This window comes from Desmodus rotundus, chromosome 4 (genome assembly GCF_022682495.2).
Source record: "Desmodus rotundus isolate HL8 chromosome 4, HLdesRot8A.1, whole genome shotgun sequence".
Taxonomy (NCBI): Eukaryota; Metazoa; Chordata; class Mammalia; order Chiroptera; family Phyllostomidae; genus Desmodus; species Desmodus rotundus.
In genome coordinates this window covers 5332356-5475717 of record NC_071390.1, presented here as the reverse complement: position 1 = coordinate 5475717, position 143362 = coordinate 5332356, and the positions used below count along the sequence as shown (strand labels likewise).

The 143362-nt window shown below is 51.6% G+C and overlaps 1 protein-coding gene across 1 annotated transcript; it reads right to left on the bottom strand.

Moving 5' to 3' along the window:
* Positions 1-23336: 23336 nt before the first annotated feature.
* CPXM2 (carboxypeptidase X, M14 family member 2) lies at positions 23337-105138 on the bottom strand. The gene is made up of 14 exons (XM_053923335.1): positions 104705-105138; positions 94651-94749; positions 81916-82025; positions 70535-70674; positions 51715-51799; positions 50639-50789; positions 45373-45461; positions 38241-38364; positions 36891-37087; positions 35559-35738; positions 33059-33353; positions 28889-29028; positions 27838-27937; positions 23337-24689 (listed from the first exon to the last, which is right to left on the bottom strand). The coding sequence occupies exons 1-14, from the start codon at positions 105009-105011 to the stop codon at positions 24436-24438; spliced, it is 2271 nt and encodes a 756-aa protein (XP_053779310.1). The 5' UTR covers positions 105012-105138; the 3' UTR covers positions 23337-24435.
* Positions 105139-143362: the final 38224 nt, after the last annotated feature.

Sequence of the window (143362 nt, the reverse complement as noted above, 5' to 3'; positions counted from 1 at the left end):
CACCGTTCCTGTCCCATCTTACAGGTAAGGAACTAACTGCGAGGGTTACTTTTGAGCATCAACTCAGTGGATCCCAGGGCACCCAGATATTTGGCTAAACTATTTCTGGGTGTGTCTGTGGGTGTATTTCCAAATGAGATTAGCATTTACATCAGTGAACTAAAAAAGCAGGTTTACCCTCCCCCATGTGGGTGAGTGTCATCCAATCGGTTGAGGGCCTGAATAGAACACAAAGGAAGAGGAAGGAAGAGAAGGAAGAATTCAACCCTCCTGCCTGACTGTGGGAGCTGGGACAAAGATCTTCTCCTGCCTCAGCTCCCCTGGTTTGCAGGACTCTGGCCTTGAACTGAACTACACCAGCAGCTTTCCTAGGTTTCCACCTTGCAGATGGCAGAGCATGGGACTTCTCAGCCTCCCTAATCACGAGTCAGTTTCTTTACATACATATTCAAGGTCTGTTTGGAAAAAGTCCAGCCGTTGTTAATATAATGAAGACGGTTAACATAACATTGATGTAACCTGGCAGCCAAGGACAGTGGACTGGAATACGCATGTGTGAACAATGATTACTTCACTGTACTAGTCAGTGGGGGTGGTAGATGCCATTGAGTGAGCATGTGGACTGTGTGGCTGTTGCATTCACAATGACTGAGCGAGTAGAGCAACAAATCTGCATCAAATTTTATGTTAAGCTTGAACATTCCTCTGAGGAAACTATTCAGATGATTCAGAAGGCCGCAGCTATGGGCAACTGGTGATTGGCAGCTTCATCATGACAACATGCCCACTCATGCATCAGGTCTAGTGCAGAGCCCAGGTGACTCAACCCCCTACAGCCCAGATTTGGCACCCTGCAACTTCTGGCTTTTCCCAAAACTAAAATCACCTTTAAAAGGGGAGAGATTTCAGACCATCAGTGAGATTCAGGAAAATATGACGGGGCAGCTGATGGCAATTGGGAGAACTGTGTGAGGTCCCAAGGTGCCTACTTTAAAGGGGACTGAGGCGTCATTGTCCTATGTACATTGTTTCTTGTATCTTGTATCTTCTTCAATAAATGACTATTTTTTATAGCACATGGCTGGATATTTTCTGGATAGCCCATGTGTGTGTGTGTGTGTGTGTGTGTGTTTCTGTTTCTCTAGAGAACCCTGGCTAACGCAGGACCCTCCAGGGAGAGAGCAGCCCATGTACAGCCATATGGCTCCCACCGGAACAGCTGGAGCCATCTCTTACTCGCACTGAACTCTCTCACTTCTGCACGGACCCCACCGTCAGGGTGGGGGCTCCCAGGAAGCATGCCCCCCACCCCGAGTCAGTATCTACCCTATTTACCATTTCCCTCTTTGCTGACTTCCAACAAGAGTTAAAGATGGATATTTACAGGCATCGCAGCCTCTTCTGGCCTCTAATTTATTTGTTTTGACCTCCTACAAGACTCTTCAATCTCTCAGTGCCTGATTTCTCATCTTCAAAAGTAAAGCTACGGTGCAAGGTTAGACATACAAATCAATGGAAAAGAATTGAGAGTCTGGAAGTAGACCCTTGTGTACATTGGTCAATTGATTCCAAAGAAAGGTGCCAAGTCAATTCAGTAGGAAAAGATGGGAATAACTGGATATTCACGTGCAGAGAAGCAAGAAACCTTGACCCACACCTCACCCTGTGCACTAAGTGTAATTGAATGTATCGCAGGCCCAAATATAAAGACTAAAATATAAAACTTCCAGGGGAAAACATAGGAGCAAATCTTTGCAGCTTTGGGGGAGGCTGAGACGTCTTTGATAGAAGGCAAAAAGCATGACCATAAAATTAAAAAATGGAAGAATTGGATCTCATAAAAATGTAAAACATCTGCTCTTGAAAACACCATTAAGAAAATGAAAAGACCATCTACAAAATGGAGAAAATATTTGCAATTCATACATTTGACAAAATAACAATATTCAGAATATATAAGAAGACAAATAACTCAGTAGAAAGGGGCAAAATGTATGCAAATGGACAACAAGCACAGGAAAAGGTACTCAGCGTTATTAACCAGCAGGAAAGTGCAAATTAAAACCACGAGATGCCACTACTCAGGCAATGGCTGAAATTAAGATCGACAACACCAAGTGTTGACAGGAATGTGGAACAACTGAGACTCCTGTGCCTTGTTGGTGGAATGTGAAATGGACGTAGACCCTCCCTCCAGTCCCTTACGCAGCCCCGGGGCCCCCAGGCCGTCTGGGTGGTGACAGCAGGGCAGGACCCACCCCCAGCCCTCCACTCGGCTGCCCCTCAGTCTCGCTGCTAGGAAGGTGTATCTTCCCCCAGGCTTTGCCTTCAGGGTACTTTGCTATCTGCCCTGCAAAAAAAAAAAAAAAAAAAAAATCCCCAAGGAAAAGAGAAAAAAACGGGTGCTTACCTGCTGAAAATCCTCAAGATTTACCCTGAACTGAGGCCCAGGGAGGGGAGGGGACCTGGCTTAGGTCGCCCAGGGAGCAGTGGAGGGGCTGCAGTCAGCACCGGGTGTAGGCTCACCTGCTCGCCTCTCCCCATAGACAGGTCGCTGGGAGGCCTCACAACATCATGGATGGTTGCCCAGGTGGCCCGCCTTGTGGACACCTAGGGGATGAGAGGCAGTGGACCTCAGACATCACCCAGCGTACTTTCATAGATGGGGAAAATGCCCCAGAGAAGGGAAGAGGTGCTTGCCAACACTCCCAGCTGAAGGTGCTGAGACCTTCCTTTGGCTCTGGGTTAGCAGTTCCCAAGCCTGAACACACATCTGAATCACCTGAACGCATAAGTTTCGACACTCCTCCTGGGACCAATCCAAAACCTGCATGATTAGAACCTGTGCCAAGGGGCCTACATCTGTGCTGTCAGATAAGCAACCCAGGGAGCCCCAGGGTGAGGCCAGGCCAAGGCCCATGGCACTGAGCCTGGGAAGGGGTTGCTGGGACCTCTGAGCCTGCGCTGGGCTCCAGCTGTGGGTGGAAGGGTGGGAAGAGGGCAGGAGCAGGTTCACCCCTTGGGGAGGAAGAGTGGACCTGAAGTAGGTGTTGGTTCAAGAGAAATCTCAAGGCTGGGTCCCCTCCTTTCTTTTTGATGGCCAAATATAAGGAGGGGGAGTGGCTGTGGGAGGGACTTCACAACTTACATCAGTATTTCTTTCTTTTAAAATTTTATTTTTCAATTCCAGTTCACATTTGATATTATTTATATTAGTTTCAGGTGTACAACATGGTGGGTAGACAATCATATACTTTACAAAGTGATTCCCCTGGCATTTCCAGCATCCATCTGACACCATATACAGTCGTTACAATATTGTTGACTATGTTCCCTATGATGTACTTTACATCCCCATGACCATTTTGAAATTGCCAATTAGTGCTTCTTAATCCCTTCACCTTTTTCACCCCACCCCCCGAAATGCAACCCCACAACCATCCGTCTGTTCTCTGTATCTACGAGTCTGTTTTGTTTGTTCATTTATTTTATTATGATACCACATATAAGTGAAATAATATGGTATCTGTCTTTCTCTGTCTGACTTATTTCACTTAGCATAATCCCCTCTAGGTCCATCCATGCTGGCACAAATGGTAAAGTTTTTTTTTCACGGCCGAGTAATATTCCATTGTGTACACATACCACAGTTTTTTACCCACTTGTCTCCTGATGGGCACTTGGGGTGCTTCCATAGCTTGGCTATTGTGAATTACACTGCAATCAACATGGGGGTGTGTATATACTTTTAAATTAATGTCTTGGGTTTCTTTGAATAAATACCCATAACTGGGATCACTGGATAATGCAGTTTCATTTTTAATTTTTTGAGAAATCTCCATACTGTTTTCCACAGTGGCTGTGCCAGTCTGCATTCCCACCAACAGTGCACAAGGGTTCCCCTTTCTCCACATCCTCACCTGCACTTGCTCTTTGTTGATTTATTGATAATAACCATTCTGACAGGTGTGAGATGATAGCTCATTGTGGTTTTAATTTGCATTTCTCTGATGATTCGTGACATTGAGCATCTTTTCCTGTAACAATTGAGCATCTGTGTGTCCTCTTAGAGAAGTGTTTATTCAGGTCCTCTGCCCATTTTTTAATTGGATTGTTTGTTTTTTTGGTGTTGAGTTGTATGAGTTTTTTCATAAATTTTGGATAGTAACCCCTTATCAGATGCATTATTGCAAATACCCCTCCCATTCCACAGGTTGTCTTTTTGTTTTGTTGATGGTTTCCTTTGTTGTGCAAAAACTTTTTAGTTTGAGGTAGTCCGATTTGTTTATTTTTTTCTTTTGTTCCCCTTCCCCAAGAAAATATATCAGAAAAAATATTGCTAAGAGAAATGTCTGAGATGTTACTGCCCATGTTTTCTTCTAGGAGTTTTATGGCTTTAGGTCTTACATTTAAGTCTTTAATCCATTTATTCTTGTAGATGGTATAAAAAGGTTGGTCTAGTTTCATTGTTTTGCATGTATCTGTCTAATTTTTCCAACACCATTAATTGAATAGACTGCCTTTACCCCATTGTATGTTCTTGCCTCATTTGTCAAATATTAATTGAGCAAAATAAGCGTGGGTTTTAATTCTCCAATTCTCTGATCCGAGGAAGAACAGAGGCTCCTTCTTCCTCATGTCTGTGCCCTGAGTGCTCGGCAGGGAGCAAGTACACAGCAGGCATTAAATAGCTGCTTCCGCATTTGAATTCCCATGATTAGCCACACTATGTGGGCGGCACGTCCAGGATAGATTTTCCTGTCACCTCTTGAGTTTCCGCAGCCATCAGGAGTTGCTGAGAATGCTGTATTCCAAGTCATCACGTTCATTACGATACAGGCTGTCTGCAGTTTCCACAACCCAGGTCATTACTACCCGGTAATGAGCTCCAGGAGGAAAACAAACGTCTCCTGGAGGTCAGAGCCCTGCCTCCACAAACAGCAGCCTTTCCAGGGGCGCGTCTCTGTGGGCCACGGCCGGGAGGAGTTCCAGCTGGGAGCACTGGCCAGTGGGTCATCAGCTGCACCGGACTGGGCTGACATGGATCACGAGACACTGTCCCAGGCCTGACCTGCTCAGTGATGAGGCTGTCGTGAGTTCCAGGGTGCGAGGGCATGAGAACAAGCTCATAAACCAGTAAAGGGGACCCCTTACTCCAACCCAAGTGGGTGGCTTCTGGGAAGAGGCAGCTGCAAAAGCCACAGAAGAAAAGGGCTCTCATGAACTGGTACTGGGGACTCCGTGAGGGCTGGTAGCATGACAGTCATGCAGCTGGACATGGTGCGGGGGAAGGAGTGACAACTTGGGGGCTGGAGGAATCTTGCCGACAGGTACCTGCTATGTGACTTCAGGCAGTTCCTCACCTGCCAGTGGGAAATACATTGTGAGAATGGATGTGCATTTTTCTGTACATTGTCAAGAACAGGTCCCCAATGCAGTGTTCCTACAGTTCTTCTGTCACCCTGAGGATGCTCAGCTCAACATCAGGCACCAGTTGGTACTTAATTTCAAATCCCCGGTGGCTCAGTTGGTTGGAGCATCATCCCATACACCAAAAGGCTGCAGGTTCCACCACTGATCACAGTGTGCATAGGAGGCAGCCAATCAATGTTTCTCCCTCTTTTCCCCTTACTCTCTCTCTAAAATCAATGAACATATCCTCAAGTGAGGATTACAAAGTAAAACTAAAAAATCCCCATAGAATGGAAGCTAGCCAGATACCCACTGAAAGCCCATTAAGTTCACACAGCACTTGGGGCAATTAGACTCTCTCACATGCTGTTTCTGCAGAATAACAGCTCCCCAAACATGTCCACGTCCTACTCCCCGGAACCTGTGACTGTGCTACCTCACATATCCAAAGAAACTTGGCAGATGTGATTGAGTTAAGCATCTGAAGAGGGGGAGATAGTCCTGGAGGATCTAGGCGTGCCCTGTGTAGTCACAGTGGCTGCAGCGGCCTTAGAAGGTGGAAGATGGGAGCAGGAGAGCCAGAGAAGATGGGGCGGTGGAAGTGGGGTGAGAGTCAGAGAAAGATGGGGAGACTGGAAGACGCTGTGTTGCTGGCTCCGAGCCTGGGGAAAGGGCCATGATCCAAGGGGTGCAGGAAGCCTCTAGAAGCTGGGAAAGGCAGGGGCACAGATTCTCACCCAGAGGAGGGCACGCAGCCTGCTGACACCATAAGATAATAAATCGGTGTTACTTTAAGCCAGCACATTTGCGGAATTTGTTGCAACAGCAAAAGGAAACTAATTCCACAGATAAATAGAAACGTGACAATTTGTATACAAAACTCCAACAGCCCTGTACAAAACGGGGAACCTGCTTTAGCAGCCATGCTTCGGAACAGAACTTAATGACTCAGGGTCGGTGATGTGGCCGTGGCCACAGGGCAGATTCAGTGTGCAGTGTTTTTATGAGAAGCTTAGCAGCTGGAACAAGAGAAGGGATGGCCCACATTCACCGTGGCCATTGTGTCACACAGAAAGTGGGTTCCATTTGGAGCCAAGCCACTCCAGGATGGGGTGACAAACTGGCCCATCTCCTAAGCCTGATGTTAGAGTTGTGGCTCTCCCTGGTGGGAGATCTCGTACCACGTCGTTGGATGACAGCCTGGCAACGGATGTGCTGATTTTAAGTGCACGTATTTTTGATCTAGCAGTTGCCTCGCTCTCGGTGTATCACACAGATAACCTAGACAAAGAGGCGGACACAAGGCAAGGATGTTAATGATCGCTTGGCTTAGAGTCGCAAAACACTGAAAACTACCTAATGTCCATCAGTAGGGGATGGACCACGTAAGGAGTGGTATTTTCTCCGGTTTATCAAACAGCACGTGCGACTTTTAAAAGAGTCAGGTGCAGCTTCATATATTCAGATGGACTCATCTCCAGGATGTATTATTAGGTTTTAAAAAACCAGGGCGCAGAAGAGCGTATAGAGCAATTTTGTCCAACAGGTCGCGGAGACTTTGTAAAGGCATAGAACTCCTTTGAGAAGAGAGAAAGCAGTAACATGTTAGATCTGGAGGATTTGGGGCCTGGAGGACTGACATTTGAAGTCTAATCTGCTCCTCACCTTACCTTCAACACATTCTCATTCCCTGTGCCTGCATTATACATTAAAAGAAAGGAAGATTAAAAAGAAAGAAGGAAGGAAACAGAGATCCCTGAGACCAGTCCCTGTGTGGGGCTGTTAGGAGAGTTGGAATGTTTACTCCATGCAGAGGGTAAGGCTGAACCAACGGAGAAGATTTGGGCTTGAAATAAGGAAGAATTGTCCAGCTGTCAGAGCCGCCCAGCAAAGAGCCGGGCTGCCCTGGTGGAGTGTGTCCCCGTAGCTGCTGTGCTGTTGAAGCTGAGGCTGTGTGAACCTTTTATATGGGGCCAGCCACGTGGGGTCTCCAGCTTTGGATGGCTGGGTACTGTGCAGAAGGTCTCGCCTTGGCTCCATAGTGGAATCACACGGGGCACTTTCAAACCCCACTGAGGCCTGCAGGCCCCACGGCACAGCGACGGAATTAGAAGAAGGAGAAAAAGGTCTCTTTCTAGATTCCATTCCTCTAGATGCCCCCTACGGAGCTCAGAAGGATTGAAGAACATCTCACAACTCCCTCCAGAACCTTCCGATGGCTTCCCAGTGCACTTAGGGCAAAGGTTACATCCTTATCAAGGCCTGAGGCCCCACTGAGTTCTGTTCTCCGCCGGGCTCCCCACACTCGCTTTGTCCCTCTTACTCCCCAGCATGTCTTTGAACTGCTCACGCCCGTGAACTCATCAGAAGCACTAACACACTTCCTGTGCCTCTCAGCTGCCCCTCGTTATTATTTTTCACTTGAATTCAAAACGTAGGTGCACATATTACTTATTTCAGGTAACATAGGAGCAGAGGTAGCCAATTATCCCATTACAGAAATCACGTACCTGGAATAATAATTATGCTTCAGAGCAATCCAGTTGCATTCATCTGGGTGCAGTAAAAGCATTTCCATTGCTCTTAAGGAAATCAGGAGTGTACCAAAGGGACGCACTTGTTCTTAGAGGAGATGGTAGCTCAGGTGGCTGGTGGGCAGAAATTCCGCCAGCTGAGATCAGGAACCTGGGAAGGGAATGACGGGTCCTACTGGGGTAGGCTGAGCCCAAGGTGTGGGGTTTGGGGGGAAACTCCAGTGGGGAGGTCTGGTGCACAGTTGGTTAAAGGATTTTCAAGAAAGAGGGAGAGTTCTCAATAGGAAGGAGACAAGGATCTGGGATTCATGAAGATTTAGGAGGTGGTTAAAACCAAATGAGCGACGAGATCGCTCAGTGAGTATGTGTTCAGTGAGAGAGCCCCAGGGAACCCCAACACCGATGGGGAAGGTAGAGGCACAGAACGATGGGGACAGAGAAGATGCAGAGAGGTTTAGTGACAAATCAAGGAGTGAGGAAGTTTCAAGAAGGAGAGAAAATGTGGCAGAAAAGACCAGTACGTTGAGGCCATCTGATTAATCTTGGCCAGAGGAATGCGGAGTCCGGGTCACTGGGTCCCACAGGTTCGGCTGGGGTCCGGGATGTAGTGGAGGCCAGAGCACAGAAGATGGTCTGTGGGTTAGAAATAAGGAAGAGCCGCGTGGATTGTGGGGGCTGTGTGTGCGTGGCACACTGCGTTCCAATCACTTTGCTTTCACACTCTTGCCTTTAAAACTATTTTTAAAAATTTTAATGCATCCTATATCAGTCAGGGTTCTCCAGGGAAATAGAATATGTTAAGAGATTCATTTTAAGCAATGAGCCCATGTGGTGATGGGGGCCAGCAAGTCTGAAGTTCATAGGCCTGGCAGTCTTGGGACAGAATCATTTCTTCTCAGGAAATCTCAATGTTTGCCCCGAACGCCTTCAACTGACGGGACGGGCACCCCCTCCCGTTACAGGGGGCAATACTGTGATCTTCAGTGAACGTCAATGGGAGGTAGACATTAACCACACCTGCAAAACACCTCCCGGCAACACTTAGCATTTGATTAAACTGTAGGCTGCTCTCATCTAGCCAAGCTGATGCATAAAGCTAACCATCACACATCCCAAACCTTGCAAACTGCTAGTCTCCTGCTCCGGCTAAGCCACCGACACAGTGTCATAGCTGCTTAATAAAATATTAGAATGTGGAAGGACTTCAGGGTCCTATGAGGGCCCCTCAATACGTCAAAAAAAGTAGAAGAAGCTGCAACTCCGCCCTCAGGTACTTTTCGGCTCCTTCAGGACCCCCCCCCCCCCACCATGGCCTCGATGGTACAAGGAAACCTCTTATTATTTATCCAACACGGGCAGTCCCAGAGTGACTTTCTCCACGACGTGGTGGGAAGCAGGTGTGTTTCCCCTGACAAACAGTCAGGGGGCTGATAGATGCTCCCTCCCACACTCCATTCTTAGGGTGTGTTTAACAGGATTAAATTGATCCAGCGTGCTTGCTGGCTGGGTTTTTTTCCTCCCTTCTTTGAATGTCAACCTATTAGCAGCTTGAGCGGATGTTCCTTGAGGCCACACATTTGCAATCAGGATGGAAGAGAGGCGCCCGAGACACGCTCTCCACCACCTCTGAAAGATGCTCTTCGCCCCAGCAGTAACGGGGCTGATCGGAAATGAGTCAGCCCGCAGGGCCCACGTGCACGCCGCACTGCGCAGAGCTGGTGCGCTTGCTGCCGCTAGCTCTCTGCAGCTCTTACTCCTTTCCCAACGTGCACATCAGGAGATCCACAGCGGCCAGCACCCTCAGACAGTGTGGCTGTAAGTCCACCGGCGATGGGAATCAGCATTTCCCTAGGTGACCAATCAAACTCTGTAGACGGTGGGAAAAAATGATCAATGAGGAGCAGCTGAGGGCCTCTCTGGCCGATCCCGACAGCTGCTGATCAAACACAATTTACCTGCTCCTCCTGTTGAGTGTTTCGGTGCTGCTGCGATAAAACGTTTGAGATTATTGAGATAAAGTGTGGCTCCACTGGACCAGGGATTCCCATCCGGGATCCAGGGGTCCCTTGGGTTCTACGAATTTGAATGGGGAAAAAATGTTTCTTTGTTGTTGCTAACTTTTAAAATTTAACATTCCCTCAATTGTGAACAGAGGTGACATTCCAGAATAGGAGTCTCAGCACCTGCGGCTTTGTCATTTACCTGCGGTAATCGCAGGTACGTTGCTTCCCGTGACGGTGGTTGCAGAATTCTCAAAATCGCATCGTGCTCGTCACAGCTTCAGATGTCCAGCCAGCCTGCGTCTGCTGCCACGCCTCGCATTCCATGTGTTAACAATAAAGCACATATGTTACTATGGCACACACTGGTTTTAAAAATGTTTATAATTGCATTCCAGTGCAGTAACTTTCTGTTGTAACCCAACGTACACTGTTTCATGCATTGACAACCAGGGTTCTAAGGAACAGGTAGCCAAGAATAACACAAGGCTGCGCACCAGGTCCATGTTTTCCAGACCACCAGCGTGACCCCAGCTGTCATGGGCCATGAAATCAACTGAGCAGGTTGCAACTGGCATTTAAAAATGACCTACAAAACATCAGCATGCAGCATGTGTACTAAAGATACATTAGACTTGTGTTGTTGTGTGGGGGGCGGGTGCTGGTTCACAAAGGCCAATGCGTCCCTTTGCGTGCTGTGCTTGGAATGTTTGGAAGTCACGGCCCTTGGACAGACATCAAGGCTCATGAGGACCGGCGTGCTGTCTGTGTCATGCTCCCCACTGCTGCTCTCTCCAGTGCTTAGGACAATGCTGGGAGTTAACAGGTGCTTATCAAATGTCTGTTAAATGGATGGACAACCCACAGGACACAGACTGTACAATACACACCTCCATCAAAAATGGCCGTGAGACCACTTGGGACATACGTTTTGAGTTCTTCCTGTGTGCCAGGCACTGGGATTTCAGAGGAGAATGGTCACAGCAGAATGAGTACAAGTTCAGAGCTGTCAGTGTTGTGAGGTCAAGTACAGTGAGAGCAGAGAAGGGGTCTAAGATCAGGTCTTGTCCCTGATCAAGCCATCTTGTCCCTCGCTCATGCCAGTCAGGGTGTGTGACACGGTAACAGCTGGACATCGGTGGGATCTTTTAAAATAACCCAACGATCTTTCATATCCACTGTGCTGGCAGATGCCCTCTGCACAGTCCGGTCCCCAGCCCCCCGGGGCTACCCTGGCCAAGCCATCTCCTGGTTACTCCTAGTTGTGCCATCCCCACTCGCCGCTCCTTCCTGCCTGCTCTGTTCTCTCTTTCAAGAGCTCTTCCCCAGTTGACCCCCTGACAAGTGTCCTATAGAGACCAGTCACCTCGTGGAATCATCAAATTTAAGGTGGCTGTGAGGAGCAGAGAACAGAGTCGGTCTAGTTTAGGAACAGGAGTGAGGGTGTTTGGGGGCAGTGATACTGGCTTAAGTCACAAACACAGGTGGGAGAGAGGTGCCCAGCCAGGGCGGCGGACCACGTGGCCATCTGCTCTGACAGCTGGGGTCATGGGAAGATGCACGCCCCATTCCCTATGTATTTAGAAGGGAGAAAGGAACCTAAGCAGGTCTCTCCAAAGGGCACGGGGCTCTCTTGACCCATCCCCTGGGCTGTACTGCCTGTGCTCTATTCCTGGTTGGCCTGTCCGCCTACCCAGGTAGACTGAGAACTTCTTCAGGAAGAGGTCTGCTTCTTACTCAGCAGCACGGGGAACAGTGCCTGGCAGGCATCGGGTGCTTAGTCTGAGTTCTGCAGTGAAGCAAGAGACAAGGAGTCCCAGATAGCGCCCGATGCTGAGGGTGTGATGCAGACACCCCCTTGTTCTCATCTCCTCCCCCAAGCCCTGGCTCTCAGGTACCATGTCGCCACACCCACCCTCACCTGTGTAGCAGACCAGGTGCTTTGCACCCAAGCCACTCACATCCCAATAACTGAAACTCTGATGCAGTCTAACCCCTGACTGCCAAGGTTAACAGACAGCTTAGCTGTGAGCCCAGCCAGCTTTCAGCAATGAGGGCCCATCGGCACGGTTTGTAGTCAATGGTCCTGGCAGTTTCTCCTACATCATCCAGGCACAGGTGGAGGTTTTGTTTTCATTGTGATTTCCAGGAGTACAAGGTCTCTCATAAGAGAGGACTGACCGCCTGTGCACACGTGGGTATGTAATATCAAATCTCTAACATAGAATCATTTACACACACACACCTCACCACCCACCCCTGATCTCACAGAACAGCACCCAGGACTGCCAGTCTGCGAAGGTGTCAAAGCTTCCGAAGCTACCTCTGCCTCCATCCCAGTCTCCATGGAAACCTAGACACCAGACAGGACGAGGCCAGGCTGAGCGTTCTGTCTCTAAATGAGGAGCTCTGGCAGAGTCCAGTCCCTGTAGCTGGGAGTTAATAGGACAACACCTTTCAACAGAGACAAGCACAGCACTGAGTCCTGGGGCCACGCAGACTGGGGACGGTCCTTTAAATAGAACCGAATGTACTTCTGTGTCTGCAGAGCCTGTGCAGGGACCAGATGTGGGCTTGTGTCTGCTGAGAAAGGAAGAGCTGCTGTTAGCATTCGAGAACTTCTGTTTAGTAATAACAATAAAAACAAAAGAATAATAGCTGTCAAGAGTTGAGCGCTTACTTGGGTTTCCTGAAAATCACCCCTGGTAATCGGCACAAAAATGAGTCTTACTGTAATTGCGGAAACACCCTCAGATCCGCCAGCCCACTGGCCTTCTCCCTGTGCCGGGGGCCCCCTGCGGTCCAGGGGGCAGGCTGCTGCTGGGGTCAGCTCTGCCCCGCACCCATCACCCCTCACCTGGTCACCTCCCTCGGATCTTCCTACGGGTAAGGCCTCGCCCCGTTCTCTGGCTGCGTGGCACTGTTTGAGAGCTGACTCCACTCCAGTTTCAGGGCTGGCCCAGGGCCACCTGAGTTGCGCCTTCCTTGGCTGTGGTCCTGGATGGGGTGCCTCCGGGCATTTGCAGGAAACCCTATTAACAGACCTTGTTTTTACACCAGGGTCACTAAGCTAGTAGGATGCAGGTTTGGAACTGCCAGGAACTTATTTATTGCTGTAGAAGAAGTCACCCCAAAACTTAGGGGCTTAAAGCAACAACTATATTATCATCGCTTGTGATTTTGTGGTTTGGTTGGGATCAGCTGGGAGGTTCTCCTGCTCCATGTGATGACAGCTGCGCTGCAGTCATCGGAGGCTCTACGGGGCTGGAGCCTCCAAGGTGGTGGTCACCTGATGCTGGCTGCAGGCTGGGAGCTCCGCTGGGGCTGCAGACAGAGGGTCTCTGCTCTGGACGCAGCACCTGCCCATGGTTCCAGCTTCACAGGACGGTGAATAAGCTCCAAGAGCAAGAATCTCTAAAGGACAAGCCTCACCCACAAGCACTCATCAAGCCTTGTCACTTCATGACTGGCGTATAAACGAAATCCTACAGTGCACGACTTTTTGATCTGGGCTTTTCTTCACTCACGCAACGACCTTGAGGTTCGGCCAGCTTGCTGTGTGTTCTCAATAGCTCTTTGCTTTTTAATTACTGAGTAGCAGTCCATGGTATGGATGGACCACAGTTTTTTCTTAATACATTTACTTGCTGATGAATACATAGGTTATTTCCAGCTTTTGGCTATTACAAGCAAAGCTGCTGTGAACATTCACGTCCACGTCTTTGTATGAATACAGGCTTCCATTTCTCTTGGGTAAATACCTGTGAGTGGAATGTCTGGATTATGTAGTAGGTCTGTGTTTAACTTCTTAAGAAACTACAGCACTGTTTTCCAAAGTATTGCACCATCCTACATTCCCACTTGCAGTATTTGAGAATTCGAGGTCCTCCACATCCTTGCAGAACTGTGTGGCTGCTTTTAAAAACCTGAGTCATTCTCTTAGTGCTGCAGGGAGGTTGTGTCATAAAGTGAGACAAAAGTCCCTGGCATATCGCAAAGGCTCACTGGGGGTCATGCAGACAGAACCCTAAAAAACGCTGAAAAGAGGGGAGTTTCACGTTGGAGACCACTGTAGGTAGAAAGGCAGAGGGAATGTAGGGGGGAGGGGCGGTACCTGAAAGTCGGTGGAGGGGCTTCTGCAGAAGAGGGAGGCAGGAACTTGGGGGCAGAGCAAAGGGATCCTAGGACTCTGTCGTGCTGCTGGCCCCTGACCTGCAGGGGTGCGAGGGGCAGGTGATGGTGGAGCTTTAGCATCAGGCTGGCCCACTGCTGCAGTTGCTTCAAGCCTTCTGAGGGCATGGTGGGGTTGAGGACCGCCTCTGGGTTCTCTGCAACAGTCATACCCTCCTGCTTGGGGACCGCCAAGTTTGGTCCCTTTGCTCCCTGGAACTCCACCCCACATGCTGACGCCGCAGGCATCCTCTCTCAGTCTTCCTGGACCGTGCGTGGGTTTTGTTGAAAACAAGCATGGTGGCCCAGACCGTCTTCAGTCACCAAAAACCTGCGTGAGCCCCAGACTCACCTGGGGATCAGCTGGCTCAAAGCAGAGGTAGACTGGGTTTCCCTGTCCCAGCACGTCTGGCTCCAGGAATTTCTTAGCCAAGACGTCTTCCTGGGGACAGTGCGATGTCGTGTCCCCAGTTCCCCAACCTGAGCCTACCCTTGCTCAGGTTCAGGGTCAGGAGATGGGAAGAAAAACCAGCAGGTGGACAGAATGACCTACCCTCCCGCTCATGACTGCTCTTACCCCTCTCTGGACCCGCAGATAAAGTCTTGTTCAGGCCGCTTGCACCCCAACCCAGAGCGGCATCATCCTGGTATTGCAAAGCACACTTTTGGACACACACACCCTTAATTACAAAAAGAATTTCGATGGCAGAAATGTACTGTTACATGTTCCAGGGCTTCCTCTCATCTTCTCAGACACAGGCTCAGGGAGGACACTCAACCCACAAGGCCAAGGCTCATAAACGAATGGATGGGATTCGGAAGATGCTCCCAAATAAGGTGCACCTGCAAACCGAAGTTCCAGGTGTGACTCTGAGACGCTCAGAGATGTGTCGCCTGAGCTTCTCCCTCACATCCAGTAGTCCCCAAGTCCCTGCTGCTCTTACTCCCGACACAGCATGTCCTTCAGGGCCATTGCACGTCAGAGGGGAAAGAGGCTCCCCCAGATCACAGGCAGGGCCAGCAGAGAGAGACGTGGGGGGCCACCTGCCCACAGGTGCTGTTCCTGCATGCCGACATGGGGCTGTCCTAAGTCCGAGGGTGTAGTTAACTTGGGGACTTTGCCTACTGCCTCAACACACAGGGAGTGATTTTTAAATTTGTGACCAACATATTAATCCCATAAAACTCCCAATTTCTGCCTTTTCTTAAAAAGTCAGTAGAATCTGGTAATGCGGGGCTGCCTTTCAGCGTGGTGCTCAGTGATTCTGGGTTGGGCATCCCTCTGCCCCCAGCATGCTGCTACCCCTGCCCTGGGTGTCGTTAGCTCCAAGGACAGACAGGTGGCACCTCCTCTCACCAGCCACAGCCCGGCCTGGGCACCTGCTGGGGCATTTGTAGGAATGACTGTCCTGGCCTCGTGCTAATCACACCTCGTTCTCCAGCAGCTCTGGGCTTCAGGAGGCTGGGACTTGGCAAGTGGCACCAACTGCAGGGCGCCCCCCGAAAGAACCTCACATTGCTCTCACCTGCAATTATGCTTCTGTGGCCTGACAGATATGAAATCCAGAGCTCGGGGCAGGAGTGAGAATGTAAATCAGCCTCCGGCATTTACGCTGAGTGGGAAGCTCGGTTAGTTAAATGTGCAAGCTGATGCTGTTAAGTCTTCAGTGGACTGACGCACCCCCAGGAGAACAGACGATTTCTTCGTAGGACACGGCTTCTGGCAACAACGGTTCCCTTCCCACAGAGGGATATTGTGTGGGCAACGTGGCATGACGCGTGGGGTGTAAAGATACTGGAACAGGCGAGGACTATCAATCTTCACTAATGACATCCTCCGGTTGGTTTCACCACACGTGACAAGTCCACACTACTTCTCACGGGCATCACTGGGAGCAATCGACATGCCTTTGAATCCATTTCCAATGTCTGGAAAAAGACCGTGCCGATCTCCAGAAAGTCTAACCACATAATAAGGCGGCAGCATCCGTTCCTCCTCCGAGCACATGCAGACTGACGTTTCCTGCCACTAGTACAAAGGGAAGGTCCAGGGTTTTTCTCATGGACGTTTGAAGATGGTAATCCTGCTTGAAGACAAATGTTTTTCAAAATGTGGTCACAGTGCCCCAATTTTGTTGTTGTTTTGCGGGTGAGGGGAGATCGGCTAAAGTGAATGGATTTAATCTGCTCAGCTCCAAGAAATAGGGCCTGAAAATGGGGGGAAGGATGAGGAAGGCCGGTGGCAGCCTGGCTGGTCCCAAGGCTTTGGCTTCAGTTGAATCTAATGAGGTCAAAAGAGGACGGCTTGGAGTGGCAGAGGCCACGGCTGGCTGCAGCTTTTTTTAAGTACTAACTGGAGGAATTAGAGCTGTTGGATGCGAGTCTTGGTGTTTCCACTGGACCCTGAAGCATGAAATCTCTTGAGCCAGCCCTAGAATGTCTGCTATGTGATGTCACTTCTCCTGTGGCCGCTGCCCTGCTCCAAACCTCTGTCCTCTCTCACCTGGGCTGGTGTAGCAGCATCCAACTGCCTCTACCTGTGCCCAGTCTTGCCCCTGCCAACTCTATCCTTCTTGCTGCTGTTGAAACTGTTTCTCTAAAATATAAAACAGATACACTGGAGAAAGACCACTCATCCTTGGCTCAACAGCATTCTTCAGTGTTGCTCCACCACCCATGTGTGAGGACACAAACAACTGATCCTTTGGTCTTAGCTGGACCTCACAGAGGCGGAGTGTGTTTTCTTCCCAAACATCTCATTCCTCTACAGTCAGAGGACCCGCATCTCCTAACCCCACCACCCCGCGGCCCCAGCAGGAAGGCTGGAGATTTACTCCCAGTCTCTATCTCCCTCCAGAAACCCACCCTCTTGGATGGAGATGTTTACACCCTGCAGACCTTTCCCCACGTCCACCTGGATGACTTTGACCTGCACAGCAGCTGAGCCCATCAGTCCCTTTGACAAGGAACTGCCACCTGCACGCTCCTGGTCCTACCTTCCACACAGCCACAGCAAGCCCACGGGGCCCGAAGCACTAGGCGCAGCGGAGAACTCCTGGGAAATGCCTCCCCCCTCCCAGCCACACCAGAGCCTCCGCACGGGGCCTGGTGAGCAGTGAACTTCAGTGAGTCTTTGTTAAGGAAAGGACTGTGACCAGAAGTCTCCATCCCAACTTCCAGGTCACTTCTTGGCCTCCAGTTACGGGCAGCTTAGGATTCCTTGTGACCACAGTGTATCTAGGACAGGAGGGGACAGAGGTCATTGAGGTGTCACTGGAGTGGGACACTGAGGGGGTGAATTCAGAGCCTCTGCCCCTCAGCCTGCACATGCACGAGTCAGTTCCTGGAGCCACCTCTCAAACATGCGTTTCTTGGGGTCGCAGGTGCATTTTGGTGACCAGTGCCAGTGCCCCGGCCCACGTGTCACCTGGACCTCACACTCACTTCTTGCTGATGGTGTCCCCTCAAGGCTCTATGGGGCTTGCTTCTCATACTCAGGCCATATGCTGACACCCAGGAAGGAGCCCACCAGGCCTCATACCAGCTCCAGCCTCCTGTCCCTCCTGGGGACAATAGCAAGAGGCATCCACATTCTTCTCAGATCTGGGGCAGGGACCACCACTGCCCACAGCAGCAACTGTAACTTGCCTTCTCCTTATCCAGCTCCCTTCCTCCTGCTTCCTTGGGTCCCTCCCAAATAAGCTCCCTGCACCCATGTTCTTACCTCAGATTGACTTACAGGGAACACCAAACCAAGGTATACAGTTAGACAAAATATCCTATTGTGGACATTTTTCTGCTCCAAATTCTCATCTTGCAAATCTTTCAAGGATCTATCCTTTTACTAAATGCTATTCCCTCAAAATTTCTGCCTCTCCATAAACTGAAAGGAACTTAGGCGAGTTAGTGACCACCCCCAGGCCTTGTTTCCCCATCAGGAACGTGGAAATAATTGCATCTCTCTCCCCAGTTCCACAGCGATCCTGGGGGACAGCACCTGGCAAGCTAACGCATCTGAAATGCTTGCAAAGGTACCAGATTGGCCAAATGTAGGTTTGCAATGAGCTTCTAAAGCCCGTCCGACAGTTTCTTGACTTTTTTTTAAAAGCCTATTTATCTTCCTTTTTATAGAACTAAACATTTTTTTCCACTCCGTTTATTAAAAGAAAGGTTTTTAGCATACATATTTTTAGACTCACTGAAATGGCCTCATTACTTCTCAGCAAGGAGTCATATTCCTGCATTTCTTGGAATTTTGTGTGTTGCCTCTGCTGTTTTCCAAGGGCCCGTAGTCTTCAGAGGGTACTGCTCAAACCCTAATCCAGCCCTGGCCAGGTAGCTCAGTTGGTTACAGCATCATTCTGATACCACCAAGGTTGTAGGTTCAATCCCCGGTCAGGGTACATACAAGAATTAACCAATGAATGCATCATTTAGGTGGAAAAACAAATTGATGTTTCTTTCCCTCTCTCATCAATAAAAAACAAACAATTTAACCATGCTTTCCTCTATGCCATCACCTGCCTTTGCTCACCTGATTTTTCCCCTGTCTGATGTGGGGTCCTCTTATAACCCCTCAAAGACAGCACATCCTTGTGTGTCTGTGCCATTGTGTGGACTGTCCCCTGTCCCCAGAGAGTACTGCCCTTGCTCTTCCTCTCCTGGTCTGCCTGGTGCACACTGCTTCACCTTCCCAATCCACTGATGGACAGACACCTTTCCTGCCCTACACCACCCCCAAGTCATCGGAGAGAAACGACCAGTCTCTGAAGTGGCTGGCAGCGCACACTGGCATGTCTCTGTTCTCGCCCACATTTCAGCTGAGAGTCTGGGGTTTTTCCATCCTAAGTCCCAGTGCCTATCAGGAGGGGACCACAGCAGGCACTCAATAAAAGCCTTTGACAACAAAGCTCATCTTATTTCAAGGGAATCCACAATGCATTGCTTAGGGTAGGACACAAGATTTCCGTTATGGAAGAAGGCAAGAATTCATTCCACACGGTTGTTGGGATGGTTGGATGTCTTTCCATCTTAACTATAAAGGGTCCCAGGACATACACTGGATACTTTGGTCTCATCCAGCTCAAGGCCTCTCCCAAATTTCCCCTTTTCCCAGGCTCCCAACACAGCTGAGGGTTGAGCTGGCATTTGATTGGCCAGAATCCATGACAATCACTGTTTCATGTTTTCCCATTGGGTGGGCTTAGGAACTTCAGGTCAGGAACCTTTTTCTCCCTCCCTCTTGAGGGCCTACTCAGATGTAGACATGATCAGCACTTCAGCGGGCCAGAGCCTCACTCAAGTTCCCTTTTCATGGCACAGGGCAGTGAGCCCGGGTGAAATTACTGGGCCCAACACAGCCATCGGCAGTGGGAAAGGCTTTCCTGTCTCCGTGACCAGAGGAGGCTTCGTTGGCTCAGCTCTTTAGAGCGGCTTTGACTCCCAATCCACTGTCATTCTCCCTTGTGTGGAGCCCCCTGGAGCCTCCAGGTGGGAGGACGGGAAATAGACAGGAAGGACCTGGCCATCGCTGCACGTCTGGCCTTGAAGGCCTCGAAAGCACCCACATCCCATCTTGGTCCCAAATTACCTGGATGCATTCCTAATGCTGAGTGTCAGCACCACAGGCCCAGGACATGAACTAGAACGTGACCCTGTGAACCAAGCCCGTAGCTGGCAGCACTGTGGAGGGAAGCAGATCTGAATCCGAGTCCACGTGCCACTGTCTGCAGGCCATCCAGCTCAAACACACACTCCCGTGAGCTAAGCAAACACATCTGGGGCACCTCTTCTGACTAAAAGGGGTCAGGGTGGGTAAGAGCCTTGCACAGCCCTTACGAGTGGGGCAGCCCACCCAGGTAACCAATCCCTGCTCCCTCACGTCCTTGTTTGCATAATTGGGCTGCTAAGAACTTCCAGGCTACCTAAGGGTGTTGCTGGGAGGTAGAAATAAAATAATGGACAATGGAATCTGCTGGAAATTGCCAAGTGCCATGTCAATGAAAAAAAAATTTATCTAGCATTCCTAAGGAAAAGGAAGAAAACTAAAGTTAATAGAATTGATTTCTCGGATGTGACTTTTAGTAAAACAGAGAGCCCTCACTTCCTGTGCACTCGTCAGTCCCAGGCAGGATACTGTGGTTTACTTCCTCCTTTAGGGTCACCAGCAGGTCCGTTTGCAGGTGAGGACACTGAGCCCAAGCAGGATCAAGTGATTTGTTTGGAGTCACCCAGGTAGTGAGTGACAGAGTCTGGAGTCAAGTCCATTTCTCTCCCCAGGTACCTGTGCTCTCTGCTGGGGAACCGATGAAGACCACTGGATGGGGAGGGTGGGGGCTGTTCACTCAGAACTCGCTCTAGCAGGAAGTCAGCGCCGTCTCTCGCAATTTGGCAGAGACTTGAAGGCAGAGGAGCAGGCCAGCTTTACAGAGAGGGTGTCTGGCCTGCCCCGTGAGAGGCTGTTGGCTGGGGAAGCTGGAGGCAGGTGGGGGGGCTAGAAGCAGGTGGCCCCTGTGATGGGTCAGGGGAGTATTCTGAACTTTCTCTGGTCAGCCCCAGGTTGGAAGCAGGGACAGAAAGTAGGGAAGGTATCAGTTGCTGATCAAGTCCTGGCCATTTGGAGTTGTTACAGGGGTGATTATTCAGCTTCCAGAATCAGTACGAGCGAGAGCAGCCTGACTGCCTTCAAGGCTGACTTACAGACACATTAACATGGATCGAATCCCCACAACAAACCTAAGAGGCAGCGATTACTTACACGCATTTTAGAGATGGGGAGACGAATCTCAGAGAGATGTGGCAACTTGTCCCACATCACTTCGATGGTAAGAGGGGTCCTAGGATCAGATGCAAGCCACCTACCCACACAGTTCCATGTCTTCGCTCTTAGTCCCATTGCACCCTCTGGGGGCTAAGTGACTGGTGGGCACGTCCCTTCCTCCGCATGCCTGGGGGTGTCATGGAAGCTTTCTCTGGGGGGGGTCTAGCATCTCCTGCTTCTTCTTGCCCCCAGGGCCCCCCAGGCTTGTGCAGTGCATTGTGTATTTATCAGCAGAAATCACAGAACCGGATCCTGATGTCTGAGAGTCTCTGGACTTCCCGGAGCTGGACGGGGACTGCACCCAAAGGACGCTGGCCTTCCCTGTGTCCCTTGACCCAGCAAGAGCACACGCCAGAGGAACATGAGGCGTGAGGCAGAGTCAGACAGGAAGCTGTGACTTCTGATGAAAATTTGTTGCAAAATAGAAGTGGACACTGTGCATTACATCTTCTCTGTGGCCAGGAAATCTGCACCTGCCACTCTGGAGAAGTCTATTTCCTCAACTGGGGTCCTGCCTCCCTCAGAGCTCAGCTAGTGCAGGTTTAGAGAGCAAATGAAGGAGTAGAGAGATCACAGTGATTAACTTTTAAAAAATCAAGATAGATGGTCTGGCTGGATATCTCTATGCAGCCCTAAGCCTCAGTTTTCCCATCTGAAAAATGGGAACAACAGCATTTCACAAGCACAGCTGGGAAGATAAAAAAGGTGGTGCCAGGTGTGCGATATCAGGGGGAACACTTTGTAAAGGGAATGGTTGTCTAACCGCTATGCCGTACATGTGAAATCAATACCATATTGAAAGTAAACTGTCATTGAGAAGAAACGTTTGAAGATATTGTACAGCGCGGGCAATAGTATCTGAAGAAAAACAACTAGCTACTGCTCGGCTTCTTAGTGTTTGCAGCGGGCCAGGCATCAGCCTTAAAGCTCAAGGCCTGGACACTTGTGACAGCCAAGTGGGTGGGCCCTGTTACTATATCCATTCCACAGATGAGGAGCCTGAGGCTCACAGAGACAACACGATCTGCCCAAGGCTGTGTGCCAGGGGTAAGCGGCAGGGCTGGGACTATAGCCCAGATCTCCTGGCTCCAAGGAGGAAGCTCCTCAACTCCTTGCTGTAACTGGCCCAGAGGTGAGGGAGCGGAGCCAACTGCTCGCTCCCAGGGACAGACGGACATTTCAGCTCCTCCTCACTGCTCAGCCTTGCTCCAAGGGGAGGCTTGGAGGCGGCCCCAGAAAGCTGACAAATGAGTGAGGTGTGGACAGTGTATAACCAAGGCCCTGTGAGCATGAGTGCAGTCCTGTCCCCTTCCTCCCACGACAGATTAGATGAGAAGAAACGCCAGCGTGGTGCTGACCTCCCAGCACTCGGACAGCTGACCAGGCTGCAGGGGGCGAGGAAGCTGCCCTTCTGGTGAGCAGCACCAACCGGAAATCCAAACAGGGCCGAGAGCCGGGGCAGCACCCAGCTGTTCGGTCGTCTCAAGTAGACGGGGAGTGATGATGGCAGAAAAAGCACCAGAGTCAGGCTCCGCGAGCTTCTTCAGGGTTTTCCACACATTTCATCAGCCCATCGCTTAACAGTGTCCCCAGACAAGCTGATCAAATGAGGGTTCCCATCTTTTGTCCTCTGGTTTCTGAAATGTAGCGGTGGCTCCTCAGGCTGCTGTCAGAGCCTGGGGGCGTGGTCTGCCATGAAGAAACTCAGGCCCAGAGGCCCAGACCTCAGGGCTGCTCCAGGACCAGGTAGGGTTTCCAGAAAGGCAGTTAACGGAGTGTTACCCCGCACATCCCACCCCGGCCGCAGAGGGCAACACAACTTTGGCCACTCTGTGCCCCTCCGTGGGCCTCTCTCTGTGTTCCTATGTCTAAATCCAGGGGAGTCGAACTAGTTCAAGGACAGAAACTTGAAGCATCCCCGCTGTCACCCCTTCCTATCCCCAAAGCACACATAGCTGACAGGTTGCAGCATTCCTTCCCTCCGAGCCAGGACCCTGCCTCAGAATCCTTCTTAACACAGAACTCCAAGCAACTACTACCGATAAATCAGAGTTGGCCTGCAAGAGAAAACCTGGTTGCGTCCTAGGACTCACTGATCTGGGAGGCGCCCCTCCGCTCTCAGGACCTGTCGTTCTCGTCTGTACACCCAGGAGGCACCGCATGACCCTACCTGCCACTCTGACTTCTTTTCTCTAATTTTCCCTGGGCTCCTTGCGCCTTGGTGGCAAACTGGGGACTGTGTTTAAGTGGCAGGGGACAGACGGCCTCCTGGGGTCAGCTCAGCCGCAGAATCAGGCTGTGGGGAACCTGTCTCTACGGCCTCCCAGCCAGTCCCGCTGGGTGTGATGGCAAGGCTACCCAGGAGAACCACACGCCACAAGCATCTTACCATTTGCTTTCTTTATTTTTCTCATTCTTCCCAGGTCAGTGAGGCGGCAACAGTAATAAAAAGTGACACAAATTTTCTCGCATGGCCATTCGGTAACCCCCCCTGAACCGACCGACGCTCCGCAGATATTAGTTCTAAGAGCTTGTCATCACATTCAGTGTGATCTGGAAGGCCTGGTATTCCATACGTGGGAAGTGCCTGCTGTCGCGACGCCAGGCAGTTTAGGAGAGCTTGCTTCCGTGGGAGGAGGAGCGTCTGGGGCAGAGAGAGGGTCGCACGTCAGCCTGCCGTCTCTTTCCACGTCCTAGCAGCTCACAGGGGAGCCGGACTATAGATGTGGTTCCTTAGGAGGCTGGCACCTCCTGCTGGTACCACCCAAGGAGCCCCCAGGGCTACTGGACCAGCAGGAAATTGGGGGGTTCTCTGTAAACCCAGTATGCATGCAACCAGCCCCCAGGCATGCCTGCTGCCCAACCATCACTCTTGAATTATTTCAGCCATTCTCCCCTTCTGTGAGCATGTCATTCCTTTGTTGAAAAGGAAATAAATGGACTGAAGAGGTCGCCTGCCTGATGCTCACTTGGTAATGCCTCTATTGTCAACAGCTGTACAACTGATTCTCAGCAGCTTGGGATGTCCTGGGGCCAGAGAAGATGCATTCTCTTAGAAGGCCCATGAGCATCTTGAAGGGTGACACAGGGGACAGCAGGACCCCAGGAATGCAGCAAGTTCAGCCACGCACGTGGCAGATGCACAGGGAATCTGCTGTCACGCGAACAGGGGAAGCACCGGAATCCCCTCCTGCACAGCCAGGAGCCCCTGAGCAGGCAAGCTCTTCTCTCTCTCTCTGATTCTGCTTGACTTGCCCAATTTGCTCACTCCTACCAGCCTTTCTCTGCTGCTCTGCCCAAGTTATCTGGATACATGGGAACAAAGAAAAGACAAGACCCCAAGCCTTCAGCCCTCCCCTGGGGACCAGACTTGCAGTGCACACATTCTCCCAGGCCTTCTGGGATTCCCGAGCGAACAACAGGGAGGGCGTCCTCTATGGAGCTATGACTGGGGCGGTTCAATCTGCTGGGGTCTGGACGTGGCTCAAGTGTTGGGAGGTCACCCTCGCTGCCGTCTCTTCCGCCCCCGCAGCTTCAGCTGCCGGGCTGGCAGGCTGACGGGCTGCTTCCCGAACTTCTCCATGATCTCTCGGATCCTGGCCAGGTTGGTTTTGCTGAGCGTGAAGTTGCACTGTGTGGCACCCATGTCATAGCCGACCATGCAGTTCTTGGTGGACGAGGTGAAGCCCTCTGCCTTGGCTGTGACCACATACTCCCCGGGGTTCAGGAGGCGCCAGTAATCCCCATCGTTGGCTGTGAAGAGAAGGCAGAGGAGTTCGGAGCAGTTCTGGCCCAATGCAGACACTAGCAGCCCTGTTATTTCAAGACCAGAGACAGACTCAGAGGCAGTCTGTGTGGGAGCCAAGCCCCTGTGGACGCAAATTTTTAATGCACTTTGGAAGCCAAGATGCTTTCCTCTTTGGAAGCCCCCTTAATGGTTTTAACAGGCAGGGTGTGGGGGTGCAGACTCCCCACAGTGTTAATACACATGAGCAGAGATGGAGAAATAATCACTAACACTCCATCCGCCGTGACAGTATGTGCCATTCATTGTGAACTTGAGCTTCCAAGTGGTATGCCCTCACTACAAACTGCCATCCTGAAACACCGTCAGTGCGTGGCTTTTGGGCTCTCCTTAGCATAGCTATAAATATAGAGTAGCAATTTAGGGGTGGGGCTCCTCACTTCTGAAAAAGGAAGGGAAGGATGACATGGGACAAGAGCCAATGACCTGGGAGGAAGCCCTGGTATATGTACCTCATTCCACGGCTTTTTCCATGTCCTGGGTCCAAGAGAGACTTGGAGCTGCACAGCTGACCCCCCGCCCACTGCGTCCCACCCCCAGTTACACCACCGGTCAGTTACCCAGCAAGCACCTAATGGGATCTGTATCCATCCGTGGCTCTAGGTTAGGTCCTTTTTGCATAAAGCGGGGGTCTAGGCCAAGGCTACTCCTTGCCAGGAGCCCCCAGCCTGCTGAGAACACAGACCCCTGGCATTAAAAAGTCTGTGAGATGGACAGGAGATGCAGCAGCCCCCACAGAGTGCGCAGCACACGGAGAGGCCCACACTGACCCGCTGACCCTCCAAGCGAAACTCTGATGTGGGTGGTATGAGGGACCCTTTCCTACAGGAGCAATCTGATGCCCGGGAGGTATGGTGTCCTGCACAAGGTCACACGGTAGTAACTAGCGCGTCTTCCAGCGGCAGGTCTGGCTGTCTCTCTCAGGACGATCTGAATGTCCCGCCCGGTGTGAGCTCCAGTGCCAGGTGAGGAGAGAAAGGGCGGGATCTGAGGAAGCGTTATGTCAGCCCTGACGTCCTCTAAGGCACGGAAGGGAACTGCGTACGTGTGTGTGAATACAGGCCCCCCACACAGACGTAGCTATTGCTTTGAGGCATCGTGTTTGAGTTCACGTTACAATCCTGAGTCACCAGAGACCGCCCACGGGATGTCGTGAGCTCACAAGACCTCAGGATGTTAAGGAAAATGAAATACGTCCATTAGCAGTTTGTCACCGGTTCACAGAGTCTGCTCTCTGGTAAACGGGCTCAGTGTGAGAGCCCAGGAGCACCACCTAGGTAGGGCGCCCTGGTCTTTCTGTGCTCTGTGCCTTCCTTTAGTGAAAAATGCATGGTTCCCCACTAAATCTAATGCCATTTCGTGGCTTTTCAGAAGGTAAGAGCCCATCAAGAAGCCTTCGTCTTGTGCCAGGCGGCCTGTGCTTCACAATACAGTTCCCCCTTTGGAGACGTCTCTCTGGGCCCGTACAGCTCCTGGGGACACTGAGGGAGCCAGCCCTTCTCACGTCACATGTCCTGGTGCTGGACCGTGCATCCTTGTCTTCCTGCGCTGGCCCTGCGTTAGGGAGTGGGCACCTCCCTCTTTTTCTTCTGCATCTAACAGTGTATTTTCCCCATGGCACATCCTCCATTAATGCCCGTTCCATTGAGTGGGAAGAAGACAAATACGAGAACATAAATCAAAATGTCTTATGAACACAAGAAGCTGGACATCTTCAGTCTCAACTACTGTGGGGTAACGCCCCACTGAGCGATCAGGTCTGCTTGGGGGTGCACAGGCTGTGGAGCTGCAGGGGCGGCCAGCACACAGCAGGTGCCATTGACACTAGTGGCCGGAAGGGCCAACCCAGGCCCCACCGAATGTCCATTCGATAGCAGGTCAGGTTAGTGTCCACCAAGCAAAGGGCAGTCACATGGCATCTGAGCCTGGTACTTGGCTGACCTATGTACGTGTGTTTGGAAAGCATTCTTACTGGTTTCTTTCTCTGTAGAATTCCATTTAATACTCCTATTTATTTTCCACAAAATCCCTCCTGAAATAAAACTTGTCGGATCACATAAGCATCAGACAGAAACCAAGGCAAATGCAGCGCCGACGCTGAGCACAGAAAGATGGCGAGATGAATACAGGAAAGCGTCGTGTGTAAAGTACGGAATTCAGTGACGTGAGAACGCACTGGGAAGTTATTTATGGGGGAAATGAAGGCAGAGGGAGATGCAACTCCCATTAGCTCATCAAAACTGTCTCCTTGATTACAGGGGCTTGAAATTCAGAGCTCATCAGGCAAAGTACTCTCCGCAGGCTCCGGGGGCCCCGGGGCCTTTTTATCTCTCACTCGATTTAAGACCCTCATGTTTTCTCACAGTGCGTACAAGGCACTAATAGCCCAAGGAATGTTCCAGGCTCTTTTATGAATCACTCTTTTAAAGGGGTTCATTAGCAAAGTTTAAAATACAGTCCTATGCAGAGCAGATCAAATAGCCTCTTTCATTCATGAGGGCTGCCATCACCTCTCAGGTAGCTGGTCCACTGAGAGTTCACTATCACATTTGCTGGCTGGATGAATGAATGAATGAATGAATGCCCGGGGGGGTTACTATGTGCCTAATGCCATGCTGTACTGCGTGAGAACATGGTCCAGCGAAGAAAGAGGCAACTACATGGAAAAACCGTGATGCGGGGTGTCACACAGCAGTTGACCACTTTGTGGCATCTCAGGTACATTCCACCCATTGTCATAGCAGTTGGCCTTTATACCAGGCACGTGGGCAGGCAGCCTGGCATGGAGGGACACATGGCCAGGTCTGAATTCCAGCCTCAGTCCATCCTGATGCCCCAGGCTCTCCGCTTCCTCAAAGGTCAAATGGGGTGACTGGTTGGGAGGACAGGGTCAGTTAACACAGGTGAACAGTTTGGGGGGAAAGGCCCCTCTTCCCCTCCAGGAGGAGAAGCATGGGGGACGGGAAGGGGGCCTGCACTGGCTGGCCCATTCAGTGTGCGCTCTTGGAAGCAGCCTGTAATGTCCATTCATTCATTCAAACACTTCCGGAAAATGGGTGTTTCCTACTGAGAAAGTTTGCACACACATGCAGCTACCTGTTCGGATGTCATGGCTGATGCCTTCTACGGAGATGACAGCATCTGGGATTCCTCTTCCGTGTAAATCCCTTACCACGCCTTTGATGCCACGATGAACCTGCTCGGCACACACGACGAGACACCAGGTAAGCTCACCAACGCACCCCACCCTACCCGCCCAGTGAGAACAATGAACACCAGCCCAGTGCCACCAGGAACGCCCAGGAGGCCACGCCGAGCTCGAGAGCTCCCTGGTGCTGTGTGGGCTTGCTGTGTACACTTCTGGATCCCTTTTGGGTCCCTGCACCAGAAGTCTTCCATGGAAGGGGAAATATCTCAGAGGTTTAAAAAATATTAGGATCTGAGATAGTTCAATTTAAAAAAATCCACTAAAAATAGCATTTTTACGCTCACAATTTATTTGCATTTTCCTGTACTGTAGGGACTTAATGTTATAAACAGACAAGGGTCAGACAGGAGAGGAGAGCCAGACTTTCCTGCAAACAACAGCTGGGTCTACAGGGCCCGTCCCGATTAGCCATGTGACAGAACACAGCAACTCCGGACCTCGTGCCTCAGTTTCCCCGCTGTAGCAAAATGTGACAATCCCAGATGACATGCCAGCTGCAAGGTGGCCAGCTGCAAGCCGAGGAGAGAGGCCTCAGAGGGAGACCAGCCTGCAGGCCCCTTAATCTTGGACTCGTAGCCTCCAGAACTGTAATTTCTGTTGTTTAGGCCCCCAGCCTGTCCATTTTGTTATGCAGCCCTAGCTGACTAATACCAGGAGCCCGGACATGTCACCTCCCTCCCCACAGGGTAGTATCTGAAAACCCCTGGCTACTCTCACCCGCCATGAACCAGTGGGAGTGATCGATTCTGACTTAGAGCTCACTTGGTTGAGTCCAAGCAAGTGCAAACAGAGATGGGTCCCTTCCCCCACTGGAGTGGTTGGCCCAGGATGAGGGTGGCCCAGGACCGTGGCCACACCAATTTGATCTCTCACTTTCAGCCACCTAAAGGGCCTCATTCCTTAGCTACCCCCCCATTGCAGTCTGGGCCCACGCCATACCTGCTCCATGAACACGATTAAGGACTCTCGATTGTTCTCCCATTCCTCTGGCAGCTGGCTCTCGTGCGGGAATTTGTCACAGCCCACGTAGATGGACAGCTCGAAGCAGTTTGTGTGAAGGTAGCTGAAATCGTTGAGACCTGCAAGCCAACCAGACAAGACGTAACTGAACCAGGCTCCAAGTGGCACTGGAAGGACAGCAGGGACACGCAAGAACATGATTCGGAAGATGTCATTTGAACAAGGAGGTGTCGAGTACCCACTACAGACAAAAAGTTAATTAGAGCAAGTGTCCGGGCCAGGTCGGGGGTGTCGAGATGGGGAGAGGGTGCAGCCAGAACGCTTTATGGGGAGACAGGCACCTACACAAGCATCTTGGACCAAAGGAGAACAGAAGTTAGTGCTTTTCAGATAAAATCCTCTTATTTCATTAAACTCAGTTTAACACTACTTTTACAATAAGGGCATCATGCATTAACTAACAGTAAGGATTTTTAGGATTTAATGAAATTTATCTCTGTAATGATGCAGCTCTCAGCCACCACTTTGTAACAGTTTCCTATCCTAACTCATAAAGGCAGCTGTGCAGACCAGCGCTACCTGAGCACCATGCGTAAGCCAGGACCTAGCCCTCCACACCTTCTCCACTAAATCTTAGGTCACTGAACCTCCTCCACAAATCGGCAGAGAGGCAGGCAGCGTAGCACAATTTTACAAATAAGAAAATCAAGGGAGAGAACAGGTAAGAAATGCATCCAGATTGTGTGTCTGAAAAGGGCGAGAGGCAGGGCTGGAAGCCAGATGTGCTGTGGCGGGCTGGGAAGGGGCTGCAGGACCAAGGCACCCGCCACTAGGTCCCAACACGGGCCAGCCCTGCGCATCCTCACATGACCACCGCAGGGTGTGAAGGACCCAGCCTGACACAGAACTGGTCCCTGCATTCATCTCCTAGGGCTGCTGTCACCAGTGACCACAAACTGGGGGACTTAAAACAATAGGATGTGATCTTTCCGTAGTTCCACAGACCAGAAATCTGAGGTCAAGGTGTTATCAGGGCTGTGGCCCCTCCAGAGGCTCTAGGGGAAGACCCTTCCTGCCATTTCCAGTGTCTGGGGCCCCTGGCGTGCCTAAGCTTCTAGCTGCGTGGCTCCAGTCTCTGCCTCTGTCCTCACATGTCCTCACACGACCCTCTCCTCTGTGTCTGTGTTTTCTCCTCTTCTGTTGTGTATAAGGACATTTGTCAGTGATTCTAGGGCCCATCCAGGTGACCCAGAAAGACCTCATCATGAGATCATTAAATTAATTATACCTGCAAAAGGCCAGTTTTCCAAATAAGGTCACATGCATATGTTCTGGAGATCAGGAGGTAAACATATATTTTGGAGGGCTGCCAGTCAACCCACTACCATACCCCACACTTGGGAAAAGGATGAATGAATGTTGGCTGGCGTAGAGTCCCAGTAGCTCTTCTCCCAACATTTTTGTTTTGGGAGAGTGGGGCGATTGACAAGGACTCGGTGTAGTGACATTCTGCATGGTCACCTGGAAGCTCACCCAGCCAAAGTGCCTCTGGGGAGCTCGGAGGGTCACGGGTGCAGAACGCAGAGTGGGTGGGCTGTGTTTCTCCGTGTTGTTGGAGAAAAAGAGCAGGTCCTCCTGTGACCTGACCGGTCTCGGTCCTGTCTTCGCTTCCTCCTCACTTGGCTCACCATAATGCTAAGTGACGCATCGCTCGGTGTGAACGTGTGATTAAGAAGCATGACTTTGGACGTCAAGAGCAATTCTGTATCAATCTGCTGCCTAATCTGTAAAGTCACAGGCAAAATGATACAAAACATATGGTCCCTCTCTCTATCGATTCCAGATTCAAACCCCCATTCACATGTCATCAGCCACAACACGTGTGACAGACAAGGACACGAGAGCTGTGGAGTAAGTGTGGGATGGTGTCAAGTTCACAGAAAATCCTCCGCAGGGGCCTGGTATGGTTGCAGAAGGTTGGTCCAAAGGCCAGGTCCACTCACTCAGCTGAACCGTGACTCTGGGGTCAAAGATGATACCAGGAGGCTTGCCAGCAGCATAGGCAGGCAAGATACTGGGGTGTGACTCAGACAGTTCTTCCCGAGCCATCCGTCTTGCCTAGGGATAGCGAGACACTCCCTGTGTTCTCTCCTGGCCCAGAACCCTGCTCTCGTCACGAGCTCCCACATGGAGCCCAGAGTCCACTCAGGGTGCCCAACACCATCAGGACACCAGCCTTCACTGCAGGGGAGGGTGCAGGAAAAAAGAGGGCCTCACGTGGCCTTTGAGTTCAAAAGCACACGGCACGAACGATGTACATTTGGAAGCGCACAGAGCCCCGCTCTCCATGAACTAACGCTCATCAGCACCGTGCTAATGAGTGGGCGAGACCTGAGCAGAGAGGTGGAGGGGGAGGCGAGGAAATGAGAAATCACATTTCATTAATCCACAAAGAAATGAATCTGCAGGCTTCATCACACCACCAGGAGAATGATTAAAGAGGCTGGAGCTGCCACATGGCTCTGCCACAAAAGGCCCTGAAATAAGGGAAAATATAATTGATAGAAAAAAAAATTAAATGCCGCCGATGTAACTGTGTGGCAGCCAACTGTTCAAAACATTACCATGGACCGGACACTAAGGAATGCAACTGTGCCTTCGCCGAATTCGTCACAGTGGCCAGAAAAATAAACACACATTTCCCGCAAAGATTATTGCAGGTTTGGGGGACTAGAATGGAAAAGCAAGAAGGCTTTTTGACCACTAGGAAATTTTCTTGATAGATAGGGATTTGCATTTTTTTTTTTAAATTTTGTACAGAGCAGAACCACGACAGAGATCAATTAAATGCCTCTGCTTGGTAGGTAGCCACCCAAAATGGCGAGCCTTCATGTTTTAAAATGCCACGGAGACACATATTTCTGCTACTTTTTATTCTCCTTTTCCTGAGGGTGGAAGCACACCTGAAAGGTACGCGAAGGCCGAGTCTCCAGCAAAAAATGTTCACGTTCGCTGGTACGGTGAAAGAGAGAACCTGGATACGCTCCTGAAAGAGGGTTCACGGGTTTCATGAGGTGGGAACTCACCACAACCGGGCGTCTCCAACAAGCCAGACACGGAACAGATGCACGCCTCTCACCTACAGTCCTCACAATAGTCCTAGAGGGGTCACCATTGTCACCATGCCCGTTTTACAAACGAAAGATATGGGGGTCCAGAGAGGTGAAGAAACTTGCCCAGGGCCACACAGCGTCCAACTGAAGACTCAGAATTCGAATCCAGGCCTATCTGACACGGGATATTTTTCAAACGCATCAGTGGCTTGACCAACCCTCACCAAGTCAAGGAAATGAGCAACGAACAATAGGCTTGGGGTCATGCCATTCCCATAGAGAGGGACCTCAGGGAGTGTGACATCCTTATCCGTCCTCAGTGGGGAGCCCCGGGCCAGGTGCAAGCGCCTGTCCTGAAACTCGGACCAGGAATCTCTGTGGGAAGCCTAGGGTCCTGTGTGGACCGGCAGCAGCACCGGGTATCCCCCTCACGGCACTCAGCCGGGCTCCCACCACGTGCCATGGTACGGCAGGGAGGCCAGCCTGCTGACCTCCAGCGGACAGGAGATCTGTGAAGCAGTCTTCCCCACCTGTTGGGCTCAGAGCCACTTCACACCTGAGCATGGGATCCTTTCTGGCCCACTCTGCAGGCTGCAGCACGGGACGTCCTCCACAATGGGAACAGCTCCAACCTGCTCCCTGCACCTTTGCTGGGTTTGCTTTTTGGTCAGATATTCCCGAGTACACATTTACCCACCTCTGGCCCTATAAAATCTGCAATGTTCAGTGGTGAAGAGCAGACCCCGGAGCCCAAGAGACCCCAGCTCTGCCCCTTTCTCGCTGGGGCAGGTCCCTTCCAGCGACCAAGCCCTAGTTATTCCTAAAACAGGAACCAGCCATGCCCCCTCGAAGACCAGTAAGGATGAAAGGGGAGGTTCCGCAGAGGGCCAGGACCTTTCAGGGGGTAACTGTGGGGAGCTAGTATTCTAATAACGCTGACAGTAGGGTTAGGAGGAGGCGGCCCACGAGTCCCTCCCTGTCCCTGTGGTCCATCATCATCTGGCCCCACGATGACAGCAGATAATCAGAGACTTACTTCCAGCCACAGTGTGCCAGGAAGCCCCGTTGACAGTCCCGTCCTCCTGGAAGTCTTCCGTGTGGCACACCCTCCTCCTGGCGTTGGTCATGAGGCGGTGCGTTGAGGCGTAGGAGTAGGCCAGCCAGCGGAACACGTGGTCATCCGGGGTGGGCGTGTGCTCCTGCGTCTTCCACAGGGACCGCACCATGTCGTAGGGGTACGCCACCACCAGCTCGCCCCCCTGCAGGTTGCCGCCCAGCACGAAGGGGATTTTTTCCATCCAGGCTATGACGGCCCTGGTCTCCACCGCCACCTGTGAACATCCCAAATGAAACACGCTTTAAGGAATCAAATAAGAAGAAACCTGCTTCCTTTACCTAGCTTTCCAAACAGGGGCAAGGTTGAAAAGGCAATAATTTCACGGAAGAATCTCAGCAAAATTTTGAATGTCAAAACCTGTCCTGAATGACATGGGCTTTGTGGAAATAATGGATTTACAAAAGAGAAATCCAGGGAAGTTTCCTTTCGTGGGAATATTGCAGTTACTGGCACAGAGGGGAGGGTGGAATGAGAGTGCTGACTTCACGCCGCTCCGAGAGCCCAGACGGAAACACGGCCCGCACGCTGCGTCTCCTGATGGAACAGCACGGCCTCAACTGTATTAACCCTGAGTCAGCCAAGCCCCTCGTCCAGACTGTTTCTGTAAAGGACCAGGCAGTCCGTACGCTTTTTAGACTGTGCAGGCCGTACAGTCCCCATCTTGAGGACTCAACTCTGCAGGGAAGCACCATAGACAATGCGCAGATGCACGAAGCAGGCGGGGTTCCTATAAGTCACTGTTTACAAAAGCAGACCTGGGGGTGTGGCCTGTGGGCTGGCGCTTGCCAGCCCCTGTTCTAATGAGTCTAGTCTGGTCTGAATTCACTGCCCATTTACAAGGCACAGAGGAATATGTTACATGACCTCACAACAATACAATTAGCTGCGCCCAGACAAGGGGAAATGGTACAAGACAGTGCAGCCGTTTATAACCTCGCTGTTACAGGTCAACAACAACAAAATTGCAAGGGAAAAAGAAAGTGATACAGGAGAACTCTGTCACTTAAATGAGACTTAAAAGATTATAAACCCATCAAAATGAATGGGCTTTATTTAGATCCTGCTTTAAATGAGCTGAGAGAGACAGAATGACAATAACGAAATGTAGAGACTGGCTAGATATTTTATAACATTAAGACATAATTTATTTGTAGATGACAATGGTAATAATTTCCAGTTTTAAAAGAGAGCCCCAGCTTCTAGAGATAGTAAGTATTTACCAATGAAATGATATTGCGCCTGGCATTTACTTCAATAACCTTGTAGGGGGAGCAGAAGGTAGGGGGAAGGGAAGGAAGGGCACTGGCTACGTTAGAAACTGAAGTTGGGAAGCTTGATACAGTCACATACTGACCTCTGATTCAGATACTTGTCATCAGTTATTGATCCCTATGAAGGTAATTCCAGTAGAATAAAATCCATAATGAAAAATAAACACTGGAAATCATTGAAGTGAGCTGGCAATGTGCTTGCCTAAAATGTACCATTTCCCACCCTTCCCTGCAGTGGCCAATATCTTTTGACTAAATTCTGGCCAATGAGATTAAAGCAGGAGTATTAGGTTGGAATTCCAGGAATGCCTCTTCACTATCTGAGAGGAGGGCTTCTTTTTAACCCCGCCTCTTCCCTCTCTTCACAGACAAGACAGCTGGAGCACCCACTGCTACTTTGGATTATGACTTTGGGGATGAAAGTCACCTGCTAATGAGGTGGTGGCAGAAAGTTGGGTGAGTCCCTGGTTCCTGATGACCGTGGGCCTTCTACCTGGCCAGCCACATACCTTCCGCCACCAGTCCTTTTATGTGAAAAGAGAAATAAACTTCTACCTCGTGCAGCCACTGTTTCTTTTTTCTGCTGTCGCTGCTGAACCTCACCCTGACTCACAGAGACATTCAAAGACCAGGGGCAAATACCATGGGTAAAGAAGGCAATGAAAGGTTGCGAAATTCTGCGAAAATTATTTCTTGTACGACATACTCTTTGTGAAACGAGCCCTAAGGAATTTGGGGGGAACATTTCTCACCCAATTGCGTTTTTCCTTCCAAAGAGGCATCCCATGTAATAAACCCATGGGGAGTTATAAAAATAAAAATAAGGTATCTCCAGCTATCCAGGAGGACTAAGGACAATTTCACAGCAGAACTGCCATAGGCGGGGGTATAATGATAGTTGCAAATGTGCAAATTGGGGATTTTTTTAAAAGCACTGTACTCTTCCACAGGAATGGAACTACATGATTTTTATAAAGAATCTCCTCAAATATCAACTTGGAAGTTACTTTATTATCTAGCACATGTCCCTACTGTTGGAGAAAACTTATAAAGCAGCAATGGTTTTGTCTCGGTCCTCTGCAGGTGCCAGTGGGCCTTCACACCGGCCTTCCACAGCCCTGCAGACTACGTACGGGTGGTTTGCTTACCGTGGCGTTCTCGGACAGAAACCACTCGGGGACAGCAATGTGGTGGTTGGGGACTTTCCTCGGGGTGTTCTGGCGGTCCTCTGCCTCCCAGAGCAGTGTGTTTAAGTCGGGGAAGTTGTTGTTGATGTCGATGCCATCGTGGGTCCAGCGTCCCAGGGACCAGCCTCCCAGCTCCGAGCCCTGGGGGGTAATTCAGAGTAACAGGGGCCTGCTGACCGCTGGCCAGTGCTGACTCCACCACCCACAGGATGCCCGCATAACCATCTCCAAGCTGTGTCCCCAAGACTCTGCACACCCTCTGACCCAAAGGTGAATCCAGAGCAGAATATCAAGACACCTTCTAACCACGCTTGGTGGGTGATGGTTGATACAGCAACATCACTCCGCAGAGAGGGACTCTTGCTGCGTGGTAGCGCTCAGAAAGTAAGAGGTCCCTCCTTCCCCCTCTCGTCACCCCTGAGAGCTTCCATACCGGTCGGATGAAACACTGAGCGATAATGAATCTGAAAGTCCGTCATCGCAAAATCAACAGCCTCCCTGTCCGGCCCCCAATCCTGGCTCACAAACCCCCAACTGACCGGCTCTGCAAACCCCTATTTGTCTCAATAAACACAACCAAGATTCTGGGTTGGAAAGCGTGCATTTGATAGGTAGCATTGTTTCAAACACAGCTTTCCATTTCATCCCCAGATAATCCTAACTCTATTCTACACATAATTCTATACATAACTTAACCTATACAAACTCTACTTCATGCTCAGAACATGAAACATAAATGACATATCAGAATATTAGAATGACTCTCCTCAGAGGACTGAGGAGAGGTGTGTAAGTAACGGTCAAGGCCAAGGCCTGGGTTAAGTGCTTGTGCAGGTGCCATCACTCTATCCTGTCGTGACCGCTGTATTTCACGTTCACAGCAGTGTTATTCACGTTCGTGTTCTCCAGTCTGCTGGCCTGTGCCCCCGCAGCGTCCCCGTAATTCTCTAATTCTCAGTTCCGATTTGTATCTTTCATAACCTTGTGGAGTCCCTGCCTCAGCAGCGAGACTCAGCGAGGAAGCTCCAAGTATGGGTTGACTATTATTATTATTATTTATTGTTATTACAGGGGGGAAACATCGATTTGTTCTACTTAGTGATGCATTCATTGGCCGATTCTTACATGCACCCTGATCAGGGACTGAACCCACAACCTTGGCATATATCTGGACGATACTCTAACCAACTGGGCTGCTCGGCCAGGGCCCAAGTGTGGACTTCGACTCCTGGCCAAGCGTGCTGTGCATCAGGAGCCCAGGTGTCATGTCGGGCGGGGGCACAGGGCCATTACCCCTTCGTAGGCCTTCTCGTAGCCATCGGGGTTGAGCGAGGGCATGATGTGAATGCGGGTCTCCTCCACCAGGCGGACGATGCGTGCATTGCCGGCCAGGTACTCCTGGCAGAGGAACTGGACCAGCAACAGCAGCAGCTCACGCCCAAGCACCTCATTGCCATGGGCCCCTGCGATGTAGTGGAACTCGGGCTCCCCTGGACTCAGAGACGGGAAAAAGATGAGTTCTGGTCACACTGGCAGCAAAGCAGCTCTTGTCACTTGGTGCTGGGACAAAAGGCACCCTGAACAGTATGAACTTACAGGCTTAGCCCCACCATTCTTTCAAACGAACCAAAATTTTATCAGTGTGGTTTTTTATTCCCAAGCAGGTAACTGAGGAAATGCGTAGAAAACTCTCAGATGACACCAACCCCTGGGCAATCACGTTTATTCCCACTCGGCAAGAAGAGGTACAGGAGCTCCGTGCTGAGGCTTTCAATGCACAAATTGAACGCAAGCCACAGAAATTATTTTTCTGTTTGAGGAGGCAATTATTTTTCTTAAAAGAACTTATTAAATTTCACAAGGACACAAAGATGAGTAAACACCAGCAAAGGACAGTCCAGCAGGGCAAGTCGGCAGTGCATGCTTTTGAAAATTTTGGAAGGGGCCGAGTTTGAGCTTTTTCTTGTCAAAGCCCAGTTTTTACGGGGCTGGGCGCAGGCAGACAACCTCCCCCGCTCACTGCGAAGCCGCTGCCTTTGCAGCAATGAGATTTTACAAGCAGATGAGCCCTTCACAAAATCTCCTGAGAGGAAGTCCGGAAATACTGGTGAATGTTCAAGTTGGATGAATCAGACAAACCTCTGAATTTAAATACCAGGGGATCCCTCAAGGACTCACAGAGCTACTGGAAAGAAAACCAGAGAAGCCCCTCGGACTTGGAGGTGAACAGGGGCTCAGAGTGACTAATGGAAAATGGCTGAAAATAGGAAATACTTAAAAAGAATTAGGGACCTCTTCTAACTTGAGCCTGTAATGACCAGGGAGTCTAGAATTTTCTCCCAGAAAAGGAGCCTGTCCTACCTGCCTCTGGCTACCTTCTCCTTTGGTTAGTGCGCCTGGCCTCAGAACAGAATTAAAAACGGTCCATCTGGAGAAAAGGAGGGCATCTCTAGCGTGAATAAGTCGGCAGCCCACATCGTAAGGCGAGAGGCTCACAGGCGAACTGCAGACTCTCAGTGGGCACGGTGTGTGGGCAGCTCCTGCCCTGGGTCACAAGTGCTCTCACGGGGCCACCAACCGTCTCCTTCACGAGGAAGGCACCAGGCACGAAGGGACACGCGCGTCCCAGAGGGGCTGCCTCACCGACTTCGTGCTCCCCGGGGCGGTCGGAGATCTCCACCGCGTACAGTTTCAGGCCCTGGTGGCTCTTGCCAATGTTGTAAATCCTCGTGATGTTGGGGCACATTTCATTCACGACCTTCATCAGCTGAAAAACAAAACGGGCCAGGACCCTGAGCAAGGACGGCTACCACTACAGGGGGCGGAGCTTCCCAGAGGCAGACACCTGCTCCCCGCCCACAGCCTCCCATGCTCCTCCCCCTAACACAAGCTGGAATGTCCTCCTTGGGCCCCCTCTGCCCTGCCCTCTGTCCCAGCACCCCTTGCCTGTGGTTATCATTGGTTCTCACCTCCCAGGTGGCGGCATCACCTCCCTTGGCTGCAGTTCTCACCTTTTCACTGTTTCTCTCCTTTCTTTTGTCCTCTCACTGGACTGCAGACCCTTTATGGGATGGGCTGAGCCCTTTATCTCTATATCCCTGCCTAGATGCATATTTACTACCCAATATCAGTTTTCCTTCCTAACACAATGAGTGTCTGGGACGTTTGGCTGAGGAGACAGTTGCCACTCCACCCCAGGAGCTCACAGTGCAACGGCCGGGGGCGGGGGGGGGGGGGGGCGAGGGGGCGCGCAGGGAGTCACATGAAGACCTACATCGTGGGTGTGGTTAGAGGGCAGGGCAAGCAGGCTTCCACGAGAAAGAGAAACACAAGTGTGTTGTTTTCTGAATTCTAGAGTCGGCTCATCAGACTGCCAGCTGCCGCTGCAGGAAGGGACAGGCTGCCACGGAGGTAAGGTGCGTTCTGCCTGTTGTAGGGCATAAGCTGCCCTCCGGGGACGGGGAGGACAGACACACCTTCTCCTGAGGTCGTCTCGCCTCCCATCTCCAGAGGAGGACCTGTGAGTGGCCTGTTACATGGTCTGGAGTAGCTGGGTGAAGTTGCTCAGCCCCGCCCCTGGCAGGGGCAGGAGCAGTGGGACCATTCCCCAACCTTGTGTTAATGACCAGGGGTTCGTGGGGGGAGCTCAGACACTGTAGAAGCACCGAGGAAGGACATCCCTGCCAGGGAAGTGAGCAGGCAGGTGCCCATCACAGAGGGCTTCATCCTCTGGAAAGAGGACAGAAGCTGGGTGGCCGGGGGATGGCATGGCCCCCAGGGACAGCGTGGACCTGGATGTGCCCAATCCGTCTTTCAAAAAATTCTTAATTGGCCGAATTATCCATAAAATGTCTTTGTAAATTACAAATAAACACATCTGTTGCAAACTTATGGTGGGTTAAAATCTATGAAGAGTAGAGAATCGGGTAGGTAGTATGTGGAATTTATGATTCCGCAGTGGAGTTCCACTGCTGAGCGCTTCATTTGCCTTTCATAGCATAGCCTGCTGTGTTCAAGGAGCATCAGCAAGCCTTTCCCCAGGAGTGGAGGGATCTCTGGCCGGCAGGGCCCTGTTCCACGACATGTCCACGAGGTGTCACAAGTACAGCCTTGGTGAGGAGCACAGGGTCTCATTCCTTCCCGGGGCAAAGCTGCCTCCCTTTCTGACAACTCACTTTGTGTTACAGTATCCCGGGGAGAGAGAGACAGAGCTGACGCTAAGGGACTCTTCTTGTCCACAAGAGGGCAAGGGCAGAAACCCCTCTGCCTGTGGGGGCAGAGCATGGAGGGAAAGGCAGCTTCTACATCCATCACCACGAGCGACACCGGGTGCAGGTGGGAGTGGAGCCGCACGTGAGATGCCACACGTTTTAACAAGGGACACGTAAGAGCGTCAGCAAGAGTGTCGACAATTGCAGGGAGAAGGTGTCCCGTTTCTATTGATCGTGGTAATAATGTGTTATATTTCTCCATGTGTGACCACCAGGTGACTGTCTCCATTGTGTGGATAAGGAGACTGAGGCTGAGAGAGACACTGAGTGATTAGCCCAGGGTGCCCCGCTGGTACCAAGGGGAGCCAGGGCTTTGGTCCCGTAGGGCCCTTCCCTGTCTGTGAAGATGCAGCAAAGCGAGGAAAAGCAGCACGTCTCTGCGGCTGGGGTTTCTGTGGCACACTGCGTCCCTTCTGCAAGATGGCCGCCACCCAGTCGCCATCTGATCTGGGGCCCCACGGGCTGGTCCCTGCTGGTTGCATTCTCTGCTTCCGGCGTCGACCTCAGTGACCCCTGCTCAGTGAGAGATGTGCTGTCGGGCATTCCGGTCAACAACCAGTGCGGCAGACACACAGCCACTCGGCTCCCCCTTAACTGGGCAATGTACGTGTGCGCTCAGCACGGAGCCTGGCTGGCACTTGATGCCTGACCCCCGGCCCCTCCCATGATGCTGCTGCAAATGTGCTGCCTGTGTTAGAGGTCATGACCTTGACACGGGAGAAAGCCGAATACTGTCTTCCCTTGGATGCAGTCTCAGCCATGAATCGTCAGTCCCCTCTGCTGCCCATCCTACCCACGGGCCAGGGTCACCAAACCAGCCACATGTCACCTCTTCGGGTTGTGGCAATAGAGTGCATCATTGTGCCGTCACGAGCATCTTTTCTGCACACGAGGATGAGAACAGTGGCAGTTGAAGACTTCTTTACAAGGTTCTTGGTAGCCCTCTCTGCACTGCGGCCCGCTGGGCCTTCCCCGGCAGCCAGCTGCGCCCGCAGAGTCCTGGGTGATGATCCATCACACTTGCTCCCGAAAACAGTCAAAGACGATTTTTTGGAGTTTGGGTCTTCGTGGTGAGTGTCTGGGCCTTCATGCGTCTTGAGAGGAAAGACTAGAGTTTCTTCATGGCCTCAGAACAGCGGTTGTCAACCTCTTTCATCTCAAGACACATATAAACTACTGAAATTCTATGGCACGCCAAAAATATATTTTTTGTCGATCTGACAAAAAAAATAGGTATAATCTTGATTCATTCACGCTGGACGGCTATTGCTGTGTTGGCTGTTGTCATTTTTGCATTTGACAGTCTTAGGGAAAGGAGGTCAGGGCCCCTGAGTAAACAGTCAGGTACTGCGTGTTTTAAATTCTCAAGGCACACCCACTGAAAATAGCTACATTCTCCACAGGGGACGACAGCATCTCCAAGGAGGCGGAAATTGGCTCTTGAGGACGCAAAGTCTTAGATATGATAATGCTTTGTGGCCCTCCAAAGCTCAACCCTGCTCAACACAATTACGAGGAAGGAGGATAATTAAAGTATCTAAACAGCCCGCCTCGGAGGGCACTCAGGAAACCGGGGGGAGAAGAGAGCCTGGGTGTGCAAGACTCAGCCTCGTCAAGACTCCACGTCCTCATGTCCACTGTGGGAATAAACTCTGCCGTCCGGGTGCCTCCTGAGTTCTGGGCCCGGCTGCTTCCCTCCTCTCCTGAACACGGAGAAGGAATAGCCCCCTTTGCCGGTAAGCCAGTTTCTAGCAATATGTCAGAAGGAGGCTGTTCATACAGATCAGTAAAGCGACGTGCACGGTGACAGGTGCTGTGGCGTGTCTCATTCGGTCCGGGAGCTGCCCACGTGCTCCGGAGCAGGAAGACAGCCGAGGGAACGGAGAGGCACGCGCTCACTGGAACGTCCGTATCATTACAATCAGGGAGACAGCATGGCACAGGGCTAAGGGTCCCCCCGGGTTAGCTGAGAAAAGCAGGGCAAAGTCGTAACCACCCTCGAAACACAAGCGTGTGGATTCCGTGAACATGGAGATGCACACACTGGGCAGAAAACAAGGAGGCAGGAAAACTGCTGCTTCCTGAGGTCAGTGAGTTCGTGGACGACTCACTTTTAGACTTTTGGTTTGCACTTGATGTTAATAGACTATTGTTTACCCAATGAGTTAAAATGTTAAAAAGGAAAAAAGACAAAGTCCTCTTCCACCATCTTTGCTCCTTTGAGAAACAAACACTGCATCTGATCAAGTGGAAGAGGAATTCCAGAGCAAGGGAGGATGGAGAGAAACACAGTAATGAAGGCACCCATGGGTGGGGCGCGGGAGCACATTGGTCTGGGTCTGCCGGCCTGCTGCTGTGCCCTGGCTACCTGATGTCACCATCCCCCACAGGGGCAGGCTCAGCCACGCCCCTTGAAGCTCACCCCACCCCTCCCCCCTGCTCAGCCCCCAGCCTGAGGCCCCAGCCAACCTCTGCTGCCCTAGAAATCAACACTGCTAGCTGGCTGCATTCCAACCCATTTCCACTGACTTCTTTCTAGCACATCACACTCTACTTACCAGCCAGAACTTTCCAAACATTTGGAACCTGGTAACCCCATGCTCCACACCGAAGTCAGATCAACCTTTTCCTCAAAACCGCCTCTCTTCCTCCTTTTGTGGATGGTACCCCACCCCCTAGGAAGCACACCAGTCCCCCTTTCTCCCCAGCTCACTCCCATAGCTGACCTAGGACTAGCCAGTCCACCTCAGAAATGCCTCTCGCCCCACCTCCTCCTCCCCTTCCTGGGGATGTCCACCTGCTGGGGACTGACCAGCACCCGCCAGTCTGCTCTCCTTACAACTTCCAGACTGATTTCCCCAAGCTCTGTTCCAGGAGAAACAGTCTCTGGTGCTCAGACTCAGCACATCAGCCTCCCCCGGCACTCAGGCTGACCTTGCTCCCAGCAGGTGTCCCCCTATTCCAGAGACATGATGATGTCTCTGGACATCATTGCTAGAATGATGGCTCTTGCTTGGCTCTTGCTGCCCTCTCTGCTCAGAACCCCCTCAACCGTCTCTGCCTGCACAGGCCTGGCCCACCCAATCTCCATCAAAGCCCCCCCACCCATAGCCAACCAGGCCAGCCTTTTCTGCCTCCTACTCCCCAAGTATCTGCCCTGAGATGACCTCAAATAGGCAACTACCTAGCACGCATTATGAGTTTATGATAAAATGAGTCTCTGGCCTCGAGGCCCGAATACAGGAGATGTAAGGAACAAGCAGACAAACGCGTGCTAAGCACCTATAAACCGGGACCGGTGCTGTGAAGGCCTTCAGCTCTCCGGGAATAATTAACTCCTTCTCCCTCAGGTACCAGTGTCTGAGCAACATCCTCGTCTCCCCTCCCTCCCCTCCCCTGGGAAGAAGAGGGCCTTCCAGGTCACTGCTCTGGAAGAATCTCCTGCCCACAGGAGGCACAATGTTCTCAGGACGCTTCCCTCCAAAGGTGGTGCGCTTTTCTATTTTTCTCTTCGTCTTCCTGCTCCTGCTGCTGTTTCTCATTTTTTGTTTGTTATGAATGTCTCTTTCAATTCTAGCATAAACTATCTTGTTTTTTCCCCGAAGTAGAAAGGCTTCTACAGTAACCTAGCAGACTCCATATGGGAAGCCGCTAAAAATGCTGGCTGCTCTCCCATCCCTGGGAGCCAGGGACCCAAGTGGCAAATCGCTCCCCACTGAACACCCTGCAGGGCGGACAGACACTCCACGGTTGAGGGCTGCTGGGTCCTGGGACCTTGGAGGATCATCCAATGTCACCGGCGGGGCTGCATTGGCCACACCAAGGTTTCTCTCAGCTCTAACATCCACCAAAAATGGTGCCCAGAGTTGCCCAGGTGATGACGCACAGTCCCCATCTCTTCTTGCAGGAGCAGAGCCCCAGGTCTGCATGTGGGGTGACTATTTAAAGACACCCACCACCTGGATGGACTCTGTGCAGTTGGCTCATTCTGAAATGCATTTAGAGTTATTGCTTTTGACATTAATTGCACCAAGTTGATATTTGTCTAATTCCTGGGCTCGAAGGACGTCCTGAGATGTTCAGTGAGCAAAGCTGAGTTAACACTCAAATGCTCCATAAAGTGGAGCAGTGAGCAGAATCACATAAACACCCCAGAATGGAGAGCAGCAGGATGATTCACCAGCCTCAAGTCCAAACACATTACCGTGATTTCTGAAGAGCAAGACAGCAAGACAATTTCTTTGGCACATCCCACCTCCGAGTCCATGCTGACGGGTGTCTGGAAGCTGTGTGAGTGTCTCCAGTTAAATGACACAGAGACAAACCGGTTTGTTGACTCTCTTGGATGAGCCAGAGGGCCCTCTGGGCTCAGCCTAATTGCTCCCCAACTTGCACTGGGCAACTGGGTCCTTTATAAGCACCTAGGAGACTATGCTTGGAGCCCTGTTAGTTTGGCCTGGTGAACGCTTGTCCTGCAAATGTATTCAAGAGGGCATTTCTCTGTTCGTTCACTTTCTTCAAACAGATCCTTTGATATCTAAGGATGCCTCATTTGCCAGCAGCCGCCCTCCCCCTCCCCCGCACCTTTAGGAGTCAGGCTGGGAGCAGACCCTGAACAGGATTTTGGAGGCAATGCATTGAGGATAGGGACTGCTCTTTCAGCCTGTCCCAGCGAACGCCTGGTCCCTTCTCCCTCCTGCACCCAGCATGCACACGCCAACCAGAGCTCAGAATCCCCTGGTTTCCATGTTAGGCTGGGGGCGCTCGCTCATCTGGGATCGCCACTCCCTCCTCACAGTGAGAAAAGGCTGGAAGGGTGTCAGCCAGGAGGACTGAAGCCAAGCTACACACTAGAATCATAAGGAGAGCTTGAAAATATTTAGATCCCCGGGCCCTTCTGCTGAAGATTCTGCTTTAATTGGCCCTGAGGAGGGGTTCAAGTACAGGTAGTTTTCCAGTTTCCCCAGGTGGTTTTAATGTGCAGCCATGATTGAGAATCAGAAAACCTGCACAACAAAGGGTGGGGTTGTGTATGCTCAGGGACTGAGTTCCCCATCGTGGAAGGTAAGGGTAACAGTCGCTGCCCACCAAGCTGGTTGGGAGCACCGACCACAGGGATACAGGCGGTGAAGGTCAATCAGTGCGGGCTTCCTGCTGTCACCACCATCACTGTTATTCTAGCTCCTCTTTCTTCCTGGACTCTGCATATGACCAACATCCTTAAATCCGTGAAGCACTCAAACACACAGAGATTCTTGCGAACTAGAGGACTAAGTCAGAAACGTCTGGGGTTGGATTCTGTTTCGACCGTCTGCTGGCGAGAGATCCTCACCCTGGTCACACACCTTCTCGACTTCTCACCCTCGAACCTACAAGCACTTCGTGTGGCTGCAGCAAACCAAAGGGACCGTTTAGACTCTGTCCCCAGCACATCATCCTCGTTTCTGAAAGTACACACCTACTGGGCACACGGGCTGGGGCTCTTTGACAAACGCGGGCCTCACCTGGCGCATTTCCTTGTAGTTGTGGTGCCTGAAGTCCAGGTCGTCGGTGGTGGTCATCTCATTCCGCCGGTGATAGTAGTTGTTTGGGTCTAGGGAGAGAGATGTGATTTTGAATTCATTGGCCTCACGCTCTTCCTTGTGGTGGTTCTATTGGGCACCTGACTCATGTGAGGACACAGCCCAATCTCCAGGTTCTAACATCCCCACAGAGGTGAGAGAGACAACTTTCTAGAAGCTTCTTATGAGTCAGAATTACCCAGTGATGGAGAGTGTGGGCCCAGACCAGGATGCCCGGGCTCCAATCTCTGCTTTTCTAATTATGTGCTGCGCAGCCCTGGGCACATCACTAGAGAGAGTCTTTGCCTTAGTTTCTTCCCCCATAAACAGAAACATACTGGCACCTCTCTCATTGATTTATTGCTGGTATTAGTTGGAATAATCTGTGCATCTGGCAAGCTGTCAGCACTGAATGAATGAATGAATGAATGAACGATTAAGTCAATGAATGAATGCCACACTGCATGCATAAATGGACATGTTTGGAAGTGTGCTGGACACTACTAGTTGCTTGCCCAGCTGTCAGCCCACTGCCTCCCTTCCTCACAGAAACCTGTGGCATTTGGGAACCCCCTTCTCCACTTCTCGGATACATACATCAGCCCCAGCAGCAGGGTCCAACGTGATTGGTCTAAGCCAATCAGAGCACAGCATCCCCTGGCCACTCTTACTGGTCCAGATGGAAGGAAAGGACTTTAATGTCACAGAGGAGGAGTGAGTGAGGATCCTCCCGGGGACAGAACAGAGAGAACTCCAATAACATCAGGAGCTGATGAGTGACCCAGCCTTGGAGCCCAGCTGTCCTTGGGACTTCCAATCACATGAGACAAAGAACTCCCTCACCATTAGGCCCGGGCAGCTGGGGTTCTGTGGCTGGGTGAAAGCACCCAACAGGTGTAATTGGGATGCATTAAGAGGGGTCACCGCCGGGGCCTGGGATTCGGGGTCTGTGGAGGACCTGTCTGCTCCTAACTTAATTCCCCTCCACATAAGTTGACTCTTTTTCCTTTCATGCTTGTGATTATATAAGCATGTATTGTTTATATAATTATAAAAACACAGAACACTTAGAAGAAAGGAGAGACAGGGAGGAGTGAGCAGGAAGAGAAGGAGAAAGGACTACTCAGTGGGCCCTGAGGTCTTTCTCCCAACCTGACGAAAAGTAGCAAGGTGAACAGACCCTCAGCCAGCCCGGTGTCATCTCCACCTGGAGGACTCGGCCAGAAATCCTGGCCAGCTCCGATCTCCCTCCAACCAGAGAGAGCACGGTGCTTGCTTGCTTGCTTGCTTGATTTGAGAGAGAGAGAGAGAGAGAAAGAAGCATCTATGTGTTGTTCCACTTATTCATGCATTCATTGGTTGATTCTTGCATGCGCCCCGACCGGGGATTGAACCTGCAATCTTGGCACATTGGGATGATGCTCTAACCAAGTGAGCTACCCAGCCAGGGCCAGAAGACAGTGATTAGGACAGGTCAAAGTGCTATTTCAGGAGCCATGTAAGCAAAGGTTGGAACCGCAGCAGGTGTGGGTTGGATCCCAGGGGCTGGAAGAATGAGTCTGGAGTCAGAAGCAGAGGCAGTGGCGGGCGATACTCCCGTGGATATCAGGAGCTGTGAGTCCTGATTCGTGCCACCAAGCGTGGTCCACAGACCGGCGGTGTGCCTGCTTCTTGGACCCAGCCCAGACATACTGAATCAGAATCCACATTTTAAAAAGTCCCCGGTGACTTCGCAGGCTCAGAGGTTTGAGAAGTACCGTGGGAACATACTGAGTGCTCTGCTGGTAGGGACAAGGCACACAGTGAGCACGCATCTGCGGTCGCCTGAGTCAGCCACACGTCTGTGTCCCCACAGCCTCCGGTCAGGACTGACTTCACTGATGAAATCAAGGCCTCACGCATTGAGCTGAAAATCACATACAGGCCCCAACAATGAAAAGACAGTTTTTCATGCTCACAGAAGGTTCGCCAGTAATGCTATTAGAAACAAATGGCTGTCATTAAAGAGGAATCATGTGGGAGGGCCAGCTGGCACTTTGTCCAGAAAAGAAAGCAACAGCAATTCAGTTTTAGCCAAAAGTCCCCCCCCACACACACCCCCATTACTTTTCAAGGCTTTCCTTGGGGGACCGCAGGCTGACCCCACCCTCAGGCAAGCCACCTTTCCTTTGATTTCCAATCCTCCGGCTTTCAAAGCGAAGGTACACCATATTTTTCACATTAATTTACACTTAACTTACAGACACGCTGTGTTCTAAGAGCTATTCAGTGCCCTGAGTCCCAGGGGCCTCTTTCCAAAACTCCATAAAGCCTCCTTTGTCTCTGAACACAGGTTATGCCTCCAAGGTCCTTAAGAGGGACTGAAGAAAATCCCAGAACTCTACAAAAGAGCCCCATGCTCAGGCCCATTCTTCCAGCCTTAAGATGAATCCATTTGCCTAAAGACACAGGTACAAATTTCAAAACTGCCTCAAAACCACAGTGTGTGTTTTTCACAACTTTCTGCCTCCCACGTTTTGAGCAAATCCTTCTCTGCTCGTCCGTTTATTCTAACTGGACCCAGCGTTACTGGGAACCTGTTGGGAGTCCAATACTGCAGGGCAGCAGATGAGTGAGGACTGAGCCCAGTCCTCCTGGGGCCTGGAACTTCTAGTACGTTTTTATCTTGCAAACCAGAAGCTCTGTGACCATCATACAACACTCCTCTTTCCCTTTACCTCTGAGCTGTAACAATCCTATTGGTAGACCACAGTATAGGGGACTTCAGCTTCCAGGGCAGAAATCTCTAGAAACACTGTTCAGGAAGTCTTAAACAGAATCAGGGCCTCCTCCGCCCCCACCCGAGAGTCCCCAGGATGTGAGGTGAGCAACGGAAGGGCAGAACCAGGAGAAGCAGAAGCAAAGGTAAGTGAATTTCTCATACACACGAGTTCCGGGAAGAAGAGACTCTGGGGGCCACATTTAGACCACAAGACAACGTCAGGTGTGAGCGGCCGAGTGGGCTGGGTCTTCCTTGCCTTTGGACTCATTAACGTGCATAATTGGATTGTGCTGATGACGTGCACGGAGATGTGTGGGCTGTGCGCCACCTGGGCCCTAGGCTGTGACCGCCAGGGGCAGCATGTGTAAAGGTCTGCTCCCCTCCGGGCAGACTGCTAAGTAACATCTAGAGGAAAAGTGGCCCTAAGTATTTGGGGTTGGAAAATAGAGCCCTTCCGGCCTGTACTTGAAAGCACCCAGACTTCACATTATAACTCTTACTCTGTCTTTGTGAGGCTTAAATTGCCTCCAGGACCTGACTTCAAACACACACACGCACATCCCCCAAGAATAACTTCACAGGAAAATGGTCATTATATTGATTTCATGTCGAGGTTGCCCTTTGTCCTCTCAACAACCGATGAACTCCTGCACACAGCAAGAAACCAGGACCCCCTCTTTGAAGCAAGCCCCCTGGCCCAGCACGGAGAGGGAGGGCCCCGCAGATGCCTGCCCACACCTGGGCCTACACACACCCTGTGCTCAGGACAGCCCGCAGGCCCCAGTTGGCAGCAGGCAGTTCCCGGGATTGCAATTCCAGGAGGAATTGGCCCCCAAAGCGGGCCCAGATGGAAAACCAGAGAGGCTTCCAGCATTCTCCTGCATTGGCCTTGAAGACGCATGCGCCCTGCACACCAGCAATCCCACTTCCTGTAATCAAATTTAACTATAACCCTACAATTGAATAGTGCTATAATTTATACAACAATCCCAGACAGGCACAAAGACGTTCACCATGGTGTTCTTTATAGAATCAAAACACTGGGAACTACTGAACTTCCGACTCTAAAAGGCAGATTAAAAGCATGTGAGTCTGCCCCATGAACTGGGACAAAGGCGTCCACCACACAGATGGTCCCTGACAGTGTCAGCGGCACGAGAGAGGTTTGTCACTCAGTACGTACAAATATACCACGAAGTATCTGTCTGGCGTGCGGGTCGGCAGGCGGGCAGAGAGACCCACCTTTCCCTCCAGTGCAGAGTCTCTGCTCCAAACCTTCACCGCTGGCAAAGCAAGATCAGGGACTTATGGGATTGGGAGACAAGCAATAAGTGACGTCAAATACCCTTTGAAAATGCAGTCGAGTGAGTAAATGGTGGGGGAGGGGACACCTGTGGGAACAGCACGATGGATGAGCGGATGCCAGAGTGGATGGCGCCCTTCACCCTGGCAGTGCTGGAGGGACTGGGAAGCCCCAGGGAGCAAGGCCTGGTCTCACACCACACAAGAATGGGAAAGCCTCCCCGAGCAGAAAACAGAGGAGACATAACCCCAATCAGCGCCCCTTCCTCCCTGTGGCCTGACTGGAGTGGACAGGAACGTTCAAATTCCAACAGGTCCTAATGAAGGGCCTTCGGGATGTTCTGGGGGCCAGTTGCTTGGAGACGCCTGGTCAGGAGGAAGAGGCTGCCACCTATAAACTCCATATGGGCACAAACTCATAAGCAATGAAAGGCCAGGCAGGGCCAGCCAGGGGCCGGACCAGACCAGCCTGTCCAGAGCAGACCCAGTAAGGATCCAGGTGGCACGGGAGAACTCAAGCCCCCTCCTTTCTATCACCCTGAGGTCACGGCCAGACTCCACTGTGTGAACACAGAGCAGCTCACTGAGAACAGGGGTCTCCTTTTCACTGTTTCCTTCAAATACCTACTGACAGACAAGGGGGAAGGGAGAATCTCTGACAGCTTGATTACCAAGGGATCAAAGAGTCAGTAGCTCATTCATCCCAAAGGAACAAACATTCGCCCAAGGACACAGCCCTCCACGCGCGGCTCCTTAAATGGAAAGACGCTGTGTACATGGTCAAGTTTAAAATTAACTCCTACCACTTCCTCTACCCAGTGTGGCAGGCACACTCAAGGACATTTAAATGTGTCATTGCTTGCGTGGGGGTGGTAGAGTGGAGTGAATTTTCAACCTTGAAATATGCATCATCTTAAAATCCCAGTGGGCAAACCACAGCTGGTATGTTACTCTGAGGCCCTAAATGCGCTCAGTGTTTTCTGAGGGGGAGGATGGGAGATTTTTCTTTATTTTCTCTTGGCTGACCCGTGTTTTCTAAACATTTTGCAATAGATGTGAGTCTCTTTTTACATGAGGACAGGCTCGCTTGGTTTATCTCCATGGGCCTTGGCGAGACACCGGCGGGAACGCAGAGCACAGACCCACCTGGCAGTGGGCAGCCAAGGACCTCCATCCTCAGGCAGATGCTCCCATTGTCGAACCAGGACTGCGGGTTTACGCGGATGTAGCGGGCCACCATGGGGACGGGCAGCTCGTTGAGAACGGGGATCTCCTTTTCACTGTTTCCTTCAAATATCTAGGGACACACAGGGGAAAGGGAAGATCATTCAGAGCTCGACTGTCAAGGGATCGGAGAGTCAGTAACCCACTCGGTGGGGATGCCACTTGATTGCTGGGCACTAAGGGGAAAGGAGAACCAACTCAGGCCTGGCCCCTGCCCTCAGGAAGCCCCCCACCTAGGGCGTGAGGGGCCATGCTTAGACATCACAGGCGAAACCGATGGGTGCCATGGCAAAGGGACAGCCACGGAGCTCTGGCTTTCCAGGAGGAAGGACCAGGCAAAGCTTCAGGGATGAGGGGCCGTGTGAGTTGGCCTTGGAGGCCAGCCACTCAGATCTGTAGGGATGGGAAGGATTCTACAGAAAAGTGGCGGCGCCTGGAGGGGCCCGAGATGGGGTGCAGAGGCGGCAGACGCACTGTGTTCTGGAACACAGGAGTGTGTGTTGGGGGCTAAGAATGGGAAAGATGGTTGAAAACAGAGGCTGCGGTCAGACTGTGCAGGACCCCGGAGATGACGTCAGGAGCAAGCACTTGAGAACCCGAGGCAGAAGGGACGTGATGAAAACTGGCCACCCTGGAGAAAATCTTGGAGCCAAACTATCGGGGCCGGGACAGCAAGGTAGGGAACTACCATCACTGAACAGCTGTGAGGGGCCACCCGTTCTTTGAGGGCCACACAACCTCCAGGGCTGACCTGTGAACTGTGGGAGAGACTGTACCCCAGCAGCTCTGAATTTTCCTTGAGCCCTGAATGCAGGCCCCTTGGTGCTGCGCTGCTGGGCACAGAAGGGCGGTCATCCTCCGTCAGACTCTGCGGTCAGTTTGAGTTGACGTGAAATCAGCAAACACCCAGGGGCCAGCACTGACTGGGCGCCACGGCCTGTCCCTGCAGAGCCCACACTGCCAGACACCCACCCAGGTAAAGGGACGAAGAGACTCACCATGTCTCCAGATCCATTCTGAATGGTGACCCACGTGTGGCTGTCATTGCTCACCATGACCTTGTAGGAGGTCACCCAGTCACTCCTAAGAGGGAATAAAACGTCATTGGGACCATACACTCTAAAATGTCGGCCTCTTCCATGTAGAAGGGCAGCGGTGCGCAGAGCAGGCTCCCCTTGCCACGCGTTGGCCTGGACCACAGTGCACTCATGTAACACGGAAACCACAACAGTACGGAGCTTTCTGAACAAGGCAATTACATAAAATTGCAAAGCAGGTCTTCCACGGACTAAAATAAAGAATAAAGTATTGAGCTTAAAGAACGAACGTGAGCATTGAATGGTTAGTGCCCTTTAAACACTTAGGACAACGCCTGGCCTCTAGCAAGCACGACATGTTGGCCACACCCAAGAAGACAGACTGGTGGGTATGTATCTATTCATGGTGACATTAGTGTCACAGACAGTGGCAGCTTAACAGAGTCGCACGCAGAAAACTAACCTCAGTAAAAGTTGCGAGTTGGCCTAGAAGCTTCATTTGGGAAACTGAGTCGGGAACCTAACAGGTGAGAGCCCAGCAACCACAGAAGTGACAGCCTGAGCCTCTAGGAGCCACGGGTTTCTCCTTGGCCGTCGCAGCCATGTAGTCCATCCCCTGCCCCACCCCAGCCCCCTGCCCCAGCGACAATCCAGTGACGGCTGGGTCCGAAGCTAGACCCCTGCACAGAAGTGACGGGGTGCAACACCCCGATTTCCCTTCCCAGAGCAGAGCTCCCTTTGACGGGCTTGACAAATAAACAACTTTCATGTGAAAAACACCTTTTCCCCTCTTCCTCCGTTTCTTATAGCATTAATTGTTAAGCAATACAGAAAAGTCTCGCTGAGCATCTTCCTTTTTAATTTTTAAAATATTAGATCTCAGCGCAATTTACTAATCAATCTTCCAGGACATTCCGCCAGCTGACACATGTGTAATCCTCTCTGTGCGGTGAAATGTTGGATTCAGAATCCAGTTAAATCCCAATGAAGTTCTGGGTTTCTGGTCTGAACCACCTGTCGGGTAAAATTTATTTAGGAAGAGTGGCAGGTTCTACTCGTTCTGGTCCATCTGGCTGACTTGCCAAAGAAAAATTATTCTTCGGCATTTTTACACGTTTGGAAACACACCCTCACCTCGAACCCTCTCCTCTTCTCCTCTCTCCCGCCCACCGGCTTTGGCTGATACCCGCTGAAGGCTGGAATCTACCCCAGCACGTTCCTCCTTGGAGGGGTCGGGGCAGGGCCCAGGCCTGCAGACTCAGACGCAGTAAGCATGCCTTTTGAAAGGGAACCTTGGTGACAGCCCATGTCCCTTGTACGCAAATCATCCTCACCCAAGACAGCAACCTGGTTCCCACATTCCAGTCGTTTCCAAATGACTCGCACCGTTTGCTGCTCACCTGCTGCTCGGGCCACAGAGACGCAGCCAGCCGAGGGCGGGAGCGCCCGGGGTCCCACAAGCCCACAGACAGCAAGGGGGGCAGAAAGGAAAATGAAGGACATTCTCTGAAGAAAAGGAGAGAGAGGAAAGGGAACGAAAGCCAAGTCACAGCTACACAGGCTTAAAGAGGACAGACAGACAAATCCTCAGCTGAGTCTGAGGGGCGATTCCCGGCGTACTGGCTCCGACCTCACTCTGGTCTGCAGACCTGGGGCACAGCCTTGGGCCATGTTCACCGCATCACTCATTGTCTCAGTGACCTTGCAAATGTAACCCGCCCCAAACCAACTGATTCATTTCAAACCAGCCAGTCCCTGCCCCAGGAAAGGAACCGCCATCCACCCACGGGGACCAAAATCCCAGAGTCATCCTCAGCACCCCACTTTCCCTCTCCCTCCAATGTTGAATTTGTCACCAAGTTCTATCCGTTTTACCTCTCACATCCTCCTAGAATGTATCCAACTCTCTCGGCCTTCACTGGCCCATCCCCCACCCAGCCCATTTTCTCTATTACAGCAGCTGCCGATGTCGGGTCTCCTAGGGATCAAATCCATCCTGCAGCCAGAGGCTCACTTTTCTAGTGAAATGTTAGGTCATCCTGCTAAAACATCCCTCTTGTTTCAGTATGAAGACCAAAATCCTCCCGTGTCCTACCGGACCCTCGCTGACCTCTTGTGTTCTATGCTCTTTCTTTCCATTCCTCTCTCTTGCCTCGGGGCCTTGGAAGATACCCTTCCACTTGTCCATCTGGACTCCTCTTCCTCTTCTGCCCCCACCTGCCTCTAAATTAGTCAGACCTCAAACCGTATCAGATTAGCCTGTCCCAATCTTCCAGGAGCCGATTTCTCACCTATCCCCTTCTTTCATAGTTTAATTCCTTTTGAAATTGTATACTTCTTTCTAAAACTATCTGGTGGGGTCTGTAGCCCCCTCTGGAGTAGACGCACTTCCCAGATGGAGGAAGGAGAGACCGCGGTCCTTTGGGGACTCAAAGGAAGCTGAAGCTCCTGGAGGCCAAGGTGAGGGACAAGACAGCAGGAGGGCTGTCGGTGTCCTTCCCAACATTTACGAAACAAACAGCCTTTTTAAAAAATTGTTTTCAGAAAATTGGAAGCATTTCCCAATTATGAATTTGGCACCACCTTGATATCAAAATCTGATGAGGACCTTACAAAAAAGCAAAGTTGTAGAAACATTTCTTTCATAAGCACAGATACAAAAACTCCTAAGCGGTTTATTGCCGAATGGAACCCAGGGACATATAGACAGACTAATACATCACCACCAAGTGGGATTTATTCCAGAAACCTAAGGATGGGTTAGCCACACTTGTAACCAGTCAGTATAACTCACCACAGAAACAGAACTAAGCAGGAAGATCATATGATCCTTTGACAGATGCAGAAAATGTACTTGAGAAAACTGGATAGCCATTTGAATTAAAAACAAAAAACAAAACTCCTCTTAAACTAGGAATAGAGAGAAACTTCCTTAACCTGGAAAAAAAAATCTACAAAAAAGCCCACAAAACTATAGCCAGCTCCACGCACTGAGGGCCCCAGGGCACAACACTGGCTGGTTCAGGGCTCACGCGTCTTCGTGATGTGGAAAAAACGCCACGCAGCAGGAGCTGCACGTTCTCCGGTTATAACACCAGAAAGTGCTTTGATAGAAGCTGAAGGACTTTCTTCCGATTCTTCTGGGCACAGACAAGATAGGAGCTGCAGCAACTCCGTGCAACCCAGCAGCATGGAGAATGAACAGGTCTCAACACTTTCTTGGAACTCTGAGACAAGTCTGAAAAATAAAGACGTAAATGAGGATGTCTTCAGAGAACGCCGAGATGAGCATTAAGAGGAACAATGTAGAGGGGCGTCCTCTTAGAACTGAGACGACACGTATGCAAAATGAATGTTTCCCAAGTCCTCCTACGACGTCCTCTTCAACCCTGAGATTGCAAGTCTGAAACGTGGACACCTGTGGACGTGGCTCTGGCCCCAGTCAGCCAGCTGCTGCAAGTGTGTCGAGTCCCTTCTTACGTGAGAGAGAATGAATTCAAGCTTGGTTAAAATGAAAACAAACAGGAAAAAAGACTTGATTTATGGCAAATGTGTCACTGATATGCAATAGGAAAATAATAGAAAAAAATGGTTCTGGATCTGTTGGAAGCCCACAGAGTAATAAACAAGGTATCTTGACTCCACCCCACAGTGTACAATAATCAACGCCAGGCGGCTCACAGGCCCAGACGGGAAAGGTAAAGCAAGGAAGCCGGCAGAGGGAAAGGTGGCATGTCCGTAGGTTCAGCTGGAGCAGTTTTCCAAAGCAGCGGTCTCTCTTCACACTCAGGAGACTTTCTTAGTGAATCCATACCTGTATTTGCTAATATCTTCTCTGGTCTGTCTTCCTTTTTATGTTCTTTGATGAAGAGAATTTCTTAATCATGATATAGTCCAATGAAACGTGTTTTTTAGTTTCCAGTATTTGAGCCCTTTTCAATAAATTTTTGCCATCTAAGATTGTAAAGATGTCCTCCTATGTTTTCCAGCGTTGATGTTGGTCGTTGTCTTTTCCCTCTTTTTGTGATCACCCGTGAAACGTTAATTGTATTACTCTTTTCAAACATCAATTTTTGACTGTTTGCTACTATTAGTTTCCTATTAAATTGAACCATATAAAACTACCATTTTTATAGATCAAAATGGTTGAATATCTGCAATTTCCTAAGGCTCAAGTTAATATTTTATAAATTTCTACTCTTCTTCATGTTCTTGGTACCCTCTTTACATTCGATTCGCTGTTCTTTTTGTACAGTTTCTTGAGGTCACTGGTTTTCAGCCTTATTCTCTAATGTATATTTTCAAGGTTATAAAGTTCCCTTAGAACACTGCTTTAGCCACATGCCATAATTTTAACATCTTATCTTCATGATTATTCAGTTCAAAATATAAATTCCTGTTGCAATTTCTTCTTTGATCATAGACTAATTAGGAGTCTAATTTTAAATCCCTGAGTACTAGATTTTCTTTGGTTATTTTTTTAGTTCTGATTTTTATTTTAATTCCATTGTAGACAGAGGACATACTTTGAATCCCGTCACTCCCTGGACATTTGTTGAGACTTCTTTTGTGGCTCAGCATTCGGTCCATTTTGGCTCATTTTCCACATGCCCCTGCAAACAATGTCAGTTCTGTAATTGCCGTGTGCGGTGTCCCACACATATCATGCCACTCAAATGTATTAATTGTGTTCAGATCTTCTGCATTTTTAATGATCTCCTGCCTGCTTATTCTATCAGTTGTAGAAGAGGTATATACAAGAACACCAGTCAGACTGCGAATCTATCTGTTTCTCCTTCTGATCCTCTCAATCTTTGCTTTCCATACATAGTCGAGTGGTGTCACTGAGTGCGTACAGATGTGAGACTGTCAGATTACTGGTCGGTGACTTGCATAACCATGAAGCATCCCTCTTTATTTCCATCAATGCTTCTTGCCCTTAAAGCCCACTTCCTCTGCTATCAGGACCGCTACCCCCGGGCTCTGGTTGGGATTTCTATGACATATCCCTTGTCATCCTTTCACTTTTAACCTTGTCTCCTTAAATTTAAAGTGTCTCTTCTAAGTAGAATACAGTTCAGTTTTTCTGGAGTTTTTTTCTTAAGTACAGTCTGATAATCTTATTCTTCTATTGGAGGATATAGTTCATTTAAATGTAACAGGACGACTGTTATATTTGGACTTCTATCTACCATCTTACTGTTTTCTATTTGATCTATCTTGTTCTCCTTTTTCTCTATTTTGCATTTTAATGTTTCATTATCATTAATCTATTTTCTCTTTATTAACCTACTAGTTGTACAGTCACATTATTCTCGTCCTTGTTACCCCAAAGATAACCCTACAGAGTTGCTGCTACTCTCATTCAGGCCAGAACGTCTGCCATGTCCGTGACAGTGCTGGAACCTCCCACACCGCGAGTCCCTTCCCCCTCCCTCCATGTTTCGCATTATTTTGGAATTCATTTTTAATTCTTTGTATGTCTTAAATTTCATAAGACATTACTATTATTTTTGAACTTAATGTTGATAAAACAACTCATGTACCCTTTCTGGTACTCTTCATTCAATTTTGCATCTCCATATTTTCATCTAAGATCATTTTCTTTCTGCTTGACAAACTCTCTCTGATATTTCTCTTAAACCATGTATGCTGGCAATAATGTTTCCAGTTTCTATTGTCTGAACATGACTTTATTCCATTTTCATTTTTGAATGATATTTTTGCTGTGAATTCTACACTGACATTTATTTTCTTGCAGTACTTTTAAAATGTGACTCAATTGGCTTTTGAGGCGTTGTCTTATTTATACACACACATTTCGAAAGTACTGTTGTGTATTTAGTGAACGTACAATAAGAATATGAATAAAGCAATAAATGCTATTTTCGCTCAAATCCAATGTTCCTGTTTGCTTCCTACATAAACCTGGCAAGCTGCCTAACCTTTCTGAAAATAATGAGGATATCTACCAGTAGGTTATATATTAATTTATACATGGAGAGGTGTCATAGTATACTGGGCAAGACCTCAGGCTTCGAGGTCAAGAAGCCCCAGCTGAAATCCTACTTCTTCCATTTACTAGTGGTGGCCTTTGTGAGAGCCCCATGGCCTCTGAGCTTCGGCTGCAGGGCAAGGTAACCACGCCACAGGGAGTGAGGATTACACAAGGTCATGTATGTGGAGTCCGAGCACAGTGCCTGGATCACAGTAACTGCCCCACAAATCGGAGCTCTCACCATGAATCATACCATCATAACATACAAAATTCCTAGTTGAACCATAAACGTAATTCAGATGCTCCCTCCAGACACTTCCAGGGAGCAACCGATCTTCCAGCTTCACCCTCTTGTGTCTTAGTAATAATGGTAACGATCTGTCACAGCCATCAAGAAATAACACATTAATGAACTCAATCTTAATTAAAATTAAGAAGGGTGATAATCCAGGGGATAGGAGAGCCATTTGCCAGTCAATAACGCTGAGGGAGGGCTGAGCTGTGTCTGAAAGTCGTCTCCGTGTGAAAAAATTAAAGCGACGTGGAACGCGTCAAGTGCTGCTCCTAACCGGGTAGTTACTGCATTACAAATACCATGCCAGCCTCTGAGAAGCGAAGGTAAATTACATATGATCCCTTTACTCGGGGCTTTTACAGGTTAACGAGAAAGACAGAGAAGTAAACGGAAAATTTCAAGAGAAGGGGGTGCAGGGCTGCGTGCAGGCAAGTGCAGGAAGCTACGTGAGGACGGAGAGACTGGGCGGCTGGGAGGCATGAGGGAGGCACGGGGCAGGTTAGCGAGTGCCGCCTGCTCCTTATCTACAGCATAAAAGCTGTGCATGTGACTCTTTTGTGACAGGCACCCCCATTGTTGTAAGAGAGCCAGCTTCACGGATCGGAGCTACAATACCCTCGTCTCCCGGACTCCTAATCCTCAGGGAAGGTTTGAAATTCACAGCCCTTTGTGGCTTTTCCCCACTTCCCTCGGAGAGACTTTTTCCCCACATCACAAAACCACCTTGGCATTTAATTCTCTGGGTTGGGACACTTCAACTCAAAGCCGTGCAGCCCAGGTGGAGACGCACCTGTGTCACAGACTCTGACTGCAGAAAGGTGGAGACACCCCAGCCGGCTCCCTCACTTCACACACAGACGAAAAAACAACCCCAAACCAAGCCTCCCCTTGCAGGAGTCGGATCGAACTAGCTGGAAAGAGTGGGATCCTGTTTATTTCCCCACACCTGGAAGTTCAGGTCTCCCATCCTTTGGTCCTCCTTATACACTCCTCTTTTCCCTGGCCTCCAGGCACAGAATTTCAGTAGCCCCAGATCGGTCACCGCCCTTTTGGGGCACTTCAATGTCATAAACCCCTGAAAACTGTCTACCTTTTGTCACTAGTAAATTGCAATGACATTGATCCCGTCCTCAAAATAATTTTTTCTTTCTTTTTTTTTAAAGCTCTGGTGAGCGCCCAGGGGTCTCGAACCACCCTCCCAAGCAAGAGGGGTTATTTAGCGAAGCTTGAATCCCAAGTACCCGCTGAGCTGAAGTCAGTCCTCAAAATAGGTTTGAACGAAACAAATGGAGAATTACCATGCAGTTTTGAATTTCAAGTGGGGTTTCTCAGTCTCAGCTCTGTTGGCACTGGAGGCTGAAGAGCTTTTTGCTGGGGAGTCTGCCCTGGGCCCCGGCCTCTGCCCACTAGATGCCCCCACAGCACAGCACCCTACTTTAGCACCCTACCCCCAGGTCATAACAGTCATAAATGTCTCTGGACATTAACAAATGTCCCCTGGGGGAGCAACACCACCCCAGCTGAGAACCATTGCTTTATATGGGGTCTCTTGTCAGTGAAATCCAGTGACATACTGCCCAGGGCCCCCCGGCACTCCCCTGTGCAACGGGAATACTCCTGCGGTGGGAGGGGGCAGCGATGCTGAGAAGAGCACACTGAGCCTTGGGCTGGAATTGGAAGAGCTTCTAGAAGTCTCCAGTGGCCAGGATGATGACCTACTTCTCCCTGCTCATTGGGCTCACAATAGGCTAGTCCAGAATGCACCTCTTCCTGGAACAAGGCTTCTAACACAGTGTGGAAGGAACCAACTGTTTTAAGAAACCCCAGGAAACTCCACCTATGGTAAGTGGGCCATGAAGTCAAATGCTGATTGGTCAGAGTGGAAGGGCTTCCCTCGGTGTTTATTTGAACTCTAACGTCCCCTTCAGGAGAAGGACAGGCACGCTGGGGAGGGCAGAGGCTTCCGTGGCTGTGGTTTTCTGCCAAAGCCCCCTGCTTCCCGCTCAGTGAATGGAATTAGGGAAGAGCATTAGAGGGAGGCACCTAGAAAACCCAGCAAACCATTCAAAACAAGTGGTTATTCCCTCCAGTAAAAGCAAGAAAGTTGCACAGGAAAGGAAATAAATTATAGTACACCATGAGATGCAGCCATAAATAATGGCTCAACAACAACCATGATGCAAAATGTAAAGACGGATTTCCCTAAACCTGGTAACGTAACCTCTTTGGGAGAATAAGAGAACACACAGGGGGCGGGGCGGGGGGGGGCAGAGTTCGAGGTAAGTCAGTGCGAGACTTACATTCTCACCTCTCACAGTAGAAAGTCAGCAGATAATAACTAATTTAAAAGAATCAGAAAACAGTACTGAGAGTATTTTTTCAGAAATGCAGGGATGACGAAATATAAAATAGAAGAAACAGCTAAAGGGTTTGTAGTAACCGCCTTGGGACACCAAGAATTGAGACCAGGGACTATAGGACAGAGGCAAATATTTTTAATGATAAGTAGTGCTATTTGACTTTTAAAATTACACACGTGATATACTAATTTAAAAAATAAACCCCGCGCTTCTCTGTTTCCCATCTCTGCTTCACCACTCTGGTGCTCCCTTAATTTTTCAGCCCCATTCAGGGTCACTTTCTTCCAACACATACAAGAATTGAGGCCAATTTATAATTTAGTTATAAATTTAAAGCAGGATTAAGAAGCAGCGTTTCTTGTTTCTTTTCCTTTTGAGGTCACATTTTACCGCGCTACTCTGGAGAGTCAGGGGAGTTTCATGTGAGTAAAATTGGAAAGCATGTTGCTTTTCGCTTCCCGTTGCCCGCCTTGTGTTCTCCACGTCCTGCCAACTGACTACTCTGTTGGCTGCAATAATGTTATTTTTCAGATAGACTTTAAAGGAAAACTGGTGGTTTTAAAAAGAAGAAAAATAATGGATTTTGTGAAACTTTGCAAAGATTTTAACTTTTAAAAATCCTTAGAAAAACTGGAGGGCCCAACTGCTCTGTCAGGCTGGACTGAAGGCCGCATAGCATGAAAAGTCTCCCGCAAAAAGAGAGTGAAAAGAGGGGGCTTCCTACCAGGCACGGGAGATGCTATCAAAGGAACACGTCCACACCACGAGACGTGTGCGTTCTCCAGCCCCGCTGCAGCTTGGAGAGCGAGCGGATAGGACCGCTGCAGACAGTTCCCGGAGCTGGATGGCATCCTGGAGGTGGCAAGGACACGCTCTGCCACGTCGGAACTAGGCCACCGCCGGCACTGGCAGCCAGGAGGACATGGCCAGACCCTGACTTCCAGGGGTGTGGCCAGGAGCAAAGTCAGCACGTACTGCTCACAAAGGCAACACGCGGCAGTTGTTTCCACCACGACTGTTTTGTCATGGAACGCGACATCTTCCGGCACATCGAGGACTCAGGAACTCAGCGGTCTGCCGTTTTGTCAGAAGGGACCAGACCAGTGCACCCAGAGGAGTCATGTCTCTTATTTGAAAGCCTCCTTTTCTTCCCAACCAAAACTCCCAAACATGATTTAGACATTTCTGCTGAGATGGTTGGACACCAACCAGAAGTTCCAAGAAGACCAGAAGCTTCTGGGTAGAGGATAATGAGGGGAAAACATTCATTTTCTGGACCTAAACTGTGCTTTGAACACAATTCAGAATGCACTTAATAATATGAAGAACCAGGCCCTGGCCCAGTTAGCTCAGTTGGGTGGAGCGTCATCCTGATATGCCAAGGTTGTCAGTTCGATCCCCGGTCGGGGCACATATAAAAATCAACCAATGGATGCATCAATAAGTGGAACAATAACTTGATGTTTCTCTCTCTATCCATCTGTCTCTCTAAAAATCAATCAATCAATAAATATGAAGAACCCACTGGCTAGAGAGGGGCTACGGAGCTCTGTGGGGCCACTCTGTAGGGCACTAACCCATTGTGGGGGCTCCACTCTCTTGACTTCATCACCTCCCAAAGGTTCCACCCCAAATACCATCACATCAGGTGTGAGGATTTACCACAGCCATTGGGTAAAACATGGATCATATAATAAATAGGCTGGGACACCCTGGTGGCCATTTGAGGGTAAAAGAGAGATGTATTCCATACACTGTATGCCAAAGTGCATTCCATATGCTTCAAAGCTTTCAATGGAAAAAACTGAACTCATAAAAGTACCAGAAGAAAATATGGGGAAAGTCACTTCTATCTTAAGAAGGGGCAAGGTCTTTCTAAGATGACATAAATCTTAAAAGACTAATTGTTAACCATGTAAAAATTCAAAATTTTTGTACAGCAGAAAGTGACAAGAAAGGGACTAATTGGGGAAAAAACATGAGTGGGTCAAATCACAGTCAAAGAACTAATGCTGGTGGACACAGGGTAAGACCTTGGGGTGCCCATTGGGATAGGGGTGTCCCCCACACTGGAGTTTCACAGCCATCGGTCTTGCCCATCAGATTCTTCCCTCCCTCCACCTCACAGGAGACAGCCTCCCCAAATCGTCCCAGACAGCCACCATCAGCCTCAGAAAGTACCATCTAACACGGCCAACGGGCGAAGTCAGTCAACCAAAGGGACCAATAAAACCCCACAGCCTCCGCTGGGAGGAGCCCTGTAGGTTGCCTCCTTTCTCACGTGAGTAGGGAAAGCACTGTTAAACCCCTTTGCACTCAGAGAAGGGGGATCCCAAATCTCTCCTAGTTTTTAGGACAATTTTCTGTTGGAGCTGTGAGGGACAGGCAGCACCTACCCCTTGCTATCACCTCCTCGACTGAGCTTAACATACTCAAATCCCAGCTGTGGCCGATTCTGAACTGTGTGTGACAGCCTTGCTCCCCAGAGGTGTATTCTTGCCTTTAGTAGCTTCTAGAAACAATAGGAAAACTAAGTTTTGTGTTTTGTCTAGAACAAGCACGGGCATGCGCAACACTCAAGAACACAAGTGCACCCCCTCTCCCGTTCTCGCACCCCCAACCCCGGCTGGAACCATAGCCTCAGAGTTAAATGCGTCTCCGCCACATTCTCAGCATAGCCAAAGGCTGGGCCCTGGAAAACCAGCCTGTGGATTTATTGCGTTTTTCACGTGGACTGGTTACCATGGCTTTCTGAGAATGCAGCCCATAGGAGGGAATGTTGGAAACTTAGAAACATATCTATTTTCCACTGCCTCCAGTAAAAATGTCTACCAGGGAAAGAGGGGGGAAATGCCACTTCGGGGGCCAAGTCCAATAAATTTGGGTAGGGTGAGGCGGCTCCTAGTTGAGAAGCTCCACTGCAAAGAGTGAAAAGGAAAAAGAAGGTATTTGACGTCCTCCAAACCTGAGATTAGGAAAAAAGGAAGAAATGGCTCACAGGAATCCTAAACACAGGAGAGAGGACTGGTCCCGCTTTTGCTCAGTTAGAACGTGGTGAACGTGGAAGTCTCTAACCAGCATCAGAGAGCATAGGGGCGGGGTCGCTAGGCCATGGGAGACTTGGGTGGGCCCTAGGCAACTGGCATAATGGGGACTTTCGTTTTCTATGGCTGCTGTAAATTACTGCCAACTGAGTGGTTTAAAGAGCACACACCTATGACCTTACAGGTCTGGAGGTCAGGAAACCTAGAATCAAGGTGCCAGTGAGGTTGTGTGTCTTCTGGAAGTCTGGTGAACAATCTGTTCCCTTGTCTTTTCCAACTTCTAGAGGCCAGGGCCCCAGTCTGCGTCCTTGCATCCAGCGGCAGTGGACATGTACTCACGCGGCCACCTCTCTATTCTCTCTCTGCCTCCCTCTTCCATTCTGAAGGACCCGTGTGATGACACGGAGCCCACCCGGAGATCCGGGGTCATCTCTTCATTTTCAGATCAGCAATCAGCAACTTTGATTGCATCTGCAACTCTGAGTCCCCCTTGCCACGTGACATAACATACTCACAGGTTCTTGGGACTAGGATGCTGACATCTTTGGGGGCCGCTATTCTGCCAACAATGTGGCCCTTCTTCCACAAAAAATATTTTGAAATCATATTTTATGACTGTGTCGATATAAAGATGACTATATCAGCATTGTATGTTTAAATGTTTTCTTCGGCCCTAAAGGTTCATTTATTTCCTCCAGATTGTAAAAGAAGTTGAACACTTTCTTGGGCCCCTAAGCATCTCAAGGTCCCAGGTACTGTGCCTGCTGTGTCTGATGGGTAAGTTGGCCTTGGGGACAGCCCTGCAAGGTCCCCTAGCCCCAGCCTCAAAAAGTGCTTGGGTGGGGAGCACATGCATCCATTCACGGGGCTCAGGGCCTCACAGGAGAAAAGCAGCAGTAACAGCGGAGGGACAGAAGGAGCAGAAAGTCAGACATATTCATTCACAAAAGGCAGAGAGAGAAAAGCCAAGTTCCTAAGACTCTCCAAACCTGTTTTCTCATCCATACAACAGGGCCCCCTCCACCAGAAAGCAAATGCAGAAAGGCAGGTGTGTCCAGCAAGTGTCCTGGGGAGTCAGAACCAGGGGACAAGGACAACAGAATTGTCAGGAAGGAATTCTAGAGTCGTTTCCCTCTCAGAGATTTTACCATCCAAGAACCCATTCCTGAGTCATTGGCACCCGGGGAGCCAAGGTGAGCCATGTGGCTATAAGTGAGAGCTGTATTTAATTTCAAACGACATTCTCTGCCTTGTTGGAAAGTAACATGAAATGAAGAAATGATTGTACGCTGGCCTTCTACTTGAACTTGGGGATGTTTTCATTTGAAAGCTCTCCCTTTCATGCCAAAACTCACAATTCAAAACTGACAGTTTTCAAAGAGGTTAGAAGAGAGTTTGGAAACTTCCGTCTCTCCAGCGCCCACGGAAGCCAGCATTGCATTTTGTCAATAACAGAGGAGACACCGCATGACACAGTCTGCAACACACACACTCCCTCTCCCAAAAAGACGAGCAGATGATTTCTGAAGCGCCAGCTGCCTCTCAGGAACTCTGCTTTCAGGGGCTGCCCGGCACCCTCCAGGGCTCCTGGCCCCAGCCCCACGCCCCTTCCTCCACCCCTGCCAGGCCCTGCTGTGGTGGGGCCCAGACCCACCGGAGGAGTGAGAAAGGCCAGGATTCACCCTCTGGGAGCAAAAAACCAGATGAGGTTGAAGAGAGAGAGGAAGCAGGTGAACACTTCTCATTGTGGGCCCAGAGGTCCAGCCACTGGGTGGAATCCCGGCTGAGAAGGCACGGGGAAGGCTCCCACTCCATGCCCGGTATCTGGACCAACATCCTCCAGCTGCTTGTTTACTGGCCTCTGCCTCTTCTCACCCTTATCCCCCTTCTCACTCAGATGCCACCATCTCTTTGGCTGCTTCCTCCTCTCCTCCTGAGCCGGGGTCCAGAGTGTCCTAGAGATGCTTCCAACAGGGCCAGCCCTGCAGCCTCACACTTTCTGGACATCTGCTCCTCTCTACCCCCAACCCCACCACCTCGTGACCCCAGACATCACCTCTACTGCCCCATGGAGTCCTCAGCTAGCCATGTCCTTCTCACCACACCTCCATCACTTCTGATGCCTCATCTCCCCCTGGGACTACTTGAACCTGACTTTTGTTCCTAGAGAATCAGCCCTCTGGCTCTGGCTCCTTCTGATGAGCCCTGGATCCCACCTGGATCCCACCACATCCTAGTCCTTGGACCTCCTCCAGCAGCACTGCCCGTAGCTCTACTGCCCCCTAGTGGACCAGGTGCCAACCGTGCCAAATGGGGCCATTGCAGTCCACTGTATGACTCCAGCTGAGCCCTCTCTGCACCTGGACAGAGAGCCCCTGCCCTTTTCTTTGCTTCCCTGAACCTGCCATGCTCACTGTCTGCAGAGGACCCAGCTCCTACTTCACCAAGAATATAATCCCCCCAGGGGGAAGGCTCCGAATCCCCTTCAGAACTAATTAGTCCCCACCATTAGTACCTCAAGGGGACAGGACACCCTCCCCACTTCCACAGCAGACCCCTCAACCATGTCAGCCCTCATCCCACTGCCATTCCCACCCCTCGGGACCTGCCCTACTGACCGTGTCCCGTCCTGTGAACACAGCTGTCTTCCAGAAAGAAACAGGGAAACGGACCTTCCTTTGGCCTTCTGGGTGCGTACCTCGTCCGTCTCCTCCCTCCCTTCCTTCACCATCGGAGTTCTCGAAGGGGAAGCCCACACCTGGAATCGAGACTAAGATTTCCCAGGGCAAACCAAAGCCGCCTCTTTCCGGCTGGGGCTCAGCCCCCTGCCAGCTCCCAGCTCCAGCACAACCTGCATCCATCTCCCTCTGATTAGCCAACTGCTTTTTAAACACTCAGCAGAGGAGTCGAACCTTCCGCAGCCCTGGCCTCTCAGACTCATCAGTCAAATTGCCGTCTCCCTTTAAGGGCCCATTTACAGACTCTCAAGAGATAATGACAATCACTTTCTTTATTAAACAATTAAAATGAAAAACATTTGGTTATTTTAAATTGCCTGTATTTTGCCCAAGTCATTAGGAGCATCTATTCACCTCAGGCAGAATAATTAACTTTTCCATTGTCACATTGCTTATAATTGTAACATTCATACATCTAAGATACTTTAGAAATTAGGGAAATGAAGGATTGGTTTTTATTAGTATACTAATGTTTCCCTAAATTGAAATCAGTAGGGAAAGATAATTTATATCAGTAAAAAATATAAGTTATTCAATATCATGAAAACAACTATATTTTGCTACTTTCAAATAGCATGAATTATTTGAAAATACCAAAACTAGAATCATAGGGTTTTTCACGCACTTGGTTAGGAACTCGTCATGGACCATGGTTAAGCCTCAAGACCTGCGTTCCCAGGGTCTGGGGACAGCGCTCCGGTCCCATCCCACACCGGTGTGTACTTTGCTGAATCTAGTGGACCTGTTAACATACTGGGTTCTGCCCCCAGCCTGAAAGCTCCCTGCAGGTGGCCACTTCTTGCTCACCTTTGTATCCCTCGGGCCTCTACAGAGTGTTCCACAGATGATCAAATCCACAAACACATAAAGAGAACATTGGGAACAAATAAGGTAACAGTTGTTCACTTAAAAATAACAACTATAAAAAGTTCCGTAAGTGAAAAGTATTAGATCCCACCGCGTCCTGGTCCTTGGACCTCCTCTTAAATATACACTGCGGGTTGGCTTCCAGCCCACCTTGATAAAGTGAGTATCTCAATACAGCGAGTCGTAATCTCTTTGCTGGTGGAGGGTCTTGCCTTCAGTTCATAAAAGACGCAACGTCTGTGAGGAGCGGTAAAGTGCAGCGCAATAAATCGAGGGGTATCTGTACTTAATTCCAAAGTGCTTCTGTGTTCCACCCACCACACAGAAGCCATTTATCAACCGCAACACCCACGTGGCCAACTCCAAGGGGCTGGCAACCCCTTTCCCTTCCATTTCTAAAACATTACCAACCAACAAGCAGCTCTCAGAGACTGGGGTGTTATTCTGCACATTGGACTAGAAAAATCAGACTCTAACTCTGAGTCCGCCATTGCTTGTCCCTGTCTGAATTCCACGTCTGCCCGTTACCCCGCAGGACTCGGGAAATAGCAATCAGCGTTTGGAGGTGTTGGCAGGGTTGTACTTGCACAGAGGCACCCTTGAGGATTTTCGGGAGCTTGTTACACAGAGATACTTGGGAGGCTCTGTGAGGAGGAGTGGGGACGGCGGGGCAGGCAATGTCCTCACCCCGAGATTCACACAGAGCGGCCTCACTTGTCTGTCTTCTCTAAGGGCGTCCAAGGCAGACTTTACCTAAAGGAAGGCTCCGTGGCTAAAGACAAAGGTTGAAAACCACTGGTCTGAATAGTGCAGAGGGGAGAAACTACCATTTATTGAGCACTTGCTCTGTGCGGGGCAATTTTAAAATGGTAGAACAATTTCGTCCAACTTTCACCTCCTCTTCATGAGACAGAGAGGAAGCATCTCCTTCCAGAGAAGAGCAAACTGAGGTTCAGAGAGGGGAAATGTCATCATCCACAAGAGCCAAGAGCCACGACGGGATCCCACAGCCACAGTTTACATGTCACCCATCTCTAGAAATCTCTGTTCTTCCTCAGGCTTCTCTTTCCAGTCCCTCCTCTCTCCCCACATACATTTTAAGTGAGCTCTCGGTCATGTGCACTCAAGGATTCCTTAACTTCTTACCATTGCACATGAATGAACCTTTGTCAATTTGTTACTTCTTAACAATATGCGTTCATTAAAGAATCCGTGATTGAGCATCTAACAGATGCCTGGCACTCGGCAAGGTTTCAGGGACATGTGATCAAGGCCCCGCCTCCATTGACAAGGTGCTTAGACTAGGGCAGGACCCCAGAAACCAACACATAGCGATACTGGAAATGCTACCATAGAGGCCTGTCCCCGGAACAGCGCGAGCACAGAGGTCATCGGCAGAGGGAAAGAGGGCCCCCTCCTGTCTTCTTTACTATTAGGATTTGATGGTCTCCCCTGTTGACGTGTTTTCTGGTACCAGGGGCGTAGATCCCAATGCCTCCGGCATTACTCATGCCTCTGGGAAAAGGGACTCAGACATCGAAATAGGTCCTAATCTTATTTCTTACTCAGCCCTTAGTGCGGACAGTTCTACTCCAGGCACTAACACAGACCAAAACTCGTCAGCTTTCTTTTCATGGTCCACGAACAATAGTTCGGCTTGAAATACATTTAGACATAAAATAAATAAATAAATACACTGCCCCTTAAAAGCAATTCTACCCTTTCTCTTCCTTCTTAGCTGTTGCTGTCCTCAGCTGAGTCAAAGAAAGATATTGTTCTACTGCAATTTCTTGTTCCCCCAAACCCTCTTGAGTTTCTCCTTGAAATGGAAAGTGAGCATTATTTACGCTGCTTTCTTTCTAATCCAATAATAACCCGACCAGTGGGCCGCTAATGATTGTGGTCAGACAGGTTAATATCCCAGCGTTAAGGCAGAATCCCTACTCTCGTTCCCGGGAATAATTGCCAATCGGTCTTTCTTTCCAAGTTTCCATTTTCCTTGAGTAATTCAAGTTTTTTTTTTCCAAACTCTTGCCTTTCTGAATCTAAACAGTGGGAGTAATTGTCATGGCAATGAGCCCCTGATTAGGGAGAAACACATACCACAGGAAAAAGCGGCATACGTAAATATACGCAGTAAGTGCGAAGCGAATACGAGGCGGTGCACAACTACACAAGCAAGTGTTGTCAGAATGCACCAATTATCCCAGCTCTGGAGATTTGGTAGAGGAAGTAATTCAAGGAAAGAAAAAAAAGTATGAAAATGCCGTCTCGCAAAATGATCTGTAATAACAGAAAATTGAGATGGGGCTGGAGGCCTGGCGGAGCAGGTTCTAATGGCAGGTTATTAGAAACAATCATTATGAAGTCTGAGTAACAGCATGGAACTGTTAGGGGTGGGCGCTACGTTAAAAATAACAGTCGCACATGTAACATGATTGCAAATGTGGAGTCCGTCTCCAGCCCTGGGTGGAGGGGAAGAGGGTTATTTTGGGGGGGGTGTATTTGCGCTTCTATTTTTTTACTTACTATAGTAAACGATACATAAAATGTATGATTTTAACCATTTTTAAATGCACAATTCAGTGGTGTTAAGTACACTCACACTGGTGTGCAACCATCCCTTCCCCCCAACTCCGGCACTTTTCAGCACCCCAAAGTGAAGCCCCGTACCCATGAAACACTAACGCCCCGCTCCCTCTCCAGCCCCTGGCAGCCGCCATTCTACTTTCAGTCCCTGTGGATCTGCCTCCTCCTGGAGCCCCATGTAAGTGGAACCGTCCAGTATTCGTCCTTTTGGGACTGGCTTATTGCACTCAGCAGAACTCACCCGTGTTGGAGTGTGTGTCTGCATCCCCTTGCTTTTCAGATCTGAATACCATTCCCTGTGTGAAGGCACCAGGCCGTGCCGAGTGCAAAGGGGCTGCAGCCCACCTCTCTTGGGCCTGCTGTCAGTCACCTGTTAGGGACCCCACCCCAGCTGCAAGCTGGACTCTGAGAAATGGGCTGCCATCTTATTCTCAGGCCTCACGCTGGCCCATCCCTACAACTTCTCTAGTCACCCTTTATCTGGGAGCCTGCCTAGGTCTCCAGCCCTTCTTCCCAGAGTCAGGAAGATTCAGACCTTCTTCCCCAGGGCAGTGGCCAGGAGACCGTCACCTGTTGCTCAATGCTTGTCCAGAGCGCCTACCTCCAGCTGTGTTCAGGCCACCACTCAGGGCACCAGAAATGCACCTGCCCCTTTGTCTCAGCCTAACCTGCCAGGCGGGTCCTTCCCCTGTTCCTGTGAGGGGGAGGGTGTCGTTCTGAGAGACACGCCTTCTCAGGGGTCTTGAGTCTACAGCACAACCAAGCCTCCTGTCCACATTCCAACTTCCTTCCCTCCTATTGCCTGTCACCAGCTCCCTCTCTGCCATTGCCCGGTCCCCGTCCAAACCCTAGAACATGAGTCCGCAAAGCACGGGCCTGTCCACACTCACAGCCAGAGCGAGTTCCTCCCCTGAGTGATGACACCGGTGAAGCGGGTCAGCCGCCGGGCGTCCACTTCAATCCACTGGTGGAGGTCGCTCCTCCCCGCGCACCACGCCCCGTCGTAAAAGTCGTTTTCATTAATGCCTGCCTGGAAAGAAGCAGAGGTGTTCTTCAGGAAGACCCGGAATCGATGGAAACTGAGGTACCTCTTTTCAAAGGGGGCAGGGGAAGAGAATGAGCAAGGGGATTGAAAAGAAACACAGTGCACTGAACTCCTCATTCTAAGTCAGTAAAGAGAGTTGTTTATTATTAAAAGTTCGAGGTATTTCAATATGACATGCCCTCTTCTCGCTCAGTATGAAAGATGAAATTTAATGAGTTCTGCTATTACTCATTCATCTAACACATACAAACGGTCCCCTACGCACCAGCCTGCCCACGCCAAGCACTGGGACACAAGGTGACTCGTCCGTCCCAGAAGCTCAGCCTCCAGGCGGGAAGAAAGGCACCAGCTGGAACACAATGGGGCGTGAGTTATTTTAGGAGTGGGGGCCACATGGTACACGGGCCTTCGAGGACAGCGCTGCCCTGCTGGCGAGGGGTCTGGGGCAGACCAGGAAAGGAAGCCCCAGGGCAGAGGTCACGTTTGAGCTAGGTGGCGAAGGCTAAGCTTATCTAGTGAGCGCTTAGGTATTAGTACTTTAGTCACCCGATGTGTTGACTATCAACTACTATTGCTACCCAAGGTTCCTTTGATCTGAATTTACAAGGCAGGTGAAATTTCTGCTCTGGAATTTTCCTTGTGTTAGCACTACTTGAAGAGAGAATTGGAAGGAAGGAAGGAAGGAAGGAAGGAAGGAAAAAAGGAAGGAAGGAAGGAAGGAAGGAAGGAAGGAAGAAAGGAAGGAAAGAAGGAAAGAATTGAAAGAAAAAGAACATCTGGACCAAGTGAAACTTCCCAGTTTACGACGACCCTTTCTGTATGAATCCCAGTTCCCATGGCTATTTCACAAGAACATAACCAGGTGGAAAAAAGTCTGAATAATATTGGAAAGATAAAAATGATAGGCCCGCCCATCTTCCCCATCTTCCCCACCTCTTCCCACATTCAGCTCAAGTCCGGGAAGCCTGACTTTTAATGGGCGACCATGGGGAGACAGAGTCCGGTTACGGTGGGGAAGCAACATGACCGAGGGCTCCGTTGGCGAACTCTCTGCATCACCGTCCCAGCTGACGTACACCTGTATCAGGACCATACCACAGTGCACGCATCTCCAGCCCTCTCCTGGAACAACCTTGAACCAGCCCTGACGGCGCATGTCAGAATGCTAGTCCATCACATCTTCTAAAACCACCACTTCGCGAATGACGGTCAACAGAAAAGCTGTTCGTCGGTGTGCTCCGGAAACCCAGTGAACCAGCTGCTCAGGGTCTGAGGGCCCACAGGGTGTCCATAATGAGGACCCAGAGGTGCTGCAAGGTTCTGCCTTCTAGAGCCATCAAAGAACGGCTAGTTTTTGCAGGTGTGTGTTACTGGTGGTTCCTGACTGTGCTTCGGTGAACTAAGCAAGACCTCTCACTCCCCAATGCTGCTGGTGCACACGAGCACTGCCCCAGCCTGAAGGACGGAGGATGTGGCCGCTCCCTTTCTTCACTGAAGGCAGTTATCCTACCAACAAGACACCTGCTACACACTGGTGACCGACACTGTCACGGCTCATCTTCTTTGAAGGAACCAGAATGCCAACGTCGTCATTGTTGTTGTTCCTCTTTTCCTATAAACAGCCCGTGAGACCGGCATTCAGAACTGCTCCATCCACTCTGACGTGTGCCAAGTAGTGGCCTAGGCAACAGGGAGGGAGAGAGAGGAGGAAACGTGGGCAGCCCCGCCCTCCTGCAGCGTAGAAAGGGCAGATGGGCGGCGGCCCCCACGGGCAGCTTGTGTTTGGTCCTGGCACCTTAAAACCGACCCCTGCCCAGTGTGCTGGTTAAGGGTTTGTGCACGGAAGTCCCCATATGGGCATGAGTCCCGCTCTGCCACAACACACCACATAAATGCAGGTGATTTGCTTACATACTGTGCCTCAGTATCCCCACCCGTTAGAGTGGGGAAAACGCCACTTTCTCCCTTGGGGGCTGACTGTGCTTACAACAGGGCCCTGCGCCTGGCATGAGCTCAGGAAGAAAAAAGTACTCAATAAATGTCAGTGAGCCGTGTATCTGAAACTCTTGACTATTTTGGCAAATCAGGGACACATGGGTGCTTTACCAGTTATTTCAATTTTATAAAATTCTAGGGAACGACAATACTATTCCAGTTCATTGCTGCTGCCTGTTCTACAATGTCAAACATCCAGAACGGAGTCACAAACTCTGAAAAAAGAGAAGACCTGTAGTGTAAAGTTTTCCATGGGGGTCCATGTTGTCCCCCCAGCAGGTATTTGCCAATGCCTAGAGTCATCTGGGACTGACACCACTCGGGGAGGCGTGTGCCATTGGCAACTAACGGGCTAAGGCCAGGGATGATGCTCAACATTCTATAATGCACGGGACAGCCCCCCCCCCCCCGAAAGCAACCGCCCAACCCAGAACGTCAGCCGTGCCGAGGCTGGCAGTGCCTGGTCATGGGCCAAGCAGACAAGAACAGAGACGCCACCCAGCCCAGGAGCCTTACCCCTCGAGGCCCCTGGTGGCTTGGAGGAGCTGTGCTCCTAGCAGTCAACCAGCCCACTGCCTGTGATCTGGAATTAAAGGTGAGGTTCCTGGTTTCGCCAGCCTATTTTACTTCTGCTGCCAATCTCAGCTCTTCCTGAGCTCGCTAGACAGCCCATTAAATGCAGTGCGTCGTCAGGAGTTGAAGAGCCCTTCCTGAAACTGACTCATAGGGCGATGACGGCCACCTCTGGGAAATGACAGCCACCTCTGCAAAATCAATTATAAGTGTATAAAGCAAGTACCTGGGAGAATTCAGTGAGAGAGGAGGTAGCAGCCCCAGAGATGTTACCAAATGACACCACACGGCAACAAATGACATTTGTATGGCATTTCTGAGGAGCTGAGGGAGGGTGCATTCCTCCCATCCTGTTCAATAATGCAGAGGCGGGCTTCATACATTTTGGAGAACCTTCAATCAGCAGTTGCTGAAACAAAAGGTTTAATTCCTTAAAGTATAAGCTAGTCTTGAAAACACTACTGGAATGATTATTTGTAACATGATACCAAATAAATTGAGAATTAATGTGATTTTCTCAAGGCAATTAGATTATACATATAAATACTTTCCCTTAAAAAAAAAAACAATGCTTCTAACAGACTAAGCTTTCCTTAAGATAAATGTGGGGATTATATACCCATAGCAAAGAGAAAACGTGATACTCTCCATTTGAGACCAAATAGATTTTTCTGTGTCAAGATGATGGAGTAAATAAATATGCTGGTTCTTCTGTGCTCTCTCAAAAACTCCCCCCAAAGAAAACAAGATAAAGAAATAACAACCCAGATCTTCGACAAAACCAGAAGTCGCTTATAATCCCCAAGTTCAAATACATGAGGCTAGAAGTCAGATGGGTGACACAGCAGGGAAAGGAGACGCTCCCTTGCAAAAGGCACACCCGCGAGAAGCGTGCCACGCAGCACCCGAAAACGCCTCAAACTTAGATTCTTAGGTGTCGTAGAAGCGGGTGGTGAGGCGGGACTGAACAGAGGGGACTGATTCAAAAATGTGTACATTTAAAAAATCAGATTCCCAGGTCCCTACCCTCACTCCACAGCAGACCTACATTTTTCTCAAGAAAAACAAACCACAGAGGCCCTGCAGCCCAGATGCAGAGCAGGGCAGGGCACTGTGAAAGATCCAAAGAGGGAACTCGGTGGCCCTCCGCGGCGCTGGACAGCGAGATGCCCCGGCCCCTCCTCCGTCCGACTCCAGAACCCAGGGCTGCCAGGCCTAGAGCAAACAGGCAAAAACGCACTAAAACTAGAATGGAGAACAGGAGAAAACCTCAAGAAGAACTACATTGCTACCCTTTGAAAGAGGAGATCTCGCTTGCATGAAACAAGCATAGGATGTTCTCAGAAAGACAAAGTATCGCACAAGAAACTTAAAATGTGAAAATTCCAACAATAGACAAAAAGAGAAAAATGAGAAGAGCAGAGGAAGAAATTCAGAAGATTTTTAGGGAAAGAAATTATCAAAACAATGCTATTAGATAATGTCCCAGATCTGTAGGTCCCAAGTCTCCAAAACACCAAGAACCTAGTACAATAAAATAAGCCCCATACCAAGGCTTATCACTGTGAAACCCCAAAACATGGGAAATCAAGAGAAGATTCTAAAAGCTTCCAGAAAAAAAACTAGTAAGAAAACAAATACATAAAACAAAGCAAAGGAGTAAGAATGGTACCAGAATTCTCAAGAGCAACATCCAAAGCTAGACGAATGGAGCGGTAAGGACTTAATTCAGAAGGAAAAGATTCTCATCCTAGAATTTTATATGCAGCCAAACTATCCAGCAACTGTGATAGTAAAATAAAGATATCCTCACATTCAAAGAGCCTCAAAAAATTTCTCTCTCATGCACCATTTCCATGAAGTTACTACAGGCTGTGCTCCACCGAAGAAGAGGCAGAACACCAAAAAGAGGAAGATATCAGATCCATAAATCAAGGGCCCCAACCTAGGAGGGAATTCCCAGATGGATGGGGAAGGCAGGCCCGGGACAGCCTCTGGGCAGAAGACCCCGAAAGCAGCCCGTTCAGAATACAGAGGGTCGAAGGGCTCCCAACAGACATCTGCAGAAACATAAAAACAACAGTGAGGCTAAAAAGCACTGGACGGGTATATTATATTACAGACAATTACATTAAAGGGTATTTTACAGAGACCAGACCTATTTCAGGGTGTGGGGAGATATTCTTAAAAAGATTAGCAGATCTAGGAAAACAAAACATTGTCAAGCCCTGGCTGCTGTGGCTCAGTGGATTGAGTGCCAGCCTGTGAACCAAAGGGTCGCTAGTTCGATTCCCAGTCAGGGCATATGCCTGGGTTGTGGGCAGGTCCCCAGTAGGGGGTGTGTGAGAGGCAACCACATATTAATGTTCCTCTCCCTCTCTTTCTCCCTCCCTTCTCCTCTTTCTAAAAATAAATAAATAAAATCTTTTTAAAAATAGTTGTCAAGAAATGATATCCAATGAATTATTCTTTGGCTCAAAACTTACCATGTTTCTTAGCTCAATAGTGAGCAATATTTACACAGCCGTAACTATCTTGAATACGGATTTGCCCAAAATTTGAAACACAATTTTATTGGAAGCATTGAAGAGGAGTAAACAAGTAGTAAAATGACCTGCAATGCTCATCTCCCATAATAAGAATTCAAATGATAAAGTCAAAAGCTTATAAATGAATACGTATAAATATTATTTAGAAATAAAGACTTAAATTCCCAAAGAAACAAGCTGCCCCGTTTGTGGTACTTGGTTACGGCAGCCTCAGGCGGCTGACAGGCATGGTCCTCTAATCCTGAGTGTTAACTAAGATTGCAACAGTGCACTCCCTGGCAAGGTGTTTTCGTGGGGTGTGTTTGTTTTATAATTAATTCCATTTCCCAATTAGATTACTGGAGGCATCCTTGACTCTTCATGACTCTTACACGCCTCATCCAAACCTCATCCACCTCCTCATCAGAAAATGTTACTTTCGAATATGCAAAATCCAACCACTCTGACCACCACCCCCTTCCCGTGTAGCCAGGGCCAGCACCACCTCTGGTCTGAGACTCTGAGCTTGTCTCCTAAGAGACCTGCCTGCTCCTGTGCTCGTTCCCCTACGTCCACACAGTGACAAGATTGGTCTTTTGCACACGTAAGTCAGAGCATGCCATTCCTGTGCCCAAAACCTTCCATGGCTCCCCCAGTTGGATCAAAGTCTTCCAAGTGTGACCTCTGGGTCCTTGTCTGCTGCAGCCACACCAGCTTTCTGCTGCCCCCTGTGATGCAGACCCGCTGTAACTGCAGCCTTTCCCACTACCCAGCATGCTCTTCCCACAGCTACTTGCCTCCCTGCAGATCCTTGAGCCAACTAAGCCCATCTCCTCCAGGAAGCCCACTTTGATCACATTTAACATTGACCTACCCCTCCCCAGAGCTGGCCTGGCTGACCCCCACTGCTGCTGTCTGTTTGTTTTATTTCTCTCCACAGCACCTCTCACCTTCTAGTCGCCATAAAAGTTCTATTTAATTCCATTTCTGATAGTTCTGTGGCTCCCCCACTAGAATATAAGCTCTCATATGACAAGGACCATTGTCTGTTTTGGTTGCTGAGGTGGCCCAAGCACCTACTCAGGGCCCAACACATAGTAGGTCCTCTGTAAATATTTGCTAATGGATCAGGGACTGTTTCTATATTTACTCATCATTGTTCCTTAGGACTTATTAAGGTGCCTGGCACATAAAGGCCCTCAGGAGGTAGTTTTGCTTTTATATTGGTAAAATGAATAAATAAAAGAAAGAATTTGCTCTGATCTTTCTTTCCCTCTGCCTCTCCCTTTCCTCTCCTTTGTCCTCCCCCTGCTCTGGATTTGTCACTTGTGCAGTTTGTTGTGACCATGGAAAGTCTAGCACAGAATGGCCTGCACCCCGACTCCCCATCGCACCAGCCAGAGACAGTGCGCCTGGCCTGCACGTGGCTAGGCACACAGCCGGGAGGGCATACCCACCCCTCCCCACGCGGCACCCTTTGAGAAGTCAAGTTTGGATGTGCTAACTGCGTGGACACAGGACCCAGGGGTTGGACAGCTACATGCCTCAGACTTCTTTGGGACCTGCCAGGAGGTGGTCCCAAAGGTACTAGGAGCTGGTCAGGCCAGAGGTCAGGGAGATGAGTCACAAGACGGGCACCAGGAGAGACTGCAAGCTGGCAGACACACTCACCTTCTCCTGGGCACTGATACAGAGAAAGGAGCCATGGCCGGCCTGCGGCCAGAACTTGACTTTGAATCTCAGCTCTGCACCGACTAGCTGTGGGGTTAGGGCAGGTCATTTAGCCTCTGAGACTCCAATTTCCGTATTTCTAAAACAGAATTTCTCTCTGAGTATGCTGGAGATGAGATGAAATGTTAATTTAATGAAATGCTCTAACATAGGTGAGAAAAACTCAGATAGCAAAGTGGAACAGAATCCACTTCTGAACCAGAGAGTGCTGAGTCCTTCATAATCTGTGTCTTGCAGGCCGGGCTCTTGCTTCCTTGGGCTCCCCTTTTCCTCATTTCCCTCCCTGTCCTTCTGAGTTCTTCTAATGGTTCATGTGTTACCAGGTAAGCTTCTCAAGAAGAACAGCGTGTTACCATCATTACGGTAACGCTCGTGTTGAATTTTCCAAGAGTCGTAATTTAAAATATTTGGTCCTGTTATTCCCATAAAACCCCAAACATCCAAAATTCCAGCATTTTGGCATGAAAACACTGTCTCCCAGACAGTTTCTTGAAGCCAGATGCAGAACAAAATCTCTTTATCAGAACAAGCAGGACATTCCTTGGCTGGGAAACTACCCCCACTGTGATTAATTTTGCCTCCGCAGCGCATCGCACACAGAGAGCCCCCCAACTGGGACCTGCGGAGTTAGAGCAAGGCTTTGTGTAGCCGGAAGCAGGCTGGAGGCTGACCACCCAGGGAATCGGCACAGCCCGAAGGAACAGACAGCCTTGGGGTCAGGACACTGGGTGCAAATGACGCAGAGAGAGAGGCAGGGGCGGGGGGGGGGGGGGCGCAGGCATGCGTGATGCCTGCGAACATGATGCTGCCCGTGTCCTCCCTGCCGGGACAAACATGGTCTCCATGATTGGGCCAGGTGGGGCTCGGGTGCTTCAGGGCCAAAGGGGACAGGCAGACCGACACGTAGGATATCCCCATGCACATGAACTTTGACACCAGGACAAAGCTCGGTTCAACATTCTCTAACCAACTTCCTGTTTTCCTGGGGTACATCTGAAGCCACAGGCATTGACCATCTTTGAGGCTTTATAGCTCATTTCAGGTAAAAAGATGATCAGAATGGGGGAAGTGGCTCCTCATGTCAGCATGCAGGAGCTCGGTCGGTCGGATCCTTTGAGGGAATGACTGACGAGGGAGCTGTGGCTCCTGCTCGCGGAGCTGAGGAATGGCTCTGATCTGCTGGCGTCAGAACCAGACATTTGCTCGTGAACTTCTCTAAGGGTCAAACTCCAAGTCATTTTCCTAACCCGGGTGGGACAAGACAGGGCCACAGTGTCAAATGACCGGGATCACGCATCGCAAAGACGTGGAGGAGTCGATGCAGAGCCCCCTGTGTTTCCTTAAGACCTCAAAACGTCAGCGCATCCAAAACTCAGGTCTGAACATCAGCTCTCCTCTATTCCTGTTTATAGGCAGGAACCCTAAGTTCTAGCCAAGGTCTCGGTGCTTCATTTCTTCGGATCACATGTCAGGCTCATACTCACCATGTCTGAGAGCCTTAAGAATGAACTTGAAACCAGTTCTTGGAAGTGGCACGTCTGATTACAATTTGCTGAAGGCTTTCCAGCTGAGAAAGCCTCCACGCAATGGTGGGGGGATACATCACCCAGGAAGGGGTGCTGTCTCTGACTTACCCACCTGCCCTACTCAGTGAATGAGCCATGTACAATCTCTTGGGGTCCTTGGAGAATTCTATGTGAGATCACACCCTCACAGGTGCGAGAATGCAGGGGTCCTGGGCACACAGCAAGATTAATCCTCGGGCAGAGGGCGAACCGCTGCCGCCCTGCTGAACCAGGGCTCTTCCCTGAATTCTTGGCCCACTGTACTGATGAAACAGGCCCTGGGTTTCTTCCCTGAGTTTATACTAAAGTGATACAAATAAAATTCCACTTGCAAAAAGGAGATGTTATAATTGAGTTACAAGGTGTTTTTACCCTTTCAAAGCCCTATGCCTAAGATGAGGACAAGAGAATGCTATAGGCTGAATGTTTATGTCCCCTCCGATTTTATATGTTGAAACCTAACGCCCAAGGTGATGGCATTAGGAGCTGGAGCTTTTGGGGGTCATTAGATCATGAGGGTGGAGCCCTCAGGAATGGAATTAGTGCCCTGATAGAAGATGCTCCCCACCACGGGGAGAAGACACTGTGTAGGAACAAGGAGGCGGGCCCTCACCACGCACCAAATCTGCTGCTGCCTTGACCTTGGACTTCCCAGCCTTCAGAACTGTGATGAATAGATCTGTGTTGTTCAAAGGTCACATGGTCTATGGTATCTTGTTATAGCAGCCCGCACGGACTGAGACAAAGAGACACATGTTTCTGCTACAATGTGGCAAATGTAATTCAGTAAAAGCTCGTCTGCAAAATCTTAAGCTATGAAAACAAGTTCATGGGAAAAATAGGCTTCAAAATTGATGTAGCTCTGTAATCAGGAGACTTAAAAAAAAAAATCAGTCCTAAAAAAATACTAGCAGTTAAGGAAACATACAAAATTGATTTTTTAAAAAATGTAATGTAGCTGTAATACTAGACTTGGACATTTAAAAAATCCATGGTAAAGGCGGTACAATAAAAGGGGCGATAAGGAAGAATGGCAGCTACTGATTTGTGGGTCAAGAGCAAAATGGGCAAAAACCCCTGAGCAACAAGCCTCTTTCAACAGAGCATATGCCCTACCCACCCACCCCCGCCAAAGAAGCTCCGAGAGCGAGTATATCCAAATGCTTCTTCACAGCTATTATTTCTCTTTAAAAAAAGAAGGAATATTTATAAACCCACTTTGGACTTCATTAAAGTTAGCTGTGGAAATTTTTGGCCTGCATTCTTCTGAACCAAAAAGTGGTGATGGCTGACTGGTTGGAGAGTCCCTCCGACAGGGTCCAGTGTCAAGGGCGGAGGGAGGGGCGGAAGCCTGGAGCCGGCACTGCTCAGAGGCCCTGAGCCCACGAGCCCCTTGGGAAGGGGCCTCATCCACTCTCGTCCAGTCCCAGCACAGCAGCTGCCCCGACTGCAGACTGCACGATTACAGTGACCACAGGGGGTCGGCTCTGCCACTCGGAACTGGTGAGCCTTCGTGGCCCCCACATCTCAGGGATGAACAGACCATGCCCTCCCAGAAGGCTCGATGAGACGGTGCTTTGGCAAAAAGGGTTTGGAAACCATAGCCAGTCTCACACAGGTGGGGAAACAAAATTAAACTACAAGAGAACCACGCCGTTAGAGGACGGCCTGGGACAGTGCAAGGTCAAATGCTCAGCTGAGCGAGGTTGAGTTTGCAAGAGCTGGAGCCGGAGGCAAAAGGCAGCCTTGGCGGGATCAAGGCCCCTCCCTGACAAAAAAGTCCACATGCTAATCCTAGGACATGTAAACATGCGAGGTTACATGCAGAGGGGCTGGAGATTGCAGACGCGGTTAAGGTTGCTTGAGATGAGGAGGTGATGCTGGGTTGTCCAGGTGGGCCGACACCATCACAGGTCCTTATCGGGGGAAGAGGGGGGAAGTGGGGGGACACTGCCTGCCACTGCTGGCTTTGAAGAAGGAGGGAACGCAGGCACCTCAAGGAGCTGGAAAAGGCAAGGGCACAGACTCTCTGCTAGAGCCTCCAGAGGGAACACAGCCCTGCCCCTCCTGGATTTTAGCCCAGTGGGACTGCCGTCCTCAAGGATGGTAAGAGAATACACGAGTGTTGCGTAAATGGCCACGTTTATAAGTTGTCAGAGCAGCACGAGGTCACAAATTCCGCAGATGAAAGAGACTTCCGTTGTTTGTGCACAGTGGAGGGGTGTGCAAGGAGGGGGCTACAGGCAGGGCGCCCGCTTGAGAAAAGGCCCAGAGTCCTGACGTGCACAGTGCGTGGGGTGTGCAAGGAGCTCACCTTGTGGGAGGAGGACCTTGACAGTCATGAGGGTCAAGGCTGCAGTGGCCCCTGAGCCGCAGGGAGGTAGGCCGGACACAAAGTGCCAGACCCACAAGAGCTACTGAGGGTTCGACCTGGGGGCGCCATGGCACAGCCTGGAAGAGGTGTGTGGAGGGGTGTTGAGAAGCACCGGCAGGCAGGAGAGAGGGAACAAAGGCCACTGCTTGCCCATGCCCACGGGGCTCAGTGGTCTCCTCCTTCCCTTTCCAGATACATCCCATGCAAGTGGACTGCCTGGGGCCCAGGCGTGAGCGGCACCCTTTTTACGAAGGTGTCCTCAGAAAAGACACCTATCCTGGCCCTCTGTCTCTGGGAGGTGGGGGTTCTGCAGCGACACCTTTCCTGTGGGGGGGGAGGGGTCATGCTAACGCACGTGAGATGCTGTGGGTGGCGCCTGACCCCAGCTTATCGAGCCACCAAGCGTCTGTGACCAGAGCGGCCAGCCACACAAATCAGAGCCCTTCCCCGGTGCCAGTACCTGGATGTTGAGTCGCCCCCGGTGCGCCCCCAGGCCGTAGCGCTTCACTGTGGATGCGTGGAGCTGGAAGTCTGTGATTTTTAAGGTTTCCAGACCAAGAGGTGGGCAACCTGGAAAGGACAACGCTTGTTACCAACAAGGACAGATGTTAAAAGAAACGAGTTTCTGGTCTTCTAAATCTGGCCGCGTGCTCTCCCATTTCTCCCCTGAACTCTGGCTCTCCCTCATAGCCCCACCCACACCCAGGCATGCTCAGTGTGTCTCTGGACAAAATACTGTCGATTCATCTGTCAACATTATGCCAACTTTCCGCTCTGGGTGCTTCTGCCTGGATATCCCCTCTCCCTGTTGTCGTCTATGCTACTGTCTGAGGCTGTTTCCAATTAAGGGCCCTTCCACAGTGTGACTCAGCCAGGAGCAGTGTTGCTTAGAAATTTCAGAGCGACCCTGTGGCTGAGTTCTGCAAATGAATCAGAACTTAACTGATTCATTTTGCTTTAGCAGCTTTGGCCTTTGCACCGTGCCTGCTGATGTGCAAAGCAACAGGAATAGAACAAATATATAGCATCTTTTGGCAAAAAGATGCTGTATGTTCTTGGCAAAACTGGTAAGTTTGAGAAGGGCTATTAAACACAGTTCGGTCCCAGCTTCCCTGGAACGAGATGTCAGCACTGGGGCAGGTCCTCGGCCACCGTCCCAGGCCAACCCACAGTCCCTACAAATGAGAGATTGACCAGCAGCCCCAGGGCCAGAACCCAGGCCTCCTGACTCCTGGGCAGCTGTTCTCACCACCCACCCCTGCATCGAACTAGAAATCTCCAGGCAATGCTGTGTCCTTCCAATCCAACCCTGGAGGAAGACCGCGAAAACCCCGCGGTAGAGTGAACAAAGTCTGTTTCTACGAGAAGTGTTAGAAAGTCCCGAAGGTAAGAAAGGCCACTGTTGTCACGCAGCCGGGATGCTCTCCCAGCTGCCACGTCAGAAAAACATCCACTCTTGTCCATTCTTGAGATGACTGACAGCCAGAAAAGCCACTCCCTGGGTCCACAGCCGATAACACACACACACACACACACACACACACACACACTCTCTCTCTCTCTCAGCCCGCTCGCAAATGCAGTCCTAATAAGGAAGTTTCTCCTTATCAGAAGGCACTATCTTTAGAGCAGTTTGGAAGCCTTCCCCATCCTCCACGCCAGTCATGAAGAAGCTAGAGGTGGCTTTGCACTGAGAAAATGAACACCCTTGACGGGCAAAGGCGAAGTTATGATGCCCGGGAGTGGGAGGCTCCTGTAGGCGTGAGAACCAGCCACAGTTCACTTGCATAGGAATTGTCATCATCGGAGTGATGGCAGGAATCTCACAGAAGGGACCAAAGCTGGGACACAAAACAGCTGCAGGGTGGAGCCACCAGAGCCCTGGTCCTCCAGGAGGTACCAGCAACCACATGCTCCCAGAGGGACGGGGTCCCACAGCATCACACCTCTCGGGGGTCTCCCCTTGACTTCACAGTGCCCCTCCCAGAGAGGGCCTGGGAGTCGCCTTATCCAGGTCTGCTGCTAGGAGTCGGGTGCTGCTGAAAGTAGGGACATTAGCGCAGGGACACAATCAACATGCCTCCTTTTCTTGCTCAACACCCACCATCTCCTCTTCCTTTCCACCCGTGCCATTCCTGAATTCTGCAGTCTGCGCTCTGGCTTCTGTCTGGAGACAGGATGGCTCTCCTCGCTGGGAGGACCCTTGGGACTCCTGGGCCTCTTCCTGGTGTCCCTGCAGTGTGCTCCCTCTCCTCTCCTGACTCCTGTGGCTTCCGTTACACAAAACATTCCTGTTTCTCCCCTTTCTTCCTCCTTGTTTGAGTACTCCCTCAGAATCTGCCCCCTCCTTCCCCTTTAACAAGCCACGGTGCATGGGCACCCCTGGCCTCATGGACAAGACAGCACACTGCCCCCCAAACTAGTGGAATCCAATCATGTGCGCACAGAATCTGACTCAGAACCCCACTCGCGGGCATATTTGGACACCCACGACCCCATGACCTGCCATACTTCTACCCTGCTCATCAGCAGGGGCCCTGGTGGCTCCCACGGCTGAAGCAGATGTCCAAACTGTCTTCCCCAGGCCAGCGCTGAAGACGCTCTGCGAGGCTGCAGCGGCTTCTGCCTCCTCGGCGTCAGGTCCCCCACAGGCAGATGGCTGAAGCCCCAGCGGGGGTCGGAGACTCAGCACTGGCCGTCCTCACGCAGCAGGCTGATCTGTCTTCCACCAAATCGCTCCTCTCTCCTTGTTTCTTTGAGAGCTCCCATGCCTTTTCTTCTGCTTGGTGTCTGTTTCCCGCCGACTTTCACTCCACTCCCGATGCTGGACCCCCCTGCCCACCCCGCCAGCTCTGCGAAAACTACAGGCTACACCAGCTGCAAGTTCCCCGCCTTTCCCAAATCACATCTGAAAACGTTGTGTAATTAACAAGTAGGATAAGAATAAAGGGTTTAAGCACAAACTCTCCATGCCACATGTCTTCACACAGACATGCCCCAGGCAAAAATCCCAGCTCCAAATCCAGCCAATCCCGACAAGCTGCTAGCCCCCCCCCCCCCCCCCCCCCCGGAGTGACGGAGACTCAGAGTTTGGCACAGGAATGTCCACAGTTAGAAAAACGAAGGATTTTCCCACACGGGAGGACAGGAAAATGATGGGCGGGGCAAGAGTCTTTTTATTTAAAGATTCGAATTTAATCCAAAACACAGAGTCCTGAAGTGTTCTGCATGTTAAATACTTGACTCGGAGGAATTTCGATCTATTTCACCCAGATTCATTCCCTCCTCTTTTTCCTACCCGGGGACCATCCTCCTCAAGGTTTCCGCCACGTCTACTCAACGTCCAAACTGAGCTGCTCCTGCCCCTCGGGCTCTACTGCGAAACAGAACAACTCTGCATTGGAAACAAAGCTTTGGAGGACAATAGACAAAATACTGGAAAGCCAGCAGCTCCCAGTCCCTCAGGCCAACACTCAAGGCCACCTGCTGGTCCTTGAGGTGACATCTGCACAACTTCAGTCGCTCAGCTGCACCCTGCACTTTGGACACAGCAGAGACTGCGACTGATGTGACAGCCCTGTAGGCAGGAAGCAGTCAAACGACACCCACAGAACGCACTAGCCCCCTTCCAGGGAACCCCCACGTCTTCACACCAGAACTTCGGAAGGGCAGAGGATGGAGAGGAGACACGAGGCGCCGTTCCAGCTGCAGGCCCTGCTTGTCCACGACAGTGAGCAGATTCCTGAAGCAGTGATCATCACCAGGTGAACTCGAGACTTATCGGCAACCCCGGGCACCCAGAGCCATGGGAAAGGAAATTAGAATCCAGAATCCACTGTCGGCCACCAGTCAGGGCATCTTCAGACAGACAAGCACTTGGGAAATGTGCCCCCTCCCACCACAACCACAGACTCTGCAGAAAGAACCTCTGGAATAACGTGCCAGAGACAGACACACACCCAGTATAGGAAGAGCCAAGCCCTCCCCAAGCCCAGGCAACTCTCCCAGCCGAGGAACTGCAGACACGACGCAAGATTGGAACACCACGTCAGAATTCCTTTGGATTTAGATTCTCACAGAAACATCCTGGCCCCGTCCAAGGAGCTCTCACCTTCCAGCAAGGAGGACACTTTTCCCGCCCTTTAGAAACTTGACTGAGGAAGACGGTGCTGCCTCGAGGCTCAGGGAAATGGAGGAGAAATTCAAGCTTTCAAGTTTAATGTTAATATCTGCCATCAGAAAGTAACAAGGCCAGATCCCAGGGGGACCCTTGTTGGAACTGCAATATGTTTGCATGGCAACCAAGGTTATAGTGTCAACAGAGGCACTAATTACTAGGTTTGGAGCTCACTTGAAGGCAATGGGACACCCGTCCTGGCTCTGGCCCCTCCTCCACCTCCTGAGTCCACGGCCAGGTGCCCTGCAGGATGGCTGGACAAAAGCACACCAACTCTTTACCAGCAAATCAAAGCTCTGTTGTCTTTAAGATGAAAAAGACTCTCATCCTGAGACTTGTGTGGGTGAGGAGAGTGTGAAAAATAAGCGTGAAGAGAACACTTCAGGAAGATCTGAATTAGAGATTGGAGATGAGCCATAACGTGCAGGCAAGAGAGGGACGGCTGTCCAAGATGACTCTCCTTTTCTCTTCACGTGAGGGCACCCTGTGCTGAGCGGGCACCGTTTCCCAGGCCCGGGCCTCCTCCAGCGCCCACTTCCGCCACACGCACGTGCACACACAGTAATTCATCTGTCCCCTGCTAACGTACTCAGTGCTGCAGCCGCCTTACAGAACGGGCATTAGCACCCTGGCACCTATTTGTTGGTTCTCCTTGTCATCTCCACCATGAATGGGCTACGCGCACAGCAGCTCCTTAGGAACTCAGAGGGTCCACGGCCTTCCTGTTGTGGAGACCTTCACGACGCAGGGCAAAGTAAGAATCCGGAGTTCAGACCGGAATTCTACATCCGGAGCTTCAATCCCAACCCCCACCCGGCACACCTAAGCTGTCGGGAGTCGGGGGAGCTGCTACAAGAGTCAAGTCATTAGGACTTTAAAAGGGTAGCAATTTGGGGAGCAACCGGGCTAAGGTGCAAGCAGCTGAACTGAGCCAGGCTCTCTGAAGTCATTTGCATCTTCACACGACCACAGGAGGCCATTCTACCCAGAATGAACCAAGACTCCAGGAGGCTCACCCAGAGTTACACCGCCAGTAGGTGTCTGAGTCAGAATTTGAAAATCGAGCGTGACATAAAATCCCAGGCGCCAGCTTCACGCCACCTCTGTTTGACTTGAACACTTAAGTGCATAATACAAATGCAGGTTGTGTGGGGTGTGGGGGTCCCAGCAGGGAAAGGAAGGGGAGCTGGGCCAGGCGTCTCCAGTTGGCAGAGGGCGGCGCAGAGCCCAGGCCGGCGGCCCTGCCGCGATCTCCGCTGGAAACGGAGCAAGGAATTCTCCAAGACTTCCAGAGCCCACCAGGGACGGGCTCACAGCCATCCTCAACTTTAGCTTTGGTTGTCGCCTCTAAGTCGCGTAGCTCTGACTCACAACATTCTTTCCTTCGCAGTTCTGAACTTGACATTCCCTTTGATCAATGAGAGTGTGGAGGCAGCTTCCTGGCGCGCTGGGGAATGTGTGTCCAGTAGCTCTGGGTCGGCTTCAGAGGTCACTGGCTCCCCAGGGGGGTGCCTCGCTCGGGGTCTTGGGAAAGGAGCTGATCTCAGCCCCAATCTAATCGCCCTGAGAAAGCTCCTTCACACCCCCACCCAAGAAAATCCTTCAGACGTCACTGGCACCATCAGCCTCTTCCAGGCAGCAGTTCCCACCCTACCCAACATCCCAATGTCCTGGGGAACTTAAAAAGAAAGATAGCCAGACCCCTCCCCATGGGCTCTGATTGATAGGGCTGCAGAGGGACCCTGGTCTAAAGCTCCCAGGTGAGGCTTCTGAGACCCTCAGAAGCTGGCTGGCGTCTCTCATCTGTCTCTTCCTGCTGATCAGTGGCCACCTCATTTGAAAAGCTGCCCAAGACTTCCTCCCCGCCCATCCCTCTCACCCCACCCGCCCCAGCCACACTGTATATATCACAAGGCAGCAGCTGTGAGTTTTCACCATTGAATGTCCAAAGCCCAATCAACTTTTCCTGATAAATTAGTGAATTTGTATTACGAACCAATATACCTGATAATCACTATGTCTGTATCACCATGGAAAGTTAATTGTTCTTACATACACAATGGGGGACTCCCCAAAACCTGGAATTATCTTCTGGAGGGCAGACCCCTTGTGGAACAGACTTCCCCCACTTGGTAAGTGTCTAGGAACCCATCTGGACCAGGGCACCAGCTGGCGTTGTTGTGAGAGGCTGCATTCGGCTTCAGTGAATTTTTTTTTTTGAAGACTCTCTTAATACATTTGCCCATTTCATGATGGGTGATTTAAAAGCACACCTGCCCACATCACACTGATTGTTCAGCAGTTTTTGACCAAAAACAGCATGATCCCCGTGCCCCACCTGCCCTATTTACCCCATCTTGCCCTGAGCAAATGTTTTTTGTTTTCCTGGATGAAAAAAAGTCCTCAAGGGGAAAAGTTTTGCTGATGAGGAAGAGGAGAAACAAAAAATGGTAGAAACACTAAAAGGCATCAAAATTGACGAATTCAAGAACTATTTTGAGCAGTGGGAAAAAACACCTCAGAAGGTGTATTGCATCAAATGGAGAGTACTTTGAAGGTGACTGAAATTTAAGCATGTAAGAATAAATACACAATTTTTATAAATAAATTCCATGGTTTTTTGGGGTCTCCCCTTGTATTGCTTATAAAGCCCCTCAAGAAGGAATTATTGGTTCAGAAGAGCATGGCTCCAACCTCATTAACTTGCTTATCACTTTCATGAGGTTTTCCACGTCCACGTAACACCGGCACTATTTACTCCTTCATAAAGAGAGTTCACGTGAAGGGCTGCCAGGAAGCTCAGTCAGTGGGACCTTGATAAATCATAGCTAACCTTTCCCGAGCCTTTATTATCTAACAGCCACTGTTTCATGTGCTTTGTGCAGGGTGCCTTAGCTAATATTTACCCCAGTGCTATGAGGATCTCCTATTATTATCTCTATTTTATATTTGAGAAAATTGAGGAACAAAGAGGTTAAATCATATGCCTAAATTACACAGCTGGTAAACGGTGGACTGGGCTTTGAACTCAGCTCAGTTGGACTCCAGGGCTGTTAACTGCACGATACAGAGACATACACACAGAGGTCCCTTATCCCTCATGCGGAAAGAGCTCTTACAAACCAACACGTGCACGCACGCAAGCGCACCTACGCACGGAGAGGGAAGGTTGGAGAGACAGACTGCGCCGTCTCTGGAAGATGAGCCTGTACATTTGCTGAGTTTTCTCCTTGGTGTTTTTCTACCTCTTCCGAATATTCTACAAGGTGCGTTCACTTCTTTCATAGTCAAAATGTTTCATAAGCCAGGGAAAAAATCTACTTTAGAACAACTTCCACTTCAATAGGTTAGAAAAAATACAGTTTTTAAGTCTCAGGGTATGATGTGGCGAACTGGGTTTTCTGCTAAACCCATCCCAAGGCCAGCCACGTGGAATGAAAAAGGCCTGGTGACAGAGGTCTGGTGACAGAGGTCTGGTGACAGGGGCACTGGGAAGATGCACAGCAGACGGTCAGGGTGTCACCAGGGCAAAACCCAAGAGCAAGACAAACACTCGCGCTGGCCTTCGTCGTGATGACTCAGAGAGCCGCAACACCAGGGCTCCTCCCCGGCAAATGCAACCCTGTGACCTTGTGACCAGAGCCATACTTGGGGACAACAGGGTGACAGAAATGAATGGGGCCTTTTAGAGGCACCCGGGGGCCCTGCTGAGCCCATCAGAGCTCTGACCCCTGGCCCCTTGTCTGGAAGTATTTCTATGCCGTCAAGTGGGCTGTGGCGGTGGCCTATGACCGAGGCCTGTGGCCAGACTGGCCACACGGCCCACCGGGTTTTTAATAATCACTCAGTGGAGCCTCCTGCAAGCAGCGGTGAACCCAGGGCCCAAAATAAATCTCCCCAAATTGTAAAGGAAGGCTAGGAAAGCCTTACAAGGCACAGGTTTCATTTCAGAGACTGAAAACAGCAAGGTCGGGGAGCCTCGGCTCTCCCAGACAGGTGTTCCTCAGGCTTTCTCCCCAAGTTCTGTCCAAGAGGGTGTGGCTCTGTCCCAGCCCTGCCCCTCCCCTCCCCTCACTTCCAAAGAAGTCTGACAAGCAGATGTGGTCATTTATCACCGTGTCTGCCAAGGCCGCCAAGGTCACATCAGCCACTCCCCCTCCAGAATCAGGAGTCTGGAGTTTGCACGAGTCCCAACAGCTGTGCCAGATGTCGGAGGGAAGACCGAGCTGGGCCCTGAGAACATCTGGCTGTGCAGCAATGGGGAGAGACTCCAAAGGGCTCGGAGGAAAAGCCTCAAGTCTGACACACACACGCACGCACACGCACACACTAAGCAGGCCAACCCGCAGGCAGGGTACCCTGCTGAGGCCTCACCCAGTCCAGGCACGAGGCTGGAGAACTGAGAAGTTCCCCCTCACCACTGGGTATGGCTCTGGGAAAACCATCGACTTCCATCACAGCCGGAAATCAGGCTTTCTCCCTCCAGGTCACAGACCGTGTCGTGTGGCGGCTTGCCCTGCTGTCTAGTCATGCTGAGTCCACTTGGACATGCATGGGGCACCTGGTCTGCACCCCAGGAGACTAGTTCTGGCACAGGGCAGGTGCTCAGGAAACTAGTCTGCCGTTCTTGTCAGGAACTTCTACCAATGCTGGGCATATTCTGAGATGGGTCAGACACGGGCCCTGCTCTTAAGCATTCATGCCCTTCTAGAATAGAACAGCCACGCCTGGAAATCACTGTGATGTGAGCGAGGAGAAGGTGGGGCCACGAGGAAGAGGTACAGGAAAGAGAAAGAGAAGCAATCGGGGCAGGCTTCCTGCAGGCAGCATTTGAAGAACCCTGAAGTTCTAAGGCAGGAGTTCACCAGCCACAGCCCACGTGAGGGCCAAATCCAGGCCACCATCTGTGTGTGTGTGACTCACAATTTAAGAATGGTTTTTATAATGTTTTAATGGTTGCAGTTTGAATAGTTATTTACCTACTTAATAGCCTTGATTTTTGCTTCTTGGCCATTAAGACATGTACTATTTATGATCTGATCCTTTAAAAATGTCTGCCCACTCCTACAACTAAGGCACAAAAAAGTCCCCACATAGCAAACAGATACCATGGCCAATGCCTGCTGAGGGCTTACTGTTCGGCTGTGTATGCTACACTCCGCAGACGTTACTTGGTCTTCACAAGAACCCTGTAAGGGATATTATCCCCACTTTCCAGAGAAGGAAACTGAGGCATAGAGAAGTAGTAGCTTGCCCAGAGCCTCACAGCCTTCGAGGGCAGGGTGTGACCCAAAGCTGTTCTCCGCATCACCAACTTAAGAAACCCATTCAGTTTCCTGTGGAAGAAACACGTGGGCCATGTCTTCAGCAGAGGACAGTGAGAAACAAGCCCGTGTGTGGCTGGGGAGAAAGGGAGGTGGAGGCCAGAGAGGAGTCAAATCACATTGTGCTCTGAATGCCAAGGTGGGAATCACTGTGCAGTCAACCCACAGCCAAGAACACGGGCGTGGGGTCATCTCACTGCAACACTGCTTATAGCAGCAAAACACCAGGCATGACCTAACTGCCCATCACCGGGCAGTTAGGTAAATTCCAGAACACGCCTGTAATTGAACACTAGGCACTCTTTTTAAAAAATGAGATCTTCTTTATCCTCATTGTGTTAGTCAGCTACTGCTGCATAACAAGCAAGCACGAACACTTAGCGGCACACAATAAGCAAGTACTTCTTCGGGGTCTACAGACCAGCTGGGCTCAGCTGCCAACCCCAGGCTGCAGGTTGGGGCCCATCTGTTCCACTCGTCTCGCAGCCTCCTTGGCCCCGTGGCCCAGTGCACACATTCTTTCCATAGAAAGGGCAGAGGCACAAGGAGCTAATGGAAACAAGCAAAGCCTCTTACGCCTTGGCCCAGAGGGCATCTTGTCACTTCACCTTGTTACTCTGTCTTAATCTACTGGCCTCAACAAGGGACATGGACCAGCCCAAAGTCCAGGGCGAAATTTCCCCTTTTGTGAAGGGAACTGAGAAGCTGCACAGGTAAGGGTGTGCACAGAGGGAGAGGTGAAGGCCTAGACCAACAATTCGACCACATGCATACACCTTTAGAGAACGACATCCAAGATGTGTTACTGTTTTGGTTCCTGGCCACAGTTGACATTGCACCTTGGTCATAAAGACAGCCAGGGACATAGCCTCTCCCTCAAAGGGAAAGTTCCCCAGGGCTGACATCCACCTCTGACACAGCCCTTCGAGGCCATCCACTCACAGAGCTCAGTATGGTTAAAATCTGTACCTCTCACCACCTTGAAAACAGAGCAAATAATGTCTGCTCCACCTGCCACTTGGACACACGCAGGTGACATATTCCACCTGCCACCTTGCACACAATGTAGGTGGCATTAGTTCCACCCACCACCTCAACCCCGTCATTCTGCCACATCTCCAGCAAGGCCCCCTAGTGCAGCTTAGGAGACGCCGAGAAGAGAAGGAACACAGGCTCCCGAGAGGACCCCGCTGTATACCCTGGGCCCCGTGCTGCCCAGCATCACCCTGCAGGCACCCCGCCTGGCCCCAGGCCTGCGTTCCTCACCGCTCTGCCCTCTGCGCCCGTGAATAGCGCCTCCTTGGCCATTGTCTCTCTTCCTTCCATATGTGCATTTCAGGCACCTCCATAGCTTCCCTTCCCTCCGGGGTTGTCCCCAATTCTGGTTTCTCAGAAGAGCAATGTAAAGTGGTTTCCCAGGCCAAAGGCCTTCTAGGGCACTCAATGAGTCCAAGCCATAATGGCTGCCTTTGAGAGCAGTGAGCCCAGCCCATTCAGCCAGAGCTCAGAGGTCGAGGTCAGGGAAAACAGTCTTGAGTGGGCCAGTGTGGGGGTGGGGAAGTGTACTTGTGGCAGCACAGGAGGCAAGTTCAGACCTTCCTGTGCCTGCGTTTATGCACGCGTTCCTATGTGTAGAGAAATGGGCCTTGAAACATCTTTCTGAAATGCCTCCCAAAGCTTCAACAACTTCTAATTCTGGTGATGACGAACTATATGTTAATTCAATCCAATCCTTCTGCTGAAGCCACTTAAAAGAATTTGGACAAAATATGTTTAAATATGTTTAAATGCACTTAAGAATTAACAGAATAGAGAAGAATTCTCAGACCCGGATCTGATGGCAGCAAGAACCCAGAGAAATCTCTGAAAGCTGCTTTAGCATTTGAGATCTTGAAGAACAGCTGGTGTTTTATCAGCCTGCTGGGACAAGGGGACAGAAAGCCATGCCCAAGGCCCACCCATGGTGAGGGGTCCTATGACCACCCATGTAGAGACACAGCGATGCAGCCCCAGCATCTCAGGGGCCCTCAGCACACCCTCCTGATGCGTGGTCCTCTCGGTGGCCACGGCACAGGACACGTCTGCCCACTCGGAGACGGAGAGTCATTCTAGTTTCTTAACTGACTCCAGAGGTTCACTTTTGCTGAACTCCCTTTTCTGTTTTACGATGCACTCTTAGTCCTATGCAGGATTGCTTGGACGGCGAGTTCTTGGTTAGAAACACAGCCCCAAATCATTACCCTGTGCCTGTGGAAACATGCAATTCCCCTGGTGACTATCAACTCTGTTACACAGTTCACGGGCTCCCGTGGGAGCTGAAATGGTCCTGCTTCTGGAAATGCAAATCTGCGAACGGCTCTTTTTCCATTAAGTAGCGGTACTGCCAAGGAGAAAGTCTAGAATCAGAAAACCTTGGGATTGAATTCCTGCTTCACCACTTACGAGCTGCATAACCAAGGCAAGTGACTCACAGCACCAAGCGTCTTCTCCCTGTCTGTAAACCACGGACAATGCTGCTGCTGATAACAATACTGACAGTCATAATATCCACAATGCTCAGAGGGGCAGTGGGAGGTGTCAGAACAGGAGGCCCGGTGCCAGGCAACTACCCAGAGTGCACATGCGCAACACATGGTTTCCGTTCCAGCATTAGCAGAGGTGGGTCCTAGACCCCACAGTTTAGAGAGGCAGGTCCCAACTGCTTTCATGCTGTGGCACAGAAACTAATTCCTAAAATCGGGCCGCACGCCGTAAAATAGATTCTAGTTTCGCCGATCTGACCAAAAAAATAGGTAAAATTTTGATTGACTTATAAAATAATACTAATAATTACCTACCCTTTTTGCCCCAAAGTGACTTTTTTAAACATCAGGTGCCTATACTTGTATATATAAGAATTAACCAATCAGACACAACCTTATTATGCGACGTGACCAATGAGATGCAACTCTACTATATGACCCATGTATTTATGGTTCAGGACAGAGGACAGGGCATTCACACCAGGGTGGCTATTGTCGTGTGGGCTGTTGTCTTTTTTTTTCTTATTTGACCACCTCTGGAAAAAGAGGTCAGCGCCCCTGAGTAAATAGCCAGGAATTGCATGTTTTAAAAATTCTTGCAGCACACCCGTTGAAAACCGCTGAGTAATAGAGATAAATATTGGTAATGGTGATAGTTAACAATAGTAATGGCTGTCACTCATGGGCCAGAGTTTGCCCATGAGTCTAGAACTAATGGCTTCGACCGTCCTAAGGTAGGTAAGTAATTAAAGGACCAGCATTTTCACACCTTGGCAGCAAGACGCCAAGACTGGCATCGCACGCTGTGGAAGTAGACTTGCTCTCCGCCCCCGGAGGCCGCTGGGCCTGGCAGGGAGGTAAGCTCGCACAGCCAAAGCTGGAGCAGCCGTGAGGCCCCACGAGAAAGGAAATGATCGTGCCTGCAGGGAGACGGGGTGAGGGAGACGGGGTGAGGGAGATGGGGTGGGGGCGGAGGGGAAAGGACCCAGGAGCTCTGCAACATTCAGAGATGATGGGGAAACCTGGCTGAGAGTTACTGCCAGAGAGTGGCAGGCGAGCGGCTGGCAAGGTTCTCACCCCCACGCCAGGCAGCCCGAGAGGGAATCTGCAGCGCTCTGGACAGTGGGTGGTGGCCCGGGATCCGGCTCGGCTCTCCACGGAGCCTCACTTACCCTCTCTGACTTCACCATGGGCCACGGGGACGCTGTGATCATCATTGGCAGCCCTCTCAGAGCTCTTGCCTCTCACGCCTTTTCTGTTGCTATTTTTACCTAAAAAAGAAACACAGAGAGGAATGCCTTTGTTCCACATATGTCACAGTCGTCCCAGGATGGTGAGGACTCAGCTGTCTTCTGCAGAGCGGCCATCCCCACCTCTGTGTCCCCTGTCCCCAGAGACATGCCCGGGACGCTGAGACGCTCCTGGTTAAAGGAGAAGCAATGTGGTCTTGTGAGGACCCAGGGAAATAAACCCACCCACACAAACCATGTACACATGCGGGTCATTCCTATTCTGAGGCTGCAGATGGCTCTGTGGTTGTGCCTTGGACCCTCCCTGGGACTCAGGAAGTGAGGCCACGTCTAATTGATAATATAGAGCTGGAATTGGGACTTCTGACCCCCAAACTAACATTTCCCTCTGTCAGGGCTTCTCCCACCCACCCTCACCCCAGCCCTGGCCTGCCGGGCACCCTAGGAAGCCCGCCTGCTCCAGTGCCACGGACCCTCCAGCTTCCTCCCGCACCTGCTCCTTCTCCCTCTGCTCAGGGACCACCAGCCTCCTCTCAGTCTTCAGTTGGTGTTTCCTCCCCCCAGATCTTGGTACTACTCTTCCTCCTCCTGTCGTGCTTCCCTCACCTCCATCTAATTACCTCCTGCTGAGCCTGCCAATCAGCCTGAACTCCCAGCTGGAGAAGGCTTTCCTGCACTCCCCTCCTGAGTCCATGGCTCCTCTGATGGCTCCCACAGCACCTGTCTTAGGTCAAGAGGCCCCTAAGCAGAGGCTGATGCAGGGGATCGGGTGCAGGTAGCTACTGAGGCAGGGCTCCCAGGGGCAAGGGGAGGAGGGAGCAGGATGGGGTAGGGGAAGGAACTCAAAAGGCTGTATTCTCAGCTGACCTCCAACTCGGCCTGATCCTTCAGGGAGCTCTGGAGCAGGACCTGCACACCACAGATCCCCCATCCCCCACCCCACTGGGGACAAGAGGCTGCTTTTCTACTGCTGGGTAGCTCTGGCTACAGACCAACCCGTTGGGGAGTGGAAGCTGTCACCTTCTGGGGACAATGCTCCAGAGATGGAGGCAGCTGTGAGCTGTCACAGCCAAGACCCCAGCCGCAGCAGGAGGAGGGCACCTGCAGGAGAGAGGGCCTGGGTGGGGTGCCAGCAGGCCCACCACAGCTCTGTGCACCTGTGCTGAGTGGCACCACCGCACATGCGCAACACATGGTGGCCTGTTCATGGGGGAGAACTGCATCTGGTTGTGCTCACTGCTCTGTCTCCAGAATCTGGCAGAGAATCAGCTTGAGGAAGGAAGGAAGGAAGGAAGAAAGGAAGGAAGGAAGGAAGGAAGGAAGGAAGGAAGGAAGGAAGGAAGGAAGGAAGGAAGTCACTCAATAACCAGTCAAAAACAAAAGGAGGGGCAGATCCATGGAGAAAGATACTTAGTCTGGATTTTATAAAGCAAGTTGAAATACCGAAATTGGGTTGTGCCAATTAATGGAGTAATTTACGATTGTTCCACAATCACGAACAGGAGAAAAGAAAACTTGTCAAGAAAAACTTAAATCTTCAAAAAGTTCAAAGGGCACATTGGGCCCAGCTAAGGGCCCTCTTCCCTCCATCGTACTCGTGGGCGATGCCCCCTGGAAGGGTCTCTTGTTTTTCATAGAGGCTAAGAAGTCGCAAAATGAAGCATTCCCCTCAGGTCAAGGACGTCAATAAAGCAACCGTCCAGGAAGGCCAGGGGAGAGGCTGCCGGCTGGGTGCGTCTGACATCAGCCTGATGTCACCTGGGCATTTGTGCCATTTCTGTGGATAGAAGTGTCACAGGCAGTGATCTCCGAAGGTGGCTCCTTCTGTGAGCCCTTGGCTGTTTGCCGAAACCAAGGCCATAACTTTGGCCAACGTGGATTCTGATTTGGCAGAAAGATAAGACTTTAAGGGAGGAGCAGTTTTACCACACACGTGAGGGAAAGCTGACGTTCTGGGAAAGAACGCTCCATCATCCCAACCCTCCCCAGAAGTTGGCCGTTCACTGAGTGACTTCTCTTTGCCAGGGCCACCTCTCTGCAGGCTCCATGGCCAGCGGGGGGAGTGATGGTCAAGAAGCCCAGCCCCTGCAACACTCACAGCCTCCCCTCCCACACCCCAGTCCACGCCCACGACCAAAACATCTCCACTCAGCTCGGGGATCCAAGAGAGGTCCAGATGTGCACACAGGTGCTAGGACCCTAACAGGCCAGTTCCCCGGGGGACCCCCATGTGGGGTGGGGGGTCAGGAGCTCTGAAGGCTGTGGCCAAGGGGCATAGACACCAGGCAGGGCCTGGCCACCTTCTGAAGCTCCAGGCGCTGCACAGACCTAAGGGTCTGGTCCAGGGTCTGCCGCTGCACTGACCACGGTGTGTCCTCGGGGACCCACTCCACCGCTGTGTGCCCCGTTCCCGCATCAGGAAAACGAGGACACATGGCACCTGCCTCGGTGGCAGTGACGGGAAGGAGCAAACAACATGCAGCATGTGTCAGCACTTCGGGCAGCGCCCGAGAGCAGTGCGCCCCAACAGAAGACAGCTTCCATCCTCTCATCAGTGATGTCACTGTGGGGCCCTCACATCCCAGAGCACCGTCCCAGCTGCTGAGAGACAACAGCCGACATGTGGAGGGTGCTTCACAATTGGCCAGGCATCTTCCCATAGATTATAACGTTCAATCTTGCCAAGTGACCACGGAGGGTGGGAAGCTTACTCTGAACGTTATTTTGCAGGTGGGGACACTGAGGCTCGGAAGGGAAAGAGACCCACCCAAGGTCGCTGACAGAGCCAGGCACAGCTGGAGTCTGACTCCACCTCTTGGTCCTTTCCAGCCCCTTCCTCTTGTAGAGCAAGAAAGGCAACATATGGTCTGTCCAGATGAAAGAAGAGAGTAAAGTGGAAATAGCATACAGAGAAGGAGCCAGAATTAAATCAACATCTCCATCTGGGCTGCGTGACAAAACTGAATTCCTTAAAAGTAGCAAAATGGAATTGCCCATGTGGGCCCCAGGTTCTATTTTGGTCTGCGGTGATAAATAGAATGCTTCTTGATTGATAGGAAACAATTTTTTCCCTCTCTATACAAGGCGCTTACAGTAGCAAACCCCAGAAATTGAAAAATTCTTTGCTGCATATTTTCATTTTCCCCAGGAAATTCCAGCCCAACAGCCTCTGCACTGCCTCTTGTGAAGAGCCCAGCCCAGGGCCCTGAGCTCCCATGTAGGAGGGAGGCCTTGCCCCACGCAAAGGGGCTCTCAGGAGCACCCCAGAAATGCACCCATGCACACCTGCAGAGAGCCTTCGCGTGGGAGCCTGCAGGTCTCCGCAGGTGGATGCGGAAACCCTGCACAGTGGTGGCTACGAACAAACATGTGCTGCACTGGGTGCCAGCAGAAGGGCCACGACGTGGGGAGGGAACAGCCTGCGTCCTTACCCCGTTCTCAGACTGTCCAGCTCCCTCGGAAACAGGTTCCCTGGGGACCAGGTGAATTCTGAAAGGAGGCTACGTGGCTGAATGAAACTCTCACTTCTGCTACTTAGTGCCGTGGATAGTCTGGGGGTAGATATGGGGGTGCCAGTGCAATTTTCTAAGTCTTTCACCAGGGCTAGCCTAAGTCAACCAACCAACCAGCCAGCCAGCCAACCTGTCAATCAACCAATCAACCAACCAATCAATCAAAAGCCCTCCCTACCTTCTCCACCTGTGTCTTCCCCATCAGCCTCTGCCCTCCTCTGGGCCAGCTTTTGTGCAGAAGGCTTGGTCCCCATCAGGGTCCCTGGGCATGAGGGACAGTCACTCCCAGCCTCTACGTAGCCATAGACACCTTCCTAACTTGCAACCAAGTAAGGAGCTCTTTAAAGAAAGAGCCATGACCACACCAGCAGCAGACGGGGTGTGCCGGGGACTGTGTGGGGCACAGTTGGTACTTGCCTGTCTCAGTTTGGGTTCCGCCTGGAAACAGCCTGAGACAAGGCCTTGGTCCAGGAGGGTCTGTGGGAGGCGATTTCAAGAAGAAGGGAAGGGACAGGGACGCAGGGGAGGAAATGCAATAACCCATGCTGCAGGTTGAGCAGGACCCTCCGGGACTCTGGGGACCTGAACAGAAAGTGCCCATGAACTGTCCCCGCAAAGGCTGGGAGGCTGCATGGTGCCCCAGCTAAGCTTGCTCCACCTTGGGAAGTCTGGCTCATTACTATTCCTGTGTCCCAGTGAGTAGGCCGAGGCTTGGAGAAGTCACACGTGTCCATAGGTGGCAGAGCCAGATCTGATCCAGCTCTCTCTGAATCCTGATCAAACTCTGCCAAACCCTACACCTGCCATGTACAGATTGGCTAGCCCATAAACACCTGTGTGGCATTCGAGTCTTAACATTCGAAGGTGTTTGGTAACACTCCAGCCACCCTAGGTGCCCGGGTCCCAGATAGGGCCCCAATGAGCAGCGGGCCAGACGCTGGCCAGTTACAGACACCAGCCCTTCAGGAGGTCATCCAAAGACACCCCAGTTTCATGGGTCTCATGATCCCAGAGGGGAAGCTCTGGTGGTGCGGATCTGGGAAGGTCACCGAGGGCAGAGCCGTTGCTGGAAACTCCAAGCCTGAGAGCAAGGCTCCCTGGCCCCTGCGGACATGTAGCAGAGACCTCCCCTTGAAAGTGCAGGCCCCAGGGCCCAGGCTGCCACTGTCCAGGCACTGAAGGCATCGTCCATGGCAAGATCTGGCAGCCACAGATGCTCAAGGTGCATGGAAAACTATTTCTAAGAACTGCAGCCTCCAATCCAACTTCCCCAAACACTGAGTGACTCCCCTCCATTAGCCACCAAGCCTGGCTTCCAGAACCTCGGGCACAGGCAGGGGGATCTGCCAGCATGGACAGTTAACTTTGGAGAACATTTTGGAAAGACAGGTGTTCTCTTGAAAGCTATTTGCTGATGTACATGAAACAACCTTTTTTTTATAAAACATCCTTTCCCTCGGAATGTTGTAGGGAGTTTATCTGGACAAAACACTTTGGATTTTCTTCAAGTGAGCATGTAGTATCGTGATACAGAGATTTCTTGTTCCTCGTTTATGCACACTGAGAGCGCCGAGGTTGCTGTTAGAATACACACAGAAAAGCTCACCAGCACACTCTCCTACCCCTCAGCCCAGAGAGAGACGTGTCCATCCAAAAGCCTGGGGAAGCAGGACACCTCAGGAAGCAGGACACCCCGAGAGAGAGCGGAGCAAGGCCGAGGAGGGAAGCTCTTTCCAGAAACTGGCTCCGGGAACACACAGAAAGGGCTTTGTTTACAACTGAGCATGCTCAAATAACGTCTTCGGTGACGGCCCGAGGGCTGGGGCACGACACGGCACAAAATGCAAACTCTCAGATTCTGGGCACAGACATACAAACAGATGTGGATGGCTGCCCACTCCGCAAATTCCACTGCTGGGAACTGGGGACCAGGACTGCAGATGAGATGCGGAAATGCGCATATTCAAAGGAGTGCATTAGCCACTTCACCACCCCCACCATCCTTGAGGAGAGCAACAAACAGGTAAAAACCCAAAATGTAAAGGCTACATGACTTAGTCTACTTCTGACCCAAGGCACAAGGGAGGAGAGACAAAAAAGAAAATCTTCAAATCGCCTCTTCAGAGTCTTGTTTATTAACTTGTTTCTACTGCTACTCGGGGAAGAAATGGTGAGTTATGGAGCCATGATTTGCTTCTCTGTTCTATTGTATCCTCTAAACGTAGTATGGCCGCAAACCCAGGTCACCGACTTGGAGATGACATGCAAAGTAAGTACACCCCAAGCCCACTGGCAGGCCCTAAATGTGGTCCCTTATCTACTCTTCACCTTGGGCTGATGAAAAGCGGGGACCTGAGGCTCACTCACTGGATCCCAAAGCGTTCCGGCTGTGGGCATCTAGAAAACATTGGAATCTGCTAGAAACAGCTGGCTACGTGGGATTAGAGAGAAGCAGGAAGCTGGGTCCCCATGAGGAACAACATTCTGGCCATCAGTACTATTCCCCGGGCATGAGCAGAGCCTGTTGGGAGAAGGGTGTCAGCAGAAACGGAGTAAACCACTGCTGGAATCTCGCAGATAACAAGATTCACTGACCTCTTGGTTTCCTACAAGTTCTAGAATTCTGGGGTGAAGTGATGTTCACAGTGAGGACCTGGGAAGCTGTGTGACACTGAGTCCCACTCGGTCTCAGAAAAGGGTCACGCAGCTCTGGGTCCTGATGGAGGTGGGGGTTCCACACCCCTGTATGTGTGGCAACCGCAGAGGACTGCAGTAACACGTGCACACAGGTGCCCGCACACAAGCATACGTAAACACTGGTGGAATGTGGGGTATGTAATCCGGTTAATGGTATCAACACCACATCCGATTCCTGGCTTTGAAATTGTATATAGCAGTGATTCTCAACCCCCGGGGACTTCTGGCACTGTCTACAGACATTGTCACAACTGGGGGTGGGTACTGTGGCATCTAGCAGGTCAAGGACAGGCATGCTGCTAAACATCCTACAATGCACAGGAGAGCCCCCTCAGCGCGCATGTGCGCACGCCCGGCCCAAAGTGTCAACACTGCCCAGGTGGAGGAGCCCTGTGCTCAAGACTTTGTCACGGGGGGCAGCTGGGTGACGGGCGCACAGGACCTCACTGCACTGTTTTTTTGCAGTTTCCTGTGAGTCTATAATTATTTCAAAATAAAGACAAAAGTTTTTAAAGATTCAAGTCTACTCAGTATATCAGAGTGCTACTTCTGTGGCAGTCAGCCACTCCTGGAAAAATGCAAGGCTCTCTGCTAACCAAAGGATTCGGCTGTCCAACGCCAGTGCTGACGTCCACGGCAAACCTCTGTGGCGGTGTGAGAGAGCAGCCAAGGCTCACACCGCAATCAAGTCCCAAGGCCCCTGGCTCCTTAGGTCAACCTTCCTGGGAAATGAAGGTAGAACTCCCTGACACTGAGAAATTTGCCTTCTGTCTTCCCTTGAGCCCAACCTTCATGCAAGACAAGGACCACCTGGCCCCGACTGATGTGGTTCAGTGGGTTGGGCATCATCCTGCAAACTGCAAGGTCCCAGGTTCGATTCCAGGTCAGGGGACATGCCTGGGTTGCAGGCCAGGTTCCCAGTTGGGGACATGCGAGAGGCAACCAATCGATGTTTCTCTCCCTATCTTTTTCCCTCCCTTCCCATCTCTCTAAAAACAAGTAAATAAAATCTTAAAGAAAAAAAGACAAGGACTATCTGGAAAATATCATCTGCAAAGACAAGGCACATGATAGACTTAAATTAGTTATACGTGTTCTTACATTCTTATTCACCTCTGAGTCTAACCTCTCACGCCTGCCTCGGTGCCTACATAGTGCCTGGCACGTAGTGTGTGCCACCCACCCAGCAGAGCCAGGACCTGAGGCTCATTCACCCTGAACACTCCAATGTGTCTCTTCCTCTATAAATAAATGCCTTCCAAGATATCACGACACCTGCTTCTGAAACGGTCCAATGCAGAGATGAACGCGTCTCTTACATCACAAACAGCACATACATCAAGCCACCACGTAAAGTGGGAAGAAAACCATTTCTCTCTGACACAGCTGAACTGCACAGAACTGTCACCGACTCCCAGTCAAGGTCATTCTCAAACCAGTCTCTCCCACTTGCGGTCCAGGGTGAAGGATTGCACTGGCCCAGCACACCCCACGCGAAGGAGAGAATTTGACAGTCTGTGGTACGGGTCACACTTTGCTTGGCATAGTTGGGGTGCTTTAACAAGCCCCACACAGCCCACTGGAAACATGGCAGGCCTGCAGGCAGCCCGCCTGGGAGGCCCTGGGCTCAGCCTCTGAGCTGAGTCTGGAATTCTCAAGGACCTGTTGTCAGTTTGGGGATCAGCAGTCCAGCTCTCAGCACACCTGCCATTACTGTCTCGGTCCCCCAACTTCCGTTCCAGGAGGGCGGGGGCAGAGCTGGCTTGCTATCCTACCCCCAGGGCCTCGCCCAGCACCCCGTGTGGAGCAAGTCCTTGGTAAAGACCTGTGGAATAAACGGATGGTTCACAGAAGGACTAGCATAGTTGCCTTGCCTTGGCACACTTGGAAGGCTTTACTGAAAAGCTTCTAGAACAATTAGCAAAGTACAGTGAGGTAGCAGGCCCAGTCTTCCTACTTGCAGATGAAGAGGCTGAGAGGTCTGGGAAGCTGAGGCCCAGCCCCAGGCTGGGGTGTTAAGTGCCGTCCTCAGACTCAGTCTGGGGCTTCTTCCACACTCTGCACCTCCCCCATCCCCAGTAAATACCAGTACCTAACATACGTGTCTTCCACTAAAACAAAATACTCAAAAAAAGACACATGCACTGGCTGATGTGGCCCAGTGGATCGAACGCCGGCCTGTGAATCAAAAGGTCACAGATTCGATTCCCAGTCAGGGCACAACGCCTGGGTTGTGGGCCAGGACACTGGTTGGGGGCGTGCAAGAGGCAACCAATTGATGTTATCTCTCCCTCTCTTTCTCCCTCCCTTCCCCTCTCTCTAAAAGTAAGCAAATAAAATATAAATATAAATAAATAAAAACACGTGCAAATTTGATTTATACCACCAAACAAAAGAAAAGGCCTTGTGTTGAAAAACACAAGAGAAGGGCTTTCAAACCTCCCAAGCTAGTGAATGACTGAGCAAGTGACCACGCTGTCGGAGCTTCCCCTCTGTAACAGTAACGAGAGTGCCCTCCCCTCAGGCCACTAAAGAATCAAATGAGACAGTGACACATGCAGCTCCTAGTGGAGTCACGGTTGGTGTTCTGTGGACATGAGCGTCTCTTCCCAGTCCTAGTCCACTGTGGCTTTTCCAACCCTTAATTTGTATAATTCTGCAGAAAATACTGGGAGTTCCAGATGGTTCTGTTTGGGGTTGCACAGCTCGAAGAACTGCCTGCTGATTCACACAGCTGCCTAAAACTGAAATACGGCAGGCAGCCCCTCCAACCCCAGAGCGCCTGCCAAGGGGCTGCCCACCCCCAGCTCCACCCCTTTCCTCTGCCTCCCTGCACTGCAGACTTTCATGAACAATTTAACCAAACAACGGTGATTCCTTCCATGCCAGGAGCTGCATAAGGTGCCATGGGCACGTATCTCCTTTCAAGGAAGGCCATTACCAAGCCACTCCTCAATCCTGAAATACTAGGGCAGAAGCCCTTTGCAATTTGAGCAAAGAACATTCGGATTGACTAAGAGAGAGTCCCCTTCACAGGGAATGTAAGAAACAGAAAGGAAGTCACTCTCCGAGGCAGGGCCGGCAGAAACTTCGGGTGGATTCCAGGAGGATGGAGAGATGGATGAACACACAGCACCCCAGGCTGCCAGGGCAGTGGGCCTTTCCGGTGTCCTCAGCTTGCCCTCTCCACCAGCGGGGACCAGGGTCTGGCTGCAGCCCAAGGCTCCCCAGCAGAGGCTCCCCTAAGTGGGCAGAGGATTTAAGGGACCCAGAGAAAGCAGGAGATGGGGAGGTGGCTGAGGGGACCCTGGCTGGGTCAAGACCTGCTGCTGAGCTGTCTCCAGAAGGCCACCGTGCCAAAACACACCAACTCTTCACATCCCCGACCCCAAAATTAACTCTCAAGAAAATGCCCCGTAGGAAGACTTAAAACTAGACAGAGAAGGAAGAGTGTCTGGCAGAAGGATTCTTTGCTCAGCACAGTTCAAACTTGGAGCAAGAGGTGCCCAGCTCCCAGGCGGTTTCCCAATTGCACAGCTCTGTCTCCACCTGAAGGGGTGCCTGTCAGGTTTAAGTTCTAGTGAGCTCAGAGGGGCCGGCGGGGTGCACAGTGCACTCTCCAGAAAGGCGGGGGCGGGGGCAGTGATGAGGAGGGTCTTGGGTCTCTCTCATCCTAGACACACGGACAAGACTCAGCTGGCCGTGCTGGGAGAGGTTCACGGCCACGGACATCCCCTCGGGCTACCCCAGCGCAGAAAGTTACTTACCTGGTGGAGGCGTCTCCGGAACCAACTTCTCCCTCTTGGGAGCTTTCTTGGGCTTGGTTGCCTTCTTGGGCGGCCTGGGCTCCGCAGGGCGCAGCTCCCGCGCCTCCTCCCCCGCCCCCGGGGGCAGCGGCGGCGAGAAGGACTCGGGCTCGGGCTCGGGGCGCGCGTAGTAGTGCTCCTGGCTCCAGATCTCCTGCACGTAGTAGTCGGGGTTCTCTAGGGCTGCTCCCTGAGCCCCCACCCCGGCCAGCGCCACCTCCAGGAGCACAAGGGCCAGCACCAGTGCGGCGTCCCCCCGGCGGTCCATGCCCCCTCTGCCCTGCGCCCCAGGTAGGGTCGCTAAGGCCGAGAGCACCGGGCGGTGGGCTTGGACGCTGCAGCGTGGCGCACAGGGCGCAGGAGGCGGCAGGCTGGCTGCGCGAGTGACCGGCCGGCTAGGCTGGGCCGGGCTGGGCCAAGGGCGGGCAGGGGCCCGCCAGCGGCAGGGCGGGTTCAGGGGGGCCGGCCCCGCCCTTCCTTCTTCTCTCCCTTTCCCCACCAACTGCGCCAACTCCGCGGCGGCTGGCCCCGGGAGGCAAGTATTGGAGTCATCTCCATCCCAAAAACTGTCTCCAAACTTCTCCCTGACCGGCACTCGCACACGTGAGCTGCCCTGCTGGGCAATGCTTCCCCAGAGACGCAAAGGAATTCCCATCTGGAGGAAAATGTGTCCCACCCTTTGGTTTTACGGGGTGCAGAACGGTGACCAGAGGTGAGAAAGAATTCACACAGGTCCTTAAGCAAATTGAAGCTGGAAACCTAGACCGGACATGCATTTCCCCTGGTCATACAGTCTGCCACTCAACTTGACCCTGATCCTATTGCAGGCACTGTGATGGAATCGGAGCCCCCCTGGTCGCCAGGGTTCAGAGGGGCAAAGTATCCACCGGGCCAAGGCCTAGTGGCTCTGCAGGGTCCCCACTCCCATCCTAGATGGTGACTCTGTGGGACTGAAAAGTGGAAAAGTGGAATTATCCTCAGCTAGCTTGGGCAGTCACAGGTGACTGGTTCATCCAAAGAGCTGCTCCTGCCCAGAGCCACCCATGTCAGGCAGGAAGGGAGCTCACTGCCTTTTGAGAGGTCACCTGCTGCCCTTGGACATCTCTGCACTGGTCCTTCAGGCTGGGTGTCGGGGGTGCTGGCCTCCAATGGCTTTTGTGTCCTTTTTCTTTGTTTTCTGCATTGGTTTTCTGTTGCTGCTGTAACAGAGAACTACAAATCTCACAGTTTAAAACAACGGGTATTTATTGCCTTATGACTCTGCAGGTTAGATGTCTGAGAAGGTGCCATCAGCCAAAATCAGCATCGGCAGGCCGAGTTCGCAGCAGAGCCTCTGGGGGGTGGGGGACCCTTCCAGGCTCACAGCGGGTGGTGGTTGAAGTTCCCCAGGTGATGGCCCTGAGGCTCTGAGGATGCGCTGGCTGTCAGTCTGGCCCTGTTGGTTTTCCCCTTCCGGCTGCCTGTGCTTCTTCCCTCACTCTCCTGAGGACCGCCTAGTGGCCTCTCTGGTCCTGGCCTGTGGGCTCGCACCCTAGAGTCACTGGTCTGCTGACTCCCTCCACGGCTCCCACAGTCTCTGACTTCTGCCTCTGCCGCAGTTTCCTCCTTACTCTGGAGCAAGGTCTCTGCTTCAGTGGGCTCCTGCACTTCAATGGGCCCGGACAACCCAGGATAGTCCCCTCTCCTAGGGTGATAACCCAACCACACCAACTGTCCAAAGCCCAGCTTGCTGTGAAACCAACATATTCACAGGGCCCCGGGATTCAGGTAGGGATGTCTCTGGAGGGCCATTCTGCCTCCCAAGGGACAGACTGATGCTCCTTCCTGAACAGACTGTCACCTTCTCAGGCCCCATGGACCCTGCCATTCCAGGGTGCCAGGGAGCTGAATCTGGGCTCCTGGGCGAGGCTCCCATTTTCCTGGTGCCACATATCTGAGCCCACACAGTGGGCAGGCAGGGTGTGGACCAGAACAGCTGCCGCCATCTGCCTCTAGCCTCCCCCATTGGCCAGCTTGCTTTTTCTCATTGCTCTCCCCACCCCAACAGGCCACAGAGCCGGGCCATCCTTCGGGGCAGGTCTTCTAGTCCCCCCAGCCACAGACAAAGCAGGATGGCGATGAAGAGAGGAGGCCACTCGGGCCCAGGCAGGGCCCCACCTAGTCTCCCCACCAGGAGGCCTTGGCCAGTCATCAGTTCCCGGGACATTCCAGGACCAGAGCTGGCGGAGGTCTCCAGAGTGAGAGAGGAGGCAGGCCCCCCTTCTCCCCTCAACCGCCCTCCCAGCAGGCCGGGCTGGGCTGGTCCATGACCCCCTTTGATTCGTGCTCCCACTCCTCCGTGGTGTGTCCCCACAGGCCACTCACACGGTGCTTTTATCTTAAGCCAGGCACTCCAGACAATAAAATAGGCCAGCTTGGGGCTTCAGAGACCAAACAGAACATGCCTCTGGCAGCAAGCAATCTGCCGAGAAGTCGCAGCTAGCTGTGTGAACCACAAGGAGGGGGTCCCCTGGTGTCCTGGCACTCAGAAGGGGACCACCCAGGCCAGAGTCACAGCCTGCACCACCGCCATCAAAGACGTCAGAGCTTGGAAAACATGCAGGCACCAGGCCCAGACCTGTGGTAGGGCTGGCCACTGGCATGTCCACGAAGCTCTTCAAGTTATTCTGATGCAGCGGGAACTTGAGACAAGCCTCCCCTCATATTTCACAGAGGGGAGACTGAGGCCCAGGCCCACCCATGCACACAAAGCAAACTAGCGACAGTCAGGACTATACCCTGCTTTTCTGCCTTCACGTCAGACAGTGTGAAGCTGCGTGGCCCCGAACCCATAAGTTCTGAAAACACGTTACTCTCCTGGCACGTCTCAGCAAAGAAGTTAACGTGCACCTGCTCTGCGGCGTCGGGTCGGCGTTCAGACACTGCCCCACCGCCACGTGGTTTTCAGCTCATCCCTGGAATCAGGAACTGTGTCCCGCTGCTCACTGCTCTCCCTACCATTGCTTGTTTGTTTCCCATGGAGAGACATGTAATTAAAGCAAGCAGAACAAACAGAACGAGAATTGATTGCACAGAAGCCAATTCCCCCAACACGCAGCAGCCTGCAGCACGTCTCTGGGCTGCCTTGTCCACCTCTGGTCCCTCTCCCTGAGGCTGCTCACCCGGAACTTTGCAGGGCCCAGTTCAGGGAGGGTAGGAAGATGGGGTGGCAAAACTGACCTCGTTTTCTTGTCTCCATGCCTCATCCTGCTTCTCAGCACCGCCTGTCTGCTGGGGAGGGTTTCCTCATTCTTCAGCTTCCCGGATGCAGACGGTCCCCTCTCTCCTTTACCGTCTAATCCATGGAGGGGTGGGCCACAGCAGGTTTACAGTTGTTTGTATGGAAATGACATGAATACATAATGTGAATAAATAAGAATACAAGACTGAACTCTGTGTTTTGTGTGCTCACAACTATAACTCTACTTTGGCCACCCCTAGATACATGTGTCTGGGACTTAGTAACCTGTATCCAACATTGCTTCTCGTGGCTTGCATCCTTTAATTCACCTCTTGCTCCATTCCCGCATCCAGTATCCTAGAGTCCATTGTTGGAGCCTCATGCCCGATGACTGGAGCACTTACTCGGCGGGCCTCCCTCGAGGGCGTGCTGTCCACCCTGCACGGGAAGCTACCAGCTCTCTCTCTGAAACACCCGCGTGTAGAGTGGCTTTCCTACTGACACACCCAAAGTGCGTATGGATCCCACGTAATCCAGCCCCTCTGCGCAGGACAGGGCTCGCGTACACACCCAGACTGGGTTCTCCCAGCTTACCAATGGGCAACCATGGTAAAGCATACTCTTTTTTTATTATTGATTTTTTTTTGAGAGAGAGAGAGAGAGAAGAAGGGGTGTGGGAGAGAGAGAAAACATCAATTTGTTTTCCACTTATTGATATATCCGCTGGTTGATCCTTGCATGTGCCCTGACTGGGGATCCAACCCGCAACCTCAGCGTACGGACACGATGCTCTAGCCAATGAGCTACCTGGCCAGGGTGGTAAAGCATGCTCTTCCCTGCCCCCTGCCCAGTGTCTATGAGCTCTTCATTAACTAGTGATTATTACGATCTGCTAATTTTGCATCCTCCATGGAAGCAATAGAATACAAGAAAGACCAACCAATTCCCAATAAATCCTTGCACGACTCGCCCCGGCTAGGGGTCTTTCATAGCATGGGCAAAGAGTGCTTTGTTCTCAGACCTTCTTGTTATCAACTAATAATGGGTTGACCTTAAATCGGGGACCCTACAAGGACAAGGAGCCTTCCCCGGCAGTGCAAGCGGAGCTCGGTAAGGTGCTAACTCATCCTGGACACACTTCATACTATAAAACCGAGCCTCCACCTGGGCGAAGCAGCTCAGGCAGATCCGGAAACCAAAATGGCAGCTCAGAATCCCTCCTGGCTTCTGAGTCTCTCAAACGCTGTCCTTTCAAGTCTGCCCATTGCTGGCTTCTCTTGGGAATGTTACGTGCATTTCTATTAAGCAAGATAAGCCGCTCTTTATTCATTCCTTCAGTTCTGGCACTCAGGGTTCTGTTCAGCTAATTTCCATTACACGACCGAAATCTGTACTTGTCAAATAACCCTCAAACACCTTACAGAGCTAACACCTTTTTAAATATTTATGAGCCCCACCAGGGAGATTTATGTGAAGCTGCTTGACAAGGAGCGCTACCGTGTCACGGGTCCAGAGGGTACTCTGTTGCAACAAACGCTGTCATGACATCAACACTTTCACAGCATTTTTCATAACGAACTCTCACACCTGCCCATTTCCCTAATTATCCCGGAGGCTTTTACACTCAGAGAGAATGAAAATGGAATTGTTTTGTTTTTTAAGATCGGTAATTTGAAAAATTAGCTACTATATATAAAAACACGCTCTGACACAGTCATTGCTAAAAATATAGTCTTGAGATAGATGCCCATGGAAAGAGATACTAAGTTGTTATGGCAACACTGATTATAACTACAAAGCCAGAGGGTTTTTCCCGGCATTGCTCTGCTGAGATGTGGCAGTTTAAATGGCAATGTCCTTTGTAATGTCCTCAGTCTCATTACTGCATAATTACCCATTTCACATTTAATTTTCAACATGTTTGTCCTTACACCGATGCTCTGTAGATTCGGCGCCGCTTTGACGAGCCTCATTCTTAGTTCATGCCCCACCTCCACCCCCAAACTCAGCTCTTCTTCTCCTCGCTGTTACCTCTGTGCTGTGATTTCATTTTCGGATTGACCTGGAGAAACTGGCTTTGGCTCGAGATGCTCTGTTTGTGAATAGGAAGATGCTGTTGCGAAACTGTTAAGAAATCCCACCAACACACTCTTGGGGAGACAGTGCACTCAGTAGCCAGAGGCTGCTTCGCAACCCTGGAGATGCAGCGTTCCAGGCCACCCACCGTGCACAGGACGGTTTCCAGGCAGGATCGCGTCTGACCTCTGTGCACGGCGGACACACGGAGAACGGGAACGGACTGCTAGTGCTGAGGAAGTTAGAGTGGGCGCCAGCCAGTCTTTGCAGACAAGTTCCTGATGGTTTTACAGGTGAATTTACTTATGAAAAACACCAACATTCCCATCTTATCAAAGTTTTGTTCCAGGAAATTAGAAAAAAAAGAGAGTAAAACCTTCTTACACCCTTGTATGCAGCTAACGTAATCTTGATCCTGAAACCAGAAAATGACGATGTATTTTTTCACAGGACATAATGGGCTCATTTCCTTAGGAACATGGATGCAAAAAGTTTAGGTCAAATAGTAGCCAACTGAATCCAACAGCTTATTTTTTAATACAGTATGAGAGAGTTGGCCTCGTTTGAGGAATCCAAGGATGGTTCAACAGCAGAAAACCTACCCAGGCAGTTCATCACATCAACAGACTGAAAGACAAACATTGTATGACTGTCTGAATCAAGGAAGTGTCAATAAACTATCCGAATCAGAGAAGCATTTCTTTTTCTTTTTTTAAAGATTGTATTTATTTATTTTCAGAGAGGTGAAGGGAGGGATATAGAGAGGGTGAGAAACATCAATGTGTGGTTGTCTCCCACGCGCCCCCTACTGGGGACCTGGACCTCAACCCAGGCATGTGCCCTAGCTGGGAATTGAACCAGCAACCCTGTGGTTAGCAGGCCAGAACTCAATCCACTGAGCCACACCAGCCAGGGCAGAGAAGCATCTCTTAATATTCAACACCTATTTAAAAGAGAAACTCTTAGAAAACTACAAATAAAAGGGAACTTTCTTATCTTGATAAAGGTTATACGCCGAAATCCACAGCAAACATTATAATTAATGGAGTCGATTTAGACTCATTCTCTTTAGGGCTGCATTCCGGCCAGATATCCGTTGTCACTGTAATTGTTTCACACAGTCCGGCAAGCTGTGGCCAATGCTATAGGAAAATAAAAGGGCAGAAAAGGTATAATTTTTAGAGGAAAAAATTTTTAAATCATTATGATGAGAGATTAATAATCTGATCATTTACCCAGGAAAGATCAGCAGAATCATCACACAAAAGAAAACGTAGTTTTACAAGATTGCATGATGAAAGATAAACTTTTTAGAAGTCAGTAACATTTCTCTCCACCCCTAATAGCAAATGTGAAAACATAATACAGGATAAGATGAATTCACAATAGTAGTGATTGCAGCTGGAGTGAGTTTGGACTTCATCTAACCATGAACATTCTGAAATAAAAGAAGCGGAAGATGTCCCAAACAGCAAGGCATTTCCTGCTCTTGCATGGACAACACAGGGTCACGAAGATTTGATTCTCCCCCACAAATTAATCTCTAAATTAATTAATTCTAAATACAAGTGAATTATATACAATTAAAACTTTATTTGGACTTTTGACACATTCAATAAACTTACTCTTAAATACCCATGATAGGAAAAACACCCTCACAGCTGACATAGCCTTGACTTACCCAACCAGGTATGAAGACATATCACAAACTCACAGCTGGAAAATAAGAAAGAGGAAACAAAATCATACTATTGATTCGAAAATAGACCACAGACTAAGGTAACAAAAGAGAGCGCTTAGGTGCAGCCTTGGGTGTACTGTATGGAGAACAATACCCAACATGAAATGTTATGAATTGAGAATCCTCGTTCTTCAATCTTCAAGGGCCAACACACGGCACTGGGAACCCTGGCTGTCTATATGGGCAAAGCTGGAACTGGGTCCTTACCTAACCCCGCTCACAAAGGTGCACTCCAAATGGATTAAAGAACTAAATGTGAAGAGTGAAATCCTAAAGGTAATGGAAGAAAACGTAGGCGACTGTCTCTGTGACCTACAGATTGGGAACACTTTGTGCTCAAACGTACAAACCATAGAGCAAAAACAGGAACAAAAGTGGGTGACGTCTCTTACGTCGAGATAAAGGATGGCATCCCACAAAGCACACCCTGGACAGAACGAACAGGTAGACAACACACTGGAAAACGATGACCACAAGGTCTGCATCTGCCAAAAATGTAATGCCCACGAGACAGAAGGAAGAAAAAAACCAACAGAAAACCGGACAAAGGCTAGGCACACGCTACTTCCAGAGAGACAGGGCAAGCGTGCAGCCACGTAGTAATCAGAGATGAAAACGTGAGTGATGAGGTTTCACCTGGCGGCTGTTAACTGGGCATAGAGGAGAAGGCTGAAGGGGGCCAAGCACTGGTGACGATGTGGGGTGACAGGAGCCCTCAGCACAGCTGGGGGCATGGGCCCGGGGACACTTGTGTGGACAGCAGACTTGTGCTTCCCGACACATTCCAAAGGGGCACGTGCCCGGCCCACCTCGATGCTCGATATTTGTCTCAGAGAAAACATTAAAGTTCATGAACCCCGTGAAAAAGAAAACTTCAGCTGAGAAGCATCTTTTCCTGCTAAAATGCTTATGCCGATAGAGAACGTTACATAACTCGGCTCACAAATCACTGAAATAATCTCTGCAAGCTGCCATTTGAAAGCAGAAGACTTTGGTCAACCAGAGTAATTCATCCTTTTCATTTCCACTGGACTGAATAAGCCAGTCAATGCTAAGGGACCACCTTCTAAGGTCAGCCCAAATTCCTGACTGAGTAACCTTTTGGTCTTCCATAATGTGCCGATTACTTAGGGAGTGGCAGATGTAGGAGCAGGGGATCGGGTGCCGTATATGAAAAGCATTGGCAGCTTGTCCTTATGCCACCTAGGGGCACAAACTCCCTGGACAGTAGGCAAAATAGGCCCCTGTCCTCAAGCTACAGTTACCTGATCAAGGCCATTTATTCTGAGCACGGGGCTGAAGCTGAGGCACGGCGGTTTTTAAAATTCAATTTCATGACCCATCTAGGGGCACAATCAGGGAATGCATTTTTTTTTTTACATCTTGGGATCCTTCCCTCCCACCTGGGTGCCACTGAAGGCAACCCCCGAGTTGTAAATCAGGGGCCAAAATGGAGGGTGCTTCAAAGGGCTCGGGCATAAAAGGTGGGAGCCCCGGGGGCAGCAAACACCACTTCCCACCCGCCAAGCACTCCTTGCCCTCCACGTGCAAAGGAGAGCAAGCTGTCACATCCGACTGTGAACGCTGGAGCTAAGAACCCTTGTCTATTCCTCAGCAGCCTAACATTCAGGGCCGGAGATCGGATGTTCTGTGCAGCCAGCCAAAACTGGCAAGCACGGTAACCACCTGGATTAAACTCGTCCACCTCTTTTAGACCTGAGCTTCCAAACTCCAGTGGATAAAACAAAACGCATGTTTATTCATATTGTTTCCATTCTCTACCCTGGAAGTGGGGGGAGGGGTATTAAATACTGAGGTATTTAAATTTTATATTTTAATATACAAGGAGGGCCAAAAGTAGGTTTGCCGTTCTGAGTTCACGAAATAGAGTTTACACTTGTATTGTTATTTATTAACTATTGTATTATTTTCCATATGAACAACTGGAAACTTTCACCCCCTCCTGCATACAAACAGCCTCCAAACATAGTCACCCGACCAGGAGCGGCCCACCCGAAGAAGCGGCAGGTTACCCATTGGAGTCAGACCAGCGCGGGTCCAAGGGCCTCTCATCGCAATCCTGCTGCTCACTAGCCGTCAGCCTGGAGCAGGGACTGCCTGCACTGTCCTAGCCTCAGCTTACCCGTCTGTAAAGCGGGAGAATCCCACCCTGACCTGAGAGAGGATTGTGGCAAAGACAGAATAAAACTGTGCACATAACTGCTAGCGAGAAGCTGGGTTCACGGGGCGCACCCAGGAAAGGGCAGCTGCTGCTGTTGGTGTTGTGTCCTGAGCTGGGGGGTGCGCTCACTGCTGGCACTTCCTAATGGAGAGAGGCGGCCTCCACAGATGCCACTCCCAGCCTTTGCGAACATTGTTGCCACTCCTGATGCTCTCCAGCCCTGCCTGTCCTGGCAACCCCCCGTTTGCTCTTTGAGGTCCAACTCTAATGTCTCTTCCAGGGGAAGCCTCCCTGCATGCGGCTGGGAGAGGTCTCCTCTCCTCGACCCCAGGCTCCTGCAGTGTCATGGCTTCTGGGCCCTCGGGACATCATGGGTAGGCGAGGCAGTGATTTACACACTGCACAGCAGACTCCTCCCAGAGCGAGAACGCTGGAGAGCACCTGGCATCTTTGCTGTATGCAGAAGGTACTCAGTAAATGCTGACTGGCTGCAGGAAAGGACCTTGAGAGCAGAGTCCAAAGTCTGATTTCTCTCAGTACCTGTTTCAGGGCCTATCCCAATGCCTGGCACATAGTAGGTGCTCAAAAAACAGCCATGCACTGAAATGGACTTTCAAAGCCCACACTGCCTGGACTGCATTCGGTCCCCCCTGGCCTGCTGGCAAAGCCTGCGATCTGGAGCATCCTCCTGCCCTGTCCTGCCACCTTTACCACCACCTGGTCCTCGGTCCCTCCCCGAGTGCACAAGGTCAGGAGGACCTGCCCCGCCCCCTGCAACAAGCCCTGGTGCGCTCCCTTCCCTGTCTCCCAGGGAGGGAGCCCCTAGCTGGGGGAGGGGTCTTTGCCATGTGCACAGAGTGGTGCGCAGTTGGCAAAGCCACTTGACCTCTTACAGTGGATTTCATTTTCAAAGAAGGAAAAGCTGGAGCCAGACCAATAAATTCTTTAAACCCCCAGGGATCCAAATTAAACAAGGTTTGCCAGGCACAGCTGTAGCGTGACACAATAGGAGATTTTCTGGGGGAAACTCTCAGCCTCCACGGGGAGAGGGGGGGTCAGCTGCTCAGGGCCCGCGCCTCCCCCATTAGATCCTACCCTCGGCTCTTAGCTCCACCTTTGGAGAAAGCATAAGTGAGACTTAGAACCTGAAATAAAAATAGCATCGCAACAATTACAATCAATATGCAATATTTTCTTTTTTAAGTAAAAGTTTCCCAGGTATTCGTCACATAAATAAAGTTCCTTTCAGCCTTCAGGTCTCGGTTTAAGTGTCACTTCCTCAGAGAGAGCCCTCACCGGAAGATTCTATTTTAAGGAAGACTCACCCTCTGCCCCCCTCTCCTGGCTCTGCCTCCTGCCCTTCTCCTCCCCGCCACCCACCGCACCTGGTCCCTCTCCAAACTGTGCTGGTGCACTGGCCGTGAGGGGTCCCGGATGACGGTGCCTGGGTCCTGATTCGGACTCCGTCCCTCCGCGGCTCTGTCCTGGGGCAGGTCCCCCACTTCTCTGTGCCTCAATGTCCTCATCTGAAAATTGGGGGCAATCGTTTCTACGTCCCAGACTTGTGCGGGTAAATGTGTTAATACATGTAACATGCTCAGAACAGGGCCTCACCATGGCACAGGCACCCCATGTCTTATTCACGGAGGAGTGACCACACCTGGCCCAACTCCAGGCAGGGCAGGGCCAAGTGTGCAGGAGAGGCTGGCCTGGGCTCTGCCCAGTCTGCCCAGACCCACCCCACCATGAACCCTTCTCTGGCCACACGGAGTGTCTTCCTCTTCTGCATTCACTCATCGGGGTGTGGTCCCCTCTGCCACCACCCATTCTACCCTTCCTTCCAGTGTGTCACCCACCCACCCACCCACTGAAGCATCCTTCCTAGTGGGCACACGGTCTCCGCTGCACCAGGGGGCTGGAGGCCCTGAGAGTGAAGCCAGTGACCACGCTCTGGGCCAGGCAGGTGGCAGGGGTGCAGGGACATGACCTGAGACAAGGACAAGAAAGGCTTTCAGCTCCGATTAGACACCTCCTTCCAAATGTGCCCGGCTCCCCGCCGGGGCCTCTTCTAGTGCATGGCAAAGGCAAAGAGGGGCTAGAGGAAGGATGGGGGGCCCAGCGCGGCGTGCCACTGGGCCATCTGCAGTCAAGTTGTTCTCAGCTTAAGGACAGTGTGACCTTGACGATGGAGCTGTGATCCCAGAGGGAGCAGTACAAGGAGGGAGCATGGACCTGAGTCGCTTTGGTTCCAGGGACGTCACTCTCTGTGCCTTAGCCTTTCAGAGCCTCAGTTGCTCACCTGCAAACTAAGGGGTTGGGCGGTGACCCTGAAGGCCCCTCTCCCTCCTCCAGTCCCAGAGCTTCTGACACTGTGACCACACCCCTGATGCTTTCAGTCCAGGGCAGAGGATGCCAGTGACCGACAGTGGCCCAACCCAGCACATCAAGCCCCAGCCCTCCCTGCCGCTGTGGGGCCCATCAATGCCCGCCACATTGTCCTTCACATTCAGGCACCTCATCCTTCCCCTGGGTCCCCTGCTCCCCGCCTCTGCGAACCTTGGTGTCAGATGGAAGTCACAGCCCCTCCGGCCAGCAGTTTCTCTCATCCCGGCGCCTCCCTGCCTCCGACCCCCATCCTCACCCCACTCTGTCCCCCACCCCACCTTGAAATGCGGCCTCCCTGACCCTGTCAGTGCACAAGCTCAAACCCATTGATGCTTCCTCACTACCCAGAGGATGACCAAACCCCGGGGTCTGCGTGAGCTCCCCCTCCCTCACCTCCCAACGCCCTGCTCCCCACTTCACTCCGCCAGGGGTGTCCAGGTGTGGCAATGAGGTCACACTATCCACATAGCCCTGCACTCTCGCTCACCCACGTGCCACTGCCAGGAACGGCCTCACCTGCTCCAGGAAGCAACCCCCTCCCCTACCACCCCAGCCACCTCCATCTGCTTCAACCCCCCTTCCCACAGCTCCGCACTTCATACCAGAAACATGAAAGAAAGGGGCCCGTGGGCAGAACATGTGCCAACCTCATCCCTGAACCCTACGGAGCCTTGGTTTCCTCATCTATAAAAGGAAACAGTAATGCTTCCCTAGCTCAGAAGGGAAGTGGAAGAGATGCTTCACAAACTGGAGATACACCCCAAACGTCAGGCCCACGCTGAGCCAGGGCTCCCACTCCCGGCCTGCAGCTGCAGGACCTGGAGGGTCTGCCAGATGGCTGCCCCCCAAACAGCCCTGCTATAAATCATGCCAGCCTCCCTCGGCCGCCTGCAAGCCCCCGGGCATGTGTGCACAGTATCGGAATAAAGTTTAGATTAAATCCAGAGGCTGCAATGCTTCATAAAAATCACAGTGCAAATCCCTTGCCGTGGAATGCCAAACAGAAAAAATAATAAGTAAATTCCAGGTTTTGCCCCACGGGCCCTAAGTTCCCCCTGACTTGGCTCTACAAGGTTTGGGGACCCTCCAATGATAAAGAATCTGGGCAGGAAACCCCTCACATTGCTTCAGTATTCAAGCCATTCTGGTGTGTTTTCTAGGGGAGAGAGAGGCAGGGTCTCAGACCACCGAAGGCCAGGAGGAGGCAAAGTGGTCCCCGCCCGGTGCCCATCCCCATGGCTGCCTCCCTGCCCTGTCTTCTTCCGAGGGCCAGATTTCCAGCTGCCCCCGCAGCTGCCCAATGGTTGTCCACTGCCCACCTGCAGTTTACCTAAAAGGTTCGTGGGTTTCTGCCCCGACAAGTTGGACGTAATGAACTTGGGGCTGAGAGGCACCTGTCAAAGCACCAGAAAGGTGTGAGTGTGTGTGTGTGTTTTCTAAATACCTGCATTGCCAGGAGGGCTTCCGTCAGTAAACAGTGGGGTGTTCACAAGGCAGGCTGGGCTCCAGGGGGGCAGGGACACCTTGCCACAGCCAAAATGATTTGCCAATGTAATTGACATTCCGGCTGCCACCGTGCAGAAGGCGGTTCAAATCCCAAGGACTAATTTTAGAGGCCTCCTTATGGACAACTCTGTAATTAGAAGAGAGATTATTGTTCAAGTCAGATCTTTTTTTCTCAAATGCCTGTGCTTTATATGATGTTAGCATAAAAATACATTTCCTTGGGATGGACAACACACAGAGCAAGCGGTACCACAGAATGCTGTGAGCGGGGCCCCTGTGGTGTGTCACCCAGAGGCCCCTGACCCTGGAGTGGACCACTGGGTGACACAGAGCCATCTCTGGGCACTTTTCTCTCAGGCACTCGCTACAGGTCCCCGGGAGTGTTGACATCCCTGGAGAATGATTTTTTTTTAATGTTTCTTTCATTGTTCCCATCACAGACTCACAGATGGGCTTCCATAGGGTCATCCGTGAACTAGGAGACAGCCCGTGAGCATGCTGGTGCCCAGAGAGGGACAGGCCCCCGAGAGGCCTGGGACCCGCAGGTTTGTCCACCTGGAGCCGCGCTCATGGAGCTTATATTCCGGGCCGTGGGGTGGCAGCTAAATAAATACTCCAGAACAGCCACAAAGCTCGCAGAGCTTTGATACAATACTTAAGGAGAAAGAAGAAGGGATGCGGCGATGAAAGGAGAAGGCAGGGAAGGGTGAGGAAGGGGGAAGGGAAAGAGGGGCTGCACTGTGAGAGAGAGGGAGGGTCCACTTTGGGATGACGTGGGGCCGAGAGGTTCTCCCTGACAAAGCCCCAGCTGAGACCTCCTAGGACGGCACGCAGCCAGCCGTGTGCTCCACTGAGGAACAAGTTTCCAGAGAGGATGCAGAGGCCACAGCAAGTGACATGTGTTACCTTTCCACATCCATTCACTCCCTTCTAAATGCCTTTGCCCAGGGCTGCTTGAATCCAATGGTGCTTAATTGCTGGGGTTGTTCAAAGCCTCCACAAGAGTTGGCTTTCCATTGCGCATGACCAGATCTCTGCAGACACGTGGCCGATCGCAGAGGTTGACGGTCCGTCTTCGATGCTAAAGTAGGTCTCAAATGGGAAGCCAGTAGAAGGTCGCCACGGATCAGCTTTCAGTGAGTCCTTCTGATTCCATTTAAAATCAGCCAAAGAAGACAAGGGATGAGTGAATGGCTCTGCTCTGCGGCTCTCCCTGTCCCGTCCTCGACAACGGAGGGGAGGATCCCGGGCTCCCCCGATGTCCAGGGTCAGTACCCCCACCAGTGTCGCCCACCGAGATGCAGCCCTCCATGGCAATGACCTTGAGTGAGCTCTCCAGGTGAAGACGAAGATGCTTCCAGGAGAGGTGTCCCCTACTTCCATACGTCAGTCTTGCTGGGGTAGCAGCAACTCACCTGCTCCCTGCGGGTGTAGCCCCAGGCAGCTCCCAAGCCCACATAGGCCAGGGCAAGGAGTAGTGAGGAGCAGGGCTCCAGTGCCATCAGCAGAGAGCTGAAACAGAGCGGTGGAGAGAGGGGAGGCTGAAGGAGCCCGGGAGCTAGTCCAGAAGGTCCCCTGAAGCACCCCCAGGTTGCTAGGAAGGAAGAGTCACCCCCATAGCAGCCGGAGGCCTCTGATAGCAGGCACCATCATTGCACACCCACTGTGTGTAAATTGCCCCACCCACACCTCTCCTGTAGCCTCACAGCGACCCTGAGGCGGGGTGGGGGAAGGACAGGGGGCTCTCATGTCCACAGCAATGCCGAGGAAACTGAGGCCTGTATGCCCAGGTCAGCTGAGGGGCAACAGAGGCTGGACTCTGGGACTCTGCTCCTGAGCCCAGGATGGAGTCCTGCACCTGCAGACAGGCCCTTCCCAGAGAGTCCCCAAGGGCGTGGGGAGGGGTGGGGCTGGGGGCCGGGAGGGGTTGGGGGCCAGGGCTTGTTTGGGGGCCTCACCCCAGGGCTCACTGCTTTAGGGAGCGTGACCTCAAACACATCCACCCCCCATCCCACCCGGTGCAGCCGCCGTAAAGGACAGTTAAAGCGTTTCACGCTGCGCCCCAGAAACACCCCACTCTTGCCATTTTGACTTTCATGACTTATTATTTTTAAAAATATCCTCGATCCGGTCAACCATCTAGTTATTTTTGTCTCTGGAGTCCCACCAAGCGTCTGTTGTTTCATGGCTGCTGTTTTCGTTTGTCATCTGGCTCTTCAGGGTCGCCGGGAACTACCTGCCCCGGTGGCCGTCTCTCCCTCCGCAGCCAGGCCCCCCTGCTCCGGCCGGAGCTGCGTGCAGGGTGCTGGAAGACGGCCTCGTGAGGGAGACGGTCCCCGGGCCCAGGGCTGAGGGATGACGAGCTGCAGATGGGCAGAGCTGGCTGTGAGCTCCTTGCCTTGATTCAATTAACGAGCAGGGAGCTTGGCAGAGGCGATCTGGGAAGAACCCCGCCTGATTGGGTATCTACATAAAATAAGAGAGGCTCTGCGGGGTTTTTAGCCACCCATGACGGACAGCTGTTTGTTGAGATAGGGGCCGTCAAACCCTGGCTGCTTGCGTTACATGCCGATAGGCCAAAGAAGTTCTGCCTCGTGGAAACGTGGGGTCTCCGGGTGGGCTAGGGGATAATCCTGGGGTCCAGGCAGCGTTTGGGGAGCAACGAGGCGGGAGCGCTGAGGCAGCAGCGCGCTTCCCCGCTCTGTTCACGTCCTAGTCGCTGTGTGGGCCAATGTCACGGAAGAGCGCGCCGGGGTTCCTGCATTAAGAATGTTTACGTGTGCGGGGGTGTGTGTGCCTGTCTAAATGAATAAAGGTGTGTGTGCACCACCTTATTCCCACAGTGAGAATTAAAAATGAGTAACGAAGCTACATATTATAGAATAAAAGTCAAACAGAGGAGGAAAGCAGGGCAAGCAGTATTTCACTCTCCATTTGCTAATGAAGAATAAAAATAGAGGAAGGGAAGTAGAGGGAAGAGAGCAGAGAGTGGGTGTGAGGACAAGAAAGAAAGAAAAGTGGGAGGAGAAGGAGCGAGAGAAAGAGAAGGGGACGTGGTGAACAAAGCTTCTGTTTCCATGGTGACCAGCAGCTCCAGGTCCACGGAGATAAAGCTCCAGAAGATGCTGTAAACTGATCACTGAGCAGGATGCAGCGGGTACCCTTCCAAGTGAGGGGCCAGCCCACGGGGCAGCTGGGAGTGGCCTCAGCACATGCACCTCCCACACAAGCTCCCCGCCCCGGGCCACACCTGACCGACCTGGGGTGACCACCACACACCCCCTCCCTTGGGGATTTGGAGGTCCACTGAGGGACATGCAGTGGGTGTTTGTTGGCAGCTGGCCTTGTGCATGGAGCCTGCAAGCGGGGAGGGGCTCCCCTCTGCCCTGTGGGCTGAGAAGCAGGGAAGGTGAGCCTGGTCAAATTGAAGGTCAAAGCAGGTTTTGCCAAGGTCAGCGGTAGATTCCATGTGCCCACGCCTGACTGTCTCTTCCTAGTCATTCTCTCTGCAACACTGGCCACTGCGGATGGATTCCAGAATGCCATCCTTCCTCGGCTTTTCTCTCGCACCCTGACCTGGCTGTCCCTGCTCCTCATCCCTGTACAGAGAACCTAGACCCTAAACGATCAACCCCCTTTACCTCTATGTGGGCCCTTTGTCTTCCAGCCCTCACTGCCTCTCTCTAGGGGACCACTTCCTTCCCTGGGGGGTTAAATGCCACACGTGCTGATGGATCCCAGATAGGCACCAGGCTGGAGCAGCTCTGTGAGCTCCAGGCCTGTACGTCCACAGACTCCTGGACATCTTCACTGAGATGCTGCCTCTACACCCCAAGTTAAATGCAAAGTAAATGCTCGATCAGCTCCCTTACACTTGTCCCCTCCTCAGTAAATGACGCTGTCTTATCCTGGAGGGTGACTTAAGCCGGAGACCAAGTCCTCACCTTATGCCCACCCCTCCAGCATGGCCTCCCTCGCACGCCTTGTCGATTCAGCTCTCCAGGTGAACTACGAGTCCCTTTCCTCCTCTCACTCCCCCCGTCCAGGCCCCCACCACCTCCAGCCCGAGTTTGCTCAGAGGCCTCCTAACCAGTTTCCACATCCACTCTCACTCCCTGCACTCCACTCTCCACACAGCAGCCCGAGGGGTCGGTTTATAACGAAAGCAGGGTCATGGCGCTCTCTGACTTTCCACTCTTTCGATGACTCAACTCACGCTAAGACTGGTGTGCAAACTCCCGTCTCAGGCATTTGAGACTGGACCTGCTCGGTCCTGCCCCTTCCAACAGCCTCTCTGGCCCCTTCCTCGCCCCGCCCCCAGCCAGCTTCCTTCAGTTTCTCAGGTGGCATCTTCCCTGCCTTGGGGACTTCGTTCCCACCTGTCCTCTGTCGAAATCTTCCTTGCCCTGCTCTTCGTACACCTGCTTCTCCCTCGTCCACCTGTCTCTGCACACCACCTTCCCCCAGGGAGACCTCCTCCCACCTCTCTATCCAAAATAAGCCCCACCTACAGTTCTCCATCTCGGCCACGTCCCCGTTTCCTCCCCAAAACTTCACACACCTGGTAACGTTCCATCAGCTTCCTCCCTCGTGTCCTGTCAACTTCCCCCGCTGGTGCACAGCTCCCAGAGGACAGACACTGACTGATTTACTGTCGCTGCATCTCAGAGCCTGTCTGCAGTGCACATTCAGTGAGTACTGTTTTGAAAGCTAAGCAGAGACGAGATAACAGCAGATGGAGAAAGCAGCCTCCAGGTGTCCCAGGAAGCTGGTGGGCACCCCGGCTTCAGTTCCACTGAAGACATCGGAGTCTTCCAGAACAGCCCCCTCCTGGCCTTCAGGAGGCTTCTGCTCCTGGAACCAGGGTCCTATTGCTCCCCACCCTCTGGGAAATGGGTGTCAGCCCTGGAAGCTGGTGGAGGCCACAGCTCTTGGCGTAAGGCTCACCCTGTTGCCCGGCGTGGAGGTCGAGGCTGCACTGTATGCTCTTGGAGAAGTAAATGCTGTGCCAGCCCAAATGACTGCGTGGGGAAGCCGTCTTGGCCGCCACCCTTTCCAACCCCGGCAGCACATGTCGGCCATCGGCCACTGTGGAACTTGAATTGCCTCCCAGGGGGTGGGGCAAAGAGCCCTTATTTGTGGGGCAGGTGGCTGAGTGGAGGAGGCGGAGGCAGTGCAACCTAGGGGCTGAGGGCAGGGTCCCTGGGGTAGAGAAGCAGCATGAGCTATAAACTGGATCAGACCCTGGGCTCCTCTCGGCTTCCATGTGCTGGTCTGGAAGACAGAGACCGCCAGTCACCAAGTCACCCAGTTCAGTGTACACACCCCCGCTCGGTGTGGCAAGGATGTGTGTGTGTGATCTCATCAATTCAGACTCTTCTCAAGGGTGAGGATATTGGGACCCCCCTCCTCCCTCAGCTCAGAGCCTGACATACAGCAGGCATCAATTTAATGTTTGCCGGTTTGATCCGGGCGAATGACCTCAGGGGCCCCTTCCAGCTCTGGCTGCAGCTGCCCTCTGCCTGCGCTTTGCTGGGGGGTGGGGGGTGGCAGTGGGGGAGGGGAGGGGGAGCAGGGAGAAGGGCAGATGGGCCTGGCTTTCTTGAAACTGGGTGCGGTGGGCGGAGGTGCAGACGTTCAGACAGACATGAGGCGCAGAGCAGAGCGGGAGATGGAGCGGGTGAGCCAATCACCAGGTTCCGAAATACTCCAACCTCCCTGAGTCTCCCTGGAACGAGTCCCCGGAGAAGCCCGTGGAAAGGCCTTCGTGCCATTTCGAATGAAGGGTCCTCTTTGATGTGCTGAGTCACCAGAAGGAGGGTCACAGTGACTAACATTTTAATGTCATTAAAACAATTGATTTACAAGTCATTTCTCACACCCAGCCGGGACTTTTTTTCAACACTTTCCTTCCAAAGGAAACACTGCAAAGGCATCGGGAGCTGGAGAGCCTGCGACAGGCCTTCATTTCCATCGTCACTCCTGGCAGAGGGTTGTCACGGCCTCGCAGCCCGCCGGAAACGGCCTTGCTATTTTGCGTGCCTGGCAGGCACAATGCCTCAGAGGCTAATGGGTCTTCCCACCCGACAGCCCAGTGTGCACTCGCTAGCGTGTTCTCTTCTCCTACACCAGAGGGGGTAAAGGATTCCTGGCCCCACATCACAGAGGTAGCAATCTGATGATGAACATCCCCCCTCCCCCAGACACTGAGCATCCCAGGATTAGCCTTCAGCCCCCTCAACTATCGTTGGAGGTCTGAGCCAGGACTCGAACCCGGGTACTCTAACTAAGAGCAAATACGCTTAACCGTGATGCTACCTCCTTTGTTCAGCATCTACTGTGTGCCAGACACTCGGCCAGGTGCCGGGGATACAGCAGTGAATGAGGACGCAGGCCCCCGTACTGGAAGGGACGACATCAGAACGGGAACATGTGGCTAACAGCCGAAGTACGTGACTACTTCACACACAGAGATATGAGCAGAAAAGAAATTGAAACAGGGCAATGTGAGCAAGGGTGTATGGCAGGTGGTGAAGGAGGGAGGAGGTGGCATTTAAATGTCAAGTGGAATGACAAGCGGGACCCATTTTCAGAACAATATGGGGCAGAGCACTCCAGAGAGAGGGAAGCACATGGGTCTAAAAACGGTCCATTATTTAGCTCAGTGATTCCACTCCTGAATGTCTGTATTTAAGACATTTTTAATATAGAAGTAGATATTCACTGCGGCCTATTTATAATAATGAAAAGTAACAGAAATGACCTAAATCCAATAGGAAGAAAGTTCAAAGAATCAGAACACATGCACCTGGTGAAATATTGCACAGTCGTAAAAAGTAATTTTATAGGTTTTGATTCTGCCTGATGGGTACCTCCGACCCTGTCCTTCCCACCGACTACAACTGAAAACCCAGGTAGACTGTATGAAAAAACTATCAGAGTACTCTACAACATAAGTACTAGCAAGCAGAGTGGAGAGAGACTTCAGACTCGAAAAAATGCAGATATGGTGGGGAGGGTGTCTGGTTCCCCCATATTCTCTGGCTTAGATATCAGGGCACCAAATCCTGGAAGGGCTCAGCTGCCACAGACAGATGAAATTCCAAGAGCAATCCTTTTTCTTTTTCATTTACAAGGGTACACTTTGCCTGGAGAGAATGCAGTTTTCCTTGTGTTAGTTTATTGCTATTCCTCTTGGACACCTGGGGCTTGGGTACTCGCTCATTCGTTCATTCATTCATTCAAATGACGCCCATCATGTGCTGGGTTTCTGATGCTCCTCACTTGGCAGCAACCAGCCTGCTCAGCTGACATCTGGAATGAATCTCCCCAGTTTGCAGAAACAAATGCAATTCTTTACAGTTTATAAACTCTTCTTGGCCTTGCTGGGTCTCACAACATTTCTGAAGGCTGAGATTAATCTCCCCAAAGAAAAGGAGGCTCAGAGGGGTGAGGGGATGTTCCCAAGAGGGTGGGAATTGGCATGGAAGAGCTCATTTTGTGTCCCCAATGCAGTCACGGACTCAGGCTAGATCCAGCAAGTGACAAGTTGTTGGGGAACAGGATAGCCACACGATGCCAACGTTATCACTCCATAGATGCAAAGCCACCAACCTCACCTATAAAGTAGCATTTTGCCAAAGAAATCAAATGAAGTCCGGTTTAAAGAAAATGCAGGGGCTAGAAGAAGAGATAAAACCCACAAGGACCCAATAAGACAAGTCCAGAATGGGGGCTTCTACCAGACAATGACCTGCAGGCATCAAGGTGTCAATGTTATGGAAAAGAAAAACAAGCAGACAGACTGCTCTAGATTAAAAAAAGTTAAAGACATAAACGACCAGATGCAGTGTGCGTGCCTGCAGTGGGTCCGGCTTCAACAAAATAGCTGTGAAGCACATTGTTAGGGCAGCTGAGGGGCTATGAATGATGACTGGATATTATATCATTAAAATCATTGTTATTTTGAAAATGTAACAAAAATGTTGCATTGCTACAAGAAATGTCATATTAGCGGGAACTAATTTTCAAATGATACATGTATGTGTGTATACAATAGATAGATACATACAGACACAGTCATACAGAGGAGAATTCACATAGGCCAAATGTGAAACTGAATCATGGTCAAGGGTGCAAGTGTTCAACTTTCTGTAAGTTCGACAAATTTTAGGAAAGGTTGGTGGTTCCAGTTCCCATAGCAACTCATTAATGTATCCATTCAACACATGAGAATGAACCCTTGCTGTAGGCAGCTGAACACTGTACTTGAGCTGGCGACCTCAAGCCCAGCGGGGCACAGCCCCTGACCTTAAGAAGCCAACTATCCAGAGAGGGGCAGGGGACAGCATGCCCCCGGAGCTGATTAAACCCGCAAATCTGGTGCTTTTCCTCTGCTTCGTGTATCCAGTTTTAGCAGGGGGACACTTGGGGTATACTCTGCTGGCTATTTTTCTCAATTCAGTGTAAAAACTGCATTACTTAAAAAGCTCAAAGACGTCAGGCTTGAATGCTTGCCTAGTTGTTCGGCAAGTTTCCAGAGCTCATTAAGCAATGGAAATTATTAGAAAGACTCTCACACACTTATTAATTTTGTTTTCCAGTGAATCAAAGACTATCTTTGCCAGCCTTTGCGAAATCTGCAAAACACATCGGCATTTTGATCTCTAATTAGTGTACAGAGAAAGAGAGTGGCTTCAACAACAATTCCACACAATAGAGTACATGTGATCGCAATGCATACATTTAAAAAACACTCTAATTTGCAAACATCCTCTTGGAAAACTTACTTGTGTGCCAAAATACTTGTAAGTTGTACATATCCAACGAAATTGGCATCTCCCAAGTTCTCACACATGTTTCGAGGAAGAACTTGAAGCCCCAACCACAACCCCGGGCGCTTCCCCACGCACGACGCCCGTCACACCATGTTTTCACCATCGGGTTACCCACCCGCTCCTCCTCTGGACAAAGAAGAGTCTCTCACTCACTCAATCACTCAGTCACTCATCAAACGTAAGGGTGTTCAAAAGTAGGTTTGCCGCCGTGAGGATGAGATGCAGAGTTTATTCTTGTGTTATTATTGATTAATTATTGCATCATTTATTTGTATTGTGTTACTTACTCATACAAACGACTGTACACCCACTTTCGCCCACCCTGTGTGTGTTGACGGTCTGCAAGTGTGAAGACCCTGATCTAGAAACTAGAGAGAGAGCAGTGAGCGAAGTTCACGGCACTTAGAGATGTAACCCTAACAAACTGATAACAACACGTCAAAATTAGCCGCCGAGATCTCTGCAGAGACGCCCTATTTGCACTGACTCCCAGCGAAATCCCAGTAGCACATGTCAGCATGCAACGCTTGGAGACTACAGCAGGCTTTCAGGGCTAGAAGGACCCTAGGGGTCAAGAGTCACAGGCTCCCCCTTTTCGAGAAGCTACCCAAGATACGTCCGTAGACATGTCCTCACGACGGATCGCAATGGGCTGGAGGGCGAGGTCGCAGAGCCTGCGCTGAGTTTCTGAAGTTCCATTGGCCAGAGCAAGTTACCAGCCACGCCCCAAACCGAGGGGCGATGAGGAACTGGAGACACAAATCCCATCCCCCCAGGAACTGCCTTGCCATGGGGGTGCTGCCCCCTCTGCCTCCACTCTTCTTCCTCTGCTCGCTCCTACTCTCCCTGAGATTTACCCTGGACACAGTCTTCCCAGAGGAGCCCTCAGTGGTCAGGTGCCCCTTCCTGGCCGTCCACCAACCACTGCCCACTCCCACCCCAGAATCCTCAGCCTGGCTCGGCTGTGGCACCAACCGAATTCCCATGTGCATCTCCCTGCTGGTGCCCCATCCCGCTGGTGGCTCAGACCCTTCTCTGGGGCCATCCCACAGCCAGCCTGGCCCAGCCCATCACCCGCCTGACACTGCCTGCCCATCACCTGTGACAGCCCCCTCCCTCAGGTCCCCTTTCAAGGACCTTCACATGTCCTCTGGCTCCAAGCCAGCTGGCCCCTCGAGGGGTGGCAGGCCCAGCCTCCTGTCCAGCAGAGGGGCTGGCTGCAAGCTGCCTGTGGGAGTGCTTCTGCTCCACTCGGGACCACAGGTGGCTTCCCAGGTCCCCCTGTGGCAAGCCCACATCCCAGCAACTACCATTATGCCAGGTCAAACCACCCCAGGGTGAGTGGCATAAGACAACTACATTTTCATTTGTGCAGATTCAGGGTGCCAGCAAGCCAAGAAAGGGCCGGTGGGGTGGCTCCTCCCCCAGTTTCTGGCGCCTGAGAGGGCTCAGAGCCTGGGTTGCCTGGGGCACGGCACTTCGCCCCTCTGTGCCTCCACTTCCTCATCTATGAAGTGAAGACGACATTAGTCCCTGCAGGGTCACAGGGAAGAGGAAATGAGTTCACGGCATGTGCGGGGTTTAGAACCGTGCGTGGCAAGCACAACCTTTGCTCTCCCAACGGTCGGTCAGACTTAGCTAATTCAGTCCTCACAGCAGCCCTCCGAGGCGGGCGCTGCCACCGTGCTTGCTTTGTGGGCGAGGCCCCTGAGGCATGGGGGCCTTCTGCTGCTCTGGAATCATCGGGGTGGGGTGGGGCACAGGAGGCTTCCAGACGAAGTCCCTCAAGGAGGCCCTGGGGGGGAGGAGGAGAGAGCAGAGCAGTCCTTCCTGGAGAGGGGTGGCCTTCGCAAAGGCCCGCAGGCGAGCCAGAGCGGGGCGCACATGAGGTGCCGCCTGTGGAGGGGGGCCGAGCCCAGAAACTGGGAGGGAGTCGTGGTGAGCCTGGTGAGGGAGTTGGCAGAGCGTGGTGAGGCCCGTGTGCCCAGACGGGCATTTACAGGGTTCCTCACGTGTTCTAGGCCCTGGACTGTGTCCAAGACTATAGCAGTGAGTGACAATTCTGTCCCTTCCCTGACAGGCTCTAGCAGTTCGGATGCCTTGGGCCGGGACTCAGGAAACCCGAAGAGCAATGAGTTAAGGAAGGGATTTCCCTCACGTAATAAATCTACAGCCAGGTAGTACAGGGCTAATGCAGCAGCGTGGAAGCCACTGGGGGCTCCATCCTCTTCCTGTCTTTCTGCTATGCCTCACAGTTTTAGTCTATGAGGCATTCACCCTCATGGTTGCCTCATAGCTGCTGCACCTCCAGACATCACATTCATGTTCCAGGCTTCCTGGTTGGCCCCATTGGTGGCTTTATGGGTTGGCATCCCTGGGTTCCTGCCAAAAGGGAAATTTCACAAGAGCAACTGCATCCAAGCAGAAACCAGGTAAACGGAGGACCTAGCAGACAACAGATTTAAGAGGAAGAAAGCTTGGAGGCCACCCTGGAGGAGGCTGCATTGCCCCTGGACCAGGTGCTTTACGTTCCTGTGGATCCTGTGTTGCAGTGGGTGCTCTGGCCATCGCTCCTTCTCCTCCCTACCTCCACACCTGCTCGGATATGTTCTTCTGCGTTACACGAGCCCTGTCTCAAATTGGCTGCCTCCAGGCAACCTGCTGCCCAAGAACTCCTGCTTTGGTGATAGCCCAGAGAGGCAAGCAGATGTTCCTGGGGCGAGTGTGCACCACCCCCCACATGCACACACTCACAAAAGCATGCACCACCTGCCCCCAACCAGATCTCATTCGTGTCCACAGACCCCATCTGTAATCACCAGAAAGGGGCAAGTCAGCAGGGGCACGCATTCCTGGCCACCTGGTCCTGCTTCCTGTGGCCAGGGCTTCCCAGGCTGGTTTGCCTGGAGCCTCTGCCAAAGCCGACCTGACAATACCCACCTTGTACCCGGCACACGCCATCCGTGGCTGTCTCTCTTGGGAAGCCCAGTTTCTCTGCAGGGCCTGCTTCCACCAGCCCAGCTGCCCCCTGCCCCTTCCCACCTAGATAAATAAAACACACCTGCCGAAAAGGCCAGCTCACAACTCAACACCTTCATGGCTTTATTAACATTCCTGGGAAAACCCTGTGCCCAAGTGCACGCAGCGGACCCATAAGGCCACCCCAGACTCTTCCCCTAAGCCTTTCGCTCGTCCCATAGGCAATTTGCTCTCCCTAGCACGTCTGAACTTGAGACAGAGGTGCTGTCAGCAAAATAAAACCCAACTGGGGCCTGCTGCTTCCAGCAGCCCCGTGCTCCGGCTTAGTTTATCTTGGGCCCGAACAATGGCAAAAGAATGCAGCCCCCTTTGCCAGGGATCTGCCCAGAGGAGTGCTGCCGCAATGCGCTTCCTGCTGGGACCCACGCAGGATTCCTGGAGCCACTCTGGCCGCAAAAGCTCCTTTCCCCCAGCAGGCCCGGCCTTGCTGGGAACCTCAAAGTGCACACAAGTGAAAGATAACGAGCCCAGAAGCAGGCTGACGAGCCACTCAGGCCTCCGGTGAAGGAGCTGGGATTTGAAATTTCAAACCGTGCCTGAGAGCAGTCATGTGCTTTCAATTTCCCCGTTACGGTAAAAGCAGGAAAAAAAGACATCCGCAGCACGGATTCAATGAGTCACGGCAAGAATGCTCCCCGAACAGTTCACAGGGGCATTTTCCTGGCATTAATTTAAATTGGGCAGCTTAATGTTCAATTATCACAGCCCTCTTACAGTTACAGAAAATGGGGGGGGGGGGCACCCTGTGAAGTCCTCAGAACTTGGTGAGGAGCTTGTGAATCTCATCCCCAGATCGGAGAGCAGACGAGGCTCTCGCTCACACTGGGTTTGCCTTCATATCCCCATCGACGGCCCAGGCTTCTGAGAGTGCAGCCATATCCACGGGGGCAACCCGGCCACAGGTAACCCCTTGGATGTGACCTTGGGACCAAGCACCGGGTGCCTCTGAGACCTGGGCAGGGAATGAACAACGAAGACATCACAGGGATGGACGAGAGGGGCAGTGTCCCACATCAACACCACATGAGAGCCAGAGGCAGCTCAGTCCCACATTGGCCACGTGATGTCTGGGGCTCCTGGTCCAGTGTTGCCCCAGGACCAGGACCCACTACCATTGGATGAAATAAGGCCCAGGTGTTCGGACCCTGCGTGGGGAGGGGTTGCCTCAAGATGGATAAGCTCTTGCAGGGATCAAGCAGAAAAGCAGCAGTGACATCACCACGTTTGGACTCCAAAACTCAAAAGAAGCACACCAGAATGTGGGCCCAGCTGTTCGGGCGAGTGGGCTGACGGCCACTTACCCTCTCTCCCGCTCGGCCGCCGGGTGGGGCTGCCCTCACCTGCCTGCCTCTGCCCCAGGCCTGGCCTGTTGGGAAGGATGCCGCCGGTTTCAAAACCAGAAACTCAGACCGGCTTACATAATGGTGATTCATCGTCTCCCCAGATTGGAAAGCCAGTCCTGCGGGTGTTGGCCCCTCGCCACCCAGCCAGGCCGAGGGAGGCCCTTGCACCCTTCACAGAAACTTTGTGCATGGGGAGAAGGGGGCCATCTTCTCCTCTGGAGCCTCCTTGTTGAGAGAGAGGAAACCTTTCTTACCAGGAACCCCCCGCCCAAGCTCCCTCATCTCTTGTTGGCCAGACAGGGTCATACCTGCCCCATAACCAGTCCCGAGCAGGGCCAGAGGACGGCAGGCCTGGGCCTGATGAGTGAGAGTTAAGGCTGTTCCTGGGGTCAGGTCAAGTCCCTTCCTCCTTAGTCATGTTGCGGCAGGGGGTAGGGGTAACACCTGAGCAGATGTCAGGCTCTGTTAGGAGAGAAGGGGGAACATGCCACCAGGTTAACCACAGTGTCTGCTGTACCTGGTAAGACATGGGAAAGGAGCTGCTTTCCTAGGGCGCGGTAACCAAGGACCCCACACTGGTGTCTTGAAGCAACAGAGCTGTATTCTCTCATAGTCCTGGGGGCCAGGAGTCCAAACTCAGGGTCAGCAGGGCCATGGTCCCTCAGGCAACCATGGGGAGAATACTTCTGGGCCTCTTCTAGCTTCCGGGGGTGGTGGCACTCCTGGGCTTGCAGCCGCATCGCTCCAGTCTCCGCCTCCATCTCCGCCTGGCACCCTGCCCTGTGTGTCTGGGTCTCTCTGCCCAAATCTCCCTCCTCTGAGAAGCACATTGGTCACACTAGATTCAGGGCCCAGCCTCATCAGTGTGACTTCTTCCTGACTTGATTACACCTGCAAAGATCCTGTTTTGTACAAGGTCACATTCACAGGTTCTAGGCAGACATGAATTTGGTGGGGGGCAGGGGCTAGGTTCCCTATTCATTCAATCCACTACAAACCCCAAGTGAAAGAACAGACCCTGTGAACCGCCCGTGGAGAGCAGGCTGGTTTCTAGTCCGGCTGCCTCGGGGAAACAAAAAGCAGGCATAGCTCTTTGCTCTCTGGTGGGAGCAGACTGGGTGGGCCCCTCCTCCATGCCTGCCCCCACCGTGTGGAGTGAGAGGGCTGTCGGTCCCTTTCTCCCCTCCCCCCTTTTCTGGTTCGCCATGTGGCGAACTGCTTAAACCCTGACTGGGCATCCTGGCAGCTACATGTCACGTGGGCTCTGTCTCAGGTTCCTCTTGAGTCCAGTGCTCAGCCTTCACGTGGTCAGGCTGCCGCGAGGCAAGGGCCTCACCACCTAGAACGAGAAGAAGCAGAGGAGTGAGGTGGGGGCCGGCCAGCAGGAAGTTCTGGCGGCTTTGTCTGCACACACGCTCCCACCCACCCGACTCCAGCAGCCTTAGCAAGCTACCTACCTTCACATTCTCTGCCTCCTCCTCTGTAAAGGGAACTGGTGTGCACAGCAGGAGACGGTGGGGGGAAGGTCCAAGCACAGAGAATAGCACATGCTCAGCCCTCTGAACTGTGAGACATTATGCGGTCCCACGGAGACGGAACACAGAAGGTAGATGTAACTCACGGGGGGTTGACATTGGCTGGCTTAAAACATGACCCACCTCAGGGAGGGTTGCATTTTAAATGAGTCAAGTCTTGAACTGGTGATATTTCCAGAGGGGGCTTGAGCAGAGGCAGTGGCCCTGTGGTTGGGAACAGGGGACTCGGGGCCATCTCCAAGCAAAGCTGATCTGGGAGGAGACTGGCAGGCAGAGCCTCAGAGACTGGGCAATGCCTATGTGGTCACTCCCTACACAGAGCGCAGGGCGTGACCGCATCTGTCCCTTAAAGACCCACTTCTGATGGTGTGTGGCCGCTGACACAAATTCTGGCCTCACCTGAAGGCCCAGGAACTGGGGAGAAAGCCCACAGGGGGGCCGCGACAGCTCCAGCAGAGAGCTATCGGGCATCCTCTCCCCACCCCATGGCCTAACTGCTCTTCCCACTGTGGCTGGTAAGTTTGGTGCCAGACACTTATATGCTGGTGTGGGGGTCAGAGCCCATTCCTGGAACCACTCAAAGCAGTTGGGGAAAAAAGCCAAGGTGAGGGAGGGAGTCAGGGAGGGACTCAGCAAAGATCCAGCCAGAGAAACAAGCATCATGAGCATCACCACAGTCATCCTCACCACCACCATCATCACTACCATCAACATCATCACCACCATCACCACCACCATCATCATCACCACCATCACAACCACCATCACCACCATCAACATCACCATCCTCACCACCACCACCATCACCACCACCATCATCATCACCACCATCACAACCACCATCACCACCATCAACATCACCATCCTCACCACCACCACCATCACCACCACCATCATCATCACCACCACCATCATCACCACAGTCATCCTCACCATCACCACCATCAACATCACTATCACTACCATCATCATCATCATATATGATCATTGAATTTTTAGTTTTTACCAGGGATTAGGCCCTGTGCTTTATAGTTATTGTTTAATTTAATCTCAAAGCTACCCTGTAAGGTCAGCATTATTGTCCCCATTTTACAGATGAAGAAGCCAAGGCTCAAAGAGAGTAAATTAGTCCGGACTCAAACCCAGAATTGCCTGACGCTAGAGCATGTGGTCTGGACCGTTACGCCCTACTGACTCCTCAAGATCCATCAGTAATCACGGAAGCAGACGGGTTAGAAGCTGAGTGATTACTCAGAAAATTCTGGAAGTCTCCGTGGCTCTTCTTCGCTGCATGCCGACTTCCTGCAGAGTAGGTGGGTCAGGCTAGTGCAGGGTTTATCTCTCTGGGCAGCAGCCACGCGGAAGAGATTTACCCACATTCTACACGCTTTCCGTGTTAAATGAAGGTGCCTTGAGCCCCATATCAGTGCCGAGAGCAGCCAAACAAAATGGAACTGTGCCTCCAACAAGCCTTGAGAAGGAATGAAGGTCTTGAGTGAACAGGGACTTACATCAGAAAACACTGAAGATTTCTTTAAAACCCTCTCTATTCTTCCTCCGTTACCACCAGCAGCATTTCTGCTCCACTTTGCCCTCCAGTCCCTCTCTCCCCCCACTCCCTACCCTGTGCCCAGGGCCATGGCTTCCCACCTACCTTCTCTTCTCTGTCCCTCCATGTGGCAATCAACTCCCTGCCCCTGGCTTCGTCCCTTCTGCGTCTGGATCCTTCACCTCACTCAGCACAGACAAGACCAGATAATCTTGCGTTACCTCCATCCCAATCGGATGGGGAAACTGAGGCCCAAAGAGGCCAACATCAGCTAGAAGGAGGCAACGTGGGGACCTTTGCCAGGTTCTGAGCACCCAGCTATTCCTCTCTCTAGACCTCAGGCTCCCTGACAAAATGAGGGGAAGCTCAGGTGACCCCAACATTCCTCCCCCGATAACTCAGAAACATGGGGCCGGGGGAGGGCTAATGTGTGGAGAAGGAAACCTCAGGTTGGGTTCTGACTCTACCGTTTGCCAGCTGGGCACCTCAGGAAAACCAGGGTGCCCCTGGGAGCCTCGGATTCCCCTTCCGTGTCCAGGGTGTTTGGGCAGAAGGCCCGAACTGGGTGCTGGGGTGCCTTCCTGATCTAATGCTGAGAAACCTTTCTGGTCCCACAACTCTGAGGTCCCTCCAGCCTATTAGCTAACGTGCTTCTCCACCCTGGGAGAAGGAAAAAAGCAAAACATGAAAATCCCGGCGTTGGGCGGAGAAAAGGCGCTGGCCTGTGAGCCCCTGTGAACTTCCAGAGACCTAGCACGCTTCCTTCAGAAAGAACTCAGTTCCTCTAAGTCTCCTGACAGTTCCTGGAGGCTGAAATTCACAGCGAGTTTTCTCCTCCCCGCGTGTTGGAGAAGGAGATGAGCTTTTTGAAAGAAAAGGCCTCGGGCAATGTTTTTATTCATCAGGGTTCTGTCCTGAAGATTCAGGTTTTCATCTTTCTCAACCTAAAGCCCAGACTTCAGAGAAGATGCAGGCGGATCCAGCCCTAAGGGCGACGAGCCAGGTGCAATGGTCCTGCATCCTGCGGTGATTGGTGTGGACCCGCTAGAGCTGCCCCCCCACACCCCGTCTGTTTCTGTAGCTGGATGGGGAAGAGGAGGCTGTGGGGTGCAGGGTGGGGGGTGAGGGGGCGGAGCTTTGTCTTCCTTCTACACAGAATTAAGATTTGATTGCTCCCAGCTCAAAGAGGCACAAACACACAAATACCGCCATGAAATGAATCTCCAGAAAAGTCTCCAGTTCTTGCAGGGGTTCAAAATTCTCTCTCTGGTTCTCACGCTCTATGTGCCCATGAAGCGCTTGGAGATCTTTCAAGGTGTATCCCGGGCAGGTCTGAGAGGCCCACAAGTGTGCATTTCTAACACACTCCTAGGTAACCCTGAAGCTGGGGTCACACTTTGAGTAGCAAGGGCTCATTCTGTCACATCCTCAAATCACAAAGCAGGTGGGCGGGTGGGGACAGGCACCGGGTTGGTGGTCTGCAGCTCAGTCCTGCCAGCCTACTTGGTCAGTGTCTGCGATTTTCCTGGATTTGATGAAAATAAAACTAAGGGGGAGCCCCGGTGACCCCTACCTTCATCTCCTGATAACTCAGACACACGGGGGAGGTGCCAACAGGGGAGAGAGAAGCTTCAGGAAGGAGAAAGGATGGCTAGAAATGGCAGGTTCTCCCATGAGGGGACAGGAGGCAGAAGGGGGCTTTTTCTCATGCCTCTTCCTTTTCCTAGGAAGGGAACAATTTCCCCAGAAGCCACCTAAGAGAGGTGCCCTAATGTCTCATTGGCCAGCCCTCTGTCTTGGGGCCACGTGGGCTGCAAGGGAGCCTGGGAGAGTGAGCATCTAGTCAACAGGAATGGGATGACACTTCCAGCAAATGAGAGAAGGCAATGGCTGCTGGCTGGCCAGGCAGCAGTGTCTGCCACAGCCACCTTCCACATGCCTGAGGCCACCCCAAAGTTCTGTTTCCTGGGGGCTGGTGGAAAGAGACAGGTGTCATGCCAGGGTTTCAAAGCGGGACAGGTGGTGGCAGTAGGAGGCAACCCTCTTCTGGGACACCACCCACGTGGCCCAGATTGGGGGACATAGGTGAGACAAGCCTCGGGTGACCCTCATCAGGGGAATGTAGGTGACACACAGTCCAGGTGACACTCACCTGGGGGCTCAGGTGGGTCACAGCGCAGGTGGCCCCATACCTCAGCTGGAGCACCAGCCCTGCCCGCGCCTCTCATCAGCCTAGAGCCAATGCCAGTGACACGCCTGGACTTCCCTTCTCCTCGTCCGCAGGAGCAAACACACCCTGTCTCCTGTATCCTGGAGGCCACACCAGGGACGTAAAGCCATAAAGTGCAGCCGCTGAGACAGCTGGGAGTCGTGCCAGTGAAACTCATTCTGCAGCCCCAGAGAGCTCCACGTGCTCAGAGCCGAGGTATCATTTTTTCCAGAAGCAACAGGCTGCCCCTCAGAAACAAGGGTTACCATGGTGATGTTTTCTACCTGGGCCTGCCTGGGGTGAGGTTGGAAACAGGACCCAGGTATTTCAGCCCAGCCAGGCAAGCGGGGCCCCATGAGCAGAGGGCAGGCAGGTTCAGAAAGGCTCTGCTCTCTCTCAGGGTCCTGCTGGGTTGGGACCTTCGGGGCCCCAAGGAGGCTCTTGGGGAGGAGAGGTGGAGGGGCCCCACTTTGCAAGCCAGCCTGGGGAAGGAGCGTCTGAGCCGCGGAGTCACTCCCTTGCAAGTTTGCTCACTTCTGATCTACACGCAGGGGGGTGTTCGTTTTAACAACAGGGCCCAGTGAACACACTTGTTCCCTCATTTCCAAGTTCGGGGGGAAACCTCAACATCCCCTTAATGAGCATTTGTGTACCAGCAGGTTTTCTCTCTCTGCTTTAGCATTTAAAGCCCACCCTGAATTGTCAGAGGGGATGGGGGAAAGCAGCGTCACACGCCTCTCCAGGGCGTGGATTAGACGGAAGCCCCACCCTGGTGGGTGCAGCTCCGGGTGGGGTGGGGTCCTCAAAGCTGCTGGGGGACCAGCCGGGCTTCTTCCTAGTGCCTCCGTACTGTCTCCTCCACACTGTCTTCGCTATCTGGAAACTGGGTGGCTTAAAACAACAGAAATGCACAGTCTCCAGTTCTGGAGGGTGGAAGTCCAGAATCGGGGGTCGGCAGGCCACGCTCCCCGGGAAGGGAGGATCTGTCCTCACCTCCTCTGGCACTTGACGGCAGGGGGGCTCCTTGGCATCCTTGGCCACCGCTGTAGCGCTCCAATCCCTGCGTCCATCCACACCTGGCCGCCTTCCCCATGTGTCCATGTCTCTGTGTCTCCTCCCCTCTTCTAAAGAGGACACCAGTCAAGTCATATTGGATTAAGGTCCCACCCTACCCACGTGTGACCTCGTGGAAATTTATGTCTGATGTCACCACATTCTAAGGTGCTGGGGTGGGGGGAGCAGTTAAACACTCAACGTGTCTTTCTGGGAGACACAGTTCAACCCATAACAGTCATTTTAAAACTGTGTTTGCATGTTTAACCCAACATGGGTCAGTGAGGGGCTAAAGCATAACATTCCCGTGGGCTAAAATGAAGATCCTCCCACCTGCAGCAGGCTGGACACAGAGCGGTGCTGGGGAAGCAACTCAGAGCTGGAGCCTGGAGCCGGAAGACCTTATTTTGCCTGTTACCTTTGGCAGGCCACCACCCTCTCTGAGCCTCATCTGAGATGAGGTAAAAGCAGCACGAACACATAAAACTTGGGCTCCGTGGGCAGGACGCTCACAAGCTCCAATGTGCTTCAACCCTTGAGGGCGGGAGGGGGCGGAGAACATGAGAGAATTCGAAGTAGTCCCGTCTCAGGCACCCTCCTGGGGGTCGTATTTTCCAGGGTCCAGCACCCCTCGCTGTCTTTGAGCTATTTCACAGCTCTAAGTCACAGAAAAGCCTGGGGCAATGCAAATGAAGCTTGTCCATGGAGGCAAAGTGACTTTTGTCCGGTGGACCTTCACTGGCGGCTGCCCTGCGGCTCTGATCCATTTGGCCTCTGTTTCTAAATCCTTTTCGGCGTTCCTGACTGCCTCTGTGCGCGTGTTTCCTTTGAACCGCTGTCACACACCATTGGTTTCCTCACTAAATAATGAGTTAAATAAACTGACATATGTTCATTTCACATTATCTGAGAGTCATGATTGTAACCTTTACAAAATTATCTTTCTACCAGGGGCAAAAGGAGGAAGCATTTGAAGGTACAAATTCCTGGGAAGTTGGGAAATATATGGTCGCAAATGACAGCGGCAATGATGATGATGATGATGCTATCAATATCAGGATGTGCCGCCTCCAGGGATCTCGGTCACGAAACGCAATCGCAGAAGGAATTTGCCTGCTGTCCAGGACACAATCCACATGAGGCAAGTCTTCGGGGGGTGGGGCGCGTCAGGCTGCAGGGAGGCCAGGCACAGGGCTGTATTTCAGCTCCATGAAGTGCAGAGTGACAAGGTTAGGTCTGAAAAATAACAAACGGGACCATAAAAGCGTCACCACTGGGGGGATGGCCGGGCCATGCCTGTGCCAGCAGGCTGGAGCCAGGTTGCAGAGACACCGCTGACAGCCCCCATGGGTGGAGTGCCCGGCTGGGGCTCTGCTGGGCCATCCAGCGCATGATTCCGCCTCCGTAGACAGACAGAGTCTGCCTCAAGCCCAGACACACACCCCTGGATCCTCTTCCCAGACACAGGGGGCAGAGCCCCTGAGGACAGCCTGCGCGAACTATGGCTCAGCGAAGGCACTTCCATCTCCAGAGCCAAGGCTGCGCAGGTCCTCTGTGGAAACTCAGTTAAAGAGGCCCGTGGTCTTGGTCACCCACTGCTGTTGCTTCCACTTGGGGCCACCCTGCCGTTTGGGACAGGCTGTGCCTGCCTGCGAGGTTGGCATCAGGAACCCTTCATCCACGAGGCTGCGCAGAGAACCCATGCTGGGGTGTGAGGCTGACGCGGGGCTGACTCCCAACTCTCTTCTGTACCTGTCTGCTGCGTGACCTTGACGGAGGGGCTCAGCCCAGCTTCCACAAACCACCCAAGAAGAATCACAATGGTGTGCACCTGGTGGGTTGTGGGGATCACCTGAGGACACATGCTGAAACATGCTGAAAACAGAGCCTGCAGACTCCACCTACACACGGGCTCCCCACCTGCCCCTTGGAGAGTGGAAACAGAAGGTTGTATGTCGGCTCTCAAAGAACCAGACACGATTTTCCATGATTTGATTCTGGCTCTGAGACGGATGCGTTCATTTCTGCTCTCTGGGTCTTTAAAATAAGGGGACCTGGACCAGGTATGCAAGTCAAGCCATCTCTGTGGTAATTTCTATCCCCGCTGCTCTCCAGCAAACAAGTAGCACCTCTGGCAGCATCCTGCCTCCCTTCCTTCTCTCCCTCACTGAGATGCTCGGCGTCCTCAGGCCTCTGAGGCCAGAGCATGGGCCCTCCGAGCAGGCGCAGGGCCACAGCTGTCCCGAGCAGCTGGCCAGCCACAGGTCCGCATGGGCAGATGGCCTGTTGTGCAAGGCGATGGAATGATTTGGCCTGGAAAACTCGCTGTGTCTGTCCATGAAGGAACAAGCCTCCAGGTTCCTGCCAAACGGTTATAGTGTTGAGTGAAAAACAGTTCTGGGAATCAAAGGGACCAGAGAGCAGGGGAATGAATGTGTCCTTCAGTGACCCCCAGGCTGCACCTCCCGGAGTGCCTCACCCCACACCCCCAGGAGCCCCATCAACTCCAAAATAGACCCAGGAGGGCGATTCCTTCCCCTCTCCTACAAAGGCTGCACGTTTTCAGAAAGACATTTCCCCCTTGACATCTATTCCAAGAATGCAAGGGGAGTCCATGTTCCCTGCTGAAAGCAGGCCTCCAGGCTGGCTGGTGCTGATGCCCCAGCCAGGTCAGCAGTGTGCTGCCTGTGCGACACCCCGAAAACACGAGGAGAGGTCTTCAATGCTGCCGTGCCCCCCCGCGGAGGGTCCATCTCAAGGGCTACTTCAGGTGCATTTGAAAGGAGTCCAGGAATCGTAACCCACGTGTCTCCCGGCCTCCCAGGACCTGGGTAAGATCAGTACTGACATTCTTCCGTGGTCTGTAGAAGTCCAAAGCTATGCGGGAACAGGGGAGGCACGTTAAGGTCCTCAACATCCCTCTGCCCCTCAGTTTACGGTTTCTGTCCCTCCCACCTCCTCCCACACACACCCTCTGCTGCTCAAGGAGCCAGCTCAGACCGGGGCCCTGCAGTTTCTACACACGCACACACATGCACATATACACGCTTGCCACTCACATGTGGCATTTGTGTGTTTCCAGATTTCTGTGGGGTAACTGGAGGCAGGAGGGGGGTATAGGAGGATGGGAATGCCTGGGCAGAGACTACTACCTGTTCACCACAATAGGTTCCCTTTCCTTGGACCCAGAGACTAATAGACTACATTTCCCAGCTTCCCTTGCAGTTGGGTTTGGCCATGTGACAAGCTCTAGCCAATGGAAGGAGAGCAGAAGTGAATTGCTAGTCTATGTATATAACAGAATATTCTTCAGCAATAAAAAAAGAACACTGTGTTGTGTTACTGACCCGTCCTATGGCAGCATGAACCTCAAAACCGTTACGCTCAGTGAGAGAAGCCAGGCACAAGAGACCACATATTGTATTATTTCATTCACATGAAATGTCCAGAATAGGGAAGCCTATAGAGATGAAGAGTAGACTAGTGATTACCTACAGGGTAAAAAGAGAAAATAATAGCAAACGAGCACAAGGAATCTCATGGGGAAGGTGGGAATGTTCTAAAGCTGCTGAAAACCATGGAAGCACACACCTGACGTGGGCAAACTTTACGACGCGTGAAACACAGCTCAATAAAGCCGCATTCACACAGAGGAGAGTGTGGCGCTTCCAGGACTGACAGTGAGAACCTCCCTCCTGCTCTATGCCCGCCCTTTCCCTTCACGCCGACAATGAGGGAGGTGGGGCAGAGGACCCTGGGTCCCTGACTGACTACGTGGAGGAGAGACAACCCCTGGGAGCAACAAGTGACCTGCCCTGGGCGACAGCCACTAACCTGCCGGGATTTAAGCAGCTTGTTCCAGGGCCCCTGTGCACGTTTGCGTTGGGATCGCCTTCTGGCTCTTTGGCCACAGCACCACTAGAAATGTATTTGCTGGACAGAAGGTCTCTCGCCTTCCCCACAGCTCAGTGGGTCCTCTCCTCCTCTCTGCCCTTCCTCCCTCTGCCTCACCCCTACCTCTTGAATTGTGCCCAGGAATTCCAGATTCTTCTCTCTCCATTACGCAGAACATAGCTGTCAGGAGAGACCAAACATGACAGCTTGGAGCAGGGTGGCCTTGGGGGGGGGGTGGGGAGAGAAAGCAGGGGAGGGAGAGAAAGCAGGGGAGGGAAGAGCCCTGTGAGCGTTGGGGGTGGGCGCTGAGCTGTGGGGCCGGGGAGGTGGGAGTGTTGCGGAGTCAGGCTCTATCAGAAGGCTGCTCCAGGCGCTGGTGAAGAACTGGGGAAGTGAGCCGACATGGGCCTGGGCACATGGGGGCCTTCTCGCATCTTGGGCACCCAAGTTTTTCATTTCTCCAAAACCAAGCTGGTGTGAGGGCTGCGGGACTCCAGAACCTTCTTTGAGTCATAAAAGGGAAGCGGCACTGAATATTAGCATGGGTGAGACCCCAAAGCAAAGACGAGCCCCGAGGTGTGCATGTTATCTGCATCATTTCTGGAGCACCGTTGGAACTGTGGAAGAGAAAAGTCCTGGGAAGTTTCGGAAGTGTAAGTGATGCCGCAGGGAGGCGGGAGTGCCTGTGGGTGGTCACTGCAGATGCTTACAGTGGCTGGGGCATTTCCTTTACCTGGAGGTGGGTTGTGTTGCTGCCCCAGGCTCCAGACCCTGTGGACAGCAAGCCTTCCCCTCCTCCCTCCCCAATGTGGCCTCTCTAGGCTACCATAATTTCCACCCCCCAACGCTGTCCCTGCCTCTTCTCTCTCCTCCGCCCATGCCCTCCCCACTACCAGCATCGGTAACCCACAGTGGAGCAGGCCCACACTGCCCCTCACTCGGGCTGCACACTGCATGGGTTTAGGCGGGCTCCTAGGATGGTGCAGGACACAAGCCACACGCCTGTGCCTCACAGTCCTGAGTGGAAGGAACATGGAGAGGCCATGGCTGGTGAAGGTTTCAGATCCCCGCATCTCTCTGCCTTCACCTGTCACCACCTTTGGCAGGCACTTCTACAAGCCCCCATCGTGGGACCATGGGCTTCCTGATCTTTCCACATTGTTTCTTCTTCCTGGAACTCCTCGCACCTCCTCCTTTACACAGGTATGTCCCACTCGCCCTGCAGAGCTCAGTCGGCTCCTGCCTCTCTCTTCCTCACCCAGTCCTCTGGGCTCCTCCACCAGGAAGGCGCCCAGGGTTGCTGCTCTTGCTCTAACATCCGTACCACAGCCCAGACCACACTGTACTGTGACTCTCCCGTGAGCGCCCTGAGCACTGCCATCACGTCAGGAGATGTCAGGTGGCTTTGGACTGCCCCTGGTGGAGCCCGAAGTGGAGTCACAGGTGGTTCCACCTCAGCCAGGAGGAGGGCCAAAGGGGAAACGCTGAGAGAAGCAAGAGGGAAACTGGGGCCAGCCTGAGGGCCCTGGGGCAGGCAGACCAGAAGCCAAGGTCAGGCCTGGGACACCAGAGGAAAAGTGGCAGGTGATCAGAACTGCACATTCACGAAGGTTAAAACGCAGTCACAGAGAGCTGCCAGAATCTTTCTCTCTGCCGGGACGATGGAGATCCTCCAGGTGTGTCCCCCATACAAGGGGTCAGAAAGTGGCATTCTCTCTAAAGGGGCAGCTTTAACCTTCTCTGTCCACACAGCCAACCCCCACTTGAGAGGTGAGACTCCGGAGGCTCTGGGGGATGAGCCATACCCACCTGGGGCGTCGGGTGAGCGTGGTGGGGGGGGGCAGGCTGCACGTGGAGGGGCCCTCCAAGCCTGTCATGACACCCTCTACTTTTGGGAGCCAGGCGCTTTCCCACTTTATTTTTTTTAAGACAGTCGCTGAGTTCAAAGCTTGTGCTTCTACCCTGGGTTTCTAAAGCCTGAGTTTTGTTTTTCTTTAAATGAGAAACACACCACAATGGAGACATCTTGTTATGTCTATTAAAGGCAGAC

What these genes read in the sequence shown, in the direction of transcription:
- CPXM2 (XM_053923335.1), bottom strand. Translation starts at nt 105,011, where the DNA reads ATGGACCGCCGGGGGGACGCCGCACTGGTGCTGGCCCTTGTGCTCCTG. An exon ending in ACTACAAGGAAATGCGCCAG is followed by an intron (nt 38,365 to 45,372) that starts GTGAGGCCCGCG and finishes TTTGTTTTTCAG; the next exon opens with CTGATGAAGGTCGTGAATGA. An exon ending in CCCCGGGGAGCACGAAGTCG is followed by an intron (nt 37,088 to 38,240) that starts GTGAGGCAGCCC and finishes CTCTGAGTCCAG; the next exon opens with GGGAGCCCGAGTTCCACTAC.